The sequence below is a fragment of the Glandiceps talaboti genome, chromosome 7, assembly GCF_964340395.1.
Source record: "Glandiceps talaboti chromosome 7, keGlaTala1.1, whole genome shotgun sequence".
Classification (NCBI taxonomy): Eukaryota; Metazoa; Hemichordata; class Enteropneusta; family Spengelidae; genus Glandiceps; species Glandiceps talaboti.
The window spans coordinates 16,812,529-16,936,114 of NC_135555.1; the positions used below are offsets into that span (position 1 = coordinate 16,812,529).

General features: G+C 36.0%; 4 protein-coding genes and 1 long non-coding RNA gene across 6 annotated transcripts in view; 2 read left to right on the forward strand and 3 right to left on the reverse strand.

The window, feature by feature from the left end:
- Nucleotides 1–1,292, forward strand: part of LOC144437125 (uncharacterized) — a 2,244-nt gene extending 952 nt beyond the window's left edge. The window contains exons 2-3 of the long non-coding RNA XR_013480992.1: nucleotides 317–364; nucleotides 1,134–1,292. This is a non-coding gene — a long non-coding RNA (uncharacterized LOC144437125). The remainder of the gene's footprint in view (nucleotides 1–316; nucleotides 365–1,133) is intronic.
- Nucleotides 1,293–5,686: 4,394 nt separating this feature from the next.
- Nucleotides 5,687–52,116, reverse strand: LOC144437806 (ankyrin and armadillo repeat-containing protein-like). 2 transcript variants are annotated; one of them, XM_078126833.1, is made up of 8 exons: nucleotides 52,063–52,116; nucleotides 47,763–49,420; nucleotides 32,993–33,237; nucleotides 14,250–14,406; nucleotides 13,780–13,927; nucleotides 13,181–13,300; nucleotides 10,692–10,753; nucleotides 5,687–6,603 (listed from the first exon to the last, which is right to left on the reverse strand). In XM_078126833.1, the coding sequence occupies exons 2-8, from the start codon at nucleotides 49,339–49,341 to the stop codon at nucleotides 6,353–6,355; spliced, it is 2,562 nt and encodes an 853-aa protein (XP_077982959.1). In that variant the 5' UTR covers nucleotides 49,342–49,420; nucleotides 52,063–52,116; the 3' UTR covers nucleotides 5,687–6,352. The 2 variants fall into 2 exon arrangements, with proteins under 2 accessions (XP_077982959.1, XP_077982957.1); XM_078126831.1 differs by lacking the exon at nucleotides 52,063–52,116 and adding an exon at nucleotides 51,908–51,997.
- Nucleotides 52,117–54,843: 2,727 nt separating this feature from the next.
- Nucleotides 54,844–63,605, reverse strand: LOC144437629 (cytosolic iron-sulfur assembly component 2B-like). Its single transcript, XM_078126612.1, has 5 exons — nucleotides 63,479–63,605; nucleotides 61,247–61,326; nucleotides 61,016–61,141; nucleotides 59,837–59,882; nucleotides 54,844–55,798 (listed from the first exon to the last, which is right to left on the reverse strand). The coding sequence occupies exons 1-5, from the start codon at nucleotides 63,603–63,605 to the stop codon at nucleotides 55,704–55,706; spliced, it is 474 nt and encodes a 157-aa protein (XP_077982738.1). The 3' UTR covers nucleotides 54,844–55,703.
- A 398-nt stretch (nucleotides 63,606–64,003) lies between these two features.
- On the forward strand, nucleotides 64,004–87,820 carry LOC144438024 (integrator complex subunit 8-like). Its single transcript, XM_078127056.1, has 21 exons — nucleotides 64,004–64,127; nucleotides 71,144–71,393; nucleotides 72,121–72,261; nucleotides 72,992–73,057; nucleotides 73,710–73,764; nucleotides 74,276–74,578; nucleotides 75,148–75,297; nucleotides 77,215–77,442; nucleotides 78,010–78,074; nucleotides 78,937–79,103; nucleotides 79,657–79,790; nucleotides 80,018–80,128; nucleotides 80,661–80,856; nucleotides 81,760–81,866; nucleotides 82,611–82,792; nucleotides 83,839–83,994; nucleotides 84,395–84,513; nucleotides 85,006–85,234; nucleotides 85,666–85,730; nucleotides 86,189–86,232; nucleotides 86,840–87,820. The coding sequence occupies exons 1-21, from the start codon at nucleotides 64,004–64,006 to the stop codon at nucleotides 86,960–86,962; spliced, it is 3,015 nt and encodes a 1,004-aa protein (XP_077983182.1). The 3' UTR covers nucleotides 86,963–87,820.
- A 12,276-nt stretch (nucleotides 87,821–100,096) lies between these two features.
- On the reverse strand, nucleotides 100,097–110,332 carry LOC144438265 (sorting nexin-21-like). Its single transcript, XM_078127316.1, has 3 exons — nucleotides 110,113–110,332; nucleotides 103,153–103,283; nucleotides 100,097–100,881 (listed from the first exon to the last, which is right to left on the reverse strand). The coding sequence occupies exons 1-3, from the start codon at nucleotides 110,291–110,293 to the stop codon at nucleotides 100,189–100,191; spliced, it is 1,005 nt and encodes a 334-aa protein (XP_077983442.1). The 5' UTR covers nucleotides 110,294–110,332; the 3' UTR covers nucleotides 100,097–100,188.
- Between the last annotated feature and the right edge of the window lie 13,254 nt (nucleotides 110,333–123,586).

A 123,586-nucleotide genomic window follows, 5' to 3' on the forward strand; every position in this document is an offset into this window, starting at 1 on the left:
CCCTAATCCGATAGCCATTGTTACTTTTAATCCCCAAAACACAAAGGGATAAAAACCCACAGTCACTTTTACAAAGATCATTGTAAGCGATTACTGTTGACTGTTGCATTTAAATTATGCAGTCAGTTTTGCTGATCTAACCAAAACAGTAAAATACTAACTATGATCTGAAAACTTTTGAAAAACAAAATTCCATGTTTTGATCTTCCGCGAGAAGAGGTCCGCGAATAATGAAGAGTGTTTGTTCTAATTCCCTGAATTTACTTGTGCCTTGAATAACTGGTTGTTTTCCTTATCCCCCCCCCCTTCAATTCAGATGGGAGAACGAGGGGTTTTCTACCAGGAGGACAACCCGATGCGGAAAGTACGTATATAATTCACTACTTGTATTTGATGTTTTAATTTTAAAGGTATAGGACACTTCAAATGTAAGCTTGTGAACATTTGAAACCATGCCAAGTCTTACGTTTTGTGTTTCACTAATAATGTGGGTACACCTTTGATAAGAACTGGGCGCTTAAAAACGACAACTACTTTCTGTTGATAGATAGTGACAAAATTCACTAATTGACATAAGGTTGAGTTTTCAAGCTGTTTTGTAAATTTTAAAACTTGGGGGGGGGGGGGGTACAGATAAGACACCTCCGTTGGTACGATAAAAATGTTCTACGTTTACCACTGTATAAAGACTTTATTCAAACGTGATGGCGACGGACAACAAGACACGGGGCGTAAAAATGAGGAAAATATGGAGGGGATCTTTTTATATAATTTCTATAATTTCCCAGGTAGCACATTGCCCATTATCCCATGCGTAACCCAAGAACATACTATAAATGCGATATTTATGTTATCTGGACATTCTGTGTCACATAACCTCGAGCCCACGTCATTGGTCAAAGCATTCAGAATTTCCTTTTATTTTCCTTTTTTTTTCTTAAACTAAATTTACTTTGGTTTATTTATATTAGTTTCTACCCAATGCTATAATTATATACGGCTTCATTAACAACTCGGAGTTAGAGGGACAAAACTCAAGAAAACATATTAAGGGGTAATATAAAAGACTTCTTGTTTTGTTGTGCCAGTTTTTCTCTCTTTAATTCGGTCTGTACGTATAAACTTTGTTTCAGGTGGTTCAACAGGTGTCAGTATCTGGGCTATTATTTTACTCTCAACGATTGGAGTGTTAGTTGTTATCGGCGGTCAAGCCGTGGTCAGATGGAAACTCTCTCAACGAAATCAAACCTTCCCGGGGGATACAGACACCGAGAAGGGTTCATCAACCTCAGTCGAGCCACGGTCTTCCTCGAAGATTACTAGTCGCAGTTCGCAAAGTATAGAAAGTCCCCGACGAACTGGGTGGGGTGATGATGATGGTGAGCACCCTCAGACAGTTGAAAATATACCCCCACTACTACACGAGTTGGACAAAATAGAACGAGTAAAGCGTAAAAAGAGAAAGAAACTACCACCAGTTCGAAGAGCTTCAACAAAAAGATCCCCAACTATGAACTCGCATCCAAGAGCGACTATGAATTTACCTGCACGGGAGGCTTTTCCTAATGTTGAAACTCCTCCCCCTGGAACTGTTGAGGAGTATAGCACACCTCCAATATCCAGTAGAAAACATATGAAGAAAAAACAGAGACTACCGCCATTATCAGTCTCAGGGAAACAAGAATCTAGGACTTCACTAGACGGTTTAGTGTCATCCCTTTTGATGTGATCAACCAGAAATGCGGGGGGGGGGGGTTATCGACAAATAACTTGTTTATTTGCTGTCATTTTGTAAAGTAAAACATTTTAAGTTTTACTAAATTTATGGAAAATAAGAGTGCCAATTATCAATGTTACAAACTAACATACTGTATTGTGTTATCATTCGTGTGACTGCGCGAGGACTATCACTTTTTTTTGTCATGTGTTACGCCTGTTTGCAATTGGCGCCCTCAATGGTACGTGAATCTTTGTTTATTTATGGCGGTTTGTGAATGGCGGCCTCAACGGTTATAAAGCGGTAACCTTTGTTTATATCAGTGATATAATAAATATATTGCGCCCATCACGACACACTATGAACAGATTGCCTGCCTGTCTTTAAAATTGACATTCCGTCCCTCTTTCTTTTTCTAATGTTGTACTGAACAGCCTAACATATAAAAGCATGAAAAACAATTTGTTTAAAAATTAAAAAAAAAATTAAGACCATAATTTTACAAACAAGGTGCTTTCATGTGTTCATTTTTGTTGTAAAATATTTGTATCAATTTGTAAATATTATCATATTTGATGAATAAACTAATAACTTATTTTGTATCTTTTGAAAAGAAATTGTTGTTGCCTTTCTAATCATAAGTTGTAAAGTTTGACATTTGTATATATTCCATACTGTGGTTGTCTGAATCTCATCCACACAACCATTCAAAATACACACCATTGTCTGAATCTCATCCACACAGCCATTCAAAATACACACCATTGTCTGAATCTCATCCACACAGCCATTCAAAATACACACCATTGTCTAAATCTCATCCACAACAGCCATTCAAAATACACACCATTGTCTAGATCTGAATCTCATCCACACAGCCATTCAAAATACACACCATTGTCTGAATCTCATCCACACAGCCATTCAAAATACACACCATTGTCTGAATCTCATCCACACAGCCATTCAAAATACACACCATTGTCTAAATCTCACCCACACATCCATTCAAAATACACACCATTGTCTGAATCTCATCCACAGCCATTCAAAATACACACCACTGTCTAAATCTCATCCACACAGCCATTCAAAATACACACCACTGTCTGAATCTCATCCACACAGCCATTCAAAATACACACCACTGTCTGAATCTCATCCACACAGCCATTCAAAATACACACCATTGTCTGAATCTCATCCACACAGCCATTCAAAATACACACCATTGTCTGAATCTCATCCACACAGCCATTCAAAATACACACCATTGTCTGAATCTCATCCACACAGCCATTCAAAATACACACCATTGTCTGAATCTCATCCACACAGCCATTCAAAATACACACCATTGTCTGAATCTCATCCACACAGCCATTCAAAATACACACCATTGTCTAAATCTCACCCACACATCCATTCAAAATACACACCATTGTCTGAATCTCATCCACAGCCATTCAAAATACACACCACTGTCTAAATCTCATCCACACAGCCATTCAAAATACACACCACTGTCTGAATCTCATCCACACAGCCATTCAAAATACACACCACTGTCTGAATCTCATCCACACAGCCATTCAAAATACACACCATTGTCTGAATCTCATCCACACAGCCATTCAAAATACACACCATTGTCTGAATCTCATCCACACAGCCATTCAAAATACACACCATTGTCTGAATCTCATCCACACAGCCATTCAAAATACACACCATTGTCTGAATCTCATCCACACAGCCATTCAAAATACACACCATTGTCTGAATCTCATCCACACAGCCATTCAAAATACACACCATTGTCTGAATCTCATCCACACAGCCATTCAAAATACACACCATTGTCTGAATCTCATCCACACAGCCATTCAAAATACACACCATTGTCTGAATCTCATCCACACAGCCATTCAAAATACACACCATTGTCTGAATCTCATCCACACAGCCATTCAAAATACACACCATTGTCTGAATCTCATCCACACAGCCATTCAAAATACACCATTGTCTGAATCTCATCCACACAGCCATTCAAAATACACACCATTGTCTGAGTCTCATCCACACAGCCATTCAAAATACACACCATTGTCTGAATCTCATCCACACAGCCATTCAAAATACACACCATTGTCCGAATCTCATCCACACAGCCATTCAAAATACACACCATTGTCTGAATCTCATCCACACAGCCATTCAAAATACACACACATTGTCTGAATCGGAAGTTAAGAAACTTCTTTATTGGTGTTAATTTTACAAAACATTCACACAAAATAAATCTGTTACTTTACAATTTCTTACTTTTGTACAATATATTTCAAATTTCAAATCTCCTTTCCCTTGTTTCAAAATACTTGTAAATAAATGCATAAAATCACACTCAGTGAAATGTTATCAAGTCCCTGGTATCAGCTTATTCTGCTATGAGATCAATGATGATTGGTTAAAAAATAAATCTGTATAATGAAATTTGCATATTGACATCAATTTCAACCAATGACATTTGATAGTTCATTTCATACATTTGCATATTGACATCAATTTCAACCAGACATTTGATATTTCATTCCATAAATTTGTATATTTACATCAATTTTATCCAATGACATTTGATTGCATACATTTGCATAATTACATATTTTTTATCCAATGACATTGATATTTCATTTCATAAATTTGCATATTAGTTAATTTTAGACCAATTAGATTAGACCTTTCCTTGTAATTTGCATGTGCAAGTCTATTTGCAGTGAAGGTTTTAGTAACAAACTTTTGCCTACCCTATAGGCATGCATATACTATATTCAAATTCTCAGAAAAACAAAAGATTTTACAATTTGGCCACTTGGAGTGCTATTTGGAAGTAGTTTTGGATCAGAAATAAGGGCCAAGTTATTACTTGTGTAATGAAGCCTCCTTTGAAAAATCATGATTTTTAATGTTTTGTCTCTAACATCTAAAGAGCTCTGTGTATTTTGTTTCCATGGAAACCCTTTCATTTAGATTATTGTTATCCAACATTTTATAATCAGTTTGAAAAATGCTAATTACCAAATATTACACATCGAAGTCCAAAGAATTCTATATAGCTGATGTACTTCTCATGAATGTTCAGTTATTTTAGACACAATTTTTGGTCTGTTTCCAATGCAGACAGATAGATACCTGCCCACATCCCAAATTTTTACCACTACTTCTGCCTAGACACCTTCATGTGATGTTTTTTTCGAAAATGGCTGTAAACTGTATATTATGGTGTATAGTGCCACATAAAACACATGTACACAATTTGAAAACACACACACACATTATGATGATACATCACAATAGGTGGTTTCTCTTTTATACATTCTCCCTTTGTCTCACTTTTTTTCTGAGGTTTGTCGAATTGTCTCGCTCAATGAATATAAACCAGTGTAAGGTTTTTAACTATATGGAAGGGATGGGAAGCTAATTTCACATGTAACACTCTTCCTTATTGGCTCTTATACCTAACAAAGTGAGAAACATTGTGGCTAAACCAATGAGACTTCACATTGCTAATGACTTGACAGAATGACATATTTAAAACATTTCTTGGTGGGTTAATGATGTACAAGCACATTATTACTACAATTTTTTTTCAAAATTTTCAAATTTCAGTCACACCTCCAATATGCACATTAATCAACAGAGATTGTCAAAATTTCTCAAAAATGTTGATTCACCTGAAAGAAATCCTCAAATCCTGAAAGATTTTTAACGATGTCTTGAATTCTAACAATAGATACACAATATTATATTTTTCAAAACTTTCAAAATCTAACATAATGCTTTCATTTAGATAACAAAAAAAAGTTGCATCTTTCATAACTGGAAAGTCTCACAGAAAAGTTTCCAAAGAATTCACCCCACAATTGCAACCTGAGGGTGAAACTCGAAAACTTTTCTCCTGCCGATATTTCTATGAACATCCAAATCAAGTGCATATATAATATATATGGAAGAACAAAATTGCATATGAACAGTGCTAATGAGTCACTGAAACTAAAATACACATAAATGAGTTTTTTTAACCTTTTTTTTTCTTGTACGCGTTTCAAACCACGATATTCTGTTCAAACATTCTACTGTACTCACTTGTAAACATACAGTATATGCTGGATGGAATTATGGCATTACATTTTCATCACACACAGAAATTCACATTTGTTTGATCAAAATACTCGACCGGAACGTTTTTAAAGTGGGAATGAGAATGCAGGAAATAAAGGCATTTTTGTAAGCTTATATATTCTAATCCATATATTATGTCTGCACGCAGTGAGTGCCTATGACAAGCATAAACACTGAACAATGAACAATGAATGATGGATAAGTTTTAACTCGGGGTTCTCAAAATTGTTGTAATGTATGGTATGTAAAATCATGAAATTATTCTTCAGAACCCAAAGTTTAAGAAAATGCTTTTATCTCCTACAGAAGCATTCTGTCCTCTTTCAGTTTGGTTTCTTAGTGTAATTCATGTCTAATGACAGGAGTATGCCACTTCTCCTGTGACTCTAAATACTGTTCTTATTATACAAAAAACAAACATGTTACATTTCTTTCTCGTGATTCTGTGTTTCCTTACGCAACTTCACTCTGGAAGGATCTTCTTGTGTGAGCACTTGAACCCTGCTGTGATATACGTGGACTTGCCTGAGACATTCTCGGTGACTGGTCAGTCAAATTATTCAATGTAGGTGCATCTAGAGTTGCCTGTGTGTCACCGATCGTGGCCTCGTCATTATACGTTGTACTCAGCTGGTTGGTTGGCGAGCTTCGCTGGTGACTCATTCCACTCTCCCCAAAGCTCAGTATCGTGAACCGATGTTGCTCTGTTAGAAACAGATGAAAGTAATTAATGACAAGTAGTTGGATAAATCTATCCCTTTCCATGTCAAGAGGAAAAGAAAATTGAGGTTTTCTTATCTACTGTAATGAATCTATTTCACTACTCGAGTCTGAAGAGTTTCTTATATCTATGAGTAACCTCCGTAAAAGACAGGATAGTCAACCTGGCAAGCATTCTCTCTCCACAGCCTGTGAACTCAGTAATACAAACTCAATAATTTTTGCCCCACTTCACTATGAGGAAAAATTAGCATAACATTAACATATCTCCTGTTGACAATCAAGGTCACATATCCTTATATGGCCAACTAGGTCACATACATTAATTTGACAATTTATAAAAGAATCATGTGATTTCATCAACATAATATATGCATCACATGACTTATTTGAACCAATCAGCTTCTATGTATAATATCCATGCAGAATACTGAATTTGAATTACTGAGTTTGCAGGCTGTGAGGAGAGAATTCGCATAAGGTCGACCATCCAACATTCTATTTGATATAAATTACTTTAATGTGCAATTTTTATTTTGTTAAAAATACATAAAAAGTTTTATAACTGCTCATCATTTAAATCCATTGACATGATCTCATTTAAATATTTAATATACTCACAAAAATTTGAAATTTTTTCACAGGTATTTTAGGCGCAATTCTAAATTTAAACCACGCCTACATGTGCAGACAGCAAGAAAAGTTTTCTTTCTAAGTTTGCAAGTAAAACTAAAGATACTAAAATATGTTCACTTTATGAGTTTAGTCAGAATGGACTGACTTTTAAGTTGTAACCTAATCCATTCACCCTCTTCCATGGTGGAGGGGTCTATGCCTAATCTATATTTCAAATTTAGAAATAGTTTTTACAATGTGTTGTTTTCATATATTTTGTGTTCTCGATCGGTACTTTTTTAAAAATAAAACGCCTTCCACAATGGATGTTGTGGTCATAGTGCTGTGCAATTATTACCCCTGGTAACCAGCCACTCTAACCACCGTGCCTCAAATATATAAAGTGCAGAAAGTTTAGTAATTTACGAACTTAGTTAGACACCTACTCAAACCATCACCATGGTTACATGTTTAATGTGTCTTACTTTTTACCTCAAATTTGTAGCTCTACAAAACTAATAAAAAATTATTTTATTATGAAATTATGAGGGGTTATTAAGGTTGATTATTAATGTTGAATGTGTCTGAGAAATACAGGATTTCAACTTTTTGCTGTTAGTTTTTCCGAGAAAACTCTATTCTCAGTTAACAATCGAGTAAACAAAAATCGGGGTCACCATGCAAATTTTTTTGAAGTAGAGGTCAAACTAATGATGAAATTTACATATTTTAGAATCCAAAATGGTCGCCAAATACTATGTCACGTATGTGGGGAAATAACAGCTTGTCGACTGATTTCTTTGAAAAGAAGATGGTGAACCCCAAATTTCTTTAATGATTTAAAATGGACCAGATACAAGTTTTCCTAGTGCACAGTTTTGAGAGATTTGGACAATCTTATTGTCAGGAAAATTGGCTACCGATGCATATCTAACATTTTGTATTGATAATACTATTGAGAATGGAAAATTATGAAAGGTAAAGTCTGAAAACTAGAACCACTCCAAAGATAGGTAAACACTACTCTTGATAAGATCTGAAAAATATGCCAATGATATGCAAATCAATATGCAAATTTGGTCACCCCTTTATTTTTCAAATTCGTGGAGAACACTGATAGATGTTTCCCACTGAAGTATATACAATGATTGTGCTGTGTGATGATAGTGTTGGTAAGTATTGCACAGCACCTCCTGGTGTCCTGGTTAGTAGGTAATCACAGCCAATGAGAGCGCGAGATGTGATTACTACTAGTTACCTGTGTACATTTGCAATGTATACAGGTATCTATCAACAAAGGTGATAGTGTTGGTTTATGTTGTACAGTGCCCTCTAGTGGCAGTAATCACAGTGTAAATGTTGTTTTGGAACATTTATAAAGTGAAGTTTAAATGCAAGATCTTAGATTATAAAGAAATTAAGAAATATAAATAATGGTCGGTGATTGGACATAAAAAAGACTTAACAGTCAAAGTCAATATTTCATTACTTCAAACACTACTTGTAAATATCATAGCAATGGATGACTGAATGAGTTTTAGCTATCAATCAAGAACCCTAGGGTAACAGACGGAAAGAGAATTATTGGTAGAAACTCACAGTTTCCCACACAATCTACATTGTATAATTATTTTAGTGGTAAAACAACAAGAGAACTTTGACCAATATCACCTAACCCTTCCCAGAAATCTGTTTCATCTAAACATTGCAAAAAAAATGTATCTTCTACTGCCTATAGTATAAATCAGCAGGAAACAGGTAGAATCCTCGACTAGTTTTCTGCCTCAGTGGATTTTTTCAAGAGCTTCCGAGAACAATCTGTATACTACATGTATATGTAGCAGATTATATTTAGCTTTATGCCGATACAGCACAGTTTTGACAGACTGCATGGTGAAAGAGCATTGATTTACAGATACAATGCGAGTAGAAAGTGCAGTGCAGATGTGATGTGATGTGATGTGATGTGATGTGACGTGATGTGATGGAGATCTGACGACGATTTATATAAAGTGCCATGGACAGTGCTTTTTTTTTTAGAGCTGAGGAAAGACTTGCAGAGTAGAGTTACTCACCCGTCAATGGCTTTATTTGTGTGAGAAAGCAGGCAGAGGAATACAAATTCACATTAGTGTCAGCGGTAGCAGTCGTATGTTGTGAGACGAAAAAAAAACAAAGCAATCATGCAAAGAGGCACACACTTTTGATAATATCATGTTAGATCAACAGTATCAAAAATAGAACTGGCCCTAGAACTGTGGGAATACAATATGATTGGCTGTTTTGAGATTCATGAGCAATCTGATTGGTTGGTTTCAATTTACAAACAATTTTGATTGGTTGATTTTAATTCATTAGCAATCTGATTGGTTGGTTTGAATTTATTAGCAATTTGATTGGTTGGTTTGAATCTATTAGCAATTTGAACGGTTGATTTGAAATTATTAGATATTTGATTGGTTGATTTGAATTTATTAGGTATTTGATTGATTGATTGATTGATTAGAATTCATGAGCAATCTGATTTGCATATTCAAATTGAAATTAAAAAGTAATACACGTACATTGAAATATTTGATTGGCTGTTTTGAAGTCAGTGTTTGAAAAATGAAGAAAGAAATTTGTTGGCAAATTTAAATATCTAATATGAGTTCACAGGTTGTTGGTCATATGGCATATCTTTTTCATATTTATTATCAGGCGAGAAATGTTGAAGTCATTAGATAATAAATGTAAACAAATGATCTGATTGGAAGATTTGAATTTACTAGAGATTTGATTGGTCAAGTTTTATTTATCACATGACCTCACATCTGTCAATAAAATTCCACTGACCAATAAATAAAGTCTGCCAGATAAATCTACTACATGAAAAGCATTTTGCCATTGTACAGTAACATTTATGATCTAGGGCCAGTTTTGGTTTAAATTTTGGTATCAACCAACGGCTACGCTTGGAGAAAAAAAAGTTAGCAGTCAATCTTGGAAAATGCTAGTGAGAAAAAACACACATGCAAAAATGGACAGAAAAGCATACAGGTAAAGCAACAATATATATGGTAATAATACAGCAAACCCCTTAGCTAATGTTAGAACAATTTTCAGATTAAAAATAAACCAAATTGAATCATTTGTCAACAGAGTTTTAGTCAATTACTAAAGTTCTAATTCACACAAATCAAAAGCACTGAGATAATCAGTTCACATGAATTGCGCCCTCTAGTGGTGAAGAAGACATGTGGCTTAAATAGTTGAAACTAGCCAAACACACACATTTTCTAATTTTATATCAGCCAAGCAATCATAATCATGAATGTCAGAATGAGATAAAAAGAAATCAGACACTAGTGATTAATATTGGCAATGTGCCAAAAATTGTATATTAAAACTGCTGATAGAGGGGGCTATTCATGTGAGAGGTCTGTTGTGATTTGGTAGTTGTGAAATTCAAACTTACCATTTGGATGCTTGACTTGTGTCCAGTAGTCTGCTTTCTTGCCGACCAAACTTGGTCTATCACTGTTTTGATGAACAAATAAAAAATATGGACATGTTACTTTTGTAATCGAGGCTTCGGTTTACTAAGATAGACACAAACTAAAACTACTGTTGCAACATGTTGATACAACAGTGATAAGATATTGAATGGACATTAGTTTAATTATACTCTCAGTAGGGCAGCTCTTTGGAAGCTAGTTTCATAAACTTGCAGTGTACTGTTTTGGGACTTCCAATGTTTACACTATCTTGATCAGAGCGTGATTAGAATCGCATAACAGAGGAACCGATATCACCCACTTGTGTGTTATCTACCACAATCAGACAACAATAGTTTTTTAGTTTGTGTCAATCTTCGTAAACTGAAGCCTCGGTTACCAGAATCATTTTACTTTTTTTCTTAAAATGTGAAGTTTCATCAAAAGTAATATGGTTTTTTTTTTTGCTCCAATTGTGACAAATCCCTTAAATTTATAGGAGTTTTGAAATCATTTTCCGGAGGGGCTTTCTTGGTGAACTTGTCGTTTTTTCAAGGTTTTTTTTCTCATATCAATTGACTACCATTGCAATGGAAAGTTTACCTATCATGCTATAACATTGTAATAATATTCATTATACCATAATCATGCCAAATTATTTTATATGAACAGAAAATACGGATTATACACCCTGGTCATTCCACGTCACAACAACTCATGTCTACATCACTGGTTTTGCAATGCTCAAAATATGAGTCAAAACGTTCCAAAATTGTCATATTTTTCCTGATTTTTCACAAATAATCCTCAAGTATGTATAATTATATTATTTCCCAACATTTTCCTTCACTTAGCTCGAAAATACTCATGACCTAAGGGTTTGTTACTACTCATGTAGCCACTTGTAGTGGCAAGGCCCCTTAGGTCACTCGTATTTTCCTTGGTTAACAAAAAGAAAATATTGGGGAACAAATATCTAAATATTTCATGGTTGATCATTCCATGGATTTCACTTTCTATAATCAAAGCATCTGAATAATCCATTACATCCAGGTTATCACAAAGATAAAAGATTATGTAGTTTGGCCACTAGAGGGCACTGTTCAACAGCAGATGTTGATCAGAAGCCAAAATCATTCAGCACTATGGCAACCCCTGATGTGTTGAAAGCTTATAATACTGTAAACCAAAATATTTTCACTACTAGAAAATTTTACAGTCATCAGCTAGCTCTCAAAGACAATTTTTTACTAATTACAGACCGGTACATTTTGCTCATGTACAAGAAGGTATTTAGGTCACTATTTGAACAAAAATAGTTTAATGAAAATTACCCAGTTTACTGTAACTACACATCATGACATGTATAGCATAAGTGTTTTGTTAACATTTTATAAACCCCAATATTTTGCAAACCGAGACAGGAAAATATACTAAACTATAAACACATGGGGAATCAGAAATATATGCACTACACACATTGATCTTTGCTTGGAAACACTACACGGTTGATGAAAGCAGCAAAAACCTAGAATAAAATTTTGGTCACGAGGTCGCATTTTAATAAGATGACTTCAAGATCCATTTAAACCTAATGTGTTTTTTTTCTTTCCTGTTCATAACTGATTATGTAAATTGTATTCAATTAATATGCCACACAGTGTTAGTGTACTTCAGATTACATATCAATTATTCAAATAAAGTTAAGTGCTTTTCTTTTCTCTTGGGGATCTGTGAGGGACAGATGTTTTTCATAGAAATTGTAGTAATCTATATATTATTAGTTTAAGGCTTCCTGTGAGACCGATATGCTAACAAAACACAGGTTATTACTTGACAAACACAGGAGATCACAAATTCCATGGCATACAAAAATGTGTGTTTTCTAAAGGAGTTACGATTTCCATTAATTCCATGGCGAACAAATGCATGTAAATGTTCGTAAGCAGTCTGTGATTTTAACAAAAATAGTTCCAATGGCACTCAAGTACAATGCTCAATCTAATCACAGCTCAGAACATCTTGAACCAAATTTCTGACATCCATCCCGTGCTTTTTGAGTCTAATTTTTTTTTAATACTAAGCCCTAAAAAAATAACTGTTTGGTTCCGCTGACCTGACCCCGCTTAGTTTTTCACTGCCGACCCTAAACTTTTTTTTTTACATAAATTGAGAAAATTGTGAAGTCTTGCAAGAAATAGTGGATGCAGAAACTGACATCAACTTATAATTAAAAACTTAAAAGACAATATAAAACAGTTTATCTAATCTGGCTGTGCATATAACACAGAATCCATATGGAGAACAACGAAAACATAACTACCTGAACTAGACACTCACCACATGACAAACATAAATAAAAAAAATCTACCTACCCCACCTATTCTAAAATTGAGCGTAATCGGACAACTTTTTTTAGCACACACAAATGATCCAAACTGATAAAACAAGGGCATTATGGCATACTTACTCAATAGGGGGTAGTCCAATCTTGCGATAATGTTGCCAGTCGTCACTGAACTGTGTCGATACTTTGTTTTTCTTTGTGTGATATTTCAAGACTTTCATCAAATACGGATCCTTACGACACCTAGTTTCATAAAATAAACAACATATTGTATGTATCAAATCAAACACTGTATTTGTTGGTTTTTCAATATATCTTCTGTATTGTAAATTTCATGCTAAACGATAAATACAAAGAAATTCTGTCATAACTTTCAATGTTTTAACATCCAAGAGACGCTGGCAAGGAGAGTAGATTTTAATATAAGATACCCTATAAAAGCACAAGATTAATCTGATGCTGCTCTGAAAATTGCAAGTAATTGTAGGTGGTGTAAAATCATGAAATGACTTTCCTGAACCCATAGTTTGTGAAAAAGTCTTTAATCCTAGAGTGGTTTTCTCCTTTTTATATGCTTAGAACAGTCAGAATAATATTACAGATACCGGTACATCTTAATATGAAGCAAATATTTAACGAAAAAACCCTGATAAACTCGGCTTATGCCCCTTTAATGAATGATAGGCAATGAGTGTTACTGATTCTATAAGTCGGATACTTACTGGTTCAACATCTGACGTTCTGCTTTATGGTTAAAACTGAGGTATCCCAATGCTATAGCGGCTGACCCACGGACCTGTTCTGACTCACTCAGCATTAGTTGGCACAATAAAATCACTGCATTGACAGATACAATAGCTGCTGGTACACCTTAGTAGCAATAACAAGAATGCTATGTTTAGTATGGAAATAAACTAGTGACGGTGGTACAAAGACAACACATCGTATTCCCAAGTAGAGTTCATTTTTTATCCTTTGTTATTCTTTCCATCCTATGTGCAGACACACAGACATTCAGACACAGAGACGTTCAGACACACATACAGGCAAATGGTTTTATATTGAGCATTCTTACATACATACATACATACATACATACATACATACATACATACATACATACATACATGCACAGAGAGACAGACAGAGAGACAGAGACAGAGAGACAGACAGACAGACAGACATGTTTTACCTGCTCGTGTGTGTGCTAGCCGTGCTATACAATCAGATGCCAGTGCTTGTATTTCCTCATTTTTAGAGTCTTCTAAGAGATCTACCAGTAGTTTGATACCAATGGCTGATGACGATGCCTGGTCTTCATCTGGTATAATACGAGCCAGTGAAACAACCTGACAACGAAAAACAGACATGACAATGCTTGATTTGTTGGAAGCTGTCAATTAAAGAGAGAGCTTCCTGCAGTGTATTTAGTATGAGAATGTCAACAATGATGGAGAGATTAGGTAAACTATACTCTGATTTCGGAACTATCACTAGTAGAAAAAATAGTACAGTTTACGACACTTTCCGTACTATAGTTCAGATTGAGTTCAATTCTGTACTTTTATGCTGATGAGGTGGACGTTTCTGTACTTTCCCATTAGCGCCTGTCTAATCGGATTATACTCGATCTGAAAAATAGTTCAGATTGCGAGTCGGAAGTGATTTGAATACATTTGCATTTAGTTCAGAATATATTCATGAGTTCACCCCCATAACCGGGCAGTAAACAAATGAATATTCAAATCTACCGTGCTTGCAATCAATACGTACATAAACGCTATACGTGTAGCTAGTGTATTCGATACATATGTATGTATATAAGCAGGCTTATGATATGAACTACATGGTTAGGACGTACGTAGATTGTAATATCACAGGGCTCATTTTGAAATAAATGTTCGTAGTACGCCTTTTCATTATGCACTACATACCGCCACCACTAAACGTGTTTCACATTTCTACGCGTTTGATGCATAGTAATACAGATTTAGATGACATGACAATCGTTTCCAATAATAGTTTAAAATTGGGCCACAAATATTGCTAGTGTATGGAGCTTCTTAACAAACCTGACCGGCCAATAGCGTCAACAAACTCACAGTAGAGACGTGCTGACAGATTTGAGTCTGTGGACATTATTTCTAGCTAAGTAAAATTGAGTGACTATTGGGAATATTATATGGCATCCATGTCGTCCATGTCGTCTATAGTTTCTGACTGACCATGTTATGTACAACGTAACGCTGAACGAAATACGGTCCATCAGGAATTAACTAGACTAACCTCTATGGGAATAGTATTCTTGTCCATGTGTCGTTTATAGAACAATTAAGTGTTAGGGTGTGATCTTCACAGTAATAAACAAGCCTTTAGAAGAACAACAGGTATTCACGCCTCAAATATCTTGGGCATCATCCAAATTACGATCATGAGCACCAAAGTAAAGGAAATACTTAATGACGTTCGGCATGCAGAACCCCCCCCGGGCCCGTACCTATGGGTACATGCCCGGCATCCATGTAACTGTTATATCACTCTACGTGACGATTCTGAGGGCCCTCATCTCTTATTCTCTTGTTTTATTTCAATTATACTCATAACTCCTGTTTTTATAGTATAACTGTACAATTGGCTTCGATCAGTGCATTCCAGATTTTCATGAGTCATGAGTGCACATTGCACAGATATCTGCAGAATACTTAAAAGGATTATGGGTAATGTATGCATATGCGGGAAAAACAAACTGCTGTAAGGAGCATAGTCTCGCTGCCAGACTCGAGACTATCGTCCCTAATCTGTTTACCGAGCGGCGCAGCCGCGAGAATAGAGGGGGACTGGTCCCGCTCTTCTCGCGGCTGCGCCGCTCGGTAAACAGATTAGGGACGATAGTCTCGAGTCTGGCAGCGAGACTATAAGGAGCACTGACTTTGCCCTCATATCTTCATCCCATTTTGCACTGAAGAAGTTTCACATGGCTCTCATATTTCATATATACTCTTTCTAAATATATGGTGATGCAACATGAGTAAAAATAACTGGGGTTAACTAAGTTTGGTAGTCAATATAGCAGGTTTACCATCAAACTGACGCAAAATTTGTTTCAAATTTGTCTAGTAAAAACCGTTGGCCCAGTTGTCGATTAGGCTTACAAGTTACACAAAGCATGATAAGACACTGTGAATGGTGCAAATAAACAACGTGCGAAATGCCAAATACCAAATGCAAACAATACAAGCGAACAAAAGGGCCTGTATGCACTCTAATAGCCCGATATTTTGCCTAAAATCAGGCTCACATGTGCGAACGGTGTGTTTTTGACGTACCTAGTAGGCAGTGATGTAGATAATAGCCGGTTACCGGTCACAACGCCCAGCTATAACTTATAAGTATAACAGTTGTGGGACCGGCTTAGGAAAGTACTCAAACCTGACGATCATTGAACAAATTCTAAGGTTGGAAAATTAAATATGAGTTGCCCGGGAGTTCTAATAGCAAGTAAAATACCCAAAGTGTAAACAAAAAGATAAATTAATTCATAATTATTTGGAAAACATTAGACGATTACGCAGTAAAACAAGACTGGCCACGCTATCGCTAGCGAAAGCCTTCGAACTAGTTTCATAACGACCGGACGTTGAAGGAAGCGCGAAGCGAAGTGTGAGGTCAATGTGACGTCTCATGATGATGTATGATGCATCAACATGACGTTTACGTAGAGTTGCACTAAATGTTTTCTAAACTTCAGTGGAAAGAATTTTTGTCGATCAGACACTGACTATGTTTAAATTCTTAAAACATCTGAGAAAACTGAAGAGGGGAAGCAAAATGTGACACTGACAGACAAGCCAGACGTACGGCACATGTACAGAAGGCGAGGCACACCCTCTGATGCAAACTGGACAATTATCGTGCGTGTCACGTATAAGGCATCAGATGTAATACATGTAGCTAACCAAATATTCTTGTACTACAGTCTTTCTTGTAACAGGTATTGGAAATTGTCAGAAACCTGATGATTTTATGACTGAATAAGTTTCGATACGGAGACGAGAGAGAGGGGGAGACGGGAGAGAGAGAGAGAGAGAGAGAGAGAGAGAGAGAGAGAGAGAGAGAGAGAGAGAGAGAGAGAGAGAGAGAGAGAGAGAGAGAGAGAGAGAGAGAGAGAGCGGAGACCAAACTAGAGTCGGTACTCACCCCACCACGACATATGCATTTTTGTGATTTTGAAACGATAAAGAATGTTAATATGGATATTGGGACGATTGGAAATCGGACGATGTGAATCGTAATCGAATATCTCAGACCATCCACAATATATGTCGTGTTGACTTAGGCGATCCCAGAAACCATTCTTAGTTTACCCCTTTCACATATATTATCAACCATGCTAATGTTTTGAAACAAATCTCGATTAACAGGTAATTTAGCGCTTGAAAGATGGCGACGTCCATACCCCCCCCCCCCCGGCTGCACATATTTTAATATGCAATTATACATTACCCCCTCCCCATACACGTCAGAGAAGTACAGTATGGTACACTATATGACACACTGTAAGCTAACAGTGGAAATCAACTTCAGTGTCCATACATATCAGACATAGAGATTTCTTTACAAATGGATGTGGGCTCATTGGGCTGTAACCTGTACTTGGAAAAACTTAACCAGCAGAGTTTTCTTTTTGAATCCTATGTCTTGACAGAAACGGCACCCCCCTTCGATAACTAGTGGGGAGGGTGTGTCCCCCTCCCACAGTAGGCAATTGTTTGAAAAATAAGGACATGTAGGAGGCCATTTAGCGGCATAATATTTCAAACCATACACATTATTGGAAGCCATAAAGTACTTGAAAATTGTCTTCAATACCCAAATTGTACTCTCATTAAATTATTTTACAACTGTATTACCTACGCTTTAACTAATACATAGATATTTTGGCAGACACACACATTCGTTTGGCCATTGGCTGCCTAATAATTAAATGTGTGGTAGGTAAATGAAGTGAACAATTTTGCAAAGTACAAGGTAAACGATTGCTCCTGTGGTTTGAATGTTCAACAAAGTCTCCACACAGAGAGATAGAGCAAGAGAGAAGGAGACATACGGCGACGAGAGAGAGAGAGAGAGAGAGAGAGAGAGAGAGAGAGAGAGAGAGAGAGAGAGAGAGAGAGAGAGAGAGAGAGAGAGAGAGAGAGAGAGAGAGAGAGAGAGAGAGAGAGAGAGAGAGAGAGAGAGAGAGAGAGAGAGAGAGAGAGAGAGAGAGAGAGAGAGAGAGAGAGAGGCATACACTTATACAAATGTAAATTTACTTGGTAAACAACTGCTCCTGAGGTTTAATTTTGGTTCAAATCATGAGCAGAATATTCGGGGGCCCTTTCAGACCATCACAATTGTCATGCCCCCCTCCCTTTGAACCTCAATTTTGTTCATGCCCCCCCCCCCCGTAAATTCTGACTCCAGCATAATTTCAAGTTTATTCCGAGCTCGGTATTACAGGCATTCGACTAGAGTCTTTATACCTCAAAGATATACAACAGTCCATTTCTGTACAAGGCATATCAGAAACCAAACATTTGCAGTGTGGAGTGTCACAAAACCCTGTGCTTGGTCCACTCTTACACGCGTATGCTGTCTATACACATCACCACTTGGAAAGCTAATCCGACATCAAAATCTCAATATGCAACAACATGCAGACGACAACCAGATTTACCAATATATTTCCCCAATCACATACGTCAACTACAGTAACTAAGATGGAAACTGTTGCACATGATATTAAACGACCCAAAATAAGCTAGTTTAATGATGGCAAAACCGAGGTCCTCCTTATCACGTCTCAGTTCAACAGGCTTCCTCGTCTCATGAACCACATCAACATGGGATCGTCTTCTGTGCAGTTAGTGGATTCAGCATGTACCATTTGTGTAACAATTGATGACCGTTATAACCTCAAGAAGCACATCTCGTTGACATGTAGATCAGTTCTTTTTCACCCCCGAACAATAGGTCACATCATTGACAGTGGAGGGGGCCCCTCCACTGTCTATGGTCGCATACGCCAGTATCTTACAAACGGAGTTTGTCAGAACCTTGGTCATGCACTTATATCATCGATACCTGACTACTGAATGGCCCTTCTGTATGGGCTGCCAGCTAAAAACATTGTCCCTCTTGAACATGCCCAAAATACAGCAGCAAGGATTGTGTCAGGTACAAAGAAAACAGATGACGTCACATCGGTTCTTTCAATAACACAGTTTAGTTAGAAATCACACTGGCGTCAAGTGCAGTTACATAATATACCAGTAGGTAGGGCCTACATGTACATGTAGTCTCAGGTCACTACATTGTGGTCTGAGATGTAGTTTACACCACTATGACCTAAGAACTTGAACCAGGGCTGAGGAGAAGTGGTCTGAGGTTAAAGTTTTGCAGCTCTCGTTCAGCAATCTCAAAACATTTCAGCCTACTTCCCGTAATGAACACTTGTCAAGCATTTTTGTAGCTCCCATACTCAAAGACTACATATATGTTTATATACGACTCAAAATATAACACTGAAATTTACTTTGAACACGTTCAGTTTCAGTAGACCTATTAAAACCCAAAATCTCCACTGTATAATTTAATATCGGTAATAGTTTACAGTCAAAAACTTTTAAATTTAGTTTTGACTAGGAGTCCCCAAGTTTTGCAAGTTGACTCATGACCGCAATCATTGCTTTACTCGCTTGAGCTGCAAGCGCTAAATACCATAGACCACTGCTTGACATAATCACGCCTAGATATTCATAAAAAGCGAACAACGTCGAGTTTATGACCACCAATAACCACTTTTCAATTTTCTTAAGAATTTCATCTCTTAGTAAATACAATAATTTTAGTTTTGACATACATGTAATTTACTTTCAAAAGACAATGTTAGAAACCCCTACCCCATTGATTCCTGTGGGAACATGCCTTTCGTGAAGAAAAAATGGTTACATAACATTGAATTGTTGGAGAATGTCTATGTAGAATGCCACACTGATCCCATATCCACACCTTGAGTTTTATTTTTATTGTTCTTCAATGATCTCCTTCAAAGTAATAGTCTGGATGCCAATATGGTTTCTAACTAAACCACGTCTAGCCAAAAGCCCCTCAAATAGCACAAAAAGTTGTTCACCCAATCAGTGAAACCTAAATGTTTTGGTGATGTAAACAGTATATAAGTAGCATCATGGGCTGACAAATATACCACATTTGAACATTACTGTCCCAATAAACACTAACTTTATGAGGGACTGTGTTATTGGTTAGAGTTTTGTGATTTATTAACAAAGACATGGTGTTAATGACTGTGTGGGTGGCTGTAAATGAATTTTAAATTGCATCTCATGCATTTCAAGACTTCTAGAGTAACGACTCTGACTATACTTTGAGTGGAGGTATAAATGGTAATGATACAGTATAGGAACTAGACTATCAAAGTAATTACCTTGTCCAAAAGACTACAGTCGGATATTAATCTCACCATTAATGCCTGAATTTATGTCTATCAAGGTGGATCTGATAAGATCATGGAAATCGAGAAACTTTCATCACTTTGGACTTGAGCATTGAATACATTTGTGAAGTACTCAGACCATGATTCATGTTTTTTTTTAGAGATTAATTCCACTAGATCGTCCACTAAATCGTCCACGAAAACAAATACATTCTATCATTCCACCATGTCACTCAACAACGCGCATCGAATTCTATCACTTGAATTTCCGTTATTTAGTCGTCTGAAGATCGTAACGGCCTCCGTACCATAACTTGTGTACTTTGTGTAAATACAGCTCTACTTCTCAGTATTGAGCACTTTTCCTTCAGTTTATGACTTACCTCTTATATATATATATATATATATATATATATATATATATATATATATATATATATATATATATATATATATATATATATATATATATATATATATATATATATATATATTACCACTGCTCGGTTGACGGCAACGCGGTCAAAGATATCGGGTTCTTTGCACAATACACGTGTATATAGAAATGATGTCCCTTAAATTTCCCCTCTTTTCATTCTTGCTCTTTTCAACTACAATATAGATTTTGATAATTTCCATAGGTCTCACGAGATATACTCTTCAAGGAAAAACAAGTTCGTGTCGGGGTTTGACACGAGAATAGTCTGTGCTTGGAGTAATTATACTGTCAGTATAATTTCTCAAAGGTATGTGCATGGCTACTTCCATGGTATGTGTTATCGTGGAAGTTTAAACATTATTTATACTTTAATGGTGTTATAGATTTTGACCCAAGCTATGCATGCCACGGTCACAAGCTATATTGCGTCAGATCGATTTGCCAAACAAGTTTGCCAGAATTAACGCATCCCATCAAACCATGGACCCTCCACAAAGGTGGAGTGTCTATGGTCAAACAAATGACAGGTCGCAGAAACTATGGTCATGGAAGTATGAACGTCGTTTATACTTGTACGCCGTGACATACAATGAGCGCAGTGCCATGATTGACCGGATTATTCAGTGTCGACAATCCCAGTTAATATAATCCCAAAGGCAAACTTGTTTTATTTACCACCTTGCCAAGCAACACAGGGTGGTGGCGAGGCGAAGTTGTAATGTACTGTCGCTTTGATATTCACGATTTTGGAAAGGAAATAGATAACATCGGGTTAGATCTTGAGAGTAAATAAGAAGAAAAGAAGAGTTAATTTGAAATCAGTGATAAACGAGTTGTCTATTTTTAAGAAACTAAATATAAGGAAAGCTATGGGTCCTGATAACATATGTGGTAGGTTACTGAATGTCTATGCATCGCAGTTAGCTAGTGTTTCCAGTAGATTGTTCAATTGGTCGTACAATGATCATACGATATCAACCATTTGGAAAACATCTACCATCTGTCCGGTCCCTAAAAACTTCCAAGGCATCGTCCTGTAGCACTGACTTCCATTGTGATGAAATGCTTCGAGCGTATTTTACTTTGTCAAAACCCACAAAAACATTCACACCTTGACCCATACCAATTTACATATTAAAGTAATAGAGGTACTGATAATGCAACTCTCACATTACTTCACGATGCGTATACACATCTTGAAAAACCAAGTTCATTTGTAAGACTATTGGTTATTGATTTTTCATCAGTCGTTAACAGAAGTCAACCAAACATGATGGCTCATAAACTTAGTTATTTAAACGTTAACCCCAAACTCATCCTCTGGATAATGGATTTTCTTGTCAACCTTTCCCAGTTTGTTCGCTACCAAAAATTAAGTTCAGCCTTCCATTCAACATTTAGGGGTGCCTCACAGAGCACGATACTCTCACACAAACTATTTACACTTTACACAAATGACTGCTCATCAGGTACCGATACAAATCCACTTATCAAATATTCTGATAACTCTGCATTAGTTGACCTGTCAAATTCTGACCGTACTTATTTCGATGAAGTTGATAGGTTTGTTACTTGGTGTAAAGAAAACTACTTGGACGAAAGGTCGACTTTAGGAAGAACCCTAAAGTAGTGCCCGACCTTTTTATTGACAATGTTAAAGTTGAACAGGTGACTAAATATATATATATATATATATATATATATATATATATATATATATATATATATATATATATATATATATATATATATATATATATATATATATATATATATATATATATATATATATATATATATATATATATATATATATATATAGGAACAGTCTTGGATAATAAATCAAATGTTAAGGCCAACACAGATTTCATTAACAAGAAATGTCAATCTAGAGTTTACTGTCTACAATAATTGAGGGGCCTAAAATTTTGTAAATGCCATGGTATTACAGACATTCTATCGGAGTTTTGAGTCGGTTTAACATTTTCTTTTTTGTGCTGGTTTGGTAGTCTAGGGACTAGCTACAAGAGTGTCTTGAACAAAATTGTAAATGTGTTTAGTAAAGTATTGAGTGAAAAGTAGACTAATTTGAATGAAATGTTTACATCTCGTGTACAAAACAAAGCTGGGAAAATGGTAAATGACAAAGGCCACATTATGTCCCAACACTTTGAACTCCTGCCATCAGGGAGACGATTTCGTGTCCCTAAATTCAGAACAGTCAGAACCAAATCAAGTTTTGTGCCCACTTCAACTAAATTTTAAACCAAACTAAATAATTCTATTTCAAAGACATCTGCTCTGCATTCCAGATTGGAAGAACCGCGTTTTTTTATTGTCTTTTTTAAGTTGATGACCATTTCTGGCAAGACTTCACTCACAATTTTCTCGATTTTACTGATTTTTCTTCTTTATTAAAAAGGTTTAGGGTCGGCACCGGATTTCTAGAATGGAAGCGTTTGGGGAGTTATGTGTGATTTATTTGTTGAGAAAGGTTCAAAGACAATAAATATCGCCATAAGGTGGCACTTGCCGTTCCAGTGAGGAACGACTAGTGCCACCACGGTAGTACTCGACAATTCGATGGACCACGGCCAAGTCCGCCATTCACAATTTTCAAATCACTTGAAATAAAGCAATCTGGCAAAACTCGCCCATGTGCATTTACAATCTTGTCGCAACTAATTCTAGTAGGTAAAACCATAGACCCTCCACCCTGTCTATGGTAAAACCTAGTCGCATTCATAACTTTCATCGAGGGTAAGGTAATTTTAGTCATCAACTTCTATAAAGTCCAAAATGAAACGATAAAACATGTACATTTTGGAAATTATCCCATGTATAATGCCAGATTATAAAGTGACAAAGAGTGGTTCATCTGAGTGGATAGCTTAACCTCTTGACGATTTATAAACAATGGGAAATAGGCAGCTATCTTGATGTTCATTTTAACCTATTTTCCCGGAGAATATTTTCAGAACTGGTATCCAAATTACCAAGATCACGTTTTTCATATTTACTGATATGCCGCTTTAGTTATGGCCGGTTTTGTGGGATGTTTTGCGTGCACAATGTAAACCACAGACAAGGCATGTAAACTTCTACTTGCAAACCCGTCTATTTCAGGCTTGGCCTCTTACCACTCTTGGAGGAATTGTACTGACTCCTCCAAGACCACGTCTGACACAGTGGCCTGAAACCCATAGTCTATCGCGAGTATATTGTCTACCCTTCAAGAGACACACATTCTCTGCCAGTCACCCTTTTAAAAATACGCTTGTTAAACGTCTGCTCCTGGAGTTAAATTTGGTTCAACTCATGAGCAAAATATTTGTACGTGACTCCGGGCCCCTTTCAGACAATCCGAATTTTCACGCACGTCCCAATTCGTTTTTTTCCCGTGACAACAATTTTTCTCCTGAGCCTCCCCCTACCCTAATCTAGTTCCTGACGACCGTATTCCAATTTTACACTACATCTTTACATATTACGTATAGTCAATGTCATTACTCTCGTTGCCGATGTGTTGGCAATTATATACATGTATATATATAATATCCATAATCACAACATATTTCCTGCTCAAAGAAGAACTGTTTCAGCTTATTCCATTTCGATATAAACAGACAGAGAGTCCAGGGATAAAATACCCATGTACTACTCCTTATATTACTGGCTAGGTAATGTCAACCGTAAAATAATCCAAGCACCAGCGTCCCTAAAATCCGTGAAACAGTGTCGATATTACAGTATTTTGCTGACACTTATTACTTTCTGTAACTGGTCTATATTTGTGATATCATGGTAAATATGCTTGGAATTTATGGCCTAACAAACCAGACATTACGTAGATTTGAATATTGAAGAAAATCAAAAACAAAAACAAGGCCATGGCCATGGCCGGTCAGGTACTGATATTAGTACTTTAGACATCAGTGGGGGTCACACTTGGTCATTGAAACTATATTGACCGACCAAAATTCTAAACATCACGGATAAATAATTTCATATCGAAATGTATGTACGGAGATTCAGGTTTTTAGACCACGTGGCTTTGACATGACATCATCAGCTAAATTTGCAATACGAAAGTAACGTAAAACATGGATGTATCTAGTAGGGAGCAAAGTCCGCATGTCTGTATGGATGTTTGAAGATTTACTATCGGTATATGGGAGGCATAGAGGGAAATATTTGAATAGCGTTATTTAACGTTACATAATTCATAACTGACTACTAAACTACCGTCAAGAGGATTGTTTTTGCTTCCATTTATCTGTATTAATTTTTTTTAAAGGCAGTGATGGTGACTGCCAATGCCGGTAGTGAAAATATGGCCCGCACATTCTGAAGATTTTTGTATCATACAAGTTCAATGTTGTAGCTGAGAATGTGATTTATATTTATAACTCAGTAGAATGGGTACCGGTACTGATGCGAGGGATGTGAACCAACCTTTGTGTTGCGTGCTTTTTAATATCACCGTGTGTGTGTGTGTGTTGTTTGTTTGTTTGTTTGTTTGTAATGTAGATTCGTCGTTGATATACTGCTACTAGATCAGACCGTGGGTTATACTTCCATGATCAGAACATGACCAGACACAACTCTCCACGGCACCATTTTGGTTTTACAACTTTGATTACTTTGTTTTGAATAGCTTTTGTCAAGTTCTTGACTTTCCTGATATGACAATAAAGCAAGGGCGGTGAAATATTATTATAGTAGTCCTTCAAAAAACAAGACAATTTTGAAACTTTTAGTGGAAAATGTTAGTGAAGACACAGTTTACCCGCATAAATTAACTAACAAAAGACAAAAGAAATGTACACATGGTTCATTTTCTAGGTGTCGACCTCATGAATATGCACCAAGATTTAGAACCGAGTCAGCTTTAAATGCGTTCACACCTCCAAATCTGGTGTGGACAATATTGTCTGGGCTTAGTCACCCTTTTATGCGGACTACAGAGCGGCCCTGGTGCGGACTATTTCTGCCACCTATTAATGCCTGAAAGTCAAGTGGCATATGCTGAGGTTGTGTACAACCAGCAACCCATAACATTTTAGCAATCTACAGTTCTACCTCAGTATGGCTATTAGCCATGCTAGGTAGTTACTATAATGATTAATATAATGGTTGTCTTGGTAAAAGTTGTCGACCCCCCCCAAAAAAAAAAAAAAGAAGAAAAAAAAAAAAAGATCAACAAAACATTCTATGATATTGAAAGCGCTCCTGGCATGTAATTCCATAGAACAGTTTCCTGTAGGGAATGGCAGCGATTTCATTCAAACTCAAAGACAGAGATGTTGCTAACCAACGTGAACAGCCATAAAAAATTGTATGTGAATGAGTATGACTCTGAGATCCCGCTAACGGTTTCATTGTTGTCGGTCTAACCAGAGACACTGGAGAACTTCACTGTCTATGATCTAATCGTATTGCTCAGTGTGAAAACCGTGCAAAGCGTTACTATTTTGGCGTTGTATTTTCGCACATTTTTGGTTCACAAGGGTCCAATAATTTAAGCTTGAGTTAGGAAATAGGCCTATTAAAAAAATTGTGTTGTTCCGATTAGGCAAAATAAATAAATAGGTGGGGTAGGTAGATTTATTTTTATTCATGTGCGAGTGTCTAATTCTGGTTTTCCATTTTTTCCAAATGATCTCTGTGTTATTGGCTTCTTTCCATTAGATGTACAACCATTACAGATTGGAGGAACAGTTTTATATTGTCTTTTTAAGTTGATGTCAGTTTCTGCATCCACTATGTCTCGTGAGACTTCACAATTGTTGCGATTTTGTTAGTTTTTCAAGAACACGTAAAAAAAAAGTTAAGGGTCGGCAGTGAAAAACTAGGTGGGTCGGGTAACAGAAACCAAACAGTTATTTTTTAGGCCTAAGGCATAACGTAGCATATAAATCTACCCAACCTGCGCGAGCAAGATCTGCATCGGTCAATGTAATATTTACATGGTCTATTACAATTTGGTAAAGTGTACCATTGTATATGCTTGTGCGAGACGTAAAAAACATCATGCCGTCTAATTGTACGAAACGATTTAGTCACTATGGTTTTGAAGTCAGTGAGATAATGTTTGTGAAGTACCCGGTATCGTGATGTTATCGCTTGTATAGAAAAACCATCACTGAGGCAAAATCTCACTTTTATCATCATTCATTTTTTAAAGTCTTCAATCATGCCAATTAAAAATATGGATACTGCAGTCATTTATGTGACTTTTTTTCCAAAAATGTTTATCGTGCATCTCGATTATATTTTTTTTCGTCTTCGTAACATCTTTTTTTTTTATTGTGCCAAAAGTAGTAGCTACCACATATAGAACAGTGGAAAAATACCGAATGAGACTCAGAAATGTAAAATCATTTACTTCAATGTCCAAATCAAATGCGGACATCAGAAAATGATGCATGCACGTTGTGATGGACTCGTGATTAGCTCTAGTCCAGATGCCAATTGGTATCTAACTAAACCATAGACAATAGAGAGGGTCCTCTCTATTTTCTATGACTAAACCAAGTTTAGTGAGTGGAGGTGTAAATGGTAACGATACTGTTTAGGAACACGGTGATAGGAACTAGACGAGATTAGCACTGACAACACACGCTCCGCGAACTCCAGCAAAGAGGCCTGGTGGGGTATATAGAGACTTGTCAGAGTTGTCGGAGCTACTGTTCATGTACATATAAGTTCCACGTATTCTCAATTTATTTCGTGCTGGATAGAAAACAGTCAGTATAGTCCTTGTGTTCTCCAGTGTATAGCCGATGGATTGGATAGTGAGAGTCATGATATGTGTGATACATTGTAGTTTATACACCAGAACTGAATTTTAGACTGATCCCGTCGGCATCTTCAGAGAAAGCATCAAGCGGGTACCACAATAAACTGAAAACGTAACGACTATAAGCATAACTATAAGTTTTAATTTACATGGAACTACGGTCATATTTGATAAGCTTATCCCCCACTTCCACATATGGTCTCATACCCCTTGGTCAGCGAAAAGCCAATCATGTTCATGTCCGGACATACGAGTTATAAATGGGGCGGTCATATGGGTTAAGTTAGGGTGGAATATAATATATGGAAAAAGTCTGATTGATACTGGCTGTGATGGGTAGTAGAGCATTTTTTAATTGTCAAAAACAGGGTTGGGGGCCGAATGATATGATTCAAAACGTCATGACTTTCTGGTATATCTTTGTTGTCATGGTGTGTTTCCAGTTGAGGATGGCTGTCTTTGACTGGCTACAACAGTAAGTGACTGATTTTGAAAGCAAAGAAAGTGGAAGAACATTGGTGTTAGTTAAAAAACTATTGTTATTAAAGATATACAAGTAAACGCAGCAAAACAATTGAGAGTCGGTACGGAAAGGAACAGATGACCACAGGAAGGTGTTCAGCTGTTCTTCATTGTTCTTTGCAATTTGACGACCGGGCGATCACATACTAGTAGTTGTCAGTGTTTTCGCTAAAGCAAAATACACGGAGATGGTTCAAAATCACTTGACTATCATTTCACTCTTATTTAAATCTACAAATATCTCATTAATATTTTCTCCCAGCTTACTTCAAACTATATGACATTTTCCATGAAAAAAAGGTGCGTATCTGGAGCAAAGAAGTGTTTCAGATATCAGAGTGTTCACGTTTGCGTGACCAAGACATAGACATAGACTGGCAAGCGACGCCATGAATTGTGATCGAATCCCAGGGTCGGATCGGTTGTAGATCAGTGTTCATGATAATTCATTTGCGTGTTCAATTACTAAGTCATCGATGTAGGGTTATAAATTCAGTGACTACACCATCAACAAAGTTACTTCTTACTATAAATCATGTTGAAAAAGACCCTGTCTAAGCAACAATGACGGGTGTTACTTTTTTGCAGTGTTTATCCAAATAGTAATCGTCGAATAACGTGACCCTGGCTGAAAACAGCGACAGTGAGTGTACCATAAATTCCCAAAACAGACTGACCAGAACAGACATATTGACACACAAAAAGTGTGCAAGTTTACATCTTGTGACAGGTTTGGTTGGGGTCACCTCCATCGGCTAATGGTCGAAATCGTCATTGTAAAATATTTTTAATTACCCTCAACTACAAATCAGCGTATCGTTGACGATCATTTCAATCGTAAGTGTTTAGAACTGATTCAGAAGTAAAACGTAGAATTATTAATGACAATGGTATGCAAAGTTTTGTTGTTTAACAATCATCAGCGATTTGGCATGTTTGCACAAACCACAGATACTTGTTAGTGCATACACTTTTGATACTTCTATTCTATAAGGTAAAGGCTAAATTTAAAAAGACATGATCCCAGTATTAACTTTTTTGTTGCGGCTATATTTCCTAAGTGAGGTGTGCCAAAGAAAGTTTTCCCATGATACTTTGCGCCAGTGCGACTTTTTAACATTGTACGTTCGATGTTCCCAATGAGTAAATGGAATTTTATCGAGAAGTCTATTCATATTTGTTTATGACAGCAAGATATTTTCAATTTTCTGTTTTTGGTCATTTTTGGGGTCAAAAACTGTCATTTGTTTTGTAAATAAAAGAATTCAAAGTAAAAATGAATGACAGCCGCAAAACTAATCGATTGAATGGGCTGACATTTGGTGTGCAGGTATGTTAGAGTATCTGGATGAAGAATTCTTCAAGAAAATTTGAAGATGACATTGATATGCAAATACGTCTAAAACGTGCTGTGTAGTATCATATTATAGCCATGTTATTTTACAATACTCGTGAGAAAGTAGAATTTATTGGTGAAGTAAAGTTGCTCATACACCTAAGAAAATTTGACTACACTTGAATACATAATGAGCAAATGAAATGATCACAACAATCACATATCTTTGTAATGTTATGACTATACAAGATCTAATACAGGGACGAATGGGGTACTTATCAAATAATGCCCTCCGGAACTCAGAAATAAATGTAGATGCGCTGTACCATGCAGTTACGATCAGCGGTTTTGAACTATGGAGGTAGGAAGGAAGGAGGTAGGAAGGATTATAGTCCTACCACCATTTCTGAACAAAATCGTTGTCCTTGAATTGGAATGGTATGCTTTTAATACAAAAGTTGCACAAACATATGTTCTTGCTTTCAAAAGTTTTAGAATTAACACCATGATTTCACCGTCGCCCATACTGAGGTTTTCCTGCATCTATTGCTATGGATTTTGTTGGTGGGACTTTGCTGTACTGTATGAACACTTGTTCAGACTCAGGCCACTAAAACACAATTGCAAAAAAACCCCGTAAAGACACGAAGTATCGTTTTGCACAACGTTCGGCTTGAATCAGGTTTGAAGGGTAACCATGCACGACAGAGAAGATGGGTTTAGAGCCCCATTTACACCTAAAACAAAAAGCGATTCTAGTCTGTTCCTATTATAGTGGTCTGAGGTTCAGATCAAAGTGCCGCATTCATCCACAACATAAAAAATCATAGACCCTACACGACTGGCGTTTGTAAAAGTCAGTTTTAAACCATAATTACTACACCTCTTTATCTTCTCGGCAAGAACATGCAGTGCTGCAATCCAACGTGAGGACCTCTCACCAACTTTCAGATCACTTCACATTGGGAACGTTGGTGAGAGTTCTACTAATATAATTCAGACTGAGGCAAAAAATATAGCCTTTCTGAGTTGAAATCCGAGGTTTAAATCCTGATATCTGAAAATTCCCAATCAACCCAGATTACATTGAATAAAAAATAAGTCTAACAAACAATTTATGATTTTTCAGTCCCGAAACTTGCTATTATCCATACACTGTATACAAAGCTAAATACACGGTGATTGGTGTATCGCACTCCTTGACTGAGTGGGTCGGAAAAAAAATAGGTAGACTCACTTGTCATAAATCGATTTATAAATCCACAAAGGCACTGTGACAACTAAAGCAGTCCCTTTACAGACCATTTTTCTTTAGAAATAAATAGGCTAAAACAATACTGAATGACAGGCAGTCCAAGGTATGCGAAACCATAAGCGAGCGCGTACTCACGATGCTAGATTAACACACTATTTTACCTGCGCATTGAAGACGCACAGTAAAAAGACCAGTTTTCAACATTAATGCAGGAAATACAAAGCTAACAATTCAAAATTGTATAAAATGTAAGAAAACAAAAAACAGGCGACAGTCAGAGCATGCATGAACTTCGATTTACAATACCATTATTAAGTTCTTGCATTTTGGGGCTAATGAAGTCATAGAGACTAGAGTGGGCGAGTTTCATCACAGTTAGTATAATCAATGGCACCGTGATAATTCTGACTTTCACTTGAAACTGGACCAGAACAGTCTAGGTCGGACGAGTCGTCATCATCAATTCAAAGGCGACGTAACCAAATATACACCGTGAATTCATCTTAGATCGCACCGAGTTGAACAATCATGTCTGTCATTGTAGAATGTAGACCTTTACGCTGTTTGACCGACTATTGAAGTATAACCCACATAGGTGATATTTCATTGACCTACATGGAAATGCTTGTAAATACTTTTTGCAAGTAGTAGTAGCTCAGACCACTCTAGTATTTTAGTGGTCTGAGGTAGTAGTAAGAGTTTTTGCTAACGTTTACATGCTAGCGTAGTTGTACATGTACGTATACATGTCAGTTCGTATGTACATGTACATTAAATGTAGCTCTCATCATATCATACACTGTACATGTGTGTAACCCTTTTCTTTTGCACCCTCCCCCTCCGCCTTCATGTGGTCAAACACAGACAACTAACTAACTAAATAGTGTTACTGTTAGTTTTCTGTGGGTCAAACAATTAGTGTACACGCCTTGAATCACATGCAGGCGAGATAGATTTGAATATTCATTTGTTTACTGCCCGGTTATGGGGGTGAACTCATGAATATATTCTGAACTAAATGCAAATGTATTCAAATCACTTCCGACTCGCAATCTGAACTATTTTTCAGATCGAGTATAATCCGATTAGACAGGCGCTAATGGGAAAGTACAGAAACGTCCACCTCATCAGCATAAAAGTACAGAATTGAACTCAATCTGAACTATAGTACGGAAAGTGTCGTAAACTGTACTATTTTTTCTACTAGTGTATGGTACTACTGGAAAAGTAAACTCATGCCGAGTCGTGGCTTTCCAACTTTATTTGATAATAATTTGATTGTGAAGTGAGGTGAAATGTTGCTAGACAGGATCCAATTCACTTTTGTAGTTTCAATAACATATTAGCATACATGTACTTCAATACGTCACAAAAGTAAGACCAAGACTGAACCATCAAACTGCTCATGACACCTACATGTAATCTTAATTATCAGAAAAAAGTTACAAAATGTCATTTAATGTAATTTTATCTTTGTTTCCGTTTATTCTTTTTTCTCTGTCTATATTAGTTTTGGGGTTCGTGTTTATAGGTATTCGTCACCTGTGTGGACTACCTGACTTTTGTCAAAGTTAAATAAATGAATATGTTCCATGCTTATAGCAATTAGTTGCAGAAACTAAAATTTAATTTGACAGGCTATGAAATTCATCCATGCCTTTAAAAAACAACAAAAGTATGGCATACTGAATCACATGTGAGTGAACATATTTGTGAAGCTGTACAAATAAAACATACAATAAATTCAATAAAAATTTGTAAAGTTTAATTCAAATAAATTCAAATTGATTTTTGGGTCCGCACCCTAAATTCAGCACCCCGACGTGATCACAATTTCAAGTTGTTACTGTACTATCTATATACAGAACTGGTACTGACCCCTTTATCAACATGTACAGTGTCTAATAATAGGTATTTCAAAAATTTTCAATGACTATATTTGTTGGTTGTCTGACTGAAAAAAATAATATTCCAGCTACAGCCAGAACAGCCTTAAGGGTCGAATGCAATACGAACAAATGGTAGTGTTGAGGATCAGCACACAGTCAGTAGTACAGAGGGTCAAAGGTCAAAGTACAACACATACCTGAAAAGCAGCATTACATCGATAGAATTCATCTTCCGATTCCAGGAATGGCACAAAACAGTGATACCTAACGCCTCCTGACTCGGCAATATTCTTCTGTTGACCTAAGTTATTATACGCAAACGCCCCAAGCGCTGATCCAGCCAGGAGTTTGACCAGATCATCTTTGGAGTATAGAAGACGTAAAATATGAACGTAGTTGAAATCTACGTTGTCCGTTATTTGACTCATCACATCGTGGTTACCTGAAAGAGACACAAAAAAGAATTCCGATATAAATAACTTTATATAAAGTATTATTTGTCTTTTACTAAACGACACATTGCATATTTTCATCGAAAGTAGATTTTTTTTTTCTATTAATTTAACTGTTATTGGGTTTTTTTCATTAGTCTCCATCAATTCAATACTTTGTTTGCTGTCCTTGAATTTCAACAAAGCCTACCAGGCAGACAGTGAAAAAGCAAACAGAGAAGAAAAACACACAATGCTAGCATGTCATGTAAAATTCACTTTTCTGTTGATTCATTTTCTGATTGCATCTAAATCTACTATTCTGGTTAAATATAAATGTCAAACTCCAAAGTTTTGATTGTCTATTTAGAAATATATGTAGTTATTCTATATTATTTGTCTGGGTTATACATTTACAAGAGTGTAAAATACTGCCTTCCACAGAAATTTTGAGCAAAACAAAATGCTTTTCATTTTTTGAAATATATCCAAAAACCCTCCCGTACATGGCCGGCTGGCTGGCAAACAAAGAATTTAATTGATGGTACGCTATACAACAAACAAAAAATATGGGATTTATATGTCGTTTTCCATCACAATAAAATGATGCATGTCTACGTCATTCACAAGCCTCTTTTAGTCTTTATGACACCATCCAAAACATAATGTGATACCCACCAAGAGGCTTTACATATTCATTTCTTCAGCAGAAATACATGTATGTGATCTGGCTTATGAGAATGTGCTGAAAAAAATATGAGTCAAAACGTTTTAGCACCACTGTTATTTTTTCACTCCATTCTTTGCTAAAATTAAGCTTGTACTGGTAAAATTTTCTTGTTTTCCAATATTTTGATACTTGTTAAATGTTGTCACTAATCCTTTTCAACTCATAGTGACAAGGCACCTTAGGTTACTCATAATTTCTTTTGGCTGAATGATGACAAATATCGGGTAACAACATCAAAGAGTTCTCCGTGAACACGGTCAAAGATGTTTAGGGTGCCAGGTTATTTTATAATGTCTAAGCAAACTCTTGATGAAATGAAATCACATTCCAAAACCTTTAATTCTGATGTATAAATTGTGTCAAAACAAAAGCCACCAAACTCCAAACAGCAACTACAGAGAACAGTACTGGTCTCTGAGCACATTTGCGAAAGCATTCTAGAGAGAACACTGAGACATAATTTGAATGTTGATATTCTGTCTGCAGGTACATTGAACATTAAATCTGAATAACTCATTTCAGGTGCATTTAACATTACATCTGTATAACTCATTTCTTCCTTAGCAGGTACATTTAACATTAAATCTGAATAACTCATTTCAGGTGCATTTAACATTACATCTGTATAACTCATTTCTTCCTTAGCAGGTACATTTAACATTATATCTGTATAACTCATTTCAGGTACATTTAACATTAAATCTGAATAACTCATTTCAGGCGCATTTACCATTACATCTGTATAACCCATTTATTCCTTAGCAGGTACATTTAACAATAAATCTGTATAACTAATTTATTTCTTAACTCTTGAGACATGACATCAATATCTAGTGTTTCATCCTTCGAAAATCTCTGACAAGTGTCATTCAATCCAAAACATGGTAGGATTTCTGATTTTTTTTAACATTACGTTTATTATTATTTCCTTATATTTTGTCAAGACATTATGCAAGGGTTTAGCACCCATGATACTTTTTTCAGGAGCATTCAATCCAAAACATAGTAAGATTTCGATCTTTTTTTATCTTAAAATTCAAATCTATTATTTTCTGTCTTATTTTGTGAAGAAATTAGAAAAGGGCTTAGCACCCTCAATACTTTTTCCTACAGACGACAATTCGTAATCTATTGCTTTATCAAAATCATGACTGAAATAACGGTTCCATACATACATTAAAATGGCCATATGGATGAGAATTTGGTATTTATTTTGGATTTTTATTTGATAAAACAGCTTCAGTATGTTTTTCTACTTGGAAAAATAATGTGAAATAACATACACCAAGTCCATGTTCACATCTCAATAAACGGCAAAACATTAAATGTGTAAAATGTTTGTTATTGTACGTACAATAACAAACTTTTTACACTTTTTGCATCTTTTTTGCAATGTATTGAGTGATGAACATGGACTTGGTATATGTTCTTTCACATTATTTTTTCAAGTAGAAAAACATAGTGAAACTGTTTTATCAAATAAAAATCCAAAATAAATACCAAATTCTCATATGGCCACTTTAAAAACATGAAACTTTCGACACAAAAACACACACAACCCCCAAACATACAACTTGACAACAATACACCCACTTCAAACACAGTGAAAACATTTCAAAAACACATTACAGCAAAGACCCAAATCAATGGAGTACTAAAAAAAGATCCATTTAAAACTCTCCCACTTATTGTATTGTTTGAACAAGCCTTGTTTTCAAAGCCTATACACAACTATGAAAGGTAACCATGCATTAGTATTGGGAGTGTTCTACGTCTGCTCTTGTTATATGAATTCAATCGTTGAATTTTCAAAAAAAGAAATTTCGTGACTAGTTCAATGAGTATATAAGAATGAACAAAACCCTTTTTTCGTGTGTGTGTGTGTGTTTGTGTCGTATAAGAAACATTCTGTCACATAGTCGTTTGATGACACACAGCTGGCCCTTATTCCTGTGTTTTGGCTACAGCCGACTATTACATTTTCCCTTAGGGACAGCAATATACCTGTGGCAGTACCTTCCTAATCAAAATGGTAATAGCTAGTAACATGTGTACCTGTCTTTTTTCATCTAGCCGACTGTATGTAGAGGATTGAAAGCTTTTCGATTTTATTGACATTAACTTTCTTTACATTCCCTTATGCCCTTTTTTCCTAAGCTTGATAACAAAGTGTAAAATCAATTTCTCACATTGAATATTTTAATCAATTTTCACTGCTATGTACATGTACATTAAAACTACAAAGACTTCAATACACTGTTGTTGACTATACAGGTATGTCGTTAACTTAATGAGGTTTTTATGTTGTGTTCTACATGTACATAACACTCAAAAAGAAATGACATGTAACCATGGCAATGGAAATAATGCTATGTATCCCAATTTTATTTTATCTACAGATCTCATAACAGTTATACCTTCCAAGGAAAAAGGGATTAATATTCTTGTTTTTACCTGAAAAATTACTATTCGACAAAGGTGTCTGGATAAAATGTTGTGACTGGTTTTTTTTTAAGCTTTGATTATACATGTACAATACTGTCTAATATGGGGATAGACACTTGAATGGAGTCTCTATGTATGAAAGTTACATGTATGGGGTATTAAATAGTGATTTGTTCAACAAATATGGCTGGCATTCGGTCATATTTGATAATGTTTTGAAACAATGTCACACAGACATGTCTTCTATAATAAGACATCTTTGTGCTAAGTTTAAATGAAATTGGATATTGCATGTCAGGGATATGGATGTCAACAGACAGACAGACACACAGACAGACTCAGACAGACAGACAGACAGACAGACAGACAGACAGACAGACAGACAGAGACAGACAGAGAAACAGAGAGACAGAGACAGACAGACAGACAGACAGGCAGACAGACAGACAGATGCCTGGACAGATGGAGAGATGGATTTAATGGAATTATTTGTAACATCATTCCCAGGTTGTGCCTGGAGGGGCATGGGAGAGGGGGAGGGGGGTGGTGTTGACAAACATACTTCAATATTGAGAAAAGGATGTGCATGATGTGATAAGCTGATGGAACTTAAAATATTTGCTAGCCAGGTGACAGCAAACAGCATACTGTACCATAACATTCCTGTTGCTAACACACATTGGTGCATACACTACAACGTACCCCTTCCTATCACTAACACATATATGCAAGTCACAACAGATCCATTTTATTGTATGTTCAATCTTTCCAACTACCCGCTATGATTTGTTTTGTGAAAAGTACATGTACTAGTCAACGATAGACATCTTTTCTTGCCAAGTGTAACCTCTGACTGTGTTGTTCTCACCCCTCTTAGATGCAGTCCTTAGAAAAGACCACTATAGAGGATAACCTGTATGTCACAACTCCTATGGTTCCAGTCACATGACCACACAGTGAGTGGATGCTAAGCACCTTTTTTTTTTAGAATACACAACACAGTACATGTACAATTACTGACAATGGTTTAGGCATAAACACATGTTGAATTTTAGTTATACATATTCAGGGCCGTGTGATTGACGAGAAACTCTTCCCTCAATGAATGTATACAGAAGTATATGTGTTATAAACAAACATGGGTAACTTGTACAATGTAATCTTACTTATTTACCACCTACAAAAAAATAGAGTGAATGCAATTTGCAGCATCTTCTGACTTTGACACACACATAAAGACACACATACACACACACACACACACACACACACACACACACACACACAGTTATACAGGTGTACAGACATACAGTGACAAAGACATACACTTACATACACACATGTATGCATACATACATACATACATACATACATACATACATACATACATGTACATACACATAACCCCCTCCCACATGCACGCACACACACACACATACATACATACATACATACATACATACATTCAGACAGACAGACAAACAGACAAACACAAACACAAACACAAACACAAACACAAACACAAACACAAACACAAACACACAAACAGATGCTGCATTATGACAATTGCACAATGTCACACAAACTCAATAAACAACAAACTTAGTTCGTTTAGGACAAAACCCCCTTCCCCTAAACAAGTGCGCCATCGAAACATTTATATATGATGTAAACCACAATAAAAATTACAGCAGTCACACCACTACTATCGATGTAGTGTAAACAGATAGAAAACACATTAAAATACAACAAGAAACTCACCACTGTACATATCACACATTAGCAGTACATTTTAATCAACTTATCAACATCTCAGTGGTAAATACAGAACTTGTACATGTAATCATAGAAGGCGTGAAAGTTTTCTAAATTTGGTAAGACATGCGAAAATGAAGTCCAGCAATCGCATTGATGTCAGACCCCTTCCCTAAATGACGAAGTTCATTTGTTGAGCTTGTGTGATATTGTGCAATCATCCCTAACTGAACATCAAGTCAACCTGTGTACATGAAAAAAAACACTGCACAATTGCAACTATGTAACTGGCCTATAATGTACATTGTATGCACACATTAAAAGTTTGCACGTAAAGAAGAACATATGTCATACACGTCACTTGTGTGTACTACAACTACATAATCATGTTCTCAATTTCACCATTTCAGTTCAGACAACGCAAAACATACAATACAGTTTTTGTACACCTAATTAGAAATATGTATATAATAATGATGATAATAATAAAATGAATTTATCATGCACCTGTTCTCCGGAGAGCTCCAGGCGCAGACAGAGAACTACTAACAAAATGAGAGGAACAATTTGAAATTACATATATACAAATGGATATTCTCGTTTCAATTTCCAAACAGTCATTTTTGATAATTCTCATGTCCTGTATCAATAACAAAAAAGGATATGTTTATACAGTATTAATAATAATGAAATTCAATAGTTGCATCTCATGTATCATCGAGACAATATCAAATGTACGACATTAGAACATGATAATTGAGGATTTACGTATATTTTTTTAATAAACTGTGTCACACAGATGATATTATTTTAGGTTTAAATTTCATATTATCCATTATATTTCTCAGTTTTTTTGAATAGTTTACGTATCAATTTCAAAAAAGAATTTTGTAATTAGAAAGATAAATGATGATATTGAATATATGTATACACGTAGATGTACATATATCTACGTAGGAAACCAATTTGTAATAATTGTGAAATTGACTAGATACATGTACTTTGTACCTTATACATATACATTATGGATAATCAGTGCATGTTTATTTGTGCACATTTCACTTCAATATGCAGAGTGTGGGACTACATGTAGGTACAAATTACTAAGGAAATGAAAACAACACGACAATGTCTCATTGACTATTCCAGTAGATTTGTCATAGACAACTACATGTACATGTACTGACAACAGGATCGGTAAGTACATTGAATGTAGCTCTTCGTAAACACACAATGACATGCATTTGTATATAACCATTCTACAGGTAAAACTGCATGTACATGTATGTCCGGAGGGCATCTTACATGAACAGTGTTATATGTACGACAGATCCTTTTATGTCACTATATGCGTAATATTTACTCAAGATTACATTCACCAATGGTGTCTGAGTACTTAGGGATGGAGGGTGTGGGTGGGTGGATGGCGGTGGGCGACTCAAGAGAAAGGATGATCTGTTACTCTAACCTTGCGATGTTGTGTTTTTATTTTTGATGTTACAACATGTACACATGTGTATATGGATGGTTGTTTTTCATTGTTGACATAGTGTGGGAATACTGCTAATACTATATAGCAAAGTAATATACAACTGTAGATTAATTCAGTATCGACGAAATATGTCTCCTTGCTTCTATTCTAGCATTATTTTGAAGGCATTGAATTCTTATGGTTTTATAGTAATAGCTTAAGGCTGTTTTTTGAAGAGTATGTAATACTATGGTGACCTGACAGTACATACATTGTATTTACCAGTGATTACATGCAATGGTGCGTGCGCATGCTACTAATGTTTACAAGTTACAATACAATACTGAAAGTTTTACTAAGCTGACATGCTTTTTAGAAACAAGAAGTGTTGTATTATCTTTGACTTAGAAGACCAACTTGAACTTGTTTATTATTTTTTTTTTTTTTTTTTTGTTCTTTATGATATGATGCATTTTGTTCAGACCTGCAATTCTACCTACGTCTGATGAAAATGGTGAAACTTAATCCTCTTTCTTCAAAGGGGGTATTATATGTAAAAAAAAAGAAGTAATTACTAATTGGGAGAAAGAGAATTAAATGAGTATAAAGTTAGCCTCAGATTCAGAATCAGATTCATATTGGAGGACAATTGAGGCTAGTCTCAAATTGAGCCTCAGATTCAGTCTCATATGAGGAAAATATGGTGACATCAAACAATAGCATCAAAGAAGAATTAATAATGTTGAGGCTACAGGAAATGTTCCCCCTTCACACTCACTTGATGGGAGAGGGGATGTCTCAGCTTGTACTGGAAAAATCACCCGAAAATCAGATAAAAGATTGTCACCGAGACATTTGTGGTAGGTCAAAGTTCAGCTGATGTATGTTTGTTGGTAGGAATTATTCCAATGAAGTATCTGCATTATTGTGGTTGTTTAAACAGATTTTAGATTTTATCTAGAAGTCTATTGAAGTAATATTGGGTGAGAAGGGTGACATTTCCTGTAGTCCCTATGGTATAATTTCTTGTTCGACAGCTTGCTGTGGGTGTCATCGTGAAATTCTGTATATGAGGCTGAATCTGAGGCTCAATTTGAAACTATTCTCATTATTGTCCTCCAATGTGAATCTGATTCTGAATCTGAGACTAACTTTATACTCATATATGATCCATTTTTATCGTATTTAAAAGTACACACGAGATAAGCGCAGTGTCTTACATAAAATACTAGTATCTTCCTTCCCATCATGTTGTTCCAAAATGCTCATTTATCTAAATTCCTTCCATTGTATCATCAAAATCATGCCTTACTACCTACATTTTTTTTGTACTTCCTATACTATTACATACAAATTGTAGACATACCTGCAGTGCACTTCTAAAAGAAACTCATTATCTTTCAATTTTGAATATGAAATAACTGTAAATAGCATGAATATTTTTTTTGCGATTTAATAGTAACACGATGCACAGGTTATTCGAATCAGAGTCAAAACAACGAGCGATAGAGATTGATGTCAAGATTATAAACAATCAGGTACTTTTACATGTATAGAGGTTTGAATAACAACATAAATCACTAGACAGTCCAGGTCATTCTTAGTGGATATGATGGCGCCAGTTCTGGTAAGAAGCCTAAGAGATTTGAATCTAATATACTTTGACTAACAAACGGACTATTGTACGTAAGTTACATTTTGTAGTTATATCACATGCTAGCTCAGAGACTTATGGCTATTTGGCTTGATCAGGGCTTGATATGTCATCCCCCCAGGACATTCTGTCCAACCAGTATGTCATTCCCCTGGATGTTCCGTCCAACCAGTGTGTCATTTCGTAGGACATTCCGTCAAAGTAGTATGTCATTCCGTAGGACATTCCATCTAAACAGTATGTCATTTCGTAGGACATTCCGTCACAAACTAACATCAATGAGTCAAATGGCCAAGTCTCTGGGTTAGATATATGTATGCTTGTATTAGACACAATGTATCTGTAGCAGGGAGACTGGTGTTAGAGTACAGACGTTTACTGTCGTTTAGGGTGGAAGGGTTAATCTCCACTCATACATATCTAAACTCCATTGTACACATGATCAATTGCTGAGTCAGCGCTTTTGTTTAGGGGTTGCTATAATGAAAGTAAAATTAATCTACCTATATATAACAAAGCCTGGTGTTAACATACATAGTGAAGGCATTAACCCTGAATTCCAGTTACTGATGCATGCTGTTTCGGAAGGTGCAGGCAACAAACATATTTTAAGCTTATTTGCTCCATGTACATGTACATTTTGTACTGACAGTGAGTTACATGTACAAACACAGACTTACACTGTAATCAATGATGTTTAACACTGATTTTTCAAGTAGGAAGCCATGATAAAATTGTTTTATAAATCAAAACTCCAAAATAAATACCATATCATGTACGAGCTATCATATAATGTTTGTACTGTAGCCACAAAAGCCTTCAAAAAAAAAAACTGACCCCAAGCACTAGACCCTACACTTTGCATTACGGCTGTACAAAATGAGAAACATAAAACATACATTACAAATCATGACAATTTATGATATCTTTGGTATTACAGACTGTATGTGTATTGTTCTGGTTTCATGTTGCCTCGTCTCCATAATCTCTTTTGAGTAGCATCTGAACCAATTACAGTCATACACTTACATTCCTCTGTGTAATTTAATACTGCAATTTCCCATGCTATTACTGCAGTTCACCTTTGCTACATGTACATGGGGGATTGATGGCACCTTCGTAAAAATTCTGATTTTCTTAGTTAGCATCAGGACTTTTCTGTTGGACAAAGTGTTAGTATACTTATCACAGGGATAATTTGCGATTGATAGAATAAATTGAGGTATGACTGTCTCATAGACTTTCTCCGTGTCACTGTTTCATGTTCTGAGGTTTGACTCTCTCATAGAATTTCTCCATGTCACTGTTGTTACATGTTCAACTGTATACTTTCCAATGTACATGTATATTGAGGTTTCCCTGTCTGGCAGACTTTCTCCATCTCAGTTGTTGTCACAACAACAGCATACAATGTACTTGCAATACTACCATGAGATTTAAGATTACTTCTTGACAAAATACAGTATATATATACATTACAGTTCAAGAACCCCTAATTTCTTAACCTGGTGCAGGTGCCAGCCTGTTGTTAACACCCAGGCCATGCTTGGTGTTAACATAGGGCTTGTACAGCCTATACAGTTATTAACCTCTACAAAAGGTTGATGAAGTGTCAGTGCCAGCCAGGTCTTAGCACACAGCTACATGTAACATGCACCTGATAGTACCTCGAGTTGAAAGTGATTCGTGACCTGCACTGTAAATTTATCCTTTTTAATTTTGTGTGCACAAAATGATGAAAACAACTAGAAGCATTCAATGATCAAAATTTGTAAACAAGAAAACAACAATAACCTGTTAAATTCTCAATAGTATCCATGATTTCACAGTGAAATTGGAGTAAGACTTCATGGAGGCTTCTTCTGCTCCATTGTATATAGCTGAAAACTTACATCTACATTGTATATGTACATGTTACTATACCCGCGTTCCCCAGTCATTTTACCAGGGTTCCCTACCACTTTGTTTTTAAGGGTGGTAAGTAGATAAAATCTACCTGAGTTCCCCAGTCATTTTACCAGGGTTCCCTACCACTTTGTTTTTAAGGGTGGTAAGTAGATAAAATCTACCTGAGTTCCCCAGTCATTTTACCAGGGTTCCCTACCGCTGTGTTTTTAAGGGTGGCAAGTAGATAAAATCTACCTGAGTTCCTCTGTCATTTTACCTGGGTTCCCTACCAGGCAATTTGGTTAACGTGGTAAGAAGTTAAAGTCTTGCAGGAGTTCCTCAATAATTTTACCAGGGTTCCCATACAACAATATACAGGATGTAGTAGATTATATAAGGAAACTTATGCCACTTTTACACCTCCCCAGTTTCTGTTACCAAGGTTCCCCAATCTTTAGCACAAACAAGTTGTTGTTCCAAAATTTTTTACTTGCTATAGAATTAGAAGTATACAGATACATAATAATTAAGAAAACAACTTATCACAAATACATTGTCAGTTTTTCCTTGTATCAACATTTCCTTCAATACAAAATTATCAATGGTGGAAACACTAATTAGGAAATACACTATGTACAATGTGTCTACCAAAACATGTTTTAGCCTCATTTGTTGGCACTTGGATACTATTATAAATTATATGAATTGAACTTCAGGCTTATAGCAAAATTTGGTTTACTGTGATCGATGTGTAAAAGTTGTTTACTTAAGGATCAAACAGACTTTGTGTTTTGCTAGTTTCTTAGAAATGTGCGAAGGAGAAAAACCACCTGGTAAAATTCACACATTCCCATACATTAGACATACATACATGTACTATAAATTTTAAAATGCTTTGGCCAAATTTTAAAAAAAAGTGTGTTTCAAATAATCTGACATCCTAGTTTAAGCTGCCGACCCTAAACATTTCATAAACATTTAAAACAAAAAGATAAGAAATTCTTTGTCTTTTCGACCTTCATGTATGTCTGTTTGTTTACGTATTTCTTTGGAAATGTGTTAGAAAATCCATTTCGGATCAATGGTGTTGTAGATTAGTTTTCAGGTAGGGTTAACTGTTTTCTAAGAGTGCAATGGGTGGTTATGTTTTGGTTATACATGTATTTGCTGATTTAGGAATTAAAGCACATCGTTGAAATCAACGAGTATCTTCCTCTGTTTCCCCAACTTTAGTATTTTCAGGAACAATCACTGACGACGGTATTTTTTGAATATCGTAGTGCGTACATGTAAATACCTAATAACGTCATTATTTTGTATTATGATCATCCTGGAATAGAATATTATCATCCTGGAATAGAATATTAGTTCACAAGGGACTGTGCCGAGGAACTAGTCAATTTGTACAGGTCAGAACACACACAACTACATGTATTAGTAAACTGTATCTTAAAGGCCTGCTTTGGATTATTAGGAATATCTAGGTCTGAAAATCAGTTATGCACAGAGCTACATTGTACATGTACATGTATAGAAAAAGTCGGCCCTAAAACAAAAAGATAATCCTACGTAAATCCTTATGGCTCCACTGATAAGATAACACTAACAGTGTTGACCCAGGATCAGTAATAGCCAAATTTTGTTGCTGTGTCTGTCAAAATGATAAAAACTGGCATTTCTTGTGAGTCACCACATAGTAAGAGATACATGTACATGTAGGAGAAGATCAAATTTTGGTGTGTCACTAGAAAATTGTGTGTGTCAGTACAGTAGCATGTCAAATTCAAATTGGCTTAGAGGACACACTCACCACATAGTAAGAGATAGGAGAACACCAAATTTTGGTGTGTCACTAGAAACTGTGTGCGTCAGTAGCACGTCAAATTGGTTTAGACGACACACTGGGATTAATAAGCCCTTTATACATAAAAAATGTCTAAGAACTGCATTTTCCTTTTTTGCCTTTTGATATCCTGAAGCATTTGATGGGATATCCATTTTACATGTATATACATTCCTTCAAATATATATAATATACATACTGTCTACTGATTACACATTCCTTTCATATGCTTTGTAGAGCTAGCAATCACAAAGTTAATAGTTCCAACAATCTCAAGTAGGTATTGTTTGGTGCTTACAAATATACTAATGTGCTGTTACTGTTGCTATGCACTTTATTCCTTGGCAACATGCAGTGAGTTGGATATAACAGTGTCTTTGATCAGAGCAGTACATGTACAGTGTAAGTATATACATCATGTATATGAAGAATTTTCCTGACTTGGTCATTTCACTGGGTTCCTTAATTAACAATATTGTAATATGAGGTATGGGAAAACACAACAATTTTAACAGATTTCCACCTTAACTTTTAAATATGTAATATAGGGTTTTGTCATCAAGCAAAAATGTTGGATAATAACTGTCTTTGATCAGAGCAATACATGTACATGTACATATAAAGAATCGACCTCATCAACCTGATCGTTTCACTGGGTTGATGGGAAAACATGACAATTTTACCAGATTTCCCCTTCTCTTTTTGAATAGGCACAAGCTGAGTTTACATGTACATGTTTTTAGGATGTGTTTTTTTCTATCTAAAACTTAAAGCACCCATAGTATTCTACTTTCTGATCTATACTAAGCCATCACTTGCAAATTTGAATAAACTCAAAACCTGATATTACGATATAACTCATAAACGATCCGATGACGTAATTTATTATACATACATGTAGGAAAAAAAAGGAAAGGAAGGTCCTACTATGCATGCAATCAACAGTTCTAAGAATGCCTGAACACAAATTGTAACGTCATAGAAGGCATGCATCGACATTAACATTATCCTAGAACAGTTTTATTGAAGTACTTTTCACATAAGTGAAAACCTTACATTTTTACATTTGTATAAACTCGGCTTGTGCTACTATAAAACATGTAATACTAATAGGGTTTCGTTATCAAACTTCAGCAAAAACAAACTGATAACAACAGCTAACGTACGCACTGTTTATAGTTAGCGACATGTACAATGTATAGCTACATTTGTAACAGTAACTACATGTAAGCGCCACTACTACAACAGCTCGGTGTAATACTAGTACTACATGTATGTTATGTGTGCAAACTGTTATATGAGCGTACTCAATAGAACAGGTGCATATCACAATATTGCTGTTCTGGCCACTGAAACATAACACTATTTTGTGTGAACTGACACTAGATACATGTACACAACACTATTTCAAAACACTATGTAGTGTCTATATTTTGGCAATACTTCACGCGAACACTTGTTCTTTCTATCCATAATATCAAATGTTATTATCATGAAAATGAGAATGAAATTTGATAAAGTTTATGATTCCCTTTAATATGAAACCCAAGTGAATAGCCTTGAGATATAAACACAAAATTAATGAATTATTGATGGAGAAGATTACTAAAACGGTGATCCAGATGTTCATTTTTGCTAGTCACTGGTTTTTACTGCCATATTTCCAGGACTCCTAAGAAGTTTGGATATTATACATGTTGTAAAACATACAAATATGACAGCATAGCAAATGAAATTTCTAATCACAGACTGTGACACAGTCAAAATTTTTTGAAAGTAAATACCAAATTTTCGCTTAGGCCTAGTACAATGTAAAACAAATCGTGCGGTTCTGGTTGCGCTCAATTTTAGAATAGGTGGGGTAAGTAGATTTTTTATTTTATTTTTATTATATTTTTTTTCTGTGTGAGTGTCTAGTTCAGGTTTTCCATCATTTTCCAAATGGTCTCTGTGTTGTTTATTTCTTCCTATCAGATGTACAGCCTTTACAGATTGGAAGAACAGTTTGATTTTGTCTTTTTAAGTTGATGGCTGTTTCCGCATCCACTATTTCTTGTGAGACTTCACAATTTTATTATCTTTTTCTTGAATACGTCAAAAAAAAAGTTTAGTATTGGCAGTGAAAAGCTACATGTAGGTGGGGTCAGGTAACCGGAACCAAATAATGATTTTTTTAGGCCTTATATCTTGTCAGTATCACTTGGGATGTACTATAAATTATAAATTTGTCAGGAAAGCTAAAATTATTTCAAATTATTAAGGTTCAAAAGATGCAAATGTTCATGGAACAATACGGGAGGTGGGGGACTACATGTATACGTGTACATGTATACCAGGACGCAAAACATTTGAAGCAGGGCGCAAAACATTAAAGCAGGGCACTGGCCATTGATACCAGGGCACTGCACCCTGCAAAAACCCCTCGTGGAGAACACTGAATGGTAAAATAGTCATTAGCCCCATCTACACGTAGGTCGTCCTACCTGAGGCAGTTCCAAGTCCTACCTGAGGTAGGATAGATTTGTGTCTACACATAGGAAGGTTACATCATAGATGTCGCGCCTTCCGTCCTGACAGTACAGAGGACGAAGTCAGGAGGGTTTCAGGAAACCTCTCAAAGGTGTCCTAAGTCAGGACAGTTTCAGGACGGTTTCAGGACGCGTTTGCGTCTACACGCGCTTCAAAATCCTACCTCAGGTAGGATTTTTAGTGCCGTGTAGACGGGGCTATTGTTTTAAGTAGTTTTCTTACCTAGTGAAGAACATCCAAGAGTGAGAGCTGCTTCCACCTGAATGAGTTCATTCTTGGAGTAAATCATTAAGGGAATCAAATATCGAATACCTCTCGAATTCGCCAGTGTATTTTGGTTTATCTTATGTGGAACATATCCAACGCTGACGCATAAATGTCTGAGTGCTCGAATTGCACTCAACACGATGTGTTCTTTTGGAGACCGTAATAATCGTACAAGAGGTTGCACACCATTGGACTGTGCAATGAGATCTTGCTTGTTTAGCGGACCTTGGGCCAGAACGCCAAGTCCTTCGGCACCAATGTAGTGGAGAACATCATGTTCCGGTTCACTGAGGAATTCTATCAGAAGGCTAACGCCTATCATTCCAGCCATTGTCCTGCGTTCTTCTAACTCCTCGCCCGCGAGTGCCCAAAGAGCGCATGCAGTACTCACTTGCACTTTCGGTGCTCTGCTGCGTTTTAACAGCTGCATTAGTGGCATCACGCCTCCTTCTTCCAGGATAGCCTTTTGAGTGTGTGAATTGTCTTGTGCCAACATGTGTATCGCTTCAATTGCACAGATCTGAAGGTCTCGGTTTTTCACACCCGCCAACATAATAATCGGTGAAGCACCTCCTTCATCGATAAATGCCGACTGGTTTTGCTCGTCGTTTTTCACGATCTGAGCTACTGCTGTGGTTAATGCTGACAGTAGAGACTTGGAAGTGCAATCTTCATACAGTCCCACAAGTGCACTGAAACAACCGTGTGTGTTTCCAATCGCTGGTTTGTGATCAGAGTTACCTTCTGCTATCAATCCGAGTGTGGTTACAACTTGTACTAAAATGTCCGCATCATTCATGGTTTGACACAACTTCACAAGTGCTGGAATAGCTGAATTATTCACCATCATATCAACATAATCACTGACTTTTGCAATCTGACAAAGTAGTTTGGCCGCCACGAGTATTAACTCCTTGTTGTTGGTCTTGAAGATTTTGAGAATTGCTGGAATGATACCTGCTTTCACGGCTTGCTCTTTGACTAACTGAGGCTCAATGATGTTTAGAAGAACTTGAAATACATGAATTTTTGTCACATCTGAAATTGTGCTCTTGATCACTTTGACGAGTATTGGAACACCATCGTTACTTACGAGTGGTTCCCAATATGCCGCGATCTTATCATCTACTGGTGTGGTCAACTTTGAGAGTATTTTAGCACCAGCTTCAGCTTCTTCGTCAGAATCGGATGACACATATTTCAGGACTAATTTCCACACTGGTAGATCTTTATCGTCCTTATCAATAAAGTATCGGATGACATCTTCGTATTGATGGCTACAGCAAATCTCAATAACGCCTTGATTGTAATGATTTACATATCGTAAATCTGAAGAGAGATCAACCAGACATTTTACGGTCTCAAGGTTTCCACTTTCAACCGCTAAAAGTAACGGTGTCATATGACGGTCGTCTGCCGTTGGAAACTCCAGCTGATCTTCGCTGGCACTGACAAAACGTGTAATGGACTTGATAAAACCCCTAGCGGCAGCATGATGGATGTGACTCCATCCGTTTTCATCTAATTCATTCATGATGGCCTTCTCCTTGGCGTATTCGTCTTTTTCTTGTTCGGCCGGTGCCCAGGTCCTTCCGGTGGAAGTCCCAACTCCCCTGAAATAAAATCACATAAACAAATATGCTGAATGAATAAAATCTACATTCATTTGATGAAAATTAAATTTCTTGTACATGTAATTTACATAGATTCATTAAAATACAGCAACATACAAATTAGGACAAAACATACTTTGCAAAAATTTAAAATTAAAAGTACATGTATGCATTTCAACCAAAGTTTTGTGGAACATCCATACAATCTGAACCCAAGTTAGGGGGTTAAGATAAGGTTGACAATAAACAAAGACCCTATAAGATACACCAACTTTGCATCAATGATTTAGTGGGCTTGATGCCCCTCCAACAGGTGTCTCAAATATATATTCATTATGCTGCAATATTCAGTAAATAAACTAACTAATATAAAGTGCAGTAGAAGTTTGCTACAATAGAATGTTCATACTCAGCTACAACATATCAACTTTAACATAAGGCTTACAGCAAAAAGTTACATTTGACAAAAATAAAAAAAAATGTTTGTTTCTGATAACATGACTTCAGAAAATAGGGTAGGTACTGCAAACTGTACATTGTAGGTCGGGATTTTAGTTTATTTTTACATTTTTTTTTTGTAATTACCCAAAGACAAGATATCCATTGGTCATGAGACTTCCATAATAGTTAATGAGGTGTAAAAGAAGTAAATGAAGACAATTCTGTGATTCAGAAGTAGACAAACACAATATGCAGACTGTGCTGTTATTGACAGAAATGGCATCGTTTCTCTCTGGATTGTGATTTAAAAAAAGAAAAGAAACCAAAGATACTTTGGCAAGAAAATCTACAGGAAAATAGAAGTAAATTGTCACAGCGTTTAGGGTCAGCAGTTTAAACTCGGGTTGGTCAGGTCATTGGAAAAACATTTTTTTTTTCATTTGTCCTTAACACGTAAACAGGTTTTTTTTAAAGGTTGAGCTCAATATGATTCTGAATTTTCATTGAAAAAATATTTGAAAGCAGATTGTAAAATACTGAAAAGTGAAAAACATAGGTGGTAATGATTGGTCTGTCACCTTTTGATGACTGCAGTTGTACAACATCCACATCCTAAGTCTGTTTGAGAACATGTATTTGACAAGCAAAAACAGCAAATAAACTATTTCATTTTTAATCTATTTTGTTTATTTGCTAAAATATTTACTGTACATTTTTTTAAATTAAACGGCAGTAAGTAGGTAAAATCTACCTAACTTCTCAACATTTTTTTACCGCAATACCAGAGGTTCCCCACAAAGTTTTAATCAATGTATGGAGTTGAAGCTCTATGCAAGTCGCCCCCCCTCCCTGCATTAGTTTACTTACTATGAATGCCAATCATTAGCAAAAATATGTTGGAGTGACTGAATAATGGTTTCACCTGTGATATTTTGGGACTTGGACGAACACATTGTAATTGAATTTTTTTTACTAATATCAATACCAAGCTTCTTATCAACACAAGTGTTTGATATTTTTGTAAATATCAATGTTTATACACTCTGCTACCAATTACACACTTGAATGTAATTTCTACTCTAAAAAAAAGCTAATTTCCTTCTAGCAATATAAAAATTTGGTATGTACGTTATATAGATTCGAAAGTAAATAAGAAAATTTAATTCACAGCTTGGTTGAAGGGGCAACAAAGCACAGCTGACAAACTTTAATCTGTAAGTCTTTGCTAATCTGCAATAAAACTTGTAGCTGATTAAAAAGATTTGCAAGCACTGGATTCTAAGCAACGACTATACATGTACGTACGCCTCGCTCGTCGAATCAAGATTCGAGTGAAAAGGGATTCGTTTTCGCACCTTTCTTGTGCTTGTGGACATCAATAATAAAGTATTTACTCATGTAATTAAAAAAAATTAAAAATCAATGTTAATAAATATATAAACACGTTAGTTATTCTCCTACCATAAAATTACAAAAACAAGTACAACGAAAAAATTACACTGGGACGGTAACTTGACAGCGTTCTTTAGTACATTAAGCATAACACAAACTCTTCACTAGAAACCACCCTTCGTCGCGGCGACATGTTTCAATACAGCATCAGCGACGACGTCTTGTGATTGAATAGGCATACGTTTCAGCGTTATATATGTATAATCGGAAGCCTCGCGGCCTCGGGCGATTCAATACCCCAGACAAGGTGACCAAATCAAATGATCTAACGTCCTTAATTTGCAACGATGGCAAATTATACCAGAAGCAATGTAATAGAAATCAGAACTCACGGTTTCTCCATAGCGAATAATGTGTAAGTAGTGACACTGACAGAACTTCGTCTTTAGAAGTGCACGACGCGCGCCATCTTTGAAAAGTTTGATGGCTGACAGCGCACGACAACTGATATTGCAATAGTCTTAACCAATCACTTGTAGACCAACCCATTATGTTTTCATCTCAAATAAACCGTAAAATATCATGCAAACGCCATGTCAAGTATGAAACCTATCAGGTGCGAGGAATTTTAGAAACCAGGACTTGAAAACTTACGTGAGACTCCCAAACATGGCCATGTTTGTGTTTCTACCCAACGAGTTGACCCGTAAATGCGGGTTACTGTCTTTCTGAGCTTCCCGTGCCCCTCGTCTCCCTGGCAAAATCCCTATTCAATATTCCACAAAAGTAAATAATCGGTAAAAACTCACCTATATGAATAATTAAGCAGAAGCCAGGTGAAAAGAAATCAATAGACGTTCAGCCCCAATTCAGAGTTACGAGCCGAGCTTAGCAACACGTCGCGACCATAGTTGCAGTCAATCAATTATGCAAATCAAAACAATGACATATCGGTCAGCAAACAAATGGAAAGCTCCGCCTACTTCCTATCAATGCTATTCCTTTGCGCAAATCTTGGGTCGAGCAATAAATCCATGAATTACCCAGAGCTCAAATCAGCAGAGCTCTTTTCCCAAAGGAGTCCACCCGAAAAAAACGTGCATGTAATGTGGTTGGTTCCCCGGTTGGATTGGTAATCCCCATTGTGTATGTTCCCATCGTTAAACTTTGTTCGAAAGGCAAGAGCAACCAGGGCGTTTTCCGGGTCATGGACTATTTTCACAGTAAGCCTTCGAAATATTCATGAAACTATATTATCAATTTTGTAGCCATTATAAATTGATCCGTCGACAGTATCTGAAGCCTGTTTTTAAATCAATGAAGGGTCGAATCTGAAATTCGATAATTTCCAACACACCTGTTCTGAAGAAATTACTTCTATAAAGTTCTAAGCTTAAATATTGGTACACAAAAATCATTTGAAAACTAAATTAATTTTAACATCGTTCACACTTATGATATTACTGAGAAGCCTTGCGATCGAGTCTTAATTACAAATTCATAGCACGTATATTTTTGTCTGTCACTTTTCATGCTATTCATTGAAAGAAGACTCAGTTACCTATTGTTGGACGTACAAAGCGTGTTTAATTTAGTCTCTGATGTCTGACCAAATAACGGCACAAAAACTAAATCGTAAAAGACGTACTGAGGGGGAGAGGTCGTGGTTTTATTGAAAAATCTCGCCTCAGATTTTTATGTATTCGCCATTTACCCTCTGTTCATAGCTGTTAAATAAACATGAAATTATTTGAATTGGCAACATGATGGTTACGTTCACTGGCCTCTATTTTAAACACCTTTTTTTTCCTGTATAAAATGCCTATTAAAGTGGCCGATATGGATGAGAATTTAGTATTTATTTTTAGTGTTTAATTGAAAAAAAAATAATATGAAACAACATATACCCAGCTCTTGTTTGTAACTCGGTAAATTGTAAGAAAAAAAAATTAAAAAGTGTGTACAATGTTAATTGTACATACAATATTTACATACAAAATTTATTGAATTAACAAGGACTTTATTGATGCTGTTCTACATTTAGTTAGGAAAACGTAAGAAAAACATGGTAAAATGTTTTTTTAATTAAAAACTGCAAAATGCATACCCATTTAGGCATAAAAAAATTTGTGTGGTTCTGATTACATTCAATTTTAAAATAGGTGGGGTTGGTAGATTTTTTTATTTTATTTTATTTTTTTTTTTTCATGTGTGTCTAGTTCAGGTTTTCCATTGTTTTCCGAATGGTCTCCGTGTTGTTTACGTCTTCCTATCAGATGTACAGTCATTACAGATTGGAAGAACAGTTTTATTTTGTCTTTTTGAAGTTGATGTCAGTTCTACACCCACTATTTCTTGCGAGACTTCATGATTTTTGCGATTTTATTATCTTTTTCTCGAATATGCAAAAAAAAAGAGTTTAGGGTCAGCATGAAAAACTAGTTAGGGTTCGGTAACCGGAGCCAAACAACTTTTTTTCATTTGGCCTTATCATCCATATGGGCACTTTCAATAGTTGTTCATATCTGTGGGATTTTTTCTTTTTTTAAAACTTTGGGGCGGGAGGGGGGGGGGGGTTGTCTTATAACTATCACTCACTGAAAATTGAGAAATGCGACAGTTTCATTTAGTGATCAAGAGGCTTTTAGAGAGAGAATTTCAATCATACCAACCTGTGACGTCTACTGAGTGAGGTGATAATGAAAACAAGTGAAGATAAATAGAGCATATCAAATAACACAACAGAAATAGTGTACCCTATCAATCAAACTGACTGTTACTGTTTGTCTTGCACTGCAGACATACAACACATTTTATACTGTATTTGCATCTCAATCCAAGGTGTTTCATCAAGAATAGAGAGCGTCTATGCATCAAGTAAAGATATACTTACTTTTGTGATTATTGTCCTCTGGCAAAACAATAACACAGACACTTTTGCTATCTGACTGAACATACCATGATACAGGCAAACAAAATTGTCAGCCCAGAGGGTTTACAGTCAGTTTCTGTGCTATCAAAACAACTTGTTGATCTTTCATAGCGGTTAAGTTAATAGAATATTGTGTCTCAGCAAATAGTCATTGTTTTGGCGCAATTTTACATGTCATGATTATCAAAGAGAATATTATCCAGAGGATCATTTTGCCTTAAAGTGTAGTTAAAGTGGCCATATGGATGAGAATTGGGGGTATTTATTTTGGATTTTTAATTTTTTTAAACAACTTTACTATTTTTTTTCTACTCAAAAAAAAAGATGCAAAGTGTAAAAGGTTGTTATTGTAAGTACAATAAAAAACAGTTTACACTACTTTTAATGTTTTGCAATTTATTGAGTAACAAACAAGGACTTGGTATATGGTATTTCACATCGTTTTTTTTTATCAAGAAGAAAAACACTGTACAGTTGTTTTAATAAATACCTAATTCTCATCCATATGGCCACTTTTAAAGTACCATTGGGTGCAAAAATCCCCGGTCAATCAATGCAGTAGGTTTGTGCAAAAATGCATTCATTGAAATAAATGTGAACAATGCTGGTAAACATGATACATGTACGACAATAACTGCGGTGTGTAAAAAAAGAGTGAACTTTATTTTTGGTATTATTTGACAACACATAGCATGGATATAAAGTTCTGTGGAAGAAGCACCAACACACTTCAATACTGAGGCTTTTAAGAATCAATGAAACAATATCATAAATTAAAAAAAGAAAATTTTGTGTCAACGTTTGAAACAAACTGAAATGCCATTTATCAAATGTGTAAACTGTGGAACTGTAATTATTCATAATAAGGGGGATGAGAGGTTGTGATTTACTTATTATAAAGTAAATCAGAAATTAAATAAAGAATTGAGTTATGTTTCTACGTGAGATTTTAATCACAAATGATTATGATATGGCTTTGTAAGTAAATAGTCCATAAACAGGATACTTTAATCATTCTTCAACTCCATCCTGATTCCTGCAGTACATAGCAGTTTGTGTTATCAACTTTGACTGCAAGGCATTTCCTAGCCTTGTTTTCACTCTTTTACTCTCTTTTCATTATGACTCTCACTGACCATTTTCACAATCCAGAGCATATTTTTCCTGGCATTAGTACCTCTCGCATTAATTAGCCACTATCAGTTCCATTTCTTTGAATGAGTGATGAATATTTAAATGTAATGACACCGTGAGGATGTATCGCCAGGTATGTACGAGACAATCTGATTGGTTGTAGTGTGCGTGTACAAAGTGACTGAATTAGCTATTCACAGATAATGCTTGCGTAGGTGAAAAATCTACACGTTGTCTCAGATGGTGATGTAAGGCGAGGTCTGTGGTTTTACAATGATGAAACAGACAAGCAGTTCACTTCCAAAGCTCGAATATCAAACTGTTCCTGAATGAATACACAAAGAGGTCCCTTTTCACTGTCTTAAGTTCCTACACCACCTTATGTTATCTTCGTGTTAAGCATTGGTTGACTACTTGCAATAAAGAATTGTTCTCCAAGGCTGCTGCGACACGTTCTTTGTCTGAAAGTTGTTTGTTCACTGAAATAAACAAATAAACAAAATAATCAGAAAGAAGCTATGAAACGCTGGACATAGTCCAGATTACGAATAACATCAATTATGTAAATGTACAAAATAAGTCGAAGCATATGTAAATAAGCAAAAAAAGTAATGAATATGTACTTCTGTAAAATACCAATCAATATGTCAATATGAAAAATAATAGAGTAAATATGCAAAACAGGTCATTAATATGTAAATATGCAAAATAAGTCATTAATATGTAAATATGCAAAATAAGTCACGAACATGTGAACATACAAAATAAGTAATAATGTAAACATGTAGTACACCCCTGACAATGAGGACATGATGCTAGTGGAAAGTTGGGATTTGCTGCCAAAATTTACTCTAACTCTTGTGAGTAGAATTTGTATTTGTAACTATAGTAATATGCTTCATAAATATTGAATATGGATACACTGCTAATAACCATATATATGTATGTCGATAACAACAGACATTTTTGAAACAACAAGTTTACTGATGCCATATGCATCTTTAAATGTTTGAATAATTTCCTATGAGTGCAGTTCTCAGCAATATCATTGCCAGATGAAGATGGCTGTAAGTCAAAATATTGCAAGTATCTGATATTTTTATTGCACTGTTAATTGATATAAGTAACTTTTATTGAGCTATTTTTAAAGGTTTATAAAAAAGAATTTTCCGTGACACAAGTTGTGAAAACTTTCAATCCATGTTGCTGAGATCTTGTCTTAGACAGTTGACAAATAATACAAATCCAAATGACACATAATTTGATATTATTAGATATTATTCCCCCAATATTTTTCTTCGTTCAGCCAGCCAGCCAAGGAAAATATGAGTGACCTATGAAGTCCTTGTCACCATGAGTCGCTAGATGAGTAGTGGCAAACCCTTAGGTCACGAGTATTTTCCAGCTGAATGAAGAAAATTATTGGGGAATAATATAATTATACCATTGCCAGTAATACTAAAGAAAAATCAAGGAAAGTATAAAATGGCAATTTTGAACGTTTTGACTCGTATTTCGAAAACAGCAGATCCAGTGACGTAGATGTGCATTGTCACGACTTAGAAGCATGTATGAACCAGTGTATATATTCTACATTTTTTTGTTTAACTTGGCTCGTGTATAAGATTTCTTGTACCTGGATAATATATTAACAATATCCTATTAACGTGACAGTTTGATTTATGTTGCGATGAAGGTGAGAAACACACAGCTGCTTGGTTATGAAGGTCAACAGGGCTTAACAACAATCTTTTTAATCCTTCTATATAGCTTATCTCCTATCAATAAATTTGACACCTAAATGCTTCTGTACACTGATTGTCAAGTTACCAAAATTAAACAAATAAGTGTAAAAAAAAAACATCTAACACCTGCAAAGGTTACAGAACAATCAAATTCTTCGTGTTAAATATCAGAGGACACAATGAAATTATAAATAAAAATGGCCATATGAATGACAAATGGGTGTCCATTTTAAAATTTTTAATTAATAAAACAACTTTAATATGTTTTTCTACTTGCAAATAAAAAAACAGCCCCATACGGCATTTGTACCTCGCTACCAAGTGCAACAAATGTTTTTTTTTTCAAATGTACAAAAAAGTTTGTTAGTGTATGTATATACAGGAAGTGATTTGTATACAATGTTAGTTATTAAACACAGATAATTACTCGTAGTCATATCTAAACACAAGTAATCAAACTATTATAGTGCTTCCAATCAAAGTATGAACGAAAAACTACTGAACATGAACCATGGTCTCTGTCTTTGTAGGTCGGATCAACGATGTGCCGCAATAGGGCACATCACTATTCAACAATAGCAAATTTTAAATTTGGCCCCTCTTACAGTTACCAAGGTTTTTGTCTATAAATACATCACTCAGTACATCTCATCATGATGATATCTAGGCAGGTTTATTTACAACAATGAATAGTGCGTGACATCAAAGTAAACTGTTATTCAACTTTGCTGCTGTGTAGGCAATGCATGAGTGACTACTATAGCTAAATCTGTATGTCAATGTATCAGGGCAAGTTCAGTAATGTATCAATATGTTGCAGTACTTCATCGTTCATACTTTGAAAACACTGTAACGCATGGTAACATTTCAATACACGAGGACTAAGAAGCATTCCAAGACTGAATGTGATGTAATGATTAAACAAGTACTGTACATGTAACAACAATTAATTATACTACATTTCATTTGAGAATTTTTCGTCTTATTTTCTGAATTTTAACAAAAATGTGTTACGGTTCTGAATAAACTTATGTTTTAGACAGGAAAAAATCATTAATAAAAGAAGAGATATGATTGCAAGGTCAAAGGCATGACACATGGACTTTAATTAAATTCATAATGTATGACAGAACAAATGTGAATAGCGCCACCAAGTGGTCAGTTGCAAATATTTTTTTATTCCCAATGCAAGACTATTCAATATGAATCAAATCAATCAATAGGTTTTCTAGACATCACAAATATGAATCTAATAATATCAATATTCACAGATTTCATACAAATTGCAATCTTTTGCCATCTGATTTTTCTGTAATAGTTCATTTTATAATATACCTAGTGATAATGCTGTGCCATGATTCACTAGAATCAGTCACGTGATAGGAAAATAGAATGACTATTTCCCTAGGGGAATAGTTCCATCAACTATTTCATGGTCATGTGACCACCCCGAGTTCACAGCAGGTCAAAATGGCAGCTTCTGATGATGTCGTCTGCCACTGGACGGTGAGTTCACAGCATGAGGTATATTATAAAACACATATTGCCTGGCCTGTATTCGGGCTATAGCACCCGTTCATTACCCCCTATTTCCATAGCATGTGATTCTGGTAACTCACAGTCCCTCGGGTGTAATAAACGGGTGCTATAGCCCGAATATAGGCCAGGCAATATGTGTTCACTAACTTTGTATTACATGTCTGTATGTTTGAATGTGCATTGGTAGGTTGACGGTCATTTACTGTATGTAATATTTTCTGATTACATTCACTTCCTCTTGTACTCTCCCCAACCACACCATACACCTGCTACGTGTCTGTACACCACTCTACTCTCTCTGTATTAGTTATTTTGCTACCTTAACTAAAAACTCTAGTGAAAACCCTGAGATCAAAGATAACTTGCTGTATACAATGGACGCCAGCTGACTTGAAACAATAGTTGTCTCATACAACACACTTATTAATATTGCTACACTTTCACAGAAATCCTCACGTATTTCATTATTTGTCATGACAACACTCTTCCTAAAATTATAACATTTCTTTGCATGTGCTACCATTACCTGAGCAGATTGTCACCCAATCATATACACTGTAACAACACACACTTCTTCTAAGCATGTCAACGGATTAAAACATAACCGCCCTAATGTAATTTCTTTCATGGGAGACAATAAGATGTAGCAACATTAGCAAGAATTTTGTCCCAATTTTAAATATTGCGAGAGGAAGACACCAAAACATTCAAGAAAACTTATGTTATTGTACCTTCTGTAGCTTAGACAATGTTTCCGTTATAGAAAACAAGTATTATTTCTTAGCATTTTGTCCTCGTTATGATGAGCTGAGAAGGACATTCCTCCCAAGATGGTTTTACGCACACCGGTCATATGATTAATTTATATCACTGGTAAGCTCACAAAATGTCACAAAGTTAAATGAGCTGGCATGTTTCACCTATTATGCTTTCAAAATCAGAACCTAAGTTTTCATACATTGCTTCTATTATTTTTTCTGAACTGTAGATATATTTTGAGTTGTATGAGCTTTTTGGGCTGGTGACCTTTATTGCAAAGAAACAACCAAACCTTCAAATCTTTATGAATTTTGTCGAGAAAGACAACCAATTGTTTCAAACTTCATTATTTTTCGACTGTAGAACAAAATACAATCTGAATCATAAAAGGTGACGATGACTGTGATATTGAGAGAACTTAACGATCAAAATTCAGAACTTTTCTGAAAAGTTAAAAGGTAAATGCAATCTTACCTGCTGCTTCTGATGCATGTGAGCCAGGAGTAATGATAACATCCACCTGAAATCAACAAGAAATCACAACAAGAAATTAAGTCCTAAATTCTGAGGATAACATTCAAGATCTAAGTACAAGTTTGACGATACAGCGTGGAGTGGCCGGAATGGAGGAATGAACTTTGAGTTTGGACTCGAGGCATATTCAGGTATTGGAGTTCCAGCCATTTCTCATAACCACCACAAGAGGGGCCTGGGCGCCCCAAATTTGGCAAAAGTGAGGGCTAAAATCTTTTTTTTTTTATGGCCACTGGTTTGCATGAAGCAGTGAATGAAATGTGTACAAATTCTTGCCTACTGGCTCAAATTCGTATTAGTCTACAGAATCATACTTGGAGCATTATGACGTACAACTAACATTGATTTCCATTGACAAGTATCATTCCGTGGACTAATACAAATTCAAGCCGGTCGCCAAGAATTTGTAGTCCGAGGAATCATACCAGGAGCATCATGACGTAAAACTAACATTGATTTCGTGGAATTATATATAAATATATACACACCCACCCAATTGTAACTCACAGGTCTGCTACACTGGCTGAAGCTGAAGGGTAGCACATCAACATCAAATCAAAAATGAGAAGTATACCTTGTATTGTACTGGGTACTTGCGCAAAGTTATACAGAGCACACAAAACTAAACTATCCAATGATTGGCTACATGTACAATAAGGACAATAGAGAATTGTATTTAACAACCAATCAGGATGATTCTTGTTAAGCTCATCAACATGGTAGAATCAAAGAATAGATATGCTAAGTGATGTTAAATACAGGCCAGATCTCCTCAAAGAGATGAACGAGGGCGCTCTACATTGCCCTACAAAACTCTGTCTTGCTCCAGATTCATAGGATATACCACAGAACTTGAATACTCTGTACATTAATTTTATATCATTAAACTGTGCCATACAGGACTACAAGAAATGAGAATGTGCTTTCATTTTTCTATTAGCAAAGAAAACGTGGATATTCATAAATCTATCTATACATCAAATGTAAAATGCTTGCCTTGTAGTAAGTTGTACAGATCGAGAAACTGTTTAGTCACATGTAACACAAAATGTTGTGACATCAAAATAGGCAAGCGTTGAAGAATTACCAGTGGTTCCTTTCATGTCAAATGACTCTCACCTTAAATCTCTGTGGCAATGACCTCAGCAACTTGACCCTGATGGAAAGACCAATCAACGTAGCCATACTACAATGTGGTATTGTTGGTGTGAAGTTCACTTTCACTTCACTTTCTTCATCATCTACCTGGGTTGTCAAATGTAAACACAAATAAGTACTTGAGGTTTCACACACAGTTGGGTTATACTATAGTTAAATTGAATTTTCTGCGACAATAAAATCAGCATTTACCTCTACATGTGTCTGTTCCACCACATTGAGATCTTCCAACGTCAAAGGATGCTCCGGATCATTGATATTACGGATAAGATGTACTGATGGTCAAGGAAACTTGCATTTCGTAGGCCATGATACAAATTTTGCAATTGCTTACCCTATCAGTCTCATTTCAAACTTGTGCAAATAAAACTGTTGATTTTCAAACTGAACACAATTAAGTTTTCAGAGATCCATTATCAGAACTCAAACAAACACTGACTGCAGAGAATGGAAGTACAACTTCCATGCTGCAGAGAGAGAGAGAGAGTGTGTAAGTTGGGATATAAGTGACTCACTTCTGAAAATGTCCACTCTCTGGAGAGAAGGTTAGGGACATTGTCAGAATCGAGTCCCAACTTACTCCATCTGCAAGGAGGACTAAGGCTGGAGTCAGAATTTATGGTGGTGGGGGGGGGGGGGGCAAATTATTTTGGTCAAAATAAATTTTGCAGCCCCCCCCCCCCCTTTCGTGCTCTCAAAAAATGTCATGGCACCCCCAAAATGAACCCAAGAATATTTTTGTAGCCCAACCCCCCCCCCCTTCCCAGCTACACATTTTAATGTGTAATGATACAGTACCCCCCCCCCCCCCTCCCTTCCACAGAGTTGTATAGTGCACTACATTAAACTAACAGTGGAAATCAACTTCGGCATCCATACATAACAATGAGAGATTTCTTTACAAATAATATGTGGGCTTTGTGAAAAAGGTCACACAGTGGGCTGTACTTTGAGATACTTAGTCAGCAGGGTTTTATCTTTCAGTTTTGATTCTGGGCAGAAAAAAACATCCCCCATGATAGCTAGTGGGGAGGGTGTGGGAGGGGATTTTCCTCTCCCACAGTAAACACTTTTTAAAAAATAAGGACATGTAGGAGGCCATTTAATGGCATAAAATTTCAAACCATACACATTATCAAAAACCATAGAATACCCCAATTTTACTCAAGTCAAATTAATACATTACTATACAACTGTATGGTTATATTACCTACACTCTAACTTTTCAGAGATATATTGGCAGACACAAATTTTTTTGGCTACTGACTGCCTCATAATTAAATGTATGGTAGGTAAATGACGTGTACAATTTTGCAAAGTACAAGGTAAACGACTGCTCCTGGGGTTTGAATGTTCAAAAAAAATCTCCAGAGAAAGAAAGAGAGACAGACAGACAGACAGACAGACAGACAGACTGAGACTAGAGAGATACATACCGCCACACACACACACACACACACACACACACACACACACAGACAGACAGAACGACACAGAAAGAGACAGACAGACTGAGACTAGAGAAAGAGAGATACATACATACAGACAGACAGACAAACAAACAGACAGAGGAAGACATACACAAATACATTTGCATTGCTGTCACCCAACTCATTACTGAATATAGGTTTTAGAAGGTACATTGTGGCAAAGCCGCAAGAATTTTTTTTAATTTACTCGGTAAACGACCACCCCCAACGTTTAATTTGGTTCAAATCGTGAGCACAATATTTTGGGCCCTCCTTTCAGACCATCAGAATTTTCATGCCCCCCCCCCCCCTTGAACCCTCGTTTTTTTCATGCAACCCCCCCCCCCAATTTCTCCCCAGGAACCCCCCCCCCCCCTTCCGTAAATAGACCTCTAATACGTCCACGATCTCACCAATGCATCTATGAATGGACACTGATCATTTTATTTTTACATCTATAGAGGAGACTTATTTTCAGCAATGTGAATTTTGAACATGTTTATGAAGACAGTCAAATGCCGGTGATGGTGTCACTCACAAAACTAGTGCGGATCTCATCTTACTCGCTCTGCAAACACGAGACCATCTCACTATTTACTGTTTATTAATAGTATCTCACCAATACAGAAATGTGAATTTTGAACACTGTCATATTCCACTGCAATGTGAATTGCAACTATTTATAAAACACTCGTGTATATCCACGGCATAACATGTAGTATTAGCAGCCCTCGCTGTTTGCCACGCGAGTTGAGGCTACTTACACACTGTGTGTACAGACATGAAGTTCTAGTGAATAGACGTGGGACTTGCATACATAAACATATTAGCATAAAACTCACGTTGAGTCCGTTGCTCACGCTTCGCGCTAGTTATTTATCGCTTCACTCGCAGGAAAGACATGTACATGCCGAGAATATTTACACAATATTAATTTTTCATCAATAAAGGATATCAAACACCTCTCTTGAATCTATCCTGTCGAAAACTTCGTCATCTTCTTCTCCAAAAGTAACTTCTCTCTCAAGTGCTCGTTGATGGATTGTTGGGTTCACGTTTTCAAGCCTTTCTTTTCCCGACATTTTTAATATATTACCCATAATTCCCGTGAGAATATCACGTTCTTCCGGTATTTTATATCTTTAAAATTCGGGAAATTTTCATTAAGTCATCCATTGAACACTGTCTTTCGTTAAATTAGCCACCATTTTGTCATATCATACTAAAAACAAGGGGAAATCGTAAAATATACCTATGAAAATCATTGTTTGACCTTCTTGTAACCTTTTCACTTTGACCTCACGTGTAGCGACAGCCTTTATGTAAATGATTTTGTTTACTGCATACAGCATTACTGAGCGCACACTCGAGCCTTCACGTTGTTTAAAGCACGTGAAATCTCACGTTGAGAATCCACGACGGGTCTGGACAACAACAAACCTACTTCTGAATAATATACTTACAACCGGTTGTTTTGACGATGAGTGAATCAGTGAATACTGAACTATCGAACAGACAAGACACACCGACCCTTCCCGTTGTGTGGTACGAATTTGTACTGAACGCGAATCTGCTGGAGGAGCACCTGTCCCAAGAAAAACCGGGTAATGTAACAATGTACAGTTATATTCGACATTATAACTGTTAGCTACTATGCATGTAATCATGTAATGAATCATGTTATCCTAAATTGTTAGGAATCCATAAAATAAGGCTATGGGTAGTGAAATTGAAATCATTGCGATGATTGATAAAGATGATAACGAAGAAGGGTTGGAACATTATTGACGCTTATACAAGTTCAGTAAAATCGTCATAAATTATGGACGTGGTCTAGTTTATTTCATGGGTTAAATGCATTGAAGGGGGAAATAGGACATACTATAATCCACATGTAACTTATTGCCAAAACTGACGTCAGTTGATGCGAAATGCATGAAGCAATTACAATCTTGATGGGTAAAAGTCTTCGTTTAAAGTTTGACTCTGAGGAAACCATGTATCACTGTCAGCTAGCACAGTCTTGACAGCTAGTCATCACAGATAAGATCTGTTCCTTGTATGTGTGGATACCCAGGATTGGAGATACTGTTCATTTTACAATTCTTTAGTTCAATCTTTTGGACAGCGTGGTTTTGTAATTTTTGACAACGGAGAAATCGTGGGTTATACTTCCATGGAGAAATCCTAAAGGTATAAGACGCGGCAGCATCCAAAGCCCACGAATTATGTACTCATCATATCAAAGATATGTTTTACCGTTCAAATCTAGATGTAATAGAACTTTTCCTATATTAACTAAACAAGTTTACATTCTATAAGGTGAACGGAAAAGTCCAGTCAGACTTATAGCTAAAATGATGTAGGCGTGGAGTTTTACTCTTGGGACATTTATGTTGATACAGAGCTAGACATATTTCATCTCTAGACTAACAATAACAGAGACAATAAACACAGCAGGATCCTTTCCCTAATCATATTGAACACTGATGAGCATTGCTATTCTTTCACATGCAGTAAAAACAGGCTTCTAATGAAAACATTACGCATGGACTGGATGATTTTGATGGCTGCAATTGTTTATTTTCTAACCGAAATCGAAGATTAAACCTGATTACTTCTACATTCCCACCTGTAATTATTTCTTTTACATTAGAAGTTGTCAGAGGGTGTGTAATAAATGTCATGTTGCATGAGTGGAATTCCAAGCCTACATCATTTTAGCTGTATTCCTGCCTTATATTAAAGTTCTACAGTACAGCACACTTGCATTGATTACTGCTATCAACAATTTAAATATGATTTTGGGTGATAAAAATAGCACCTTGGTATTAATTTACTAAACTTTGAAATTCTCTAAAAAGAAGCCCTGCTGCAGTTGACATGTGTTTTAGACATTTTGGGGATTTCCTTCAAGGGATTTTGGGAAAACCTCTAGTGATGATGTCACAACTACCCTAATATCTATGTCTTGACAAGAAAGTAGAAAGCAGTAAACAATATACAAAATTGTAGGTGTACTGAAGACAGAAATATTGACTTGGCTTTTCTTTCAGATTAGTTTCAAGATCCCCACTTTCCACTTTCTGTTATGTCTTGTAATAATATCAGTCCTAAACTTGTTGTGTTCACGACCTTGGATTAACCCACCTGTTGTCTGCCAATTTGATATTAAAAAATAATAATAATGAAAAATTTATATAGTGGTTAAAGTCCACAGAGGCAGTGATCAGAGCTGCTTAAAATACAAAACAATAAAAAAAAAACTGTATAAAAGCAAAAAGCAAAAATCCAAATCTAAAAGAAGGCAAGTTTAAAAAAAATGAGTTTTCAGCGTGCGTTTCAAAACATTAAAATTATATGACGGATTAGGAGAGGGAGAACATTCCATAAAACTGGTGAAGCAACACTGAAAGCCCTGTCACCATGTTTTTTTTGGCTGTAACAGCACTAAGTTTAAAATGATCAGTAGAAGTTAGATTACATCCTGGGACATAGAGACTGACTAACTCACTAAGATATGGAAGACCTGAACAAATGAAGACATTTAGAAATGATGACTAAAATCTTATAACTATTAAACTAATACTTTGAAGTACAGGCAATCAATTTAATTCCTGTAGAAGCGGAGTGGTGGAATGTTGAGTTGTAGTATTCTGAAGAAGAAGTAACAAATAAATGAAACCTGCTTAAATAATAATGTTGATTTTTATATATCGCTTTCCCACTTTGTGCTCAAAGTGCTTTACACTTAATAATAATTATAATTCTTTATTCTATCTTTATCCAAATCTGGACTTTGGACCTATTCACAATAAAGAAGGAAAATAACCTTACAATAACAATACAGAGAAAAACAAGGAAAATACACCCTGGCAGGGTGTCAAAAATGGCTTATGCTTAAAATATTTATGCATTTGTTTTCTCGAGGCAGCTGACAGTGTACCGCTCTCTAAGTTTAAAGCATGTGTACATGAATATGTATTTAGCCGCTTCTTTCATTATAGTCTCATTTTTACTGTTCATTATATTAAGGAATTTTTCTGTGTTTGTCAAATCTGGGGGCCATATTTTAAAGTGTGCTAATACTGATTTTCTTTCGTCCGTGAACATTTTACAGTTTAAGCTAAAATGTTGATCATCTTCAATTTCATTGGTTTGGCACATGGGGCATGTTCTTACTGGCTATGTCTATTACCCTGCTGGCTCGGTCTATAGCGGCACAACATCCCTTTAAACTTCTTCAGCTCCCTGGGGAGCATACAGTCCTTTGCAGCCTTTATAAGTGCATAGGATTAAAGCATACACATTGCCACCTCTATCCTACCAGGTCCCCAATTAAACAGCTGACTTTACTGAGGCACAGTTGTGGTTCAAATCTTGCCCAAGAAACAAACGACAGTGATGGAACTTGCCAGGGGGGTGGGGGGGGTGCCCACGTATATGTATGTGCTGCCCTTTGGGGTAGGGTTTTTCGTTCTTTGTTCTAAAATGGAAACTGTCTTTTGAGAGCTAATGAATCTAATATGGTGTCCACATTTCATAATTTTTCATCTTGTTTGGTCTAAAATGGGGTCCCAGATAATAAATTCTCGACGAGATCTGGAATTTTCCCCTGCTAATTCACTGGTTTAGATAGCATGCACATCCCCTGAAATGCTTGCTCTTAGATATCTTCCCATAATGCATTGTTACATTAACTGCGCGTGCACAACATTGCATCCATCGTTCAACCATACTTTCGACATTTGTCTAAAATTGGGTCGTCTCAAAAGTTTAATGGTCTAAAACGAGGTATTGGTTTTGGGTCAAAATTGGTCTAAAATGGGGTCTGGGGTTAACAGCATTGGCCACACGCCCCTACAAGAACTGGCCAGTGGTACCAACCCCCCAACCCCCAACTCCACCCCCACTCCACCCCGAACCCAATGACATCCTGGGATGCATTTGCAAGTGTGGCATACATGTACAATCCATTCACAACCCATAGTTATTGAAGTGTTGTTTACCAGGAAGTGGACCTGGGCTGAACACTTATTTAGTACGACCTTTTAGCACATTGTCTTCGGGCGCACAAGTTAAGAATGCCGGGATGACTGCATTCAACACCCGTACTCTGTACAGTACCCATTTATCAGCCCTTAATGTAAATGTTCAACAAATCTTTCCCCGTTCTTACTTTATACTCTTTAACCCCGTCAAATATTGGTTATCCTAGTAGATTTAAATGAGACTAATAACTTTTCCTCGGGTCTTTTGAATGCCTGTTCATATTCACTCAGTGCATACATCTGTACAATGTTTACTGTTCACGCTAGCTACCTGTGTTGGAGTCAGTTGATCATCATCGCTTACCGCGGACGCTAACCACAGCCTCTTTTATCAAACTTTCGGCATTTGAAAGTCCATCATTTCCATTGTACTCCCCAATTATAGTTTTTAGGACTTCTTTTGGGAAAGTTGTATGTGTGAGTACCCTGTAGTTTTTCTATTGAGGAACAGAACCTGTTATGAACAGCAGGTAAAGTAAACAAATGAATAGGGAAATTGCAAACCCGCCATTTTGAATGTTGCTTCGTGGGAAATGTGATAATAAATACTAATGAATTGGTATTGTTAACAATACTCTTATATTGTTTGCAACCATGAATGATCAATTCATAGTTACCCTGACAATTATGGGAGGTTAATTTTATCGGTAGCTCCAGATTACGTATTACGATAACCACAGATAATCCCATAGTCCTTTGCATCTGAGCATGCTCAGTGTGGATTGCAAGTGCCCTATTGGATTAATAACACTTGGGACAGCATGTTGGAAATAGAGATAAGTATTACATTCCATCATGTGATAAGAACAGTTTATGGCTTCTTTACATAGTTCACTTTCACAAACAAATTTGAAGTTCCCCTGGCATTTTGTGTACATGCAAAGAGGCCATAAAACTGTTCTTATTAAATAATGAAATGTAATACAAATGTACAAGTCTCTGCTGTTTACTAACAGGTTCCTATCGTCAATGGTCTGATGTCAGTGGTTGTAAAATGCACATGACAAAAAGTAGAAAGAATGGTAATTAGCCCCCAACAGACAAGTTATCCATAATGAGCTTACTAATGAGACCTTTGACCTTGACCTTTGCATATCTGTAAGGTCAAATAGCCCAAATCAGTTCAAATTGCTCATGTCCACCTCTGAGATGCATGGGCTGATTCCACCTAAACCTGGCACAGACCTCAGGAACAAGTAGTCCACATGTGCACATCCCTTCATTTCACCACCTCTTCGATAATGAATCAATTGACGACCATATTATATCATAAAAAATCACATTATGAATTACTTAGTTGAAATTCTGGGGAGCGATGTCTTCGTCGAAGACTTGTTAAAATATGTCAGATTTGGATAAAATTCCTAATATCAAACACAGCCGGGCAGATTAGTTATTGGACAGGTATACTCATTCATTTAATTATTTCAGGGGATATATATATAGATGTTATGTAAAATGTGTTGTACTTCTGTTACCTACACCTTGTTATACCTAACCAAAACTGACCTTCAGTCATTCATACATACAAGATGTATGCATCACTAACACAACTTCTGACGTCATCTGGTATCTCAGTTTCACTGCTCAGGGGCTAAGCTCTACTAATATGCATGTTGTAGTAACAACAAAGCAATGAATGCAGTGTACGTAGTCCTTTGCCATCATTTTATCTTTGAACTCACTGAAATAAGCCAGTATGTTGGGTCGAAACATGTGTCCTCTTTATTAACAAAGAAATAATTGAATTGTTGGTCAAAGTGGTGATAAAATGTTGAAGATTAAATGAATTTTCATTGAGGTTAAAGTGATGGAAATGTTCTACTGAGTTATAGGGTATCATACTAGACGATTACATTGTGGTGGCGTGAACTTTTGGCTTATAAAGGTCAACTGAGACATTAGCAATGCTCTATGCTGTATACAACATTCAACAAGCTTATGTATCAAGTGCCCATAATATCATGGTACTTCTACTATTTAGGGTTCGAGGATAGTGTGATATGTAAGCCCTTAGTACTACGACAGATAACGTAGAATTTCTATTATACTTCACCTTCCAGGTAATGTCTGTTTTACTTTTTCTATTCAACCTCGTTATCATCTACTTTAGGATGACTTCAGACTTGAAAGCAAATTGATGCGTGAGTGAGTCTCAAAGTGCCACCGTTTTAGACGTATAAATTTCTACATTACAGCAACATATTATTACATGTAAATATATTCAACTTATGCGAGTCTGGTAACTGATAGTCAAAGGATGGCTCCTTGCCAGTTTTATGGATTTACGGGAACCACGTGTTATTTTGTCTGAGGTAGTCGTCAGTCATACAGAGAATCAATGGATTGTCAGTGGGCGAGTCGTCACAAATGCAGCTCACAAACATCTTACCACTAAAGAGGTTTAGCTACTCGTTAGAGCACATACGCCTACGAGAGTATTATTGCGCTGGCGTAGACATAATGACATATACAAACTTGTTTTTAGTTACCTGTTCATAACATAAACATGAGAGATATTAGCATGTGAACGCACGTGTTGACATCTTCTGTCCAGCAGATGGCCAAACACATGACATTGTTTTCAAAACATGTCGGGATTTTTGTCATTTTTCCCGCAACTACCCAAATGAAAAACCGAACAATTAGTTTACAGTTATGCTTTCGAACTTTGAGATAAAAAATACAACATTTAAATAGAAGAAAAATGACAAAAACTTAACACATAATTATTGTTATGCAGTTGGGAAGGTCATGGGTTCAAATCTCAATGGCAACAGGATTTTTCGGTGACTGACCCCCAACCCCAGGGTGACTCAAGGTAATAGGGAAGCTGCATCACTCAGCTCAGCCGTGTCTCACTTACAAGATGAATGCGAACTTGGGAAACTCCTGGAGTAATTTCGTAGACATTATTAACTTAGAGAGGTGTTGACTTTTTCATTGTTGTATAGACTTCCTTGTAGTAAACAGACTTTTGTTATTTTTTTTCCAGTTATGTATATACATGTATTTCAGTTCCATCAATGACTTAACCCTCTTATTGTTATCATTCACAATGTACAATGTCGGGGGTCAGGCTAGACTAGCTGTAAGTTATTTCTTGACTCTCCATTTACCCTTCTCTCTCTCTCTCTTTTGTGTTTTGTTGCCAAGGTTTTGTAGTCATTTATACATTTGGGTAAATAAACCACTTATTATTACTATTATTATAGTTACAGGCTTGGCTACCCCTCTTAGAGAATGATGTGCAGAGCATTTTGTTATGAATTTTGTGATTTTGATATGCCAGTTTCCTGAATAGAACTAGTCAACGTTTGTACAGTCTCGTGTTTACGACATCTGGAGATACTGATCATCAAAATTATATGTTCATAAACATCGTAGAGCTAACAATAACGTAGTTTGAGATATGTGGCAGGTGTCCGTTTTCTAAAACCAGCTTAGTCAGACTTCAACTGATAAACATCACTTAAGCTGGTTACCTGACTGAAAAGCAAGCTGTCGTTTGACAACCATTTTTTGCATCATCATTGACATGAAATCAATTTTATTTCTTCATTTTTCAGACCCAGGTCCAATTCAATTGATAGCCGATTTTCTAGAGCATGCTGCAGCACAGTCAAGTCAGCAACAAACTCCTGTAGCTACAACCCCGCAGGCAACAGAAGGACAAGGCAGCTCTACACCTGGAACTGTACAGAATAATGCTGTTGGTAGCAGTGTACACGTAGAAAAGAAACGAACAAAAATGTTGAAGAGCCTAGCCCTGCAGACAGCCGCTCATCTCAATTGGAATTTAAATGTTATTCAGACAAGGTAAAATCATTCACTTTCTTGTCAACAGAAACTTAACTTCAGTTAAATCTTACAGGAAAAGTCCTGTCAGGCTTATTTCTGCCTTCAGTACCTCTGTATTGATTACTGCTATCAATTTCAATATGATTTTTGGTGATAAAATAGAACCGCTGTAACTTACTCAACTTTGAAATCTTGTCAAGAAGCCCTACTGCACTTGAGATCTGTTCAGCCCATTTTGAAGATCTCCTGCAAGGGTTTATGGGAAAACCTTGTGATTGGGCTAGGGCCAGCTGGCCATCATAGATAGAGAGTTGATGAGTGTTCACAAGCTGTTTCCCCCAAAATATTATTCTTTGAATTCTTGCATTAATAGAGATAGGTATGAAGATTTGTTTCATGTTGTACAAGGCTTTGAGTTTGTTATTCGTCCCTGTCATGACCTCTGTGTGACCTACATATAGGCATTCCTCAAATCTGCAAAAAACTCAAATCCATACAAGAATTTAAAAGTCTCTTCAATATCTTGGCTCATTTTTTAAGCCAATAAAATGTAAATTTTTGTTCTTGGAAAAGATGTTATGGTAATTAACTAGAAACACAACAGTTGGACAAAATGTTTATAATTTGATGTAAATTTATTCAACGATAAGAAGTCACATACTGCTCCAGGGTCATAAAAAGGTCAAGGGTCTATTACATGCAAATTAGTAATACTATATTTCTTGAATTTTCTTTTTTTTTTCAGTTTACAAATTCACTTAGCGCATGGTTTGTTGACGGATTTCCTCCGACATACCCAAGCACCAGTGAATTCTCCTATTGAAAGTTTGGACTTTGCTAATATTGACGACTATAAAGCCGTGGCCCTCTTCACTTATCATAGATGGTATGTTTTGTTTAAGCTATGCAATATTTAGACAAGATTTTATATTGGACAGCCAGAGACAGTACATCTTTTGCATTATTGCAAACTTTATAAGGTAATATTGCATAGGTGCATTTAGTTAAATGTTGGTAGCTTCAATTGCCCTATGGAAGGAAAGTGAAAGTTCCAAATGTTGTCTGTGCTGGAATGTATAATGAAATGAAACTTGAAATGAGAGAACATGGACAAAATTTGCTCTTTCTACCCCCCCCCCCCCCTCTCTCTCTCTCTCTCTCTCTCTCTCTCTCTCTCTCTCTCTCTCTCTCTCTCCTCTCTCTCTCTCTCTCTCTCTCTCTCTCTCTCTCTCTCTCTCTCTCTCTCTCTCTCTCTCTCTCTCTCTCTCTCTCTCTCTCTCTCTCTCTCTCTCTCTCTCTCTCTCTCTCTCTCTCTCTCTCTCTCTCTCTCTCTCTCTCTCTCTCTCTCTCTCTCTCTCTCTCTCTCTCTCTCTCTCTCTCTCTCTCTCTCTCTCTCTCTCTCTCTCTCTCTCTCTCTCTCTCTCTCTCTCTCTCTCTCTCTCTCTCTCTCTCTCTCTCTCTCTCTCTCTCTCTCTCTCTCTCTCTCTCTCTCTCTCTCTCTCTCTCTTTGTCAGCGACTGATGTTATGATGTTCTCTATCTATATGCATCTCATCTCGTCATGTCAGTTCATTTACTGTACAAAGTGTACCTATTATTACTTTCTATCACTTACAGGTGTGTTCGTTCAATCGTGCTTGAAAGTTTTCCTGTAAAACCAGTCAAGCCAAGTACACTACAAGGGTAAGTAAGCTTTATTGATGTCTGTCTACATTTGACTGTGGACATGTGTTTGTTACTGCAATACCTGTTGAAGAATTTTTCATTTGATTGTCAATGGGCTGTTCAAGAGAGCACTACATCTTTTCAAAGTATTGCTGTGTTGCCATTACAATATTTTTGGAACCAAACCTTTCATGTCATCTATGGCAGAAATATAGATATTATTTTGTGATATTTTTCTTCGTTCAGCCAAGGGAAATACGAGTGACCTAAGGGGCCCTTGTCACCACGAGTTGCTAGATGAGTCACTAATAATAACATAATTATACCAGCACCAGTAATATCAAAGAAAAATCGGGGAAAGTAATGGCAATTTGAAATGTTTTGACTCATACTTTGAACACAGCCGAACCAGTGACGTAGACACACATTGGTGTGAAATAGACACGCATTGTTGTGAAATAGACACCCATTGTTGTGAAATAGACACACGTTGTTGTGAAATAGACACACGTTGTTGTGCCTTAGAATGACTAGAGTAGATATTACATATTTCTTTTTGTTCAACTTGGCTCGTGCATGGTGTATAATGGTATTTACACAACAAGCATCACAAATATTGTGCTATTTGTAGACTCTTTGTATAGTAGTAAGTTTATTATTTCCTCCACAGAGTTCCCGAGATAGCACAGGTCCAGCCTGCAGTCAAGGAATCCATACTAAAGACAGTAAGTATATATATATTCATTAATTTTCAATCCTGAACTTTCTTTCACCAACATTTTTCTCCATTTGGACGTGTTCAGTGCTAATCACCAGTGAATCTACTTTTAATAGCCAATTTGACATGCAACTGACACACAGGAATATCTTGTGATTCACCAAAATTTGAACTTTCTTTATCCCTTATATGGTGACTTGGATATTGAAGAAAACCAAATTTTGACCCACAAAAAATGTTTTTGTCTTAAATTGTATGGCACAATGGAAGTGATGTGCAAAGTGAAAATCTGCTCCTGAATAACACCCCTAGTGGCCAAACTGTACAATCTTTCTTTTTTTCCAATATCCAGACTTTCACAGAATGACATTGACTTTCACCTATTTTGTATCTTAGGAGGGGAAACCCCCAACCATTACAATAAGTCCATGTACCTTCATTGGCTGAAGTTACAGTCCGAGACTTCCTTTTAAACTGAATTTTAGAAGTTGACTCTCTTTTTTCTTGACCTTTTCAAGATCACAGAATCTATAGACAAATCTATCGCTGTCCTTGAACTTCTTCTAAAAGTGAGTAGGAATTTTCAACTGCCAACACCACGTGCTGTACGCCAATTAGCCGACTCTGCTGAAGGAGACGGTGCCTCCACTTCAACCAGCGAGACCCCAACCACTTTATTTGAAAGCAAGGAAGAACTAACTGTTCCTGTGGTTGAACTTCACTGCCAAGTTGCCTATGATTTAGGTTGCGTCTACTTTTATCAGTTTCAACTGAGAGAGGCTGCAGATAGATTTGCCCTTGTGTCAGAACTACTGCCAAAGGTAGGACTTATCAAACGTTTTTTCTCATACACAAACTCCTTTGTAGGACTAGATATTTCCTCCACTTACAGTTTTACTATCTTCAAATAGTTCTCAAAGACTATATTTTTTTACAAATCACTAAAGCCTGGTGCATGTACTGTTATACTTACAAAGATGACATTTTAGTCGTTACCTATTTTGCTGAGTTTTTTTTCATGCAAATTTAGCGAAAGTAAGTTTTTTTTAGGAAAACTACCCATGTTTACAGTATGCCAGTCACTATGCATTGACTACAGTGCACCTTAAAAACAAATGCACATTGATGGTAGCCACTCCTAACAGAGGGAACTATGGAAATTTTAGTTTTCCCCATGTGACTTAACATTGACCAATCATCAGATAGCATGAGAATGCCTTGGTGTCCCTCAAGTAAATGTATGCCAATCTCATAAACTATTGTGTCCATGAAGATGTGTGATTAATAGTAGATGACTTTGATGGTGGCTGTATGTAGGGTTTGGGGATTCAATCCAGAATGTTACATTGATAATAATCAGTCAATCTTGTCTGTGATTTTTTTCCTGCAGATTTCGTCACCAGTTTATTGTTTTATTGACTTTGCTAAGTTTAGTGGCTACTGTGCAGCATGCCAGTGTGTTAGAGCTATCCCTGTCACCGTGGCAACAGTTCAAAATCTTCATCAGAAGATAGAACAAAGCAGGAGGAATAAATTTGAGGTAAATCCTAGATGTATACTGTATATTCTGAGTGTGCCTTTATGCTGTGATCTTTACTGCCTTCAAAATTTTATATTGTAATATTACTGTATATCCATGTATCCATCCAGATAGACATACATACATTCATGAATGCATGTATGCGTGCATCCATCCATCCATCCATACAGACAGACAGACAGACAGACAGACAGACAGACAGACAGACAGACAGACAGACATGCATACATTCATACATACATATATACATACATACACACACACACACACACACACATATATACATACATACATACACACATATATACATACATACATACATACATACATACATACATACATACATACATACATACATACATACATACATACATACATACATAGTTAGTTAGTTAGTTATTTTATTCACTGTACTTTTTAGAAGTAGATACACAAAACTCAAGGCAATGGTACCGATAACATAAGTTTAACACACTAAAGTAAAAGTCGATAAGTACAGAGGGTCAACCAAAGGCAGATGGCACATAATTATATTACATTAACAGTTCAGACCTGGAGTCAAAAAACGCTGAAAATTTAAACACTTCGGATTTACGACAGTGTATATGGACATTTTCATATATGGATGGGGGACAAGCTATAATAAGCAGTTTGAGATTATCTATGGTCGTAGATTTTAAGAATGTCTGATGAGATTTTGACCATGGTAACAATATCCGTTTTACAGAAAAAATCTTTTAATGAAACAAAGCTGACACCTGGGTTGGCTTGTCTTATATGATCTGATTGTGGACAATTTAGTATTACATGAGCCTCACTTTGTACCTCGCCACAACTACAAATACGAGCTTCACGTGGTGTAATTGGTCGAGTCCATCGGCCGGTCTCAATGGCAAGATTATGTGAAGAGGTACGAAGTCGCGTAAAGTCAATTCGTTGATGTTCTAATAATGTAGATAAACGGTTCGTATATACATTATGAATCAGCAAGTCCGGATTAATCTCTGTTCTGTATGATACAAACTTTGAGCCAGCTTCTAACTGTACACGCGATTTAATGTCTATCATATGGTCTCTATCATACATACATACATACATGCACAAAGAAATGCATATGGAACTTATAAATCAGTCCGTATAAATAGATGTAAAATTCGACATTTCGAATAAATATTCTTTTTCAAAGGAAAAATCGGCGAGATACAGAAATGTTAGGTTAAAACCTGAACATATGTAAATGTAATGGAACAAATCGACAACCACGCGTGATATATAAACGGTTATACGTGGGAAAAGTTCTAATATTCGCACGCACCAAATAGAACCCAATAGAACACGCCTGAAATTTAAATTAACCCTGATTAGATTGGGAATGACGAGAATAATCTATTAATTCCAAGGGGTTCCAGCGTTCCAAGACGGAAAATGATTTCTTCTTCCTTTAACCTCAATACTTTCTCATCACCAGTTATAAATTCCTGAAATAGACATATCTGATACACTGTGATCGTTGGTAATAAAATACATAGATACGGGATAGTTACAATTCTTTTGTCTGGTCAGGCGGAGATGTTCCACGAAACGATCACCAAGACGATGTACAGTTGAACCTATATATAAAAAACCACATTTCTGACATGTAATACAATACACTACACTAGTACTAATACAAGTAAATCTACTTGTAACAGGCACACTGTTCTTAGGGCCAAAAACATGATTAGTATTAATAATGTGCACACATGCATTCATTCATGCATGTATGTATGTATGTATGTACGTATGTATGTAAGTATGTATAAGTACATATATATATTAAACATATACATTCACTCATGTTTTATATATGCATTACTACATGTTAAATAATTCTAGTGTAATATAATAATGATTTCTCTCTCCTTCTTACACTTACAGGGTCTGATAGATTTACTTATAGAAGATAACAACATCAAAGACACCCCCATGTCATTCAGAAATTCTCTAGAAAGTCAGATTTTAGAAGAGTCTAGCAACCCAGACCTGTATTATGAAGTGTGTACATGTAATGCAGTTCGACTCATGATAGATGGTTACCCTGTCTCACCTGAATACAAAGCTAGCTATGATGGTCTTACAGAACACCAGTGGAATTTTCTTTTCCAGGTTTGTGGGTTTTCCCCATTTCACATATTCTTGTGTTCCGAGCATAGCATGGATGACTTGATGCTTGGGCTGTTTCATTATAATTTGTAGGGGTGAAGCAAGTTGTTTGAGGGTAACAGTCATATGTACAGTTCAGATAAATGAAATCAACATTAATGAAACTGAAACTGACATGTAGGGTGCTTGGTCCATTTGACCATGACACTTCTTATTAATACTCATTATCCGCTCTGTCATGAGTTTGATAAAGTATGAAATTGTCAGTCAAAATGAATTTATTCATAAAATGATAGGACTCACAAGTAAAATATGAAATTGTCAGAGTCAAGTTATCTTTAAAGTATACTTTTTCAATTTTTGAAGGTAGAGACACGATACCGATAATTGCATTAATTCCTCTTGGTACAGTTATACAAGAGAAAGAATGTTCTAACTATATAATATATATATATTGGCATGGGCCTTGCATTCCACATTTCGATGGCAATAGAAAGAAAAATAGTGTCAAGTCAGGGCATGTTTCCCTTCTTCTTGTCTCAGTTCTTATATCAATGTATCATTTTTCAGGTGTGCTGGAAGTGTGGACAATGTGCAACCCTACAAGAACAGACCAACATAAAGACTTATATTATGTATGTACAAATACCCTAGGATGACCCCATTTTTCTTTCAATTTCTCATTCCGACCAACCGAAATTTTCAGGTCCGACATCAAAATTTAAAAAAAAATATATTTGGCAGCCCTTGATATTTTGCTGAAAAGTGCCCTCTCTGGCAAGAATATGCAAGTGTCTGGACTATCAACATCATTTACAGTCATGGTGGTGACGATGACACTTGTTCATGAACAGGACATTTCTGTCACAATGGAAGTTATTCAAGTGGAGGGGGGCTGAGAACATGTGAATTGTGTAGAGAAGCTGGGACAGGGCTTTTTATCAGGAATCCAATAAAATGAAGATAGAGAGGAGGAAAAGGAGAGGCAGAGAAACATGAAGAAGATGGTTTATTTTTTTACTTTTTTTTCAATCAACCGACCGACCCATAGTTGCCGTGAAAAAGTAATGAGAAACATATTTAAAAAAACAGTGTCACCCATATATAATGATGTAATTATAATGTAAGGTTTTATGTAACTCTTTCCGTCACTGCACTCAAAGCACTTCACAACTCAGTGAGACAAAATGTAACATTTCATGTACGTGTGTGTGCGCGCTGTCAGTGTCTGTATTTTGTTTGTGTAATTCGTAACAAAAACCATCATGCCACATGATTGAAACTCATTCTTTCTATTTTGATAGTGATTATGAATCCTAGCACTTTTGTCGTGTAAAATTGATGACTCGGACTTTAATTACAAAATGGATATCTGATAAATATTGATCATAAAATTATGATGCTAGTACTAAATGAAGAACGTAGAATTTACATGAAATGTGGTGTATTAAATACATAATTTGTTTATAACCTTTCTGTTCTGGTTTCACCACACAGCGATGCATGTATTACATACCAGCAGGCATGGCCCATCTTATGTACAAGTGATGCCAAACAGTTATTTACCAATAATGAAATATCTGAAGTAGAGACAGAAATCGTCACTTTGGATAGTGTGGCTAGTGTTGTCATTGTTGATGAGCCTAGACGAGAAGATTTAGCAGGTAAATCAGATTTTTATCCCATTTTGTACCTCACATGTTCTTGTTTTCTATATTGCATATTACAGGGTATTTAAGTGTGGCGGGAACTAAAAAATGCATTAAGAATGTTTTAGAATCCTAGAAAAGTATTGTTTTGCAATTTTGCATATCTTTAATAAAAAAAAGAGAATTTATTATTTTTTTGGCTGACAGTATTCAGTGAAGTCCTTAGTTGGTTTTCAGTCACATACTAGTACTTGAATGATGTCATGTTTGTACTCGAAATATTTTTAGCATAATTAACATATATTTGTTTATCACAAGTCATGATAATGTTTTCAATAATTTCGCTAATCTATGTCACCCTTGCGTGACACCTTTTTTGAACAATTTGGCACAGAGGTGCTAACCTGAAAATTGCATGCTGGTTATTTAACTCGTGGTTTAGCTTTTGTCTCCCAAAATTTGAAAAAATAAATAAATAAATTCCTTTGTGTTAGAGCCTACCAGGAGTATATGGTATATGTGTACCTCCATTCTGATTTGTGTGACTGTTGTTTCTTTACTCCACTAGAAAACAAGGCAGTACTGATTGGACAGTTAGAACAAGAGTTGATCACATGTAACGATCCAAGAAAGATACAGGAATTGTTATCAGAACTACAAAAACTAACACCTGGAAAGAGATACTCTACAATATGTGATAAGGTATGTTGTAATATAAGTGTTGATTTTAATTTGAAAACTTTTATGACTCTTTCAAAAAATATTGCTGCCTTGAAAATGTATGTATGTCTGTATGTATGTATGTATGTATGTATGTATGTATGTATGTATGTATGTATGTATGTATGTATGTATGTATGTATGTATGTATGTATGTATGTATGTATGTAAGAGTGATCATTCTTATTATTTTTTTTGCTTTTTCACAGTGGCAGATTTCAAAGAGTTATAGTTTCATCATTGATGGTATGGGTAACAGTAAAACCCAAGATTTAGTGTTCCTTATGCTGGTCAAAGCTGCACACTGCACACTTATAGAGGTAAGTACTTTGTAAGTCAACAACATTCAATTCCCTCATGGCAGGATGAGAGGTGACACATCTTTAATGGCAAGTAACAGCCCTCACAACAGATCTCTGATGACAGTTGACAGATCTCAAATGGCAGGTAACAGACCCCTATGACAGGTTATAACTCCTCATGACAGGTTATAGCTCCCTTGTGACAGGTGACAGATCCCTTGTGACATGTGACAGATACCTCATGACAGGTTATAGTTCCCTTGTGACAGGTGACAGATCCCTCAGATACTTCATTATAGCAATTGATAGATCCCTCAGATACTTTATGATATATGACAGATCCATCATGACAGGTGACAGGTGAGCTGGGGATCGTTCATGACAGATGAGAGATCCCTCACAAGTGTCACATCCCAAATGACAAGTAACATGTCACAAATACTTCTGTCAGAGTCCTGCCAATAAGTCACCAAAAATTGAAGGAAAATAGTGATGAGTTACTTGATTGATTTTTATTTTGATGATCAAATTCATATTTTTTTACTTGTAGAATTATTCTGCCGCCAAAACACTACTTCAAAAGGGTCATGAAACCGTGAAAGACCTCTCCTTCAAACTTGCCAAAGCTATCAATCAAGAGATTTTGTACGTTGAAATGTTGGATGAAAATACAGACAACTTGGATGACAACAAGAAAGATGATTACATTAAGAGAATACTAGCCTGTTTGATGACTTCATCCAATGGTAAGTTGAGGTATAAAAATCTACATAGCTACAAATAAAGGTGTGCTGCATAGTGGAAGTGTCCAGCTTAGCTGTTATGAGTACCTGAACTGTGGTACTGAGATAAGATGTTTTAATGGCTTTCATTCCTACCTCTCGTAGGGATAGGGGAGGGGTTGGGTGTGGCAATGTTGTCTTTCTGCCTGTCTGTCTGTCTGTCTGTCTGTCTGCCTGTCTGTCTGTCTGTCTGTCTGTCTGTCTATCTGTCCATCTATGTCTGTGTATCTGTTGTGTTTCTCAAAAACAACTGGCTGAATTCTCGGTACCTAAATTAGAATATTGCTGCCTAGGCGCATCATAAAAATAGTGAATATGCGATTCCTTGGTCGACGTCATAACTTCCACTCCACACACTTCACATACATTGTTATAGGTGTTCCTGACAATAAGTCAACCTCCTTGTTCTATTTTGACCCTCTAGCATAAGGTAGAAAAGCTATTGCAGGTTACCGAGAATTCAACCAAAACTTCTTTTCACATCTTTGGGGTAATGGCGAGAATTGCTTAATTTTTGGGCAAAATCTATGCAAGGTAATGAGCAAATTAAAGTTGGCAAAATGTTCACTCACTTGATGGCAGGATAGATGTCCCAGGTTACAAAGGTTTTGTTCACATGTGCACACTTTCACCATTGGTGGCGCTCTTTACATAAGACTACATTTAATACTAGATTTCTGTATTTTCATTGTTCAGTGCATGATAACTTTTCACATCAAAAAAATCTTTCGAATCATTGACACGACAAGACGGACTACGTGAGTTTTGAACTCTAGCATTATAATAGTTTGAATACATACCTTACAATTCACACAAAATCTGGTGTAAATCTGGCGTTCATTGTAAAAGTTGTTACTTACTTTGCAGATATCCATCCCCGGGATGAAATTGTTGAACAGTGTATAGCATTTCTACTAAACACCAGATCCTGGAATGTTTTACTGGATTTGAAAAATAGATCACCATATACAGAGGTAGGTAACCTGTACCAATTAACAAATTGTTAGAATTGAACACTTTTCACTGTGATTCAATTTAAGGAAGGGTACATAAATTGGATGTGTACATCATCAGTCAATTCATTAAAGTGGAACAAGCTGAATTTATATACTTTTTACTTTTTTGAAAATACTTTCAAAAAAACTTTGATAAAACTGTTCTAGTATAATATTAATGTTGATGCGTGTTTTCTATCACATTACAACTTGTGTTCTGGCTTTGTCAGAACTGTTGATTCCATAGTAGAGAGTTCCTGTAGATTTTTTGATACGTATGATAAATTACGTCATTGGGTCGTTTGTAAGTTATATCTTAATACCAGGTTTGAGTTCAGTCAATTGCCAGTGATGGTTAAGTATACATCAGTAAGAAGAATACTGTGAGTACCTTTTAATAGGCAGAAAAAAAATCACATCCCAAAAAACATAAACTCAGCTTGTGCCCCTTTAAGCCAGACAAAGCTGATTTCGTTCAAGATTGCAGCCAGATACTCTAGCAGACAAACGATAATGCTACAGTTTCCAACCAGATCACATTCTACCAATGACTGTGACCTTGAACTTGGATAATTTCTTTGAACAGATTATAGATTTTTAGCAAACCCTAGCTGATATTATGATCATATATAATCATATCACAATTCACATATCAGGGTTTTGGTACCACACGAGGGCGCTGTTTATCTAATAACTGTATTTCTGTGTTTTTCATGCTTTCAGTGCGGTAAACTGATTGCCAATGTGTGCAAAGATCTACCAGAAATCAAAGTCAGTCGTAAAGCAGCTCGTGATGTCTGGGATGGGTTTGCTGCCATGTTTGTCAACGCAAATCTTCACAAACGTAGCGTCATGGGTAAAAGTGGGCAGGCTCAGCGAGAAATGTCCACTGCCATTATGCCAAAGTAAGAATTATTAAATTTTATTTGAAATATTCATCAAAGATTTACAAATTGAGCAAACCCTTAAGGGGACCATTTAAATTGAGAAAGCACTTAAGGGGACCATTTACAAATTGAGCAAGCACTTAAGGGAACCATATGGGTTAGCAGTATTTTTTGCTAACTTTTTTGGGGAATGCCCAATATTGGACAGAGGTGGAAATCTGATAAAAATGCACAGATTCCTATCTACACCTTGTAGCATAATACGTCATATTCTGATTACCAAAGTGCCAGCCATTTTGCATGTAAGGGTCGGGTCGCAAGAAGGCAGCCCAGATTTGGCAAAGTGAGGGTTAACATTTGGTTATGGCCGCCTACCATATGGCAATGCACAGTGCTGTGAACAAAATGTGTGTAAAAGAACTCTGTTCTTAAAAATAGCATTACAGTAATGGTTAGACATGTTTATGATTAGTTGCAGTCACTAATACAACCCAGAACACCACAGTAAAGTATTTTCTGTATGTACCACAACTATTAATAGCATCCATATCAAGTGTAAAAGTACACTGTTTCATTTGCTAATTGACCACATCTAGAAAGGCCACATGCTAGGCTTGTAAATGAACCAATTGAAACAGTATGCTTTTACACTTGATATGAATGCTATAAACTAGTGTAGCACGTAGAGGAAAGTCCTTTACTTCAGTGTTACCCGTTGTAAAACAGAACTGCGAGAACAACATGGAAAGTGGCTGATAACTTTGTGTTTGCTGTCTATACACTGCAATACCCAAATATTCTAGCCCTCACTTCTGACTTAAAAGCAGTGTGCAAACAGCACCCCTAGTGGCCAAACCATGAAATCTTGCATCTCTCTGATAAGTGTAATATTTTATGGCATATTTTGGTAGAGAACACATGTAAATGAAGACGAAAATAAGGTAGACTACATACTTACTGCTGCTGCTAACAAAACACAAACTTATTTTCAGTGTTGCAGTGATTACAATCTTTGATAGCATTCACAGAGTGATTATAACATGACATTTGTTTTGTCTCCTCAGAGTGCAATTCAGCCATTTTGTTGAACAGCTGAAAGAGTCTGTGTGTCTATCTATGTTGATTTCGTATATGGTCAAGATGAGGAACATTCTCCATGACGATATAGACACCAATATATACAGTGACTATCCAACTCTGTGGCCAACTACCTTAAATAAGTAAGTTGTTACCATGACGATATAGACACCAACATATATACAATAACTATCCAACTCTGTGGTCAACTACTTTAAATAAGTTACCATGACAACACAGATACCAATATATTGTTACCATACGATATAGATACCAATATATACATATACAGTGACTATCCAACTCTATGGCCAACTACCTTAAATAAGTAAGTTGTTACCATGACGATATAACTCGTAAACACAAACAGTTTTAATCAGTGTATGGTTTATATTCAGTTTATATCCAAGAAATTCAAATGCTGTATGGTTGAAATATATGATTGAACAGAATGGCTAAGATGTGTAGAGGTTTGCCATAACTTGCCACCAAGCAATAATAATGAAACCATCTAAACTGTTTGATTGGTTCGTCCTTCTACAGTATAAGTGCAATAAATAAGGAAGAAGTTTCCAGGGCAACTAGCCAAATTATCAATTATGCACTGTCAGTGAATGCGTCTCAGCCATCGTGGTTAAAGAGTAACGCTGATATTCACTATGGTAGGTGTTACATCAAATCATTTCAAACATCGAGTTCTCTTCTTAAATTTAATGTACCTATTATGTGATGTTCATCTAAAATATACGACTAAAGCATTTAATTTGTATCTGTTTTAGGGGTAGAGACACTCAGATGTTATGTTGAAAAATTAAAATGTTAGCATTGTCAAGAAAATGAAACTTTGTCATGTGGACGGTAGTTTTATGCTTTGAAAAAAAGTGACATTGTTTGATGGCATTTGAGTATCTTTTCGCAATCATTGCTTTCATTTATGAGTTTGGTCAAAGTCACAGCTCATTTGAATATTTTTTCACAATTGTTTACTGTGATTGGTCAAAATCATACAGCTTATTTGAATATCTTCACAACCATTGTTATCATTATGTGATTGGTCGAAATCAAAACTCATTTGAATATATTTTCAGTGTCATTATTATTGTGCTGCGATTGGTCAAAACCATACAGCTTATTTAAATATCTTTCATTTTCAGCCAATGGGCAACATGCTGCTGCAATCAGATACAACCTTGAAGCTGCTATGATTGTGACAGACTTCTTTAGTCATCCAGTGCCTAGGACAATCTGGAATGATAGCATCTACAAAAGGATGATCAAATGTTGTTCATTTCTGCAATGTCACACCCAGGCGGCCATCTTGTGTCAATTTCTAGAGCAGGTGGATTACACAACAGCATTTAAAGAACTACAGGAGAAAAGCTGGTAAGAATGAAATTTCTGTATTTTTAGATTAATATTCCCTTGAAACTTAGTAACAAGTGCACGAAGGCATTATGAATACCCTCTTAATGAAATGCAAATTTACCCCAAATCACTTCATTTTATGCAAAAATGCTAACAGCCATCAGATCAAAGGTGCCTGCCCGTATCTGGTCCCTAACAGAGCATCAACAGAATGTGTTCTCAATCTTTGAGCCGTTTTGTGGAAAAATGCAAGGGGGAACCCATTGATCAGTTTCGAACCTGGACTGAAATTGTGAGAGGCACACAAGCTAACCACTCAACCACTAACATCCTTCAAATGGTAACTGCAACTCTTTGCATTGCCTCTTGTCGTTATTTGTATTCTAAGCAAAAAAATTTATGAAAACTTTGTTTTATTTGAAATTTTTTTTTGCTTTCTTTTATTTCAGCTATGATTCCATGGATGCACTGTATGAGTACATATGGGACGTCACCATACTGGAATTCCTAGTCTGTATCCTTGCCTAATTATCATATTTGTCACTATGGTTACAGTCATGTAAAAAAAGGCAGACAATCAATTCATAATATTACATGTACATTTAAAATGTTAGAACTTTTTCTATAAAGTTTTTGATTGATTAAATTGATTAAATTAACTACCCACCACTGACTACGAGTATTCAATATTGAACTTTATACAAATCTGCCATTTTGAATGGTGCATTATGGGCCATGAGATATCATTCCATTGATTGGGGGGATTGGTTTCACATTTGGTTTGTGATAACAACCTCTTGTAAGTGTGTAGTAAAATAGAACCGTAATTCCATGCATTAACAAGATCTGCTCAATATCGTATCCAGTACATGAAATTCCCAATTTGTATGTTCCTTTTAAGAACACAAATCACATAAAGCCGGCCAAACATTTAGTTTTTTGTTTCCAGTTTTCCTTAGCCTTGGTTTTCAGACAACCACAACAAACATGGGGAGGTGGACAAGAAGCAGAAAGCAGTAAGTCTATGTTATTATTCTTCTTCGCTATATTGTCAATGTATCATTTTTTTTTGTTCAATTTGACTTCTAAGCCCGATGGGCTGGGAGGAATTTTATTACCTCATGTCACTATAAAACTACTAGTACTTACGTGATTAACATTTGGACATGTTCATGTTACTAGTATTTTCAGGCAAAATGGAAAAAGAATATGACTGAGTAAGTCTACCTTGTAGAAATCATCCAAATGGTGTTGGAAAAAAGTAAAATGAAATACCATTACCGGTACATAGCGTAGACCCTTTTTTTCCCAAAATGAAAGAGCTGAAAATTGAATCATTTTCATAGGTCAATTCTGAACTATGTACAGATGCAAATTTATTTAATCAAGTCGCATTCAATACATAAATTTACAAATACGATACTGTATCACTACAAGTACAAGTTAGTCAAATATTGTTCACCCACCAAAATAAAATGAAGCCAAAATATGAAAAAACTGTTTTGGATCGAGAGAAGTTCAAGGAATTGTAAACTGTATTCTCTTGTTGATTTTTTTTTTTAGATTTGAAATTTTTTTATTTTTTTTTTATTTTCATTATTTTAATCTTGTTAATTGTACCAGATCCAGTGTATTGGGAAACCTGAACTGAACACTTTTAATCCTGAAGAGATACTGACTGAAGCTGCCCAGCGGAGGAAGAACGAATTCCTTCAGACTATGGCGAAACACTATCTACAAGTTTAAGTTTTCGTGGTCACTCACTCTTTTACTCTCACAAAACATTTTCTCAAAGTTTCACTTAAGTGTTTCCTTACTTACTGTAAAGCACTAATCTCCAAGTTGACTTCAATGTTTACTCTCCAGCACATAATGTGTAATCATGCTTCAAAGTAAACTACATATATGTTACTGTAAGCCTAGATCCTGCGTGTCTCAGATGCGCACATGTTCATTTCGTGGATGGAGGTTAAAAAAATCCTCCCCATAGCCTTTGCATCTTTGTTGTAGATCATTAGTGTAAATAGTTGGTATCCACTATTGTTGGCCTGTTACACTTCCTTTGATGGTAACCACAGAATATGAGGCTGGCCTAGGCTTTACACGGAGTTGTTTAATAAAAAACTTGTTAAAACAAAAGTATTGGACCCATGCCTGCATGAGGGCGCTAACACATCAGTATATCAAAGATTTGGTAATGTGCAAACTTTAGTTTTTGAAAACAGTTGCAGACCAGAAACTTGCAGAATTTTGAAGTAGAGAAAATATGGAGGTATACATATTTTCAAATGATATGAAAAGAGTGTTTCCGTGAATTGGTTATATAACATACATGTACACTAAGTAATGAAAGTATGACTGGAGGACATGTTGAGAGGGTTAGGACAAACTTTACTGAGTTTTTGATAAAAGAGATTTGTATGTATAGTGTCCTTAAAATTTGTTATTGAAGCACAACTTAATTAATTTGCATAAAGGTCAAAGGTGATACATGTTTATAAGTGATTTCTGCAGAAACAAATATCAGATAAAATATTTGAAATAGTCATTTTAGGATTAGGAGAATCTTCAGTTGTCTTTGATAAGAAATATCACAGTAATAATTTATTTATATGAATTTTTTTTATTATGAAATGACCCCACTGAGTTATCACAAATTGTATTAATATGTTATAAACATATAAAGATATCTCCTCTTTCTTGGTTTTCGAATTACAATGTGACTCCCTAGATAAGTCACTTTTTCACTTGTGGCCATCCCTAGGTGAGTGTTAAAAGTCATGCCCTTTAGTTGTGGTCATCCTTAGGTGGGTTGTACAAGTCACAGTTTCCCTTGTGGTGTCATCCCTAAGTGAGTGTTAAAACTCATGCCCTTCAAAGGTGTGGTTATCCTTAGGTGGGTTTTAAAACAAAAGTCACACCTTTTCTCTTGTGGTCATCCCTAGGTGAGTGTAGTGTTAAAAGTCATACCTTTCATGTGTGATCATCCCTCGGTGAGTGTTAGAAGTCACACCTTTCATATGTGATCATCCCTAGGTGAGTGTTAAAAGTCACACCTTTCATTTGTTGTCAAAAGTGGTGATTTCAACATATGATACCAGTTCACATAATTAACTTAAGTGTTGATGTCAAAAAAAAAACTGAAAGTAAACAGCCATTTCTTTATCCTATTGTCAACAAGGACAAAATCCATCAAAATAAAGATGTGAACTTACTGTACAAAAGATACATATTCATTTAAGGTAAGGAGTTAGGTTAGGGCAAGGACAAGATTAGACCCCCTGTGGACTGTTGTTTCTGACTTTCACCACGTTGCACTAGGGAGTTAGAGCTAGAGAAAGAGACAAGATTAGACCCCCTAACATAAAACTGATTTCACCTCATAGACTACAAATGATCACTGTGGTACCCCTGTGGGCTGTTGACTTTGACCACCTAGCACTGTTAAAGTTAAAAAGCTATTTTATTAGTGTTCTTTATTCATGTTTTCTGTCATTTCAATAATATATATTACTTTATTAGATATAAGGAACTTTTCCATTACTGTTGTTTTAAAGTACTTGACATTTTGAATTTTTGTCTCTCTGAATTACCGCATGGTAAAATTCCCAAAATGAAACTGTCGCAGGTTCAAGATTTTATATTGAAACTATAGAGGGCGTAAAGCAAGGCCACCAAGTGGTATTGTTGATATGTTGGTAGTAGGGATAGTGTGTTGCATATTGTAACAGAATCCAGTGATGTATGAATACCAGTTTGGTGTACTTATAAGTATTTGTTCAAGTGTTTATGGCGTTCTGCACAGCTGTGCATTCACAAGGGAAGCAAGTACTGTTACTATTTCATATGTTTTATCTGAAAGAAAATTTTTTTGTGAAAGTGTAACAGCACTATCACTTGCATACACAGGTATGCAATAAGCAACCATGTTTTTAGCTCCGCTGTCAGCAAAAGCTGAAAGCGTAGCTTTAGGTATAGGTGGGTATTGAGGTATAGAGAGTAGAGTGAATCATAGGTGTCCGTCAAACTTTTATATTTTTACTATCTACTCCATAAGTGACAGTCGGAATTCTTCGATATTTGGTGTGCATGTTCCCTGGGGGGAGGCTATTCAGATTTGTTCATGCCAAGTTGATCTGTGCCATTTTCAATTTTTTATGATTTTTTTTCATAAAATGTCATTTTCATCAACTCCTTGAAAACCTCTTATTAGATTGCTTTGATATCTGGCGTGTTGATGCGCAGGGGGTAGCTTACTCAGATTTGTTAATTTCAAGTCAGCACATCCTCATTTTTATTTTTTATGATTTTTTTTTTGTAATTTGAAAAAAAATGAATATGTTAATGAGCATAATGACCGACGCCATATTGGAAATCAGTCGACGAGACTTTAAGTAAACTGCCACTTTTCAAAAGACACTATTGACGTCAAACAAGCAATGTAATATGTGCTATAGTCATAATTCTACGCATTGGGCGCCCAAATGACAAGCGTTTGTTCGAAACAGGGTTGTAAACTTCAAATCCAATTCTGCACCCTTCTACATTATCAGCCAATCCGCAACATCCTCATTTGCATACTCTATCCTGATTCGACCAGAAGCTGAAGGTGACCTCATTCGACCGAGCGATTTTCCACAGCAAGTATCTTGAGTATCAACACAGGACGTTCTTAGTACTCACTAAAATCACACTTCAGACCCACTATAAAAGTGTGATGTTTTCAGATAACATGTAACTTGTGGTTAATTCTATATTGTCGTGCAATTTGGAATGACAGTGAACCAGAATTCAGACAACTTGCGTAAGGAAGGGCATGCCAGGCATGCGGTTGAAGTTTAAATATGGCCGACAGTTCACATGTAAAGTTAAACGACATGAACGTGTCTTGCCTTTCCAAAATGCAAATATTTGGCAAGCAAAAATAATTAAAATAATTACAACTTTAATTTGGCTTCAGACTTTGCATTATGCGTATCTTTCCCCGTTTTACATGTAAATCCGAAAAGGTTCTCTCTCATCATGTCATCAGTGTCAGTGATCATACCGCGCGGGGTAGTCCTCGGGTGCACGAGTCTGTATTACCATGGATGTGGATGTATTAGTTACTTGACTCTAAACACCGGAGGGGGAGGGACAATTGTCAGAATCGAGTCCCGAATTCCTCCGTATGCAAGCAGGACTACGTGCGGGGCTGCTTTGAGTACGAGCGAAGTGAGGCATGTTGAGGTATTTTGTTGAGAATTATAAATATTGCGAAATGTCAAGTACAAGGTTTAAATACAATGGAATGATGAAAAAAATGGCAGAGTCTGCTGACAGGCGCCGGTCACAAAAAACACTGTGAATTAAAATATCAGACGATGTACATGTATGTATTAATCGCCGACAATCCACCCGTATGCACGAGGGACTAACCCGGAAGCAAGTCGTTGTCAGCCATACGTTACAGTGGTAACATCGTCCGAGAAATCGCTGCGTTCAGAGTGTCACTGTCATTATTCACAGAATTGTTGTTTTCGAGTGAAAACCCGTCTTGAATTGTATAACTCTAACAAATGAAGACATGTCAAGTTATATTTTGAAAGTTGTATCGCTAGTTTGAGACGATTTTCTCACGTACTATAGTACTATCGAGGCTTACTTGGAAGTAGTAGGACCTTCCAGTTCATCGGGAAGTTTAGCCAGTCCGATAATTCTTTCTGGTTTAGTTTACAACACTTTTGATCACGCAGATTTTGTTGTTGTGATGAAAAGAAATTAAAAAAAAGATCATTTCAACCATTTCGTTGTGTTTTCTTTGTGAAAGGTAACCGAACATGAACGAGTGTTACCACTGTAACGTATGGCTGAGAATGACTCTCTTCCGGGTACTTGAGATTGTCGCCGTACGGAAACTAAGATGGCGATTAATACATTTCTTCCCTATATATATCAACCACAACTAGAACAAGTTGAATGTTGTTGACTTTGTAAATTTGTTAGAAAATTCAAATTCAAATTGCCTCAAAATTATTTTAGATCCCTAGTTTATTTCATTCTTCATTAAAATTTTCCAGGGTTACAGCTGTAAGACACTGGAATTACTTATAGCCAACCTCAAAATCCTCTTTTTTTCTTTTTCTTGTGTGCATTTCCCAGTCATTTTTTTCTGAGATTTTGTGCAATTTTTCATAACAGTAGATTTTTGTTATAAAATGGTGACTATGGTATAAAAGTACAATACATTACCAACTTCTGTGTAAAATGTGTTTTATAGTGAGACATCATATGAAACCACTAACCACTTTATTGCATCGCTAAAACAAAACTGCATAGTGACTCGAAGAGCTGAAGACCTGAACCACTTCTACATGTCACCAAAATAAAAAATTAAATTAAAAAAAAAACAGCGGAGCTATTCTGACCGATAGGTCGCTTGTTTTGGTATTGCACTAGCTGGGGTTCAAACACCTCCAGGTTGTGTGCAGATGATCACTTGTATATATGTAATATTGTCTGGTATTTCCACTTCACAAGGTGATGTCATAGTCTTCAGATTACTACGTAATGTAACGTTACAACAGTAATCGAGTTTCAGTGTACATGGATAGACACAAACTAAAACTGTTATGACATGTTGATGTAAGCTATTGAATGGAAGTTGGTTTAATGATACTCAAGGTAGGGTAGTGTTAGCTCACATGATTCCATACTAACTGCAGATATGGTGCGGTAAAACATTTCTAAAGGTTGTCAAACAATGGTGGACTTGTTACCTTTCATTGTGGAACACATTTGACATTGTATGGCAATAGAGAAAACAAAAGAAATGTCACACATCATTTAATAGCCGCTGAGGGCGCCCCAACATGGCTGACCTTGCAGGCGAAGATGTAAAACACTGTGCAATATCTTACCCACAACTCTCTCTGATTGGTATGCTTGGAAGTTCCTTTTTTTATAACTTCTTCAATAACCCATATTTGACAACATTTAAGCATAGTAATTACGTGTAATTAATATGTAACAAAAGTACGTTTGGGAATCAAAAATAAAGTTCCAAATTTTGCATAAAATGTGCTAACAAGTAAATGAAACATGTATTGTGAGTAAAACCCTTTTCAATGTCAAAGTATCAATAACTTGGGTAGACAGTGTGTATGATGTGTTTAAGTATGTAAATTTCTTTTGTCATACCTATTCAAATAAATCTATATCTTTGGCAAACACATTAACAGGTGCATATATTTTGCATGTCTTTCAAGAAAATCTGTTGACCAATTTCTAAAATTGCTACTCCTTCTACAATAAATCATTGATACCAGAACCAATGAAAATATATATTCAGAAACTCATCAGTGTCATTTCTGCGTTTTGAAAATGGCAAAAATCCTTTACACAGGTGAGATTTGTCTGACTTCAGAGAGCTGATGTCCAACAGTACAAATCAGAGAGAGAGTTGTGGGTAAAATATTGTGTACTGCAAAGCGTGAAAGAGTTCATTGCAAATCAAGTAATGAAAGATACTGTATATATAGATGCTTTCCTGGCTTAACAGGAAAAACTTGTTACTTGGTATAAAGTTAAATTTTTGTCTTGATTTGGTGTTTTATTGGAGCTGGAGGGGAGGTGGGGTTTATATGGCGGGGATCCACTGAAATTGAGAGGGAAATCTTCAATGACAGCCATGTGGTTGTACTGAACAATTATCAAGCTGATGTACGTGCGTTGTGTATAAATATTTGTTACACAATAAAAATATATTTTGCACAATATATAAAATATCTTGTTTTATTTCGACTTTATCACATCTAAATAACATTGGCTAGCAAAGAGTGAAAGTCTCTGTAATATTTGCATCTATACTACAGCTACTGAGAATTCCTAAGGATTGAAATTGCCACTGCATTATGCCGTTACTTTCATAAAACAAAAGGTTCAATTTGTGTATTGGTAGAGGGCGCCCTTCACTATGGTGGACAAGTGCACCGTTCATGTGTGTGCGGTGATTGTTCTCAGACACATGAAGGCTTATGCAGAATGACATAACTGCACTAACATTCATGAATAGTTTTGTTTTTTTACTAAAATTAATTGAAAATTTGTAACAAAGACTATCCCTACATCGTGTACATCACTCAACCTCTGTAAACTATAAAATAAAACATTCTCATACTTCTCCATATACTAACCAACTTATATAATTATATTGAATGAAATATAAAAAACGAAAAGGTAGCCCTATATGTAATAATGCAATACACAAGAACTGGATCTTACAATTGGTTTGGTTTAATACTGTATAACATCAGTATGCCATACACTGCAGAAACAGGGTTGATGTGGTGTATCGCTGATGGAATAATGATTGACATTTTAACCCCCAACTAACAACAGTAGAGATACCACACACACACACACACATATATACACACAGGTATGCACATACACATATGTACGTATGTATGTATGTATGTATGTATGTATGTATGTACGTATGTAGACACACATACATACGTACGTACGTACACAGACACACACACACACTGACATGCATGCATACATACATACATACATACATACATACGTTCGTACGTACGTACGTACGTACGTACGTACGTACGTACACGCACAAACACACACACAGCTGGATCATATACCTAATTTCACATCAACAAGTGTCATATATAAGCATTGCTATTCTTTTATAGTGAAGTAGAAACAGCTTCTGCTGAAATAATTACAGATGGACTCGATGGTTTTTTAATTCCTACAGAAAGGCAACACAATTACTTGTCTACTTCTAACTGTGCAGGACACCTCTGTAATCATCTATTTGGGGTTTAGACGTCCTTTGTGTTATGTCCCATCAGTGAAACACCACACCATCCTCAGTCCTGCTGTAAGTTTGGGAGGTCATGTGATCTGACAATGTAGACTCTTTAAAGCCAGTCATTGGAAGTGTTCCACAGAATCCCCAAGTCCCAGCACAACATGTGATGTATGACCAATGACTGTACTTCACAGTCTTTTATAGTATTGTCACCACATTCACAAAGATCTGGTATACTACAATTGGTATAATTAAAACTATGGATGGTCATGCAGTTCAGTTGAACAGTACTTGAAAAATAAAATAAATACACAGTTACTGTTACACATAGCAACCATAATTTCGATACATACTTGGTCATACATAGCAACCATTATTTTGAAAATATCATAGTTACTGTCATGCATAGCAACCAAATAAAATAGATAGTTACTGATACACATAGCAACAATGAATAACATTATTTTACATATATGTCATGCATAGCAACCTTATAAATTAGATACATAGTTACCGTTACACATGGCAACAATAAGATAAATACATAGTTACTATTAAACATAGTAGCAAAATGGATACATAGTTACTTGTTATACATAGCCAAGACACTTGGTTAGCTGGCTTGACATGTATTCTGGTGAACAACATACATGGACAGTCAAGCTGGATAGCCAAGTATTTGGGGACCATGTTTTTAAAGTGGCACAAGGTGAGTTCATAAACTTTGTACTCAAGTGAAAATACTCAAATAAAACCACATTCCAGTATTATAATATTGAATGTCGATGCATATCTTCAATAACATTATCGCTTCAATTCTGGCATTGTTTGAACATTTGATTGCATAGTTTGAATTCCCCTTAACAATTCTTGGTATGTATCATAAATAACATTACTGGATCGTTTGCAAGTTACATCTTAATATACCAGGTTTGAGTTCAGTCAATTGCAAATCGTGGCCAAGTTTGCTTCAGTAGGTACAATAATGTGAGAACGTTATAAATATGTAGTCAAAACTAAGCCTAAAACTCATACAAACTCAGCTTGTGCCCCTTCAATACATATATAGCATCCAAATTTCATCACAAAAATATAAATATATCTATTGGTTAATAGAAGATGAAAACTTCCGCAGACATTACACGTACTATGGATAATATTAGAACAGGAGATTTTGATTATGGCATATTTCAAATTAATTGCACAAACTTGGTAAATGGAGGTAATTTAATTAGCATATATTTGCATAATTAAATTGACATTCATAATTGCACATGGTCAAACTAAAGTAACTGAACACTATAGTAATGAAGCCACTGTCAAGAACATGATTTAATTTCACAAGTTTAATTTCATATAAAAACACTGGTTTCACTGGTTATTTGTAGGTACAACTAATGTAATCAAATATGTCAATGAGACATAATGCATACAAGGTTCTCTAATCTCTATGTACCAGTTGTTACCAACTAGCACTTATAAAAAGGATAACTTCAACAATTTACTTACAGTTTCACTATTTATGTATGAACTTAATGCGTTTGATTGCAACCTGCAGTTCTTGGTTTCCTGTAATAGAATTTTACCTACTCCATAGGCAGTCACAATAGAACAAGAAGGTTGACTTATTCTCGCACGCACACACCTATAGTAATGTACGATTGTGCAGCCAGCACAGACTCAGAGTGCAAGTCATGGTGTCGACCAAGAAATCAAACAGTTGTTACTTTTAAGACGTGCCTAGGTGGTCAAAATTCTACTTTAGGTTACACGAATTTACATGTTATTATCTACTTTCGTCTCGAACAAGGATGTTAAAGTCATGACTCTTAAAATTCCGACCAGCACTCATTTTGGGTTGGGGAGAACCCTATACAGTGCACTACTACAGATGCAGTCGCGGTAAAGATAACTTTGGAGTACACAGTGTTTTTAACATGACATTTTCACTAAAATAATTTCCCAAATTTTTAAATTATATCTAACGAGAGGTGTACACTGTAAAGTCTACTATTGTGGTAAATTGCCCATTAATTAATAGCTGGGTAATGATAAAATAAATAAATACAATATATCTGTCAAAAGTAAATACTGGTTAAATGAAAGTAATATTAATAATAAATAAATAAATACAGTGTTGTCATACATTAAAAACATACATACAGAAATTAATACCGAGGTTAAATAACTTATACCAATAACTTACCATTATATAAATTATAATATGTCTGTGTATAATTATGTAAGTGTTAAAGGAAGAAAATGTAAAATTGTAAAACAAAAAAATATATAAGTTTGTAAATATATAGCTATCAAAAGACTAGCCTGTTTACTGCACTGTTGAGATACATTGTTAGCTGGATGTACCTCCTAGCCCTCACATCAACATGTTGATGCAAGGGCTAGGAGGTATGACCAGTTAAAGATGTACATTTGTATCTCAAAGGGTTAGGAGGTACGTCCAGCTAAGGATGTATCTGTGAGGGCTAGGTGGTACGTCCAGCTACTGATTTATCTCAACAGCACAGTAAACAGGCTAGCAAAAGACTGCCAAACATGACAAGGAGAGCAATTTCTTACTCCTATCTTTGCAAGACTTGGGACTGTTTGTGTTCAAGGAAAACACAAAGAATTCAGAACCTATCCTGACTTAGGCCATAAAAAAAGAAGGAAAAAAAAGAATTGTTTCTGGTCAGGACAGTTTGTCTAAAACGGTGTGAAGATGCAATTATTATTTTTTTCATTCTCAACAAACCTGTCACTTAGACTACTATTTCTGACAGTTACTGTTCTTATTTATTTAGTACTTTAGAGCACTGTTCATGGTTGGCTCTGCAGTTGTCTTCACTGAATTGTAGGGAGGGTTATTTTTGTGTTCCCAATAATTTTGCAGACTGCATGGGCTGGACAAGCACACAAAATGAAGACCGACAGGGGGGTATTTAAGTGATGTCCACGCTGACCAGAAACAATTCATCTTCTTTTTTTTGGCTTTATACAGATTATAAGAAGTTGTATAATAAATCTAAAAGTTTAAAGTTACATTGTAACAATCCAACCCAATCCTTATAGGAGTTGCTAAGTATCAAATACACTAAGTGACAAATGCACTTATTCCTATATGATAAATTGTTCCTAAATGACATGATTTCTTTCTATGACAGAGTTCACCTTTGACCTTAGTACAACCTGATAAATTACTCCTAAGACATGATTTCTTTGTATAGCATAAAGTTGACTTTTGATACAACTATAGACCTTAATGAATAGAGTCTATGAGGTTAATGGGCTTTCAACTCTGGAGTCAATAGAGTCAAGTCTGTATAATACAGTATAGCAGCTAAATGCAATAAGAATGTAAATTTCAATACGTTTTCTGACAATGCATGAAGTTCTTTACAGTTATTCTGAGCTGGACACTCCAACGATCAACAATCATGACTCCACAACTACGTATACCTAATTCATAGTTTGGCACAAATCACTGTAGGCATCGGAACTCAAAACTTCAAAATCAAGCGTTATGAATCAAAAGGTCATGGTTATCTTGAAGGATGTATTCAAATTTGTGTGAAATACTGTGATGAAACAAGGCCTCAGTGTTGGAAGATGTCATCCTGAAAGTTGTTGAAAGTTTTCTTGGAATTTTGTCACTCTAACTGGAAGATTATAATATCACAAAATGGCCGACATAGTAAACAGCGCCCTCATGAGTCCACAGCCTATCATTTGGAAGCCATCATCAGCCCAACAAATACGATAAGTGTAAACATATACCATTACATATCAATTTGCTAAACTTTGTCCATTTTTTAATAATTGTTATGTTAAATGTTTAAATACTTCTACTAGTCAAATACATTCAGCAACTGAATTTTAGTCTGTCAAATTGATGTCAGTTGTATTTTTAGTTTACTACAGAAAGTGTTACTGTTGGGGTTTCTAAATCTCAAATGCTGTCATAAAGTCCTTATATTCTATACTTTGAATTACGTTCACTTTAATTTCATTGTTACTAATTATCAGGGCCACAATTTATAGTCAATTTCTTTATTTACTATTATCAATTTTCTATATTCTAGTAATATAATTCTACTTTTTGGAACATCATCATATCATGGCTTTATATGCAACTAGCTAACATGTTATTGGGGAAGAAAAATCTACACATTCACAAAGGAAATACCTATTCTATTCCAGTTTAAAAATTGGCAATAGTGACCTCTACAAGTATCAACATTTTCACTGTAGATGACGCACTTGATATCTTAGTAGTAGTACTTGGCAGTATTTAGGTACATACAACAGTATCAATAATATTTTACCCTTTGGGCTATCAGTTACCAAAAGTTATACAGTTCCCTCAATCTACAAGGTATTGTACAATATGATGCATTAGCATTGTTATATGCAGCACAAAATGACCACAACTAAAACCCGGCCAATAAAAAGTGGTGATTTTCACAATATAAATTGCAGCACAGATGAACTGTTATTACTAAAATCTAACATTCCTTATCAGTTTGCATACAACACGAATGATACTGGAAGCCACAAAATGAACAGCATTTCATTAGTATCCATATTATACATTTTTATACATTACTACTTTAGACATGATGGAAATATAAATTTTGACATGAAATGCACCTCGGAAATAAACTCCTTAAACTTGTGCTGTTACTTAGTACAAGAAAACTTCAACCTATTACTAGTTAAAATCAATGAAAAAAATTTGGGGTCACCGTACAAATTTTTGAAATAGAAGTCAAATGATATCAAAATTTAGTCCTTTTAGAATCCAATATGGCCGCCGAATACTGTAATAACTTTATGTGAAAATAAAAGATTGCTGACTTCCTTGAAAAGAAGACTGTGAAACCCCCACTTTCTTTTCTCTTATTTGAAAAGGACTAGGAACAAGATTTAATGCAGCAAAGGTTGGAGAGAATTGTATAAGTTTGAATTTCAGGTCAATTTGTCCCCGAGGTGCATTCTAACCATTCGTAAGTAAAAGAGAGACTACAAGATTACACCTACAAAGAGTAACTGCTCTGGAAATTGCATATTCGAAATCAGTCATATTCACTGTAATAAAATTTTTTCATTAGATATGAAAGCTGAACACATATCTAACCTGCCCGGGTTTAAACTTTAAAGGTCACAGAAGTGCTGATCAGTACTGACCTTTCTTGTGAATAGCGCCCTCGACTTTGAGATTGAGGGGTGATATGCTGGGGCGAGTTCAATGAAAATTGTATCTTTTCTCAAGGCAGGATACCAACCAATATACAAGTGCCTTTAAAGTTCAATGACCTTCAGATGCACAGATAGCATTCATCCAGATGTCAGTGTTAGTATTACCACGAGAGGGCGCTGTCTTGGAGCAAATAGATGCTTGTAGAATGTAAAACTTTTCTGATACAAGTTTTCAAACACAGCATATTATTATAATACTGACTAAATATTTGATTTTTGTATGAAATTTTAGAAAATATGATTTAGAATGAGTGTGAATAAAGTATGTACAAGTAGATAAGGTGAACAGAAACTATTCACAGTTGGCTGCAATAATAAAGACTTATCACGATTTGAAGTCTGTATCCTGTTACCGACATATGAACCTTTTGGACTGTACATTTATTATTTTACAGCACTCACGTAGGAAACTTTTTCTAGAAAAAGATTCTTTCTCAGACTAAACAAGGTAATACACAGTTCACAACCACAAAGAGACCTGTGGTTTTATGATGATGTTGCCACCACACATTACACTCAATTTTCACGAGACGCAAACTTGGTAAACAGTATATTTAGGAGCAAGTATTAAACGGAAGATTCAAAGTTTTAAATTTGTTCAAGTAGTAGATGCCAGTCAAGAGGGCACATGATCTCAAACATGTTTGAAAATCATGACATGATCTGCCAGCTGTAAAAATGGATGACAGTTGTCCAATATGGCTGACATTTTACCTTTTCGGCCATCTTGAATGTTGTCGGCCATCTTGCATGTTGTCGGCCATCTTGAATAATGTTCTCAGCCATCTTGGAATTCAACCCTGTACTTCTCTGTTACTGTTGATTTTAAGTTCATAAAGATTAAGAATAGACAATGAAATGTGAAGCTCTAACTTAAGATTAGGTGATCACTAGGATTTTATGTAGCAGCCTGCTCTCCAAGGTGTTTGAATCGCATCATAACTAACTCCTGCAACTGTGGTCTACTTTCAGCATCTATGGCATCGTTGACATGCCGCGAAAGTTGACTTTCAAGATGTCTCTTATCCTTGCCTATTCTCCAACATATTCCAATCATAGTCTGTACCAGTGGCACAAGAAATATATTACGATCGTCATCGTTGATTAAATCAAGAGCAGCTTTGGCATAACTGTGTGCGTGTGCATCACTTTCAATATGGCAGTATGTGACAACGAGCGCACAAAGCGTCTCAATCACACATGAGTGCGACTCTCCTAAGATTTTTTCCTGCAGATGTAATCCATTTTGGAGCAGCGGTATTGCTTCCTGATATTCTCCAACGCTGATGTAATGATATGCAAGTTTAAGATCACGATTGTAGAAAAATTCTTCAAATTCAGGAGTGGCTCGCACTTCTTCGAAAGAAAATATGTGTGAAAGAAATTGTTCAAATGCCCTGCTTCTCTCTGCGATTGTCTGCAGTTTGAAATTTCCAGTGATTGTCTTTTTAGGAAAGGCGACGTTCTGCATCAGTTCTGGATATCTCCTTCTTAGTTGATTGTTGAGTCGATGGAATTCGGAGTATCGTCGTTCAATAAGGGCTTGTGAAGAATCCGTGCCAATGTTCCTTACTACTGCTACTGTATAAACCTGCGAAAGCAAACAGAATAAAAGATACCAGACTTCGAAATAACTAAAAATTTAATTTTGACTAACTGAAATTATTGAGGCTTTATATAAGATCCATTGCAAAACTTTTGAAAAAACTTTTTTTAAACAACCGTATTTTGTCAAAGATGGTAAGCAGTGTATATAAGATCTACCAAAGTCGTCCCCTAGATATCTATCAGGGTTTCCCATCAAAATTAAGATACAGCGTATAGAAATTTATACAAATTTTACCAGATTTCCCTCTTCATTACTGATATTCCCAAACCGCAGCAAAAACATTAATCAATTTCTGATACCTGTACTAGTATTTTACCTCACACCAAAGGGTCAAAATAGAACAAGAAAGTTGACTTATTCTCACATGCATCTATAGTAATGTATATGCAGCACATGGAGCGCAAGTCATGATGTTGATCAAGAAATATAATGATTGTTATACCATGCACGAGCCAAGTTGAACAAAAATATGGAATATATACTCTGGTCGTTCTATGTCACGACAACATGTGTCGACGTCACTGGTTCTGCTGTGTTTGAAATATGAGTCAAAACTTTCAAAATTGCTATTACTTTCCCCGAATTTTCTTGGCACTCATATAATTATGTTATTCTCCAACATTTTGCTTCATTCTGCTGGAAAATACTCGTGACCTAAGGGTTGTTACTACTCGTCTAGCGACTCATAGTGACAAAGGCCCCTTAGGTTACTTGTATTTTCCTTGGGTAGGTACAACTCAATTCTACCTCACCATTCCGTAGGTACTACGGATCACGTGGGATAGCGTTTATGTACCCACAAGTCATTACAAACCATCTGTTTGGGGATGATTTTGCGAAGACCATCAAAGACATCAATGAGTCGAATAAAGTGGGACGAAATGTTTCGGAGAGGAGATTCCCAAGAGACTAGAATACAGCAAGATCGGCTCTGTCGTCAATAATTCGGGTTGATGGTCAACCAATCGGGACCCATCCACTTGTCATCCGGTTTATGAGAGGTGTGTTCGTCACCAGACCTGCGTTACCCCGTAATTCAGTGACTTGGGACACCAATGTTGTGTTACAGTTTTTGTCCAACCTCTCTGGGGAGTTGACATTGAAAGACTTGACTCTTAAATGTGTTACTTTATTAGCGTTGCTTACAGGCCAAAGGGTACAAACCCTCCATTTATTAGATGTTAGAAATATGACTTTTACAGACACTTGTTGTAAGTTCAGAATTGCGGAACTGTTAAAGCAAACTGCTCCAGGTAGACACTTAGCAGAGATTGCTATTCCTGCATATCCATCCGATTCAAGCCTTTGCCTTGTAACTTTACTCGGGCAGTACTTACACACTACAAAAGCTTTAAGGGGCTCAGAACACAGCTTATTTATAGCATATGTTAAACCCCACAAAGCAGTCTCTAGAGAAACCATATCACGTTGGATAAAAACTACACTCATCGGAGCAGGTATTGATATGTCTATGTTTACTCCACATAGTACTAGAGCTGCCTCTACAAGTATGGCTAAGAGACTACATGTGCCACTAGAATCCATTTTGAAAACAGCAGGATGGTCTACTGCCTCAACTTTCGGAAAGTTTTACAACAAGCCGCTTACTACTAGTACCCAGGCTGATTTTGGAAAGTCTTTATTGCGTCATTTTTCTGACGCCCAATAGTTACTCAGTTGTTAATAACGTTCATACTGTTATGGATGTTCCTGCCATTTAATGTTTAACATTAAATTCATTGTTATATTTACTGAATACTGGTGTTGTGAATATTTTGTCATGGCCACATTGGCTTTAAACATCTCACGTGATCCGTAGTACCTACGGAATGGTGAGGTAGAATTAAAAAATTAAATGAGACTTACCTGGAAGTCGAAATTTGATAGGAATTCTACCGAACCATGGAGTAGTACGAAGGGATCACGTGCCCACCACAGTGTGGTCAATAAATTGACATATTTAGGAGGCTTAATTCATCCCTCCCTTGGTCTATGTGGCCATTTCCTCTTTGAAGATTGACTTGTGGGTACATAAACGCTATCTCACGTGATCCCTTCGTACTACTCCATGGTTCGGTAGCATTCCTATCAAATTTCGACTTCCAGGTAAGTCTCATTTAATTTTTTAATTTTACGTAATGAAAATGTGCAACATTTTCATGTATCCTGCACATCTGAAAAAGGTCATAGATTAGCTGTACGCATTAATGTGAAGTGTTTTCCCTAAGTTTTGGACAAAAATGAAATACCTACTACGTATTTGGTGGTGTGTCCCTCAGCAACAGTTTTGGTGGCTACAACTTCAAATAAAGTCCTGTCTGCTTCACTTTTAGCACCAAATGATGATATTCCCGAGTCGTTTCTTGACCGAAGGTATCCAGTATCTGTACATTTCATATCAGAAATATGTTTCGTTACTATATATGTTAAAATTCTTTCAATCAAATAAACAATTCTATAATATTCTTCAGTAATTTCTTGACCAAGGGTACACATATTTGTAAACTTCATATCAGAAATATGTAATGTTAGCTTTTTATGTTAAAATTCTGCAACCAACACTCATATTCCTGGGTCAGTTTTTGACCAAAGTATTTGCAAATTTCATAACAGCAATATGTTACATAATAGTTATATAACATAACATTCTTTCCATCTTTTAGACAATCAACTCCATTTCTCCTATCATTCACATGGAAAGCCTCATTACCAAATCTTTACAAAAATAAATGCAAAACGAGTGAGTGAGAAATAAATAAACAACTTCTTGAAAAAAGCAAAAAGATCGTCTCATTTTCAGGCTGTGGTATGAAACGAGTCAAAGTCATTCTTGTACTCATTCACTTTTGAAAGAAACAATATTACAAAAACTAACAGTTCATTATATCTTAATACCAAGTTTGAGTTCAGTTAATTGCAAGTGGTTGTTTAAGTATATGCTTTGTACAGTAAGTACAACATTGCAAGTACCTTTTTAATACTAGTAAATATGCAGCTAAAACTAGGCCCAAACTCAGCTTGTACCCCCTGTGAAAACTGAACACTGAACAAATATATTCAAAATCAAAATAGTTATGAATCATTTAGCTCACACAATAGAATTACATTGTCAATAAATACCCAATACAGCAATGAGGTTATCACCTTGTAGTGACATATGCTGATTTAAAGCAAACAGGATAAGAACATGTGCTAATGGATTTATAAGTGCTAACACAGATTACATAAATTCCAAAATAAACATCTAAGAGAGAGAAGTTATAGCGATATGCTCTAGCTGAGCTTGTGAGAATGTAGTAATATATATATAAATATCAAAGTGCCGACATCAACATAGGTACATATATTGACCAACTTCGAATTCCACTGTGGCATCCATATCATGTGAAATGGAATTTTTGAACTTTGAATTTAGAACTTCATAGAACTACACCGTTAGTCGTCTGGTGATCACAACAGCGTGAAACAATGTGTAACGTCCCCTGAGTATCTTGTTTGATGTTGGGTTATTTATACCGCTCTACATACATATACATATGTATTGAGCACTGTTTATTCCAGCATATACATTTTACATATACCGAGTTTATATGATATTTATCATGTCTTACATTTTAGCATCATGTATGTATCAATAAAAACACATAATTATGTAAAAATATAGAGGGTATCAAATTTTTTATCTTTCATTTTATCAGATCAGAATTCTCACTAGACACAATTTAGACATTTTATTGAACCCTATGGTTATGTTTAAATTTGGTGAGTTCTTTTGAAGACATAAAAACGTCAATTTTCAAAACCATTTCAGAAGTTATTTAAATACACTTTGACATCAATTAAGGCAAGTCACTGCACTCTCAGAGCTGTCATGGTAATTTGTGGATGATGTCAAAAACATCCACTTTGGGAGGAAGGAGGAGAGATATAAGAAGGAAAAGGGAACTAAATCAGGAATTACTAAAGTGACCCTTGATCTTAAAATCAATGCTAACTAATTACCATACAATATTTCCTTTTAATTTCCTTACTGTAAACACTATGGATTCAAAATGAAAGTAAAGTCGCTCCAGACATTGATAACGTGAAAAGGTTAAAGGTCAGACAGTACACATAGTTGGCATGGTGGGCTGAGATCATATTACATCACCATGTCAGACTCACTACTCACACATTTTTTTTCCATGAAATCCTTCTAAAATCAAATGGGAAAAAAATCCAATATAACTTATAAGAGTCCTGACAAAAGGGGTAGATCTTGCACTTGACATTTGTTGAGAATGATGGCAGTCAGAATCCTACTTTAAAGTTTACTCTCTCTCTTTCTCTGCATGCACATGATGACTGTATAACAGATTGTGGTCTCTATCCTGGGGGGCGGTACCAGTGACTAGCTCTGGTACAGGGGTGTGTGGCCAATGCTGGAAACCCAAGGCCTCATTTTAGACCCACTTCGACCAAAAATCTACACCCCATTTTAGACCATTACAGGTTTTTAAAAGATGAAAGTTAGACTTAATACAATTTCATTATAACTATAGGAGGCAACATTTTGGGACAATTAATGGCAGGTATGATTTGGTAAAGGACGATGGACCACATTTTAGACCAAGCAAAATTGAAAATGATGCAAAGTGGACCCCGTTTTAGACTCTTCCGCTCGAAAAAAAAACAACAACCCATTTTAGACCAAAGGGCTACAAAATGCACCCCAAAGGGCGGCACATATACGTATACTCAAATAAGGGGAGTAGCCCCCCCCCCCCCCCCCCCCCCCCCGGTCTTCATCATAGTATATTATCCAGCCCTTGTAGAAAATATGTACAAGGAAATTATGTCTAATATTAATACCAATATTTCACTAGCTCTAGACCAATATATTAAATACAACAATTCAATAAGACATCACCTCAAAGTTTAATTGCGCTGCATGTATACATAATATATGTAACTGGTTTTTTTAAATACATTTTTGTTTTCATCTGATTCTCACAACTTGGTTTGTATTGTATAATTAGACTTCAGGAATTTAGCTTATATTTTGGTTATATGTGTAGTTTTCAATTAAAATTGTGGGGTTTTTTTGTTAGCTGAACCTAATCCTACCATGGTTGCTATCTTTTACATGGACTTGACCTAAAAAGGATTGACTGACAACCCCCCTCCCCCTCCCCACCCCTCACCCTCCCACTAGGATTGATTAAATGTAGTAAATAAATGAAATAAAGTGTTAGCTAATCTACTATACTACTAACTGGCTTGGAGTTTACGCTCATGTTTCTACGCCAACATCAGTACACAGACTTATAGTTATAGTTACGGCAAAAATTAAAAACAAATGTTTGTTTCTGATAAAGTGACTTCAGAATTTAGGGTAGGTAGGTCATTTAATTTTTTTTTAAGAGAAAAAGCTTGAACTCAGGACAAGATTCTCATTGGTCACAATATGTCTGTGATAGTTTGATGAGGTGTAACAGAAGTAACTGAAGACAATTATATGTGAAGTAAATGTACACAATATGCAGACTGTACTCTATAAATTCAACTTACACTCGGTGTCTCTGGAATATGGGATTTTTAAAAAAGAATTCTTGACCAAGGATACTATGGAAAGACAATTTACACAGAAATAGATGTAAATTCTCACTAGTTTTTGGATGTAAAAATGTTTAGGGTCGGCAGCTACTAGGCTCAGTTGGGTTATCAGAAACACACAAATTTTTCTTATTTGGCTTAAATAGAAACATTGCCACAATTGCAGTATCTTATATACTATATATAGAACTGCCACGATTCGTCTCTGGATTTGAGTCACCTTTCTGTCACTATGCTAACAAATAGATTACTAATTGCAGTTATTTGATCATTATTCTAAATTTTACACAACACATCAAGGCTAAACAAAATGAATACCATTACACAAACTACTCAAGCAATGTCAAAGTTTATTTAAGTCTACAAAGTCCAGACAACTATTGTAAAAACAAACTCTACAAGTATATGATAATCCTACTGCCTCTGAGGTCTATTATGACTCACACCCTAGGTTTTGAAAAGCACATTAAAAATTGGTTATCATTTATTACTAATATTAGTCCATTCCTTTAAATCAAGTTTACTTTAAAGCTCCACTAGCTGTAACTGGGGTATTATTGTTTTTCGATCAGACAGCACAATATATTTACAGAAAACTGTTAAAATAACACATTGTGTATGTAAATTAGAGGTTGATTTTATCTATAAGGCCTAATAAAAAATATTGTGTGGTTCCGATTATGCTCAATTTTAGAATACTTGAGGTAGGTAGATTTTTTATTTTATCTTATTGTATATTTTGTTTCATGTGTGAGTGTCTAGTTCAGATAGTTATGTTTTCCATTGTTTTCCATATGGTCTCTGTGTTATTTATTTCTTCCCATCAGATGTACATCCATTACAGATTGGAGGAATAGTTTTATAATGTCTTTTTAAAATGATGTCTGTTTTCGCATCCACTACTTCTTGCGAGACTTCCCAATTTTTGCGATTTTATTATTTTTTTCTCAAAAAAGTTTGGGTTTTTTTGTGTTTTTTTAAGTTTAGGGTCAGTGGTGAAAAACTAGGAGTAACTGGAACCAAACAATTATTTTTTTCAGGCCTATTGAAACAAGCTTTATTCAGTGCCTGAATTTTTGGGCATGGACCGAAAAATCAATTTCACTGAATATATTTCACTATGTGTACAGCTATATGTTTATCCAACAGGTGATTCAATACTAAATAGCCTACCTGTAGACTTGAAGGACTAATGCTACTACACTATTTCCACTATCCTAATTTCATTTTTTGAATTTTTGCTTGTCCATGTCTTCAATACTATACAGGGTGTATGATATTACAGTGTTAGTCATTATATCTAGATTTTTTTTTAAACGTTCCTGTTGCAGGTAGTGAAGTTTTAAATACATTACTATTTGTATAACAGCTCAGTTGCCAAAGCATAAAATTTTAAAAAGTGTGCTCCCTATAATTTTTTCAAACAACAATCTTTGCACAGAGACTGTACACATGTTACACAGTTGTAGACTGGGAAAGGATTTGGGATCTTGTAGCTGTTTTTAATAATATTTTATAATACAATTTTTGTATATATAATGAGATGGTAAGGAGAGTTAGTTTCATATCATTAAGAGTGCGCACACAAATTGACAGAGGAATTAAGCGGTACTCTTGTAACTTTTGTTCATGGAAAAACAATGGGAAGCAACATCATAATAATGACAATACATTATATCATAAACCCTAGAGCTATGGTTGTATCAGTCGCTGTATTTTTCTTATCATGTAAACATTTTGTTGTATCCTTACTACCTAACCTTTAATTCAGGTGATGTGGATTTTTTAATTTTGAGGAGGGAAACAAAATTCAAAATCCTCATCGCCTGGATTCTAGACCACCTTACTACCATACTTTATTAAACATCACAGCCTTCACATACATATATAGCTCTCAGACCCTCACATCAGTCTTTCAAAACATGGTCTTTTCATTGACGGTATTACAAACATGTGGTATTTTTAGCAGATGACACAAATTGAAACCCTGAAAAGGTAGTCAGGTGGTACTTCATTTGCATATCTGCTCATGTAATAGCTTGAAATGTACTTTTCCAGTAAGTGCTCCATATGTGACCATCAGTTTTGAAATATGGTGGTACACAGTCAATATTTTAGTTACTTTCAATGTGAGATTCAGTGCTATATTTTAGTTACTATCAATGTGAGATTCATTTTAAGTCCTATTTTTTTGTCTTCTTTCTAAACTTAAATTTCCTGAAACTAGCTAGCTTTTTCTGTGAAATAGAATCTGCTCAATGATTATACTGAAAATCATTCAAGTTAAAACTCCTGATATTGGTTTTATTGATATCTATATTTATTGAGAGCGTCCTGAAACGGGTAAATAAATCATTAAAAAAATAAATGATATTATAACGAATATTAATATAATTGCCGGTAACAGAAGTAAGAAAGTATCTACATGTATGCTAGTCACATCTGACCTGTACCCCTAGGAACTATTAATAACAATGCATGTCTTGCTTGTCAATGGGTCATTCCAGACTGCAAACAGGAAATTGAGAGAATACAGCGCCCTCGCTCAAATTGGGGTATGATCACCTCATAGTACCATTTCTTAAGATCTTTGTCCCTTGGTATTCTGTAGATGTGTAAATCAGGGATGTTTTCATCTTGTTCAGACATCGGGGAAAGCAGCAGTGCTGTATGATTAACCATAGACCCACGTGGGTGGACGGTCTATGATTAACTGAGTAACCTATACCATGTATACCCCCAAGGTACACACAGACAGGAAGTAGAGTGTCATCATGGCAAATTTTGGAAAGGTCAATTGAATTGAAGTGAAATTGAAATATAATTCTTTAATAAGCTCTTTCCCTACTCACTTCATGACAATATTATCCTTTCAATTGTACTTAAAAGTTTGTATGTGGAACATAAATCAATTGTCAGTTTTACATTTGAATTCACATTAATCAATCATTACATCTAAAACATCCTTCATGAATTATTTCCTCAAATTTTGAAATAAATCAAATTGTTCCTCCTGTCAACACTAGCCTAGTAATACTAAATATTTACATGTAAGCAAATATTTTAATCTCACGTGCATGCATGCAGGCACACGCGCGCACGCACGCACGCACACACACACACACACACACACACACACACACACACACACACACACACACACACACACACACACACACACTGACAGCCATTCATTCATTCATTCATTCATTCATTCAATTCATTCAAATCATATCTGCACGAAAAAAATTTCCTGACTTCAACTTTCCTCCATTTTTTAGAGGACCAAGATGAAAAATCAGTTTCTTTTAGTATTAAAGAGCAAGTATAACTTTATCTAAGGTAACCGACAGTCTAGGGACTAGGGCGGTAGCATAACTTTCTAACGATGTATCAAATGTCGTGCCACGCAATGGAATTCAGCACCAGTGATGGTGACTGATATACTATGTTGGCTGTTGCTGATGATGATATGGTGATGACAGTTTAGATTTATAAATACATACAGACTGTTTCTTTGATTGGTTTTCTTCTAAAAACCATACAATTAAAATAAGCTACACAGAAGGAGGAAAAATCAAACATTTTCTCTAAACCCCAAATATTTACTTTACGTACCTATCGCTGTCACTTGCGGGGTTTTATTCCCGCTGTCTTCCGTGGGACTGAACGTCAACGTGCCGCTGATATTTAATTCCACAATGTCGTCGTCGCCAAGCTCTAGTTCACTCTCCGAATCCGAACTAACGGGATCGTCAATACTGATATCACACACTATTTTCTTTTTCGGCGTGGCCATCGCGTTATCTTAGTGGCACAATTTCACGAAAACACTGCATCTTCCTTTCCGTCGTCCGCCATATTGGGATGGGTTCGTTTGTTTGTAAACTGTCAGGTCACCTCGCTCAACTCTCACATATCATTGATTTGTGCTGTGAGTCTCGATTTCACTCGTTCCACTCTAGGACACAGGGGCGTGTAATATTTCATAGATTGTTGTTTTCCAGGTCTACAGACTAAATATAACAACCTTTTGATTAATATATATTCCTACATGTAAAGGGAAGAGACTATTTCTTAGTAATATAGAGATTGATACATTTGTAGCAGCAAGATTCGTACGATATTTTCCTAAGAAAACGGCATTCTAAGCAATAAGAAAACAACAATCTATGAAATATTACACGCCCCTGTGCACTAAGATCCAGAAGAAGATTTTCTGGACCGCACATTTCAAAATGGTAGTACGTGACTTACTTTATATAGTATATTTCTTTTTACATTTTGGCATAACAATGCCAAACTGCTTCCTCGTTTAGATTTTACGGTCGGAAAGAAAACTTAAAATGTAAATGCCTCCTTCGAATAAATCAACCATCTCAAGCCTGATATGGGAACTTTAATGCTGTTGCAAGTGAAATTTTATCACCGTAGTTACATTTTCAAAAGCTGATAACGTTAATCTGTACGTTTCGGCAGATATCCGAGCATACTAAAAAAAAGTGTTTCTTGTGAATGCATTTTTGTTTTGATATACAACGTGGACTTTCGCCCAATGGTTGGAAGATGAGTCTTTTACATTTACTGTTGTTGCAGATTTATGTTCAGCGTTCACAGAATATCACGTAACCCTATGGTGCAAAACGAATAAAGAAATGGTGTGGTCACATTGAAATGTTTGAATAATTTTAAAGTTTTTTTTGTCACTTTTTGATAAGTTGATTCGTTATTTTTTTTTAAATAAATCAAAATAAACAAAAAAAAATCCCGGCCGGCAAAAAACAAGTATAAAATGGATTACAAAAGTTGTTGGTTTTTTGGTGCTTTCTGGGTATTCACAGATGACATAATGTAAATTGTGCGTATACTAACGAAATGTGCAACATAGCTCACTTGATGAACTTAAACATAGACCCTGCCTATATGCAAATTCAACAGCCAAACGATGTAAACTCTGTACAAGGCTCCGGCCACACATTTTGAATTTTAGTATGCTAAAACTGATGTTAGCTACTCAGGGCGATGGTTGTCACATGACGGTACCCTGGGTATACCCGTAAAATCCCACTCTGTCATCGATGGCGTTCAGTCTTTGTTCTTTAAAATCACCCATAATTAAAGAGGTCAACATGTCTTACCATCATTTCCTGATGAAAATGTTATTTCAAATGTAATAAAGACAAAACAAGACTAAATCTAACAACATAAGCGACGTCCTCTCGCGCAATTCATCTTGGAACCGGAAAATCGACTATATATAGCATTGCATATGCATACAGATCACTGTACAGTTTGATTTTACCTGTATATAACAAATTCTAGCTTAAAATGTCCCTCTCAAGATGCATTACGTCAAGAAGAGATCTAAGAAATCTGTACTTTGCAGTGAGAGGATTATCAAGTTCAACGGTAAGCTAACACAAGTTTACGAGAATTACCCTTGTGTAGGGCCTAGGCTTGAACAAGAATTGAATGTTTGACTCTGGTTTGATTAGAGGTCAGACACCCGGGGTCAGACAACTACAGAACATTGCTATAGTGGTCTAAAACTACAGCAATGGTAGCTGCATTTTAGCCTAGGGTAATTGTAGACGTCAGATTTGCCATTTCATTATTTCTTTGGTCAAAGTCAACAAACCTCAGGTTATTGAATATTTGAGTTATCTGAATTGATTTACAAGTTTAAGCCTATTAGGGCATATTGTTCCAAATTCCTCACATTCCATTTTGATGCACATGTTTTTGAACTCTTTTGAAGGCAAGAGAGTAGTTTTATGGCTCCGCTAGATTCATATACTAAGCAGAAATGTGAGCAATTTGGAACAATGCCCTAATACGCTGTACTTATTATTTTTCCCTGACTGTAAACACAAACGCATTATTAAAAACTAAATTAGTAAGCATTTTACGTGATTGCTTCCACAGGAGAGGGACAAAGAGATTATTTTTGTCATTTTGTCCTATAGTGAAGTAGTCTGCTTGTTTGCAAAATATCTTACGAAGTTTTGACGGTATGGGGTTTTGTCTGTCTCTGTCTGTCTCTGTCTGTCTGTCTGTCTGTCTGTCTGTCTGTCTGTCTGTCTGTCTGTGTGTGTGTGTGGAAATTGGAAGTTCAATCAGATTAATGTTCTTCGACTTTTCAAGTTCTTTTAACACTATACAGCCACATCTTATTGTTCATAAACTTTTAGCAATGAACTTGTCACCTTCAACTGTACATTGGATTTTTAATTATCTTACTAATATACCACAGATGGTGTCTTTAAATGGTAAAAAAAAGTCTGAATTAGCGTATACTAATGCAGGTGTGCCCCAGGGCACTGTTTTAGCACCCTTCCGTTTCACACTGTATACAGCCAACTGCCGGAATTCTGACATCGCGTGTCCATTGGTCAAATTTGCAGATGATACAGCAATGGTTGGGAAGATCAGCAATGATGATGATTCGATTTATTTAAATGAGATTGTGAGATTTACTGACTGGTGTGATGATAAGTATCTGTATCTTAATGTTTTAAAGACCAAAGGATTTTAGAAAAGTTCAGTGTGACCCAGCACCTGTCCATACCAAAGACTCAATAGTAGACAGAGTGAACGAATATAAATACCTGGGTATCAAGCTTGATAGTAAACTAAAATGGGTTGAGAATACCAACTTCATTATTAAGAAAGCTAACACTCGTCTGTACTGCCTAAGGAAACTAAGATCATTTGGTGTTAGTCACGATCTTTTTTTAATGCAGTTCAGTCTTTGCAGTGCTCTCACCTTTGGTATTGTTTGTTGGGGAGGTAATCTGTCCCGTCATGAGATGGGAAGACTAAACAAGATTATCAAAACGGGTAGCCAAATTATCGGTAAACAAAGTGAAAGTATAGATTATATCTATAACAAACGCATAATGTCAAAGGCTTATAGTGTTCTGAAAGACCCTTCCCATCTACTATGCAGAATTCTACGACCGTCGTATTTCAAGGAGTGGTAGATACCGTACTCCAGCAGTTAAGACTAATCGTTTAAAATCGTCTTTCGTCCCATTCGCTATCTCAGTTCTTAACAGCAATCATTGTCGTTCTTTTTAGTACTGTGCTGTTGATTTTAGTATGTTGTGTAATATATGTAATACTATCTTTTGTATTGCTTTTATTTTTGTTTGACCTGCAAGAACTGTCGTTTTAATTTCCCCTGGTGGGATGCATAAAGTAATCCTGATTCTCTCTCTGTCTCTCCCTCCCTCCCTCCCTCCCTCCCTCTCTCCCCCCCCCCCCCTCTCTCCTCTCTCTCTCCTCTCTCTCTCTCTCTCTCTCTCTCTCTCTCTCTCTCTCTCTCTCTCTCTCTCTCTCTCTCTCTCTCTCTCTCTCTTCTCTCTCTCTCTCTCTCTCTCTCTCTCTCGTTTTACCCATATCTAGATGACTGTTTTATGTGCAACTGTCATTTATTTACAGAACCATCCTGATGTATCTCGTATACATCATGGTAAAGTTGCCCTGGTAACTGGATCTAGTGACGCAGGTGGCCTTGGAATAGCTATTGCCCGAAGTCTTGCACGGAGAGGGTGTTCTCTTATACTAACTGGCAGCCGACAACCTGAACATGGAAATAAATTAAAGACGGAGCTTAAAGCGTATGTTAATGTGGTTCTACTATAGCTAATTGATGGTACAGCTGCATTGTGAATAATTGTTTTTTTCTTTTAATGGTGTAGCGTTTATTGAATAATGCTATCTTTAGTGGTGATAAGAAAATAAGTATACCTGTATTTTTACACGGTTATCGCGAAAGTTAAACTTAAAGAAATTCAATTAGAAGATCCTGCTTGCCTATGTATCAATTTTACCTTGTTGTCATAATTATATCATTTCTATTACACCAGTATGTAACCACCGTACAATATTTAATAATCTCGTTCCAATCTTGGAAACTTGTTTGTTCGAACTTGTTTGAAAATTAGACAATACAGTCGGAACCTAACTCTAGCCATAATGGCGCCACATTATATACTGGTCAATAGAAATGACCCCTGCCAATCAAGAGCTATACCCAGAGAGCGTCTATTCCCTCCGACAACAACCTAGTACTTTTACATTATGGACAATATTTCAAGAAACAAAATTACGACATATTTTCAAGTTTGACAGTAGCGATAAACCATTTAGTTTCTCTTATATTCTGAAATCTGTTTTACATACGTGCGTAGATATTCCACTGATGGAGTCGAACTACTATTCTAAAATGCATGGCTACTAATACACAATTATAAAGATGTAAACTACACCATGACAATTCAATGCTCCTTGTTACAAAACACGCAATCATATACAACAACTAATCCACGTATTCCACGTATTTCATTATTATTATTATTTTCATTTCCGTATATGTATTCACATAGCATGGGGACGGGTAATCAACATCAGTTCAATCTTTGGACTCACTGGATATGCTACATGTGCTGCCTTTACGGTAACTAGGCATGGAACGAATGGTCTCACAAAGGTTCGTCCAATGTGTTGTCCGATACAGGTGATGTTGCACACACACACACACACACACACACACACACACACACACACACACACACACACACACACACTCACCCACTCACTCTCCCTCCCTCTCTCTCTCTCAGTTCTCTCTCAGTTCAATCTCTCTCTCTCTCTCTCTCTCTCTCTCTCTCTCTCTCTCTCTCTCTCTCTCTCTCTCTCTCTCTCTCTCTCTCTCTCTCTCTCTCTCTCTCTCTCTCTCTCTCTCTCTCTCTCTCTCTCTCTCCCCCGACCGTACCGTTTACAAATCAATAATCACTACAATTAGTGATACTAGTCAGTTAACCAGTCTCTGGTGGTTAGACACTGAGATCTATATGAATATTGTATAGTCTTACAGAGGAGTCTATTATTTATAATTATATTGCGTGTTTTATTAACAGGTAGTTGCATTGGAAACCCTTGGTTCTGGAGTGACATGTAATGCCATTTGTCCATCTCTTGTAAAAACAACCCGTGAGGTGTCTTATATTATGATCTCAACGTTTTGAAATAACTTAAGCTCACTTGGAATATGTTCGAACAATTAATAAATGTGTTACTCAATTTCTTTTTGCTTTCTGTTATTTCCAACCAACATTACAATTTGATATTTCAATAATTATAGTCAAACAATCACGTGCATACGTATCACCACGCATGCCAGAGTATATGTATGTATGTATGTATGTATGTATGTATGTATGTACTAAAGTATGTATGTATGTATGTATGTATGTATGTATGTATGTATGTATGTATGTATGTATGTATGTATCATGTATGTATGTATGTATATGTATGTATGTATGTATGTATGTATGTATGTATCATGTATGTATGTATGTACAAGCTGTATGTATGTATGTATGTATGTATGTATGTATGTATGTATGTATGTATGTATGTATGTATGTATGTATGTACTAAAGTATGTACTAATGTGTGTGTGTGGGGGGGTATGGCTGGATTGATGGAAGTATGGCGGTAGGCAAGCAGGCAGGCAGGTGATACATGTATGTATGTATGTATGTATTTATGTACCTTTATTTGTCTATATGTTTACAGTGGTGGAAAACAAAATCAGCCTGAGAGAGTTTGCCATTAAGACGGGAATCCCCAAAGAAGAGGGAGAAGTAAGTCTGGCGAATTACTTTCATTTTAAATGGGGGTTAACACACCATTTGTGATATGAAGCCCTTTATGACTAAATATGGCAGAGTATATGCCCACGATTAGCATTATATATCATGTAATTAAATAATTACACATAGCAAATATCAATAGATTTGTAATATTTTTTATAATGAGAAATATGACTACTCCAATATTCAACATTTTGACATTACAATTTCGTTGCTATTTAAATTGAGCATACTTGTTACTTTCGGGAAAATATTATTTTAACAACAGACGTACATGATGTCAAATACCGATATGAAACCTCAATTTGAAAGGTTATTGTCTACGAATCACAATGATGTAATATCTCAATCAATACAAAATATAAAAGGTAAATTTGCATATTTCTATAAATCACTTGAGTAAGGTTTAAGCGTATAAAAAAAATTAATTTACCATTCGTGTGGTTTTTAATTATCATTTCCCTTTTCTCCTCCTGTAAAGAAACAATTTCTTGAGGAGTTTAACCCATCCGGCAAATACATAGAAAACGATCACGTGAGTACGAGTGTAACGTTGCCTTTGTATACAGGGTATCGTCAATCTAACATTACTTCGAATCCACCACTTACAATAGTCATGCTGTCTTGTGTAATATTGTGCACTATCATACCAGAATGATACCGTTCTTTATAAGACGGGTTTAAAATGTCAAGTTCGTTTTTATAAGGTTTAAATAATGAATATCTCTTGTAAGGGTATATACATGTATCTTGACGCTGTTGGAAAATACTTTTCAAATTTTCTGTATAAAGAGCCACTCTGAACTTTATCTTATATTTTCTATTCTTTCACTTTCAATAACCCTGCAACTCACTTGTTCTTACAATTTCTGTCTTCAAGACTTATATTCTACCAATAACCCAGGAATATCCAACCAACCCACTTCAACATCTCATGTTGAAATAAACGAGTGAAGACATTAAAGATGTTTTGATATTTTACACTTTAAGGTTCTATGACTCTATCTATCTATCTCCTCTCCACAGATCGGCGAATTAGCAGCATTTCTGTGTTCTCCTGCTGCAGACCAGATAACTGGTACAACTATACCTGTCGATGGAGGGTTTGGTGCTAAATAAGCGAAACACCATTTCATATATTTACAAGTCAGAACCCATAGGAAACAACCAATGTTACACCTTTTATAGCGAAATGTTTCCTATACTTCCAATGACAGGGACAGAGATTTTATTTTGTCTCATCAAAACTGGAGACTGTATAGGTACTGATCGCGTATCTCATTCACAAAATTTCGAAGATTTATTTCATATTGTTCATTTCAAATTTTGGTTGCATTGACGTGTATAAAGTTGGTCTCAGGTTCAGAATCAAATTCACACTGCAGGACAATATAATACTGTTCTGATATCGAGCCTCAGATTCAGCCTTATATACGGAAAATAACGATGACACACAACGAAAGCTGTCATACAAGAAATAATACCATACGGACTACAGGAAACGTCTTAACACACACACCGCCATAAAATATTACTTCTACAGAATGACTTTTAAATAAGACTAAACTCTTTTTAAACAGCTGCAATACAGATATATCATTGGCTACCAACATACTTACATCAGCTGTACTTTGACCTCTCACAAATGTCTCGGTGACAAACTTTATCTATGATTTTCAGATAAGTTTTCCGTACAAGCTGAGACACCCCCTCTCCCGTCAAATGAGTGTGTAGGTGGAACACTCCATGTAGCCCAGACATTATTATTTCTTGCTTGACTGCTTTTATTTGGTGTCATCGTGATTTTTCGAATGTAAGACTATATGAGGCCGAATCTAAGACTATTTGATTCTGAGACCAACTTTACTGTTCTACTTGTGCATTGATATATTTTGCTATTGTGGTATTTTGGTAGATGTAGTTACTTCTAGCTAATACTATACGTGACAGCCTTTTACGTTGATATGTTTTGCTATCATAGTATTTTGTTAGAGGTATTTACCTTTAGCTAATATTATACGTGATAACCTTTTGTTTGTCCGAATAGATCAGTTCTCAAGTGATTTCATTATTGTATCACAACGTATTCCTTCATTTATATATTCTGCTACATTCAATAAATGTTTACAACAACATGGGTAGTGCCAAACTTGCAATGATAGTTTCCTTTGTTGTCTGTTTGTTATTGCCTAATTTAGTATAACATCAGTGGATATGATGAATACATGATATACCAGCATGAGTCTGTATCGTGTAAAATAGACAAGAAAAGAAGCCAATGAGAACAAGGAAAGGACGAGGAACACATATGAAATGTTCATAACATTGAGGAGGCAGTCACTTTTGACGATAAAATTCAAAATAGAAGCTAATGTTGTAAATTCGTCTCGTTTGTTCGACAAATACGTTCAAGTAAAATAAAGCTATATGTGGTTCAGATTACTAGAGTCTACATAGTTTTTGCCCACCGACCATACACTTCTCTTTTGGCCAATACATACAATTTAATGCCTTTGAAGAAGAAATCGTGTGCAAAGTGCATCGATAGGTGCATCCTAGTGTTCTAGATATCCATCGTGTCAGACACACAGACAGACATACAGACAGACGCACAAATAGACAGACATACATATATAATCGCATTCCCAAAATATGCAACATGCAGAAAAGCTTGATGTTTTTAGGCAGGGTAGTCTTGCCTCCTTTCACCTTTTCTCTTACGGTTTTGATTAGTTTGGTCTTCTCCATATTGTAAAATGGCGATCGGAGACAGACTACCTCTGCCATGCTGCAATCCAGTACCCATACACATCCTAAGGGTGCCGGTGGGTTACTAAGTACTTTGGGTGATGAGAATTTTACCCCCCCCCCCTCCCCCACTACCACTTTGCGGAAAAGATTGACAATTTAGGATTTCCTGGGACACTTGAGAAAAGATAAACATAATTATAAGATGTTAGAAGACGATATACCACGTGTTTACAAATCAGAGAACGTACGTCACTGTCCTGATAAGATACACCAAACTACCTATTATGTTTAATTTTGCCTTTATTTCAACCGAAATATAAATATGTCTTTTGTCACACTTTTAAAAGAATTACTAAATTTGCTACCACACATAGGCGGTCTTCTTTTGGGAAAAAGCTGGCCAGTTAAACATCTTTTTTATCAAATGGGATCCCATTTTCTTACCGCGGTGAAAGGTGCGATGCGCAGATAACACGAAGAGAGTTATTGTTTGTGTGATGAGTTATTCAGATACATTAGAATTAAATCTGAGTAAAAAAATATTAAAATTTACAAAAAGAGGAATGATTGTAGAAAAAAAAGTGTAGGATGATTTAATGTCTTACATATCAAAAAGTTATTTGGGGTGTTAGAAAAATTTCATGAAATACTCAAGAATTTATGAAAGGTTTGTAAAGTTATCTGATAATAAGAATAGGTCGAATTTCAGTCTAAATGATACAATCACAGAAATGTTTGTTAATTTATTAATTTACCTTGCATCGATGACAATGTCATTTTTAGATGGACTATCAGTTCCGACGGCACCATTATTAAATACATCTGAGAGAGAGAGAGAGAGAGAGAGAGAGAGAGAGAGAGAGAGAGAGAGAGAGAGAGAGAGAGAGAGAGAGAGAGAGAGAGAGTGAGAGTGTGTGTGTGTCTGTCTGTCTGTCTGTCTGTCTGTCTGTCTGTCTGTCACGCCCGGTTGCAAAACCTGCTCTAAACAAAGAATTCGTTTGTTTGCCTGAAGTTATAATCTTCCATTATTCTATTTGTGACGTCATTAATAATTATTCTTGATTTTCGCGCTTTATGTCGCTTCGCGGATTATGGCGGCGTCTGTGGCGCGTATATAGATAATCATTCTCGCAAACCAGAATTCTGGAAAATGCAAGACTATGTCATGTACACGAATTTTGGTAAAAACTACCCATACCCTTGCCAATAACTATCAAAAATACAGAAATAAACTTTAAATCACTAAATTCAACCTACTGTCTACTCTGTCATTTATTTGTTGTCTAAAGTTGACTTGAGCCCCAACAACAGTAAGTCATGTAGACGGGCACAGTCCTCATTCAGATGTATTCATTTATTTGTGATGTTTTCTTATCGGTTTGCCAATAAATAAACAAAAGAAATCTGTGAATGAGATGAAAACGATATTTCGCAATCATGCGAGCTTCGGCAGTCTCGCGAGATTTCAGTTTTATTCAAATGAAGTCATCGGTGATAATTAACTTAAAACTAAGCGAAATTCTAACTTATCGTATACATTACTATGCTCTCATTAATCTATTCTGTGACAAAACCATGAGATTGTTTTTACACTCGACTGTTCACAATGCCTAGTTTTCGCCTGTCAATCTATAAGAGCCAGGGTTAAAACTATTGGTCTGATAACTCAATTTTATAAGTGAATTAAAAATACTTTCAGACAAGAAAACGAAATTGCCTAAATAGTAAATGCTCAAATATTGATACGTGACATTTCACCCTCCGCTCCATCAGGCGTGAAAGAAATTGTGTGGTTCCGATTACATTCAAGTTTAAAATAGGTGGAGTAGGTAGATGTTTTATTTTTATTTTTTTTCAGGTTTTCCATTGTTTTCGAAATGGTCTCTGTGTTGTTTATTTCTTCCTATCAGATGTACAGCCATTACATATTGGAAGAATAGTTTTATATTATCTTTTTAAGTTGATGTCAGTTTCCCCATCCACTATTTTCGCGATCTTAGTATTATTATTTTTTCTAAAAGTTTAGGTTCGGCGTGAAAAACGGGTAACCTGAACCAAACAACTTTTTTATTTGGCCTCAGGAGAAATTACCTCCGACAAATATACATACACACATATACGCATGCACGCATACATACATACATACATACATACATACATACATACATACATACATACATACATACACACACACACACACTATACATACATACATACATACATACATACATACATACATACATACATAGAAATGCATAAGGAACTTGTGCGACGGTCCGAATAAATAGATGTAATCCGACGTTTCGAATAAAAATTCTTTTTCAAGGTATTAAAAGGCAAGACATAATAGGTAAACACCTGATTATATCTGAATGTTATAGAATAGAACGACCAACATACATACATACATACATACATACATACATACATACATACATACATACATACATACATCCTTATACACATACATATTTCTCTTATCAATATCAATAATTGCACAATTTTAAAAAGTTACTCTTTGTGACCTCGTCTGTTAGACCATATTCTATGCTACCCATCATCTCAGTGGATCACCATAGAATTACGTATGTATATAGGGCACTGGACAGTCTGATTTTATTTGTATATAACAAATTTGTTAAATTCAGAAGATTGGTCCGAACGTGGAAAAATCTCGCCGAACGAAGCCGAAGATGACGTGTTTTAATAAATATTCATGAGAGGTTACGGTCTCTACACTAACGATCTCGCCGCGATAGTGCATGAGTTGTGACACCGCGGGAATTTTAAAAGATTTGTGAAGTAAATAAGATTTGTTTTTGTCGGGAATGACAATTCTTGTGTATATTTTGGTAAATGATCAGGAACATTCCCCCTCTTTGACTGTGCTGGGCATGCTGACAAACAGACAATTTGACATATGCAAATAAAAAGTTCAAAGTCTCAATCATTTCATGCTGTGTCGGATTACGTCGGAAATAGTTGAGGCATTCTTCCCCGTGTACCTTAAGATTTGCTTAGAATGTCTCTCTTAAGATGCATCACCTCAAGAAGAGATTTAAGAAGCCTATACTTTGTAGTGAGAGGATTATCAAGTTCAACGGTAAGCTAACACCAGTTTAAATTAATACTTGAATGACTTTTACGAAGACCCCTGACCAACATAATGGTGTAACAAAACAAGAATGTATTGCATGCTTGATTAGAGCTCAGACAACTACAGAATATTGCTATAGTGTCTCAAGTTACAGCAACAGTATGTGCATTTTAGGGTAAGGGATTGGTCAGTTTCTTCGGCCGGGGTAGGGGTGGTGGATTGGGATTGGGAGAGGGTCACCCTGTTTTTGAAATTAGCAGTGGGGGGGGGTCATACTATTTTGAAAATTATGGATCGGTGGGGGGGGGGGATTCATTGTGTTTTGGATTGTGATGGAAGAAGAAAATCTTTTTCTATAATGGCATATAGCCTTGTCTGAACTGACTGGTACATGTATAATTTATTATTGTCCCTGTTTCTTCCACAAATTCTTTAAATTTATTCACGTATTAGAGTTCAAACACACATCTACTCTATACATATACATGTATTATCTAGCTACCACACTAGTTACAGAACATGACATGTAAATGCTTGGCTATTTCACAATTAATGCTTCACTTGTATTGCACTTTAGGGTAAAAGTGAACTTGAAGGTTTCGTAATGGTAATCTTCAGATATAGTTTATAAAAGAAGTTAATCTAAATCGTTCTACTCTTCAGTATGAAGAGTAGCTGCACTTTCTATTTTGACACCACATCTCATCAGATTCCAGTTTCTATTAAGTATTATACACTAGGTGTGACCACCTAAGGTTCTCTAACATACCAGTGACTTTTAATAACTGTACATGCAATATTAATGCCACTGTATCAATTAAATGGTACGGGCCCATTTTTATGTGACATGGGAAACCCATTTAAAACTTCCATTAATTTTAGCTTCGAATATTTTTTGAAATATTACCTCAAAGGCTATGAATAACCTAAAATTGCCTTAATAGAACCAAGAATCCTCCGGATCTGCTAGGGGAGACCACTACGACTCCCTCACCCCAAGTGGTCACTCATGCATTCAACCAACAATCAGACGCACCAACCTTTTTAATGTCATAATGGTACTAAACTTTTCTTAAGAATATTCACCCTATGATAATTTTAAACGATATTGTCTTTTAAGATGTGAAATGTTTTCCAAGATAGTCAACAATAGCCTTAAAACTCCAAATCTCCCTTCCCAATGATACTACCATTAGATGTGCTGACCTTTAATATAACAATTAAGGACATATTTCAACTCTATGTAAGTATGTACGTTATAAATAATAGTTTCTGATACTTGATGGTGCTGTCTTGTATTGCCTGAAAGTGTCGTAATAGCCTAAAAATGGGCTTCAAGAGTAAAAAAATACTCCAGAACTTCTAAGGGGAGACCCCCTACAACCCCCCCCCCCCCACACACACACACACACACAAGAGGTCAACACAATTTATCCCAGTCTCAAGCTTTTTCTCCTACCTCTTACTGTCGTGATGCTATAAGCTTTTTTTTTTTTTTAAAGTTTCAATCCTATGAAGTTGCTTTTTACATGTTGGTGTTTTCTTGTAAAGCTGGGAAATTATTGCCTGAAAGTGTCGA

Bases quoted from the DNA above. Each gene is read 5' to 3' on its own strand.
- LOC144437806 (XM_078126831.1), bottom strand. From the start codon at position 51,930: ATGGCCATGTTTGGGAGTCTCAC. The intron at 49,421-51,907 runs GTAAGTTTTCAA...ATTTTATTTCAG, and splicing joins GCCATGTTTGGGAGTCTCAC to GGGAGTTGGGACTTCCACCG. The intron at 13,301-13,779 runs GTAAGTATCCGA...TTATGAAACTAG, and splicing joins GAACGTCAGATGTTGAACCA to GTGTCGTAAGGATCCGTATT.
- LOC144437629 (XM_078126612.1), bottom strand. From the start codon at position 63,605: ATGTCGGGAAAAGAAAGGCTTGAAAACGTGAACCCAACAATCCATCAA. The intron at 61,142-61,246 runs GTAAATGCTGAT...TTGACAACCCAG, and splicing joins TGGAACAGACACATGTAGAG to GTAGATGATGAAGAAAGTGA. The intron at 55,799-59,836 runs GTAAGATTGCAT...TGTTTATTTCAG, and splicing joins ACATGCATCAGAAGCAGCAG to TGAACAAACAACTTTCAGAC.
- LOC144438024 (XM_078127056.1), top strand. From the start codon at position 64,004: ATGAGTGAATCAGTGAATACTGAACTATCGAACAGACAAGACACACCG. The intron at 74,579-75,147 runs GTAGGACTTATC...TTTTTCCTGCAG, and splicing joins TGTCAGAACTACTGCCAAAG to ATTTCGTCACCAGTTTATTG. The intron at 79,104-79,656 runs GTAAATCAGATT...TTACTCCACTAG, and splicing joins TAGACGAGAAGATTTAGCAG to AAAACAAGGCAGTACTGATT.
- LOC144438265 (XM_078127316.1), bottom strand. From the start codon at position 110,293: ATGGCCACGCCGAAAAAGAAAATAGTGTGTGATATCAGTATTGACGAT. The intron at 103,284-110,112 runs GTACGTAAAGTA...TGAAATGTACAG, and splicing joins CCCGCAAGTGACAGCGATAG to ATACTGGATACCTTCGGTCA. The intron at 100,882-103,152 runs GTAGGTATTTCA...TTGCTTTCGCAG, and splicing joins GACACACCACCAAATACGTA to GTTTATACAGTAGCAGTAGT.